The following is a 130,855-nucleotide window of genomic DNA, read 5'->3' as shown; positions in this document are numbered from 1 at the left end:
GCAGGCACATTGGCTGCTCACATATCAAATAGAGTGCCAGAGGCCTTCTGCATCAGTTTGTTTATTTATTTCATTTCTATACCACCCAACAGCCAAAGCTGCCTGGGCAGTTCACATCTGTTGCTTCCTCCAAGTGGCACAGGCCCCTTACTTTGGGGGAACACAGAAGCTGGTTGCTTGCAAAAAAGGTTTGAATGAGCAGCAGTGTTTGAATTTGGGGCAAGGTAATGTATGAGTGTATGGCTTGCCCTGCTTGCATGTGTCTGGACTCCTTGGCTCTGCAATCATCTCTCTGGGGTGCACTTGCTTCCCATTTTCAGTTTGCAATTATTTGGTAAATGTTTAAGGTGCCAAAGAGCTCTTTGCTCATCCCAGGCACTCTTTCAGGCACTCCCCATCTGGATTTGGGCCTGAAAGACCAAGGAAAAGTGTGAGAGAATGGAGGGTAAGTTTTAAGCAAGCACAAATTGGGACATTGTATAGTTCTGTCCTGAAAGCAAGTAAGAGGTTACACAGCTTGCTTTCTATAAAATTAAAATTATTGTAATTATTTCTAATTATTCACATATATTTGCATATGTAAATTAGCATATGCAAATTTGTGCTGTTTTTGCCCTATGGGCCTGAGCCCTGGATCTTTTTGGTACTTAGCACCACCCCTGCTCACCCTGCTGTGTCCAGGTGACCTGTATTCCTGCCTGTTCAGTCCACTGTTCAAGTCAGGCGTCCCCAACGTAGCACCTGTGGGGACTTCCAACAGCACCAACAAAGCTTTCTCCTCCCTACCCTCTTAAAAACAATTTTTCATTAAAATCTTGGAAAGTCTTAGGGCAGTTGTCTTTCTCTCCCTTTCTAGCCTCTATAGCCTTGCTCTTTCTCTCCCCATTACCCCTTCTCCTTGCTATTCCCCCTGTCTCCAGCCTCGCTATTCCCCCCTCCTCTTTAGCTCACTGGTTTTCCTCCTCCTCGCCTCTAGCATTGCTCTTTCTCTACCTCTTTGTCTTACTGTTTTCCCCTCCCTCCTAGGCTCTAGCTTTGCTATTTCTCCCCCATCTCTTTACCTTGATGTTTCTAGGGATGTCAGAGAATTCCACCACGGATCTTGGTGAGGCCAAAGGCCAGTGCATTCGGCCCCCCAAAATCTGTGGCGGAACGGCCTGCCCCCCCGCGGATCCCCCCCCGGGACGAGACTTACCTGGGGCGGATCTTCCGGGCGGTGGTGGCTCCGGTGGCCGGTCTTCCGACCGGCTGCCGCCGCCGCCGCCATTTCCAGGCTTGTGAAAAAAAAAAAGACGTGATAGGCTACATAAAGATTTACATAGCCTATCATGGCTAGGTTTAAAAAAAAAGAAAAAAAAAGACGTGATAGGCTACGTAAATCTTTTCGTAGCCTATCATGGTTGGGGGTAGGTTTTTTAAAAAAAACCCCACGTACGCAAATGGCGGCGGCTACGGCCGCCGCCATTTGCGTTCCTTCTTTTTACTGTCTTAATCTATGTAAATATTTACGTAGAGTATGACAGCGAAAATCAAGGGGAATGCAAATAGCGTAGCGGGCGCTATTTGCATCCCCTTTTAATTCGCCGTTTTAGCCTACGTAAAGATTTACGTAGGCTAAAACGGTGAATGAAAAAGGGATGCAAATAGCGCCCGCTACGCTATTTGCGTTCCGCTTGGTTTTCGCCGTCATAGTCTACGTAAATATTTATGTAGATTAAGACGGCCAAAAAGAAGGAATGCAAATGGCGGCAGCCATAGCCGCCGCCATTTGCGTATGCGGATGTGTGTGTTTTTGGTTTTTTTTACCCAGAGCCCTCCGCGGCCAGAAATCCGGCTGCAGAGGGCTCTGGCCTGGCCGGGCCTGGCCGGCTGCTCCGCGGAGCTGCTGCGGAGCACAGCCGGCTGTTGGAGGATTCGGGGGGAGGAACGAAGCGCCTCCCCCCCCAGCCAGGATTCTGGGGGGAGGGACGGGACGCCTCCCCCCCCATCAACATAATCCGTGAAAGGTAAGTCACTTCTGTACATCCCTGGATGTTTCTCCCCCTGCCAGCCTCTAGTCTTTGCCTTTTTCTCCACTCTACCCCTTTCTCTTTTGGTTTCTCCCTCCCTCACAGACAGCCTCACTATTTCTCTCCCCCACTCCTCTTTACCCACTTTTGGCTAGCCAGGCCCTCACGGCCACCATTATATGACTAGCCACATCCTCCATGGGAGCCATTTTGTGGTGGTGCCCACAGCAGTTCTCAAATTCCCAAATATGCCCACAGGTCCAAAAAGGTTGTGGACCCCTGGTTCAGGTGCTAACTTTTGCTGGGCAAGTGTTCTGGTTCTTTATCTTTAAACTGGAATTGAACAGGACAGCGCTTCAGAACAGAGAACAGTCCTTTGGCAGCTCTTCAAGTAGAAGACTATCTTCTGTGAAAGACGACACATGGCCACCCTAAGAGCTGCCCCACATAGCCTCCCACCCTCTTTACATGTGTTTTCCATGTGTGTGTAGGTTGTCTGAACTCCCCTTGTTGGGAGCCCCTGTCATGGAACTCCAACGTCATGTCTAGTCACACTTTAAGTAATGATATCTGAGTGTTGACACCTCCAAATTATTCTGAGCAAACCACTGCCCTGCCCTATGGCTATCCCTCACTCCCCAGCTTCCTTTAAGCAGGCTGTTCAAAATCCTCTGTCTCACTAGGAAGGAATGGCACCATAAATCCTTCTCAGAGGAGGGGACGGGGAAGCTTCCTTCCAGCAGCCTGAAATATGCATAAAGTAGCTTTAAAATAAACAGCAATAGCCACCTTATGTCATGCCCTCCATTCCTGCACCCTCCTTCACTATCTGGGGTCCTGTGGTGGCTCTTTGCTGACAAGACTGCAGGCCTCTTTAAGGGCCTGGGCCACACCTGTTGCCAAATCCTTCCCTGCAACCCACATGCCTAGTAGTGTGAGACAGAAATGCACAAAGGAAGCACTGAAACCACTCACCGTCCCTCCGCAGCAGGCACAGCTCCTCTGGGCCTGTTGGAAAGCTTCAGCCAGCTCTCTGCCTGGCAAGCAAGCAAGCAAGCAAGCAAGCGGTAGCAATGATGACAAAGAGGATGCAATAGAGGATGATAAGCAATAGCAGCTGGTGAGAATGGCGGTGAGGAGGCAGAGGTGGTGAGGGAGAAGGGGGCCTGTCAGGGGCGTCTTGCTCAAGGATCTTCAAAAACCTGAAGCTGGCACCGGCTTTTCATAGCCTTAGCACAGTTCTTAGAGAAGAGGCATCCCTTTTCTAGCCATTAAAAGCCACTAGCCCACTAGTCCAACCTGGTGCCCTCCGGATGCTTTTGATCACAATTCCCATCACCCCTAGCTGGGCAATGGTCAAGGAGGAAAGGAACTGTGGTCCAAATTTTTTTGGAGAACACCAGGTTGGGGGAAGGCTGAATTAGCCTAATGCAAGGGGCATCTTGCAGAGAGCCAGCGTGGTGTAGCGGCGAGAGTGTTGGACTGGGAGTTGGGAGGTCCGGGTTCTAGTCTCCACTCGGCCATGGAAGCTCACTGGGTGACTTTGGGCCAGTCACAGACTCTCAGCCCAACCTACCTCACAGGGTTGTTGTTGTGAGGATAAAATGGAGAGGAGGAGGATTATGTATGCCGCCTTGGGTTCCTTAAGGAGGAAAAAAGGCGGAATACAAATGAAATAAATAAAAATACTTTTTACCAGTTTTGGCCTCCCATTAATCCTGAATCTTTTATAGTCAGAGTCACCAGGATGTAAGGCAGGGGTTGGGAACCTCCAGATATGGCCCACAGGGGCCTCCACTTCTGGCCTGCCAGTCTCTCCCCAGGCCTCCTTTCCCCTCCTGATGAGCTCTAATCCTTGATCCACTGAATTGAACTTCCCCTCCTCATGACCGCTCTCTGCCCCACACTGCTCAGCAGACTGGAGATCACACTGTGCTGCATGGTAAGAAAGGGAGCCCCCTTTACACCACGTAGCATCAAAGTGAAATGAGCTACCATGGAGAAGGAGATGCCTCTCTCCCTCTGTGGGCAGTTCACTGCATTTCCGTGTTCTGTGTGTGTGAATGTGATGCGTGTGTGTATGCTTGCCTCTCCTATTTGCCCCCAAACTGCCCTCTAGATAGAAAGTTACCCCATCCCTGCTGTAAGGGATCCCTAAAAACTCATTTAGACCAACTTTACATTCATCATTACTTAGCGTCCCTGTCAGAATATCGTTATCCTGTCTGTTCCTCATCAAAAAAAAAAAATTGCCACTGAGGACCAAATTGGATATGATGGGAGCAGCCATGTTTGTTGTTGAGGTGTCTGCCCCATTCAAAGTTTGTCTTTTTTATTGCAAAATTCTTGCAGGCTGTGTGTCTAGTTTTAAAGGGGACACATGGGTGAGGGGAGCTGAGTCCCATCTCCCCCCTTGCCTCCCCATGTTTTATAAGTTGTGACACTTTTGTCCCACTTGTAGTATTGAAGCTGGGCTGGGAGAAAATCTCATACGATATATGCTATGTAATCCTGTACCTGTTTCCAGAAAGGGTGGACTATGGAGGTGCTCGTGAGGAATGGGGGATGACACACTGAAGGAAAATAAAGCAGGCATTGACATGGTTTGTACATAACGGCAACCCAGAGTCTGGGTTATTGAAATGTGACTTGTTCAATTGTAGGTTGTCGTTATGTGTGAACCCTGCACTATGTTAACTATGGTTTGTTAATCACGAACAACACAGAGTTCACAACCCAACTACAAAACATGGGTTCTCTTCCTAGATTGTTTATGGTGAACAACTCAGAGTTAAACCATAGGGCAGGGATTACACATAATGACAATTCAATGATAACCTGGGCATTTTAGGCTTTTAGCTCTCTTGTTTTAAATCTGTTATTGGATTCCAAATCTATGCATTGCTGTAGGTTTTATTCTGGCTTTTACTTCATTTTATACTGTAGTTTTATAATTTACATTTTTATCATTTATACTGTATTTTATGGTTTTAATTGTTGGGAATCACCCAGAGAGCTTTGAATATTGGGTGGTACAGAAATGACATAAACAAACAAACCCATACTTGGCCCATACTCTGGGTTGTCATTACATGCGAACCAGGCCATTCTGTTCTCATTTCAACAAAGGACATGAGGAGGAAGAGAAGCTGAGGAAATTAGTGCCTTCTCATGACACACAAGAGGTGTGTTGCTGCTGTTTTCTTTCCACAATAAGCCCTAGTTTCTATGGCTTCATCGAAAGGAGAATAGCCCATCTCCCCTTTCTTCCTCTTTCTTTCCACAGAAAAAAGTCACCCTTCACTTGTTAACCAGACTTGCTATCTTTTATTCTTAATTAAGCAAATTCATTCTGAAACAACTTTGCAATAAAAAATGCAAAATTTGAAGTGAGAGCGAATGAGTTCAAAAGTTCAGCTTTATTAAGGAACCAAATTTGTTGATACTGCCAATATTATTACAGTACTTACTGCATTTATATGCTGCCTTTCCTCCAAGCAGCTCAAGGTGGCATACATACATGGCTCCCTCCTACCATTTTAACCTGCCAATAGCCCTGTCAGGCAGGGTAGCCAAGCCTTCCCCAACCTGGTGCCCTCCAGATGTTTGGGACTAAACTCCTACCAGCCTCAGCCAGGATGGCCAATGGGCAGGAATGCTGGGAGGTGTAGTCCAAAGCATCTGGAGGGCACCAGGTTGGGAAAGACTGGGGTAGACTGAGAGAGATAGTGCTTGTCCCAGTGAGCGTCATGGCTGGGAGTGTATTTGAATCCAGGTCTCCCCAGTCCTTGATGATACCCTGACCATGGTATACAGGTTCAGAGGAGTGCAACCAGGATGGTCAGGGGTATGGAAAACAAGTTCTATGAGGAAAGGTGGAAGAGACTGAGTAAAATTAGCCTGGAGAAGAAAAGAATGTGGGAGGACACGGTAGCACTCTTCAAAAAACATGTGAATGGCTCCCACAATGAAGAGGCCAAAGACATGATCTTTATTGCTCCAAAGAGCAGGGCTAGATATGATGGGCTTAAGATACAGGAGGGTAGACTTTGGCTGAACATTAGGAGAAACTTCTTAACAGTAAGAACAGTTTGACAGCAGAACCAATTACCTAGAGGACTGGTGAGCTCTCCTTCACTGGAGGTCTTCACACAGGGGGTGGACAACCTTCTACTGGGGATGCTCTAGCTCTGGTTTTCCTGCATTGAGCAGGAGGTTGGATTAGATGGCCTACAAGACCCCATCAGCTCTATGAGAGCTTTTGTACATGAGGCATTTATTGTATGCTTGTGATTCCTTACTCATGGTTGTTTATGGGTTCTTTAGATGACATCAAGATCCTCTGTTTTCGCTTTCATTTTTTAGGAGCGCTTTCCCAGTTTTTTGGTTTTGTTTTAGGGTGGGGAAAATGGAGTATTATTTGCAAAAGCAGAAGAAAACATTTTTCCTATTTGAGTTATTGCGTTATTCTGCTATAGCACAGCATCACCTAGAGGCTATGTAGCAGAAAAGCAAGAAAGGAAAAGCTCTTTGTGTAGAGCTCAGATCTCAATTCTGCGTCAAAACCAAAAGTAGATATAGCAGAGTAACAGCCTTGTGTAGAAAGCCTGCAGGTCAGTCTTCCCCACTATGGTGAAATACATTGTATTCCTATTAAATTTATAGTAATTCTTTCAAAATTTGTGTCTATTCAGATCAATCAGCACATGCAAATTGTATGGAAAGAAATGTCATCTTTTGTTCTCTTTTTTGGTGATGTGGCCACTGTAGTACAACATCTACAGAATCTACAGATTCCCCATCTGTGGATTAAATGTACATAGAAAATAATTGCCCTTGAATATCACCAGATTAAGATCCATAGGACTGTGCAAATAAATACTTCAAACAATCGTAGTGACTGGGGCCTAGGAGAGCGGTGTTTTCAGAACACTGCTCTCCCACTGTCATTTCCCCCTCTAATTCTTCACTGACAAGAAATGAGCATCATAAGGGTTTACAGAAACCACAAATGTAAAGTTACTTTTCTGCAAACTTTTTTTTACCCGCTGTATTTGCAATGACTTTCAGAAGAATATTCTATAAAAAACATGGTACGAACAACAGGAAAGCAAAGGAAAACCACAATTAACTTTAGATTCGGTGGTGTGTTGGACATCATATTAGTGCTACATGTTATGGCATGTTATGGCAACATTGTGTCTGAAACTAAGGAAACATCAGCTGATTACTTAGTATTGCCCAACCACCAATAGATTTTACAGGACTACCAAAGAGATACAATAAAATTGATTCTATTGTTTGTTCCCCCCATCTCCCCAATTCCCCAAAGCATCTCTAATCTTATTAGTAGCCGCAACTCTTGCAAGATTTAGCTGGCCTGATTACAACAGAAATGGCAGGGTTCCTGAGGTTAATGTATAGCAATTAACCTGCTTGAAAGTAGTAGGAGAAAGAGAATTCAAGTGCTGCAAAATTGCTATAACTCAGTAGTGCAATACTGCGATACTGTGTCCATGAAATAGCACTTCTGAAAAAGGCAATAACCCAACTACAGATTTTGACGAATGGATTTGTTTAGCAGATTTGCTATAGCTCAGTGGTAGAGCATATGCTTTGCATCCGTCTGTCTGTCTGTCTGTCTGTCTGTCTATCTATCTATCTATCTATCTATCTATCTATCTATCTATCATCTATCACATTTCTATACTGCCCAATAGTCGAAGCTCTCTGGGTGGTTCGGGATTAAGAAGGTCCCAGGTTCAATCCCCGACATCTGCAAGTAGAGCTAAGAAAGAATCCTGCCTGAAACCCCAGAGAGCCGCTACCCGTCAGTGCCGACAATACTGGGCTAGGCGGACCAAGGGTCCAGCTCAGTATAAGGCAGCTTCCTTGTTCCTATTGATTACATTTGGATCACATCCTTACATAAGAAGAGCTGAGCTGGATCAGACCTTGATCCAGGAAGCTTTGAATAGCATCCATAGGCTTATCCCATGCTATCCTCTCAAAAGTCCTATGAAGCAGGTTATGTTATGTTGCCAATTGTACTGCCAAGTGGCAACAGTTCTTTTTAGAATTCAGAAACAATGAACACACGAGTGGGTGAAGCTGAAGATTTTATTAAGCAGGAATAAACTAACACGACAAGAAAGCGAAACATTACAGGGCAATAATTGTAGCAAGAAACTACAAAGCAAGATTATGAGGCTTACGTCCCTACAGTCACTGGCAACCCCTTAGAATCAGTGATGAACGAACTCCAGGAATGGTCTGGTATGCAGCACCTTCCACCTCCATCACGGTTCTGAATTGGGAAGGTCCCAGGGACACATATATTTACTATGCTCACATTAATCCCTCCTATATTTTGCCTATACTCCAATGACTTGGAGAATGTTTACATACTCTTGCAAAGTGAAAGGATTCGCTCTAGCAAGTAGAAGGCAGCCAGCATAGATATGACTATCCCAGCTACTCTCCCAACAAGTGGTTAACCTTGAGATCTCACCAGAGGCTACCTATAGGTAAATACTAGACTCTCTAGCTATAACATCTCAGACAGATAGCTGGCTGTGAGAAATAATAAGAAAGCAAGAAGCATTGCTTAACTACTTAGAGCAAACAGACCCAACCAGAAGTATAGGCCCAGAAGGAACAATTTGTTGTCCACCACTAAACTCAGTATAGCAATTGTCTTCCACATTTCCACTGCAAGTTGAGAGATAAATTATATCCCCATGGCTGTCTGGCAAGCTTTATGGTTGAACAGGGAGGGATTCAAACCCAGATCTCCCTGGTCTATTCACTGAACAGTTCATGACACCTTTAACCCATTGCACAAGTTTGGCAAATTGTCCCAAGAAACTGCTGTAGATTCTTCTTGTAATGTGGAGGATGAGTCTAACACAGCCTTCCATGAGCTGGGCCCTCCCAATGTGTTCGACAACAACTCCCAGAATCCCCCAGCCAGATGTATGGACTGAAGGATTCTGGGAGTTTTCATCCAACACATCAGGAGGGCCCCAGGTTGGGGAAGGCTGGTATAATGTATCAGGCATAGCCAAGCACACTTTTGAGTAGGTACCTGTGTTGGGCTGACTGAGGGACAAACTACATGCGCTGCTGCTGCTGCTGCTGCTGCTGCTGCTCTTCTCCTTCTCCTTCTCCTTCTCCTTCTCCTTCTCCTTCTCCTTCTTCTAAGGGTCCTTGGGGTGACGGACTGGGAGCCGGGAGATCCGGGTTCTAGTCCCCACTTGGCCATGGAAGCTCACTGGGTGACTTTGGGCCAGTCACAGACTCTCAGCCCAACCTACCTCACAGGGTTGTTGTTGTGAGGATACAACGGTGAGGAGGAGGATAATGTAAGCCGCCTTGAGTTCCTTGCGAGAGGGAGAAAGGCGGGGTATAAATGCAATAAATAAATAAATAAATAAATTGGGGTGCTAAGCCAGTTTCTTGCCAAAAATTGCCCCTGTAGGTACTGTTTACCAGGGCCGGCCTTACCATTGCATGGGGTCATATGCCTGCATCAGGCGGGAGAACAGGAAGATCGGCAAACTGCGCCACTCCCCCACCCCGCGCCCACCAGAAGGGCTTGTTGCCGCCTCCCTGCCTCCTTCAGTGGGTGCTCTGCAGAGCCCAGCCAGCTGCTCTCCTGCTATGGCATTTGGCGTAGCAAGACAGCGGCCGGCAGAGCTCTCTAGAGCAACCTGCTGGGTGTGCCACTGCTTCTTCTTACTGCGGGAGACTGCTCCCGCCTTGTGTCCCACCTGCGGGGCTCATGTGAGAGTTTGGCTGAACTAAGAGGAGAGGTTGGCCCACCCCTCTGGGAGTCCAGCCAACTTCTTGTGGGAGCCCCACGGCTGGAGCACAAAGCGGGAGTGGCCGGCAGGCACCCAGGCAGGCAGAGCAAGTGGCTGGCCAGGCAGCAGTGGCAAGATATGTTGAGCCAGGCCTGCTGTTTATTTCAAACAGCACCTCTGGGGACCAACAGCACCCAGGAGAAGGGCAACTTTCAGCAGGAAATTAGTGGTGGGTCCTGATCCAGATCAGAAGCACATTCCATTCCACATTCTGGAACAGGGCTCAATGGCTACTTTTCCTTAAAAATAAAAGTGGCCACTTTAAGCACACTTTTTAGAAAATGGGAATAATCAGGGACGGCCCTGCCGTTAGGCAAAGTGAGGTGGTCACCTCAGGCGGCAGATGTTGGGAGGTGGCAGTAAGGAGCTGGAGGAGAGAGCTGTGTGCCAAGCAACCCACCCTGTGCCTCCAAAGCTAGCCTGCTGCCTTCAGGTGCAGTGGAGGATGCTGTCCCATTGGCCAGTCTGGACAGCTTTTGTATATGAAATGGGGGAGGGGGCGGCGGCACCATCTTGTTCTTTGCTTTAGGCAGCAAAATGTCTTGGGCCAGTCCTGCAAATAATGTAATGTGTAGTTTGGTCCTGAGGCCAAGCTTCTCCAAGCAGGATGTGTATTTGGCCTACCTTCCATTCACAGAAACATGCCAGCTAGAGGTTTATAAAAAGCTGCAGTCCACAAATGTGGCACGGCTGATTTCTTTGTAAAAATCTCTTGACATGCAAATAATAACAAAAACTCCACAGCATGAGAGATACCAGAGATACCTGAGCATCACACCACAGACTGCAAAATAGAAACCAGACCTTGCAGTATGTGCCCTTTCATGCAAAAAATAAAATAACGATTACATCCGCTAAGAGCTGGAAACAAATTTGAAGTAGCAATTAGCTATTGATGTGTCACTGGGAATTTTACTTTTTTTAAATTGAGAAAAGACACATTCATACATGATGGAGATTTTTTAAGTTGCACAACACTCCTGACATTATTGCTGTGCCTTGAGACTCCGTACCCAGAACTTGACCTGCAACTGCAGGTGTATCCAGACGAGGCTTTTATCCTACAACTGCCCTGCCTCAAATCGTAGGGATGTCAGAGAATTTCTCCACAAATCTCCGGGAGGCCAAATGCCAATGCATTCGGCCCCCTGAAATTGGTGGAGAAACAGTCCACCCCCCGCCCCCCCCGGGATGGGACTTACCTTGTGCGAATGTCCCTGGTGGCGGCGGCTCCCAGCGGCAGTTCGGCGGCGGCGGCGGCTGCCGGTCTTCCAACCGGCTGCCACCGCCACCATTTCCAAGTAAAAACAACAACAACAACAACAACAAATGTGATAGGCTACATAAAGATTTACGTAGCCTATCACGGCTAGATTTTCAAAAAACACCATGATAGGCTACGTAAATGTTTACGTAGCCTATCACGGCTGACTTTGAAAAAAAAAAAAAGCGCGTATGCAAATGGCGGCACCCATGGGCGCCGCCATTTGCGTTCCTTATTTAGGCATGTGTAGTCTACATAAACTATGTAGTTTATGGCAAAGCCATTTGCGTACGCGCTTTTTTTTTCCCCCCCAAAGTCAGCCGTGATAGGCTACGTAAACATTTACGTAGCCTATCATGGCTGACTGCAGGGACGCAAACGGCGGCGGCTACGGCTGCTGCCATTTGCGTCCCGGCAGGACAGCAGGATTCGCAGCCGGAGGGACGGGGTGCCTCCCCCCCGGCCAGAATTTCGGCCGGAGGGACGGGGCGCCTCCCCCCCCGGCCAGAATTTCGGGGGAGGGACGGAGCACCTCTCCCCCACCGCGAAGCAAGCTGCGGGATCAGGTAAGGGACTTTCGTCCATCCCTACAAATGACTTGCAGTAGGGATTGTAGGGTGGGTGTGACATGCCAAATCATGCTGCATCACTAGGAATTATGCAAATGGCAGTTGGGCGCACAGCATGCATGGGGGTGGGGGGAGAAGTCATGATGGCTCCTTTTAATGACACGATCATCTGAACACCACCGCAGAATTTTAGAGGGGTCCAGACTATTATGTCTTCCATTTGTAATCCTCGCATGTTTTTCCATTGCTGCTTCTGCCTTTTTTCTTACCAGACAAAAAAAATCCATTAAAGAGGAAAAGACAGAAAAGGTACACAATGATTTCTAATTTTATCTGCTAAGAGCTATCTGTCTGGAAACAATCTACATCTCTAAGAAATATATTACATCATCAAGAATACCTATGAGAGTGCGCAATGGGACATCCTTGTTCTTATTAAATGTATCCCCAGGGTACCTCTAAGGCTGCCATCACATGGTCCCAGAAAGGGCATCCAAGTGGCCATAAGACAGAATGGATCTCCCTCTCTGCCTGAAAAGAGGGAGGTCTGTGGGTGCAGGTCTTCCCTCGCAAATCTCCCTGCTGCAGGCACAGAAACCTCTGCTGCCCTTGATGCTCCACTGTCAGTGCTCCAATGGGGGTAACAGCAAAAAGGTGGATCCAAAGCCCTCCAGTTCCCCAACAAGAGAGCAGGAGCTGGCATATTTGTTTTCCCTCACATTGGGACCAATGGAACAGAAAATCTGAAAGAAAAGAAGGCCATGAAAAGAAACACACAGAGAAAGAACCCTCCCCCATGTCTGCCCTGCAAGCCTGAACCCAATAGAGTTTGAATTTAGTGCCCCGCTACCCGCTTGGATTCTCCCCCTCCCACCTCCATAGCATTGTTCTGTCCAGACCTCAAAGTGGCTTACATATGGGTGATCTGCTCAGGAAGCTCTTCTGGCTAGACCTGCTTAGCTTTTGCAGAATAACAGCATCATTTGCTGACTTCCCCAGCCTGATGCCCTCCAGATGTAAATACCTTCCCAGCCTGTGTCCTGTGTGTATCAGGGCCTTTATACCTGGGCTGGGCAACCTTTTGGGGGTTGAAGGTCACATTCCTTTGGGGCAAGTGGTGGGGCCACCTAAGTGCATGGGGCCAAAGCTGATATGGGGACACCTATCTTTTCTTACCACAGAATGTAGTGATGGCCACCAATTTGGATGGCTTTAAAAGGGAGTTGGACAAATTCCTGGAGGAAAAGGCTAGCAATGGCTGCTAGTCCCGATGGCTCCAGTACCAGAGGCAGTGAGGCTGTGTACACCAGTTGCTGGGGAACACGGGCGGGAGGGTGCTGTTGTGCTTATGCCCTGCTTGTGGGTTCCTGGTTGACAGCTGGTTGGCCATTGTGTGAACAGAATGCTGGATTAGATGGGCCCTTGGTCTGATCCAGCAGGGCTCTTCTGACGTTCTCATGTTCTCCCCCACACTCCATCCATCCATCCATCCATCCATCCATCCATCCATCCATCCATCCATCCATCATCGTCGTCCATCCATTCATTCTGTGTCTGTCTGTCTGTCTGTCTGTCTGTCTCTCTCTCTCACACACACACACACACACACACACACACACACACACATACACACAGTGCCCCAGTTCATTCATCACCTCAGGGAACTTCATTCTCCACCTCCACCCCCCTGCTGAAACCCACCAGCAGGCCAGCCTCCACTTGCCCCCAGTCAGCCTGACTTCAGCCTATTCTGGTCCAGCCAGCCCAGCTCAGTCTTTCCAATGCTCCCCACACCTTCCTGCTGCCAGAGAGAAAGAACAGCGCTGCCACAGAAAGTGAGGAGTCAGGACGTGGAAAGACACACGTACAAGCCAGGAGACCAAACCATAGAGCAAGGTGCCCAGACCGTCTTTCTGAAAGGCAGCTATAGCTGTCGTAAGCTATGATTTGGTCATCCGTGTTTCCTATTGCCTCCTGGCTGCCTCTTGGCCATTGTCCTTCTCCGGTGGTGCTGTTCTCTCAGGCAGCAAGATACTGCGTGGGCACTGGGGGCTGCATGCAGGCCACAGGTTGCCCAGTTCTGCTTCTTATATGACCCCCTATGCCAGCTTTCACCTTCTTCTCAGGCCCTGCTCTGAATTCCAGCTGTATGCCATGAGGACTGCCATGGCAGGAGGGCCATGACACTCAATTGTCCTAAGCACGTGGAATGAAAGTCCCCATCTCTGGAGAATCACAACGCCAGGGATGGGAAATGTATGAACCGCCGGATGTGGTTGGACTGCAGCTGCCACCATCCCTAACTGTGTGTGTCTCACGGCTGTGCTGGCTGAAACTGATGGGAGTTGCAGTCCAACGTCATCTGGAGAGCCACCCATTCCCCAGCCTGCACAATGCCTCCTATCTGTCCGTCTTCCAGCTGACAATCTCCTGCTTATTTGCATAAATGAGTGACATCCCAGTTCCAGAATTTGAGGGTTGACACAGAATTTGACATTTTTAGTGCAGAGTTTCCAACAAACTGTATGAAAGGCGACCTGAGATTACTTTCTATTCCTGTCTAGAATCTAATTTCTTGTCAAGTTGCCTCATCATAACAACATTAACATTTCTCAATAACTCTGATGCAAGAAGTCTGTTACCCTGACGGTTTTTAGGCTGCAGATCACATGCTGATCAGATGATGTGGAAGTTTTGCTGCACTTGTCTGAGGGAGCCATGAATCATCTACACGGGCCATGTGCTCACTTGGATTCCTAGCTATCACTGAGGTTTCTTTCACACTGGGTCTTTCTCCAGAACTGACACCATTCGTTCAGTCACTTAGTACCAGGAAACCGGATTATGTCAGTATCACCAAACAACTGGTGACTGTTGCCCTCCCTTTCTTGTAAAAGAACTGGTTCGTGGCGTTAAAAAAAAGCAACACAAAGCACTACAGGTGCCCCACCTGGTGAGAGCAGTGGTCCATGAGGTAGTTGGTGAGATGGTTAGTGATGCCACACCATTTCCTGGTGGCATCACCATTATATGTCCTGCAATGCAGTCCCTTCCTTCATTATTTTCAAACAGCTAGTCTTTAATGATGCAGTAATTACGTACATACGTGTGTGTGTGTGTGTGTGTGTGTGTGTGATTTATTAAATAGCCCACCATTCCAATCCCAAAGAGGAAGCTCCACTATTACATGACTAATAAATTAATAAGAAAAAGGGTGGGTGAGTGTAGTGGAAATGCAGAAGACCATTGTCATTTTGACACGTTTGTGGAAAGGAACAATTGCTCTTTTCTGTGCCTAGACTTCCAGTTGGGCCTGTTGCTTTAAGTAGTTAGCGATGTTTTTCTTTTATTCTTTCCCAGAGTCAGCTGTCTTGTTGAGATGGTAGGGCCTGAGAGACTATTATTTACCTTTAGATCTCAAGGTCTGCCATCTAGTACAGGAGGTGTCTGGGATTGTCATGTAGTTGGCTGCTTGCTGTCCTGAAAGGAGGCCAAGAAATATTTTAAATAAATAAAATATTGTTTTTATATTTTTATCACTTTTAATATTTTAATTGTTTTTATGAATTGTATTGTTGCAAGCCACCTTGGGAGGGCTTCTGCCCTGAAAGGCGGCCAAATAATATTTTAAATAAATAAATAGGGCTAATCCTTTCACTTTGCAAGAATGCATAAACATTCTCGAGGTTATTGAAGCACGGCCAGGACATAGGTGGGAGTAATGGGAGCATAGTAATATATGTGTCTCTGGGACACTCCCAGCTTAGAATCTCGGTGTAGGCCGATCCAGGAAAGGTGCTGCATAACAGGACATTACTGAAGTCTGTCCATCGCTGATTCTAAGGGGGTTCCCAGTGGCAGTAGGGACGAAAGCATTATAATCTTTCTCTGTAGTTTCTTGATGCAGTCATTGCCTTGTAGTACTTTGCTTTCTTGCTTGGTTAGTTTGTTCCTGCTTAAAAAAACCTTTGGCCTTCACTCACTGGTGTGTTCATTGTTTCTGAATCCTAAAAAGAACTGTTGCCTCTTGGCAACACGTTGGGTATGTGGGAATACATGAATCAGTGAACCGACAAACAGAATAGTAACCAGAATTGCATTTGGTGTGACGAGCACAGTCAATATTGGTATCTTTCATTTCTTGCACGTCCCATCATATGTATGTATGTATGTATTTACTGCATTTATATCCCGACTTTTTTCCTCTTGCAAGGAACCCAAGGCGGCTTACGTTATCCTCCTCTTCATTTTATCCTTACAACAACAACCCTGTGAGGTAGGTTGCGCTGAGAGTCTGTGACTGGCCCAAAGTCACCCAGTGAGCTTCCATGGCAGAGCGGGGACTAGAACCTGGATCTCCCAGCTCCCAGTCCAACAATCTCACCACTACAACAACTTTATCATCCTTCTTAGCTTTGGAAAGAAGTGTGCTTAATCTGCATTATGTTGTCTAGCTTTGGGCATGTCGCTATCCTTCATCTGTAAAATGGGAACAAAAATCGTTCCTTGCAAGTTGAGAGAATGAATGAAATAAAGAAGGGGTGTTACCTGTCCTACACCATCTTCAGGATAGGACAATTATAAAACAAAATGTAGATAAGCAGGTTGCATTTGTGGAAAGAGGATCTTCAATTGCCATAAGCCACTATAGTTTCATTGCTATAAACTGAGGGATGGCTGTACAACGACAAATCCAGTGAGCCCAAGAGGAGACAAAAGAAATTGTCCTTGCTTTCACTTGAAAACCAGTGCTGCCACCTAGTGATCATTTTATCACATCGCTCCACAACTGTGGTCTTTTTCACAGATAAGTTTGAGGGCCAAATTAGGTGTGATGTGCGAATGAAAAAAATATGCACATTTATTGTTATATAAATCACAGCCACTGAGATGTCTGAATAGTCTTCTCAGGGGGCAGTTTAAACTCCCCCCCCCACAATCTGGGCAAAAATTTCCTCTTCAAAGCTGCTGTGTGCATTTCAGGGGAACCACCCTTTGGTATTGGCGAAGCTTCCACTGAAATGCAAATAGATGCTTTGGAGGGACAATTTTTGTCCAGACCATGAGAGGGAGAGAACTAGCGAATTTCTTCTTTTCACACCACTTGGTCTCAGGTTGCTCTTTACATAATCAAAAAATGTTCATGTTAAAATACCATGTCCTCTTTGGCCCTTAAGAGGGCTTATGGCAGAGTGCAAACAACCACACAAAAACTCAAGGATGGCAGAGAGCTCACACATCTTCCTGGGAATATGAAGTACTGCAAAGTCAAAGTTAAACACACACAACACACACAACACACACACACACACTCAGTAGATCTAGGATGGAAGGGGGAAATTGGAAGCAAGTACTTCAGAAACACTGACTGCAGAACAGCGTTCCCCTGTCTTCACAAGAACAGAATGAGAAGTGTGTTGGACTATTACCCGGAGCTTAATGGAATCAGCTGAAGTCTGTCAGGGACAGACGTAGCAAGAAAAGCTGAGTGCAGAGTACCCTTAAAATCCATGTTTCAGGGGTCACACAGTGCTTGAAAGGAACATACTTCCCGGTGGGGTGGGGGGAGTAGAACTGAACGTTATCAGACTGTCAGGAGCTGCTCAACCAATGAGAGATGCTCCTCCTGTCCAGGCTCCCCCCCCCCCATTACATTATTATGAATGAAGAGCAACTAATTCACAGTTCTGAAGGCTCCCTTCTGCTGCTATATTACCTCCCCCCTCCTTTCCCCCAATGTACACACTTTTGCCTTAAGAAGCCAAAATCCCCGATTCTGGAGCGCAGCATCTAAAAGACTTCCCATGAAAGCAGCCCAACCTCTCAAATTTGCCCCATTCCAGCACTCTGCTAGGAAATTATTGCTTCCAACCCCCCTTTATACCCCCCTTCTCCTTCTCCCTGCTTGCAATGAGATGAGGAGCTCCCATGACAACAGAGAAACTACAGAACATCAAAGAAGCACAGCATTAAAATAGCGATTTCACAGAGACGCAAAAGAGCGCTTTAGGGTGACTTAATAAAGTTAGCCTTTTAACACTTTAAACGCTTTAGCGATTTACCGTGGCTCTGTATGCACTGAGATCTGTTAAAGATTGACTGCAGGGGAGCGAGATTTATTTCTTACTTCTGAGTAAACACGCACAGAAGGGGAATGCTTTACAGCGTCCCATCCAGCATTGGAATATGTTGAAGATTCACTGTGGGGGAGTGAGATTTATTTCTTAGTCATGGGTAAACAGAAGGGGGAGATGGGAAAAACTACCTTGATTGGGGAAACAAGAGGGAATGGGGTGCCCCACCCCCTTGACTATGTCACTGCCAGGTCACAGAGGCACACCCAGGATTTAATGCAGGGGAGGTGGGGGGACATGGCACACTGGCAAAACCGCCAGGGAGCCTCTTTCTGTAAAAAATCAGACTAAAGGGAGTTTCAGCAAATGTGGCTTTTCCATAGGGAAAAGGCTGGTTGGCAGCAGATTGGTGACATCATCTGTCACGAACAAACTCAGACTGCTTTAGTTTCTCAGTAAATTGCTCATGAAGACAGCCCCTAGGTGTGTTGGAGTACAACTCCCAGAGTGCAACTTCTGGAAGTTGTACTCCAACACAGTTGGAAGGTACCAGGTTGGGGAAGAATATATTTATGGCTTATGTTACGTCACATGGATGTTCGGCCCTAACCAAACTGTGGAACTCCCTTCCATGGAAGGTGCACTGGATGTGAAGGCCTGGAGAAAAAACAGGAAAATTCAGAATTTTTCCCACCACCTGGACTCCCCCCCCCAATTGAAAAATTGGAAATCTGGGGGACCACTGGGGAAAAAACATTTGCCAGCCCTGCCACAGATCCTAAGGTAGCTGGTGACCATGCCCCCCAAAGCCAGCATTGACCTAGTTCGCTTGATCACCACATAGCTTATTTAAGCCATAATAAGCCACAGTTGCCTATTCAAGCCACAGCCTGTGTTGCCCAAACCCAGGTGGCAGGGACTGAGGCTTAAACAACCCTCAAATTATCCATGGTTGGTTGTGGAGTTAGGTAACCCTCAAACAACCCCTGCTGCCTGGGCTTGGACATGACTGAACTATGGCAGCCCCCTGCTGGGGGTCCAATATTCAAAATGGCCACCCTTCTGTGCCACTGCAGTGATCCGTGAACCCAGTGAGAAAGGGCCCTATCATGTCTGTACAGTTCTTACTCACAGCGGCCCGGCGTTTCCCAATCAAGGTCTCCAGTCATTGGGAAAGAGCTATATGCCCAATAGAGCTCTTCCTCATTAATGCCAAACGTGTGGCTGCTGGGATGCGTGGCCAGCAGGCCCAGTCCAATTTTACCCCAAGTGTTCTGTTGCATAGGTGGCAGCAGCGGTGAAGTAAACCTCCCAAATAGTACAGACAACAGAAGTAATTTGGGTTACTTCCAAGTAGTAGTCATGGAATAATCTATTATGGCCTTCCCTAACCATCACGCCAGCCAACATGACTGTATAGCTAGAGAAATCCCACGGTGAGTTGACTCTTGCCTGTTTGTTGCTCACATCACTAGCTGGCAGGATGGGTTAATCCAGCCTTCCCCAACCTTGGGCCCTCCAGATGTGATGGACTACAACTCCCATCATTCCCAGCCAGCACACACACCACCCTAACAGCTGATGACTAGTTCAAAGGGGAAGGCCTTAGAATGCCTCCCCCGCCCCCGCATTCAGGATTGGAGTTTGATTGAGCTCTAGGGCAGCCTTCCCCAACCTAGTGCCCTCCAACTGTTTGGGAATATAACTTCCAGCATTCTTGATCAGCAGCCATACTGGCTGGGGCTGATGGGAGTTGTAGCCCAACACATTTGTGGGTCACCTGGAGGATCCCTCTCCATCAGGTTAGAGAAGGCTGATCTATTGATATGAGTATCTTTAGAACATAAGAAGAGCCCTGCTGGATCAGACCAAGGGTCCATCTAGTCCAGCATTCTGTTCACACAGTGGCCAAACAGTTGCCCACAGGAAACCCACAAGCAGGGCATGAACGCAACAGCACCATCCCACCTATGTTCCCCAGCAACTGGTGCACACAGGCTCACTGCCTCTGCTACTGGAGGTAGCACATAGCCATCAGGAGTAGTAGCTATTAATACCTGGAGGACAAGGCTAACCCCCTTTTAAAGCCACCCAAAGTGTGCCCATCACTACATCTTGTGGAAGCGAATTCCATAGTTTAACTGTGTGCTACCTTTAAGGAAATGTGGTTGAATCACTGTCCTGAGCTCCCTGAAGAGAATGCAAACTCTAACAATGAATAAAGATGTTGGCTTATAAAGATTTTATTCATGAAACAGTAACTGAAGGGCCTTCAGTCGAGTGCCTGTAGACTTGGCTTGCACAGAATGAATTCAGATCTCTAGGTGGTGCTGGCTCCAAGTTTTCGTGAGGAGCAGAAAAAAGAAAAAAAAAGCGTTGCTTCCCTCCATTGCCTCACAGCAATGACTGAAGATTCCAGTTCCATCTATTTCTTATGCAAAAGTCATACAAAGACAATATTCCCCCCACATTGCAAGAAAAATGTTAACAGCAGAACAAAGGGAGACAGGGAACCAATCAAGGCAGTGTCAGGGCTGGAGGCTGTCATTTGGAGCTGACCAGTTAACTGCTCCAGGGCCGTTTGCTTACTGCCAGGATGCAGTTTCCTGGGAAGTAGGGTGTGGCTCCCCCCTTACGGATCATGGGGCAATGCAGAGATGAATCAGTTCACCGGACTGGGCTTGATATGGTCCAACATTTTCTTCCAAGCCTCAAAATCCAACGAGGCTTTGAATTCCTCCAGGGCTAGGTCCACCAGTATCACTCTGCTGTCAGCATCGCTATCAGTCTCCTCCTCCGACTGGACATAATCTTCATCATCAGAGGAATCCTCACCCACTCCCCACAGATATTCGAGAAACAGGACCTCTCCATTATTTCCAGCCTCTTCTTTGGCAGATGTCTCCTGCTCCTCTTCATTGCTCACGCTTTTGTCTGAACCCCCCTCCTCCTCTTCCTCCACACTGGTGTCGTCATCTTCAACCTCCCCTAGATGACTCTCCTTGATTCTTAAGACAAGAGAATTTATTTTATTTATTTAAAAAAATTCTTGGCTGCCTTTCAGGGCAGAAGCTTTCCCGAGGCAGCTCACAGCAATACAATATGTAAAAAAAAACAGTTAAAATATCAAAAGCAATAAAAACATAAACACAATAAAATAGCAATGAAAGCCGACAATAAAACCAGCAGCAACAACAGGAGCAACAGCAGCAGCAGTCATATCAAGAGAAAGACACGGTAAAATAATATGCCTTGTTCCAAAGGTGTGGGGCCACTGCAGAGAAGGCTCTCTCACGTGTGGTCACCCACCGAACTGCTCTTGCAGGTGGGTGAATGAGAAGGGCCTCTCTTTCTGATTTTAAAGTGCACGCAGGCTGATATGGGTGAAGGCAGTCCTTCAAGTAACTTGGTCCTAAACCATTTAAGGCTTTAAAGGTCAAAACCAGCACTTTAAATTGAGCTCAGAAACACACTGGTAACCAGTGCAAGAGAAGACACAACATGCAGAAGGTCACCAGGGGTGCGCATCTGTTTTACGCTCGTTTTGGCACTTTCTACTGCTAAAGATAACCTGGTCTGCATGTTACACTAACTCACGGTATGGCTTGTGGAATTCTGGTCTGTCATGATGTGCAAACCCAGCTGTGCTAACAAATGAACAGTCCAGAAGGGGATCCCATGGTTTGTTGTTGGATTCTGAACTCTGGGTTGTTTAAACCATGGGTTGTTGTTACATGTGAACCCAGAACCGTGGCTTGCCCATGGTGGGAAAGAGCAATTAAAAAAAAAAAAAAAAGCCGCAAAGGCATTTAGGATACAAGGAGGGAGTGGATGAAGGAGGAAGAAAACAACCCAGGGATTAGAGATCAAATCACAGTTCGCTCAATCATCTGTGAGATAAACCCTGGGAAGGGCAACGCAACATGGGTTAGTGTTGTCATTTGCTCTCATGCCCAAACTAGCAAACTATGTTTTGAGCGAGGCCTCCAAAAGAGGGTTGCAAACTATGCGTTACAGTCTTGGTTTGGAGGGCTCGCTCAAACCATAGTTTGCATGACGCTTTCCCTTTGGGTCTCCCAAACTATGGTTTGGAGAACTGGAAATGTTACATCCAAATGCATCCTGAGCATCAGCACGTGCAGCAGAACTGGACATAAGACGCTCGAGTCTCACCTCAGCTGCAGAGTCATGGGGCCTAATAATATACAACATCATGGTCATGATGGGAGGAAGCCAAAGGGCACAGGGGGAAAGGTGGCCATTGTCTGAACAGTGACAGAAACAACACAGAAAAGGAAGAAGCAAGATTCATAAAGAATGAAGGTGAGCTAGGGGGCTCTACAGTGTTTATGGTGAGAGCCAGTGTAGTGTAGTGGTGAGAGTGACGGACTGGGAGTCGGGAGATCCGGGTTCTAGTCCCCACTTGGCCATGGAAGCTCACTGGGTGACTTTGGGCCAGTCACAGACTCTCAGCCCAACCTACCTCACAGGGTTGTTGTTGTGAGGATACAATGGTGAGGAGGAGGAGGATAATGTAAGCCGCCTTGAGTTCCTTGCGAGAGGGAGAAGGGCGGGGTATAAATGCAATAAATAAATAAATAAATATGGTGTTGAACTAGGACCCAAGTTCAAATCCCAGTTTGCCCACAAAGCTCACTGGGTGACCTTGAAATCTCTCAGCCTGACCTATCTGACAGGGTTACTGCGAAGATAACCATGTATATTTGAGGTCCTTGGAGGAAATATGGGCTTAGAGCGCCCTAAGTAAATAAGATGAACTTATGACTGTTTCAGTTGGGGATAAAGGGGGTTATGCCAAAAGTTTCATGGAAAATAAAGGGTCTGAAGAGTTGAGTACACGGGGTGAAATATGAGAAGGACTTCCTGAAAATACTCACTTGTCCATCAGGTCCTTGAAGCCCTACATGGAAAAGAAAGACTGAAATGTATTTGCTTACATACTTCCCCCCAAACAATAGAACATATGGTTTAAGCTGTAATATAATCATCATTACCAATATTCAAGCACCTAAAAAAAGGGGGGGGGGAATACAGCATATAACAAGCAGAATTTTTTTTACCAGAATGTGTAAAGTGAGCTTTTTTTAAAGCAATCAATAATATACACCTCTATTAAAAAAAACATACCCCTATAAATAGTATCTACATAACATCAGCCAGAGTGAACAGCCACCTAAATAAAAATGTTTGACAGCATCAACAGAATGCCTGCAGTTTTCGCTTAAGGTATGTTTTTTTATTTAAGGCATTTTACACTTCAGCTGAAAAGGCTCTGAAGACTAGCTTCCAGATCCATAAAAAACCCGAGACAATCCCTGCCCTCAGGCTTACCATCTAAAAAAGACATGTAACAAAAGAATAAAGGGATGCGGAGGGAGGAGGAAATAAAAGCAAACCCAAGCACCAGCTCTTAGAAAAGTTACAGTTCGTATAATGACCAGCCTGGATGGAAATAGTTCAGGTAGTCTGATGTAAAAGCTACTGCTAACTGACAGTTGAGGAAGAGCCAATGGCTGTTGGACTCTCAGTGGGGAGAATGGAAAAGCCCTGCTTCCCTCCTCCCCCTCTCCTCTGCAGCCTGAAATAATCTATAACTGACTCTAGAAAGGTGGGAGCCATCATGGAGAAGGCCCTGCCCTGAATCCCTTTCCCAGCCAACCTCAACATTTGTTTTTAAAGAGTAATGGGATTCTGAGCTGAAATGCACCTCCAGATCTCAAGTGGTGAGTGGACTCATATGTAGAGAGGTTGTCCCTTCCCCAGGTCTAAGAGGGGTCACAGAATCCTTCACATCAAACTGCTCAGACCCATGGAATTCCACACTCTTCCTAGACTGCTCTGAAAGCCTCATTCACCTCCAGCTGAATTTCTGATGATTCTTACCTTGAGGAATCCCACATGGTCTGTAGCTTCTAATCCTGCTTTGATCTTGGCAATGATCTCTGTATCTGACAACACTTCCTCTTTCAGAGAGCTTAAGGCATCCTCCATTTCCTCCCGGTTTGTCTCTTTCATCCCCTGGATGGTCTTCTTAATATCTTGTTCCTTTTCATGCAAAATCTGGTGGAGAACCTCAAATTCTCTGGAAATGTGGCTCAAGCTGTCTTCAGTGCACCTCTACAACCAGTGGAAGAAACAAACCAGCAAGAAGCAATTTTTTTTGGTGGAGAAAGCATAAAATATACCCCCAAGTTTACACAGTCAGAAATGAGGTTATTCGTAAAAAAAAAAAAGGCATATACAACTGAAATGGCTAAATAGATCAGCCTTCTAAATTACATATGCACATTTTGCAGCTGCTTCAACTTTTCTGAAGTACAACTTTATTGCAATTCAGGGTTGGGCCGGCAACACCATTGGTGGGAATTCTGCAATCAATACAGACTGAATCTTCCGACTCTTCTTGTAGTGATGAGGATGATAGTGGGTTACAACTGCAGAGGGCTTCTCAAAGTTTCTACCCTCAGGGTCCCCTTGAAAAACCTGAAAATAACTGAAAAAGTCATAAAATGGTACTGCAGGGGCAGAGCCAATCACAAAATCACAGTAGATAGATATAGTCAGTATCAGCTGGCAATTACTGATATAAATTTATATGAACAAGAACCCCTCCTTGAAAATAACTAAATTATTTGCCACAGCCAGTTCCGTGTAGCAGGGAGTTCCAGGCTCAATCCCCAGCATCTCCAGGTAGGTATGGAAAAATCCCTGCCTGAAACCCTGGAGAGCCGCTGTCAGTCAGTGTCCACGATACCGAGCTAGATGGGACAAGAGTCTGAGTCAGTGTAAAGCAGCTTCCTAACCTGTAACCTCTTCCCCAACGCTGGCCAGTTCCTTTCATTCCTTCCTTCTGCTGGAGGTACTGGGTGGGCTGCAGCACTGAGGCCCACCAGAAAGTGGGCTGAGCCCACTGGTGATCTCACAGTTGGAGAAATGCTACAATAGCATATACAAGGGTGGTTATTTTACTCATAGGGTCAAACCGTCATCAGAACTTGGGAAGAATTAAGTAGTGTACAGAACCCCCCTCTCCTCCCCCAAGTCAGAGGTCACTGACCCAAAGAACAAGGTCAGTCAGGCTCTACACACAAGAGACATCTGCCCCACTTTGAAAAGTGCATTCAGATGGCTCACAATTGACCAAGCCAGGGGTCTATCTTTGAAGGCACAGGTTGGGCCTTTTAACAGCTGGACCCAAGCCATGCTGTCAAAGGAGTCCCACCTGAGGAGAGCTTTCAGCCTGCCCAATCCTCAGCTTCACAGACCTCCACAGCCAGACCTCCATATTAGCAACCTGCCAAGTCAAAAGCGGGCCATCAGCCACATATGTGGTCTTCTGGAGACCCACCCAACCCCCACATTCCTGTCATATGAGATTATTTCTCAGAAGCAGATATAACCCAGGATATTATGAAGCACGACAAATGTTCATCAAATACCACAAAGGTATTTAACCTTGAGTATGTCTAGGAATAGACCTTTGAACTCTCCCATGAATCTGGTGCCTCTTTGTCCCACCCCTGTTAACGTTTTACCTACCTCCAATGCTGCAATTTCTTTCTGCTGACACAATTCATCTTCAGTTACGTTATTTAGATGTTTCTCCAGGGGCTTCAGGCACCATTTCAATTTTCCCTGTGTAGTAGAGAAACCCACTGTAGCTGAGCATAACTCAACAATTCCTTCTTACAGAGGACCCTGACAACCAGGGAATGTTATTACCAAGGATCTAAAATTTTGTATTAAAATAAGTTTTTAAACCAGAAACCTTCACTTATTTCAGCATCACAATAAGGCAGCTTTCCCCAACCTGGTGCCCCATAGATGATTTAGGCTAAAACTATCAGCATTCCTGACCACTGGCCATGGTGGCTGGGGCTGATGGGAATTGAAGTTCATAACATCCAAGTACATAAGAAGACCCCAGCTGGGTCAGATCAAGGGTCCAACTAGTCCAGCAATCTGTTCACAAAACAGATTGCCAACAAGCTGCTCACAGGAAACCTACAAGCAGGACATCAGTGCAACAGCACTCTTCCATCTATGTTCCCCAGCCACTGTTGTACATAGGCATACTGTATCTGATACTGGAGGCAGCATGTGGCATTCAGGACTAGCAGACATTGATAGCCTTCTCCTCCACAAATTTGTCCAATCCCCTCTTAAAGCTATCCAAAGCTGGGTGACCAGCCAGATGGGCGATTAATAAATTTAATAAATAAATAAATAAATAGTGCTGACCATCACTACATCTTGTGATAGTGAATGCCAAAGTTCAACTATGCGCTGTGATAAGTCGTACTTCCATCTATCTATCTCTCTATCTATCCTGAATCTCCCACTAATCAGCTCCAAGGGATAACCCTGGGCTCTAGCATTATGAGAGAAGGAGAAAACTGTCTCCCTATCCACTTTCCCCACACCACGCATCACTTTTATACCTGTATCATGTCTCCCCTCCCTCGCCTCTTTTGTAAGCTAAATAGCCCCAGATGTTGTAACCTCTTCTCATAGGGGAGTTGCTCCTACCCCTTGATTGTTTTAGGGTGCAATCCTGTGCATGTTTCGACAGAAAAAAAAAAGGCCTACAACTCTCAGCATGCCCCAGCCAGCTATGTTGGCTGGGGCATGCTGACAGTTGTAGGCCTTTTTTCTGTTGCCCTTTTCTGCCTCCCCCCCCCCCAAGTCTACAATATCCTTTTTGAGGTGACCAGAACTGTGCACAGTATTTCCAGTGTGGTCACACCACAGATTTGTGTAAGGGCAGTATGATCTTGGCAGTTTTATTTTCAACTCCTTTTCTAATTGTGCCTAACATGGAATTTCCCTTTTTTACAACAGCCACCCACTGGGTCGAGGATACGAGGCTAGGGAAGGCCACAAAAGGCTATCTCCACACATAAATCTATTGTTCACTATCAGATTTGGAGGGGCAACTGTAGCAGAATTCAAAGGGTTTCATGAGACCTGAGTGGCAGAAGGAGGAAAGTATATGAAGCATTGGGTAGCATATTTGTGATATAATATAGACGGGAAGAGCAGGAGGGGACAGGCCTCAGGTGCTTTTAATAGTTATGAATTGCAACCCTTTGCACTATTACTTGGGAGAAAGCTCATTGAATCCACTGGGGGTTACTTACAAATAAACATGCTTCCTATCAACCTGCACATTATTAAAACTAGCAAATCTATTAGAATAATAGGTCTGTAATCCTATAACCACTTGCTTAGGAGTAAGCCCATTCAACCCAACAGGACTAACTTCTGACTGATTCAACATGTACAGGATAGCACCATGAATTCCGTGGACCATTTGAAAGCAATGACTTGCTTATTCTGCACAGTCTGCACAAGCTAAAAATAGTTATGTATTTCTTGGGAAATAATTTGGTTTACATACAGCCTTGTTTTTGACTTTTAAAAAGTATAAATCAAAGACTGCCCACAGATTTACATTTTCAAACAGAAGGATATGGTAGCCAGATGCTGCACTTCTAACAGTTGTGTAGATGAGGGAATTTCAGCAGGTGCATCTCCCTCTATGAAAGGGGCAGGACCCTGGCCCTCTTTGGATCTGGCCACCACAGGAAAAGCAGAGAGATCTCTCAGGATTGACAGTTTTTTTTTCAGCAAAACCAGATACTCTGCAGTAAGTCCCACTGAGGTCAGTGGGGATTACTCCCAGGTAAGCAAGCATACTAAGATGGCAATCCTATGTATACTTTCCTGGGAGTAAGTCCCATTGAACTCAGTGAGATTTACTTCTGAGTAAACACATTGGGGCTGCATTGCATGTCTGGATGTGTCCTCCAAAAACTGAGTGAGCCACGCTCGACAAATGGCCCCCCCCCCCAATTACTGCCTATTTCACTTCCTGAAGAAAAAAAATACTTGCAGTGCCCGTTTAGCAGCAATGTCTCTTCATTTTTACTCTGGAGTAGGCACAGGGGTTCCAATCATTATCTTAAAAGCCTCCCTATCCCCCCCCCCCATGCTGGGGTCCCAATCCAGGTCGAGAGTTCTGCCCGTACTCTAAGCAGTGGAGGCTGGTGGCTCCGATTTCGGTGGGGCTGTGACCCATACCGGGTTTCAGTCAGAACCAGCCAGAACTCTAAAGGAGCCATCCAAGGCACTGAACCTGTTTTAGGGATAGGGTCCAGCACTTTGGATAGTGCCTTTAGAGTTCTGATTGAAACCCAGAATGGATTCACATCGCCCACCGAAATTGGGAGCCGCCGGCCAGCCCCCACCGACTGAGAACGAAAGAAATAAAAAAGCCGCGGCTATTAGGCACGCGATGGAAGGAACGTTTGCCTGGGTCCTCGGCCCTCCAACCTGCGCGTGTTTCACAGCGTTCCTGGTGGGCAAGAATTCATGCCCCCGATGCTGGGGCAGGTCGCGGCAGATCACGCAGATGGGGACGCGATCCTGGCGGCAGAAGAGCTTGAGCGGCTCGTCGTGGTCCTCGCAGTAGAGCTCGGTCCCCGGCAGGGGCTCCCGGTCGAGCTTCAGCCGACGGACTTTCCCGGCGACGCTGGCCAGGGCCCGGTTGCGCGCGAGCTGCCGCAGCTCGAAGGGGAGGCGGCACTCCGGGCACGTCCCCCCGCTCTGGCCCTCGGGGACGCAGCGCCGCAAGCAAGAGAGGCAGAAGTTGTGGCCGCAGCTCAGCGTGTGGGGCTCCTGGAAGATGCCCAGGCAGATGGGGCACGCCAGGTCCTCCGCCAGGCTGGACGCCATGAGGACGCGCAATGGGCCGCTGCAGGAAACGCGGTCGTGTGAACGGCCCGCTCAGTAGGGCAGCCCCTAAAGCAGAAGGAACGAGTCGCGGCTCTGAACGCGTTTCCGCCCGCCCACGCCGCTCAGCGGACGCGATTTCAGTTTCACTTCTCTGGCATGAGTTGGGGGGAAACTTCCAAAGAAAAAGTATGGCGGCAACAGGGCAATGAGCCGTTCCTTCTTTGAAATGAAACCCCAGGAATGCCTTGGCGAAAGTGATCGACACGTGAATAAGGGCCGGAATGAAAAGAAGGCGGGGGCTCCTGCACCTTTAACGGTGGACGGCAGAGGATGAGATGGCTAGATAGCATCACCGATGCAATGAATATGGACTTGAGCACTCCGGGAGAGAGCGCAGGACAGGAAGGCCTGGCGTGCTATGGTCCATGGGGTCACGAAGAGTTGGACACGACTGAACAACAACAACAAAAGAAGAGGGAATGTCAGCCGGTGTAGCGTTACCGTGCAAGCTACACCCGCTGAACTTCCCCCGTCCGTGCAACTATTAAAAGGCGCAGGACGCAGCCCCTTTGGCCAGGGGTAGGCAGAATGTAGATTGGGATCTCCTGGTAGATCTTTGGGCGATTGCCAGGAGATAAGCAAGGGTCTCCCAACTGTCTTAATAATTTGTTGTTGTTGTTCAGTCGTTCAGTCGTGTCCGACTCTTCATGACCCCATGGACCATAGCACGCCAGGCCTTCCTGTCCTGCGCTCTCTCCCGGAGCGTGCTCAAGTTCATATTCATTGCATCGGTGATGCTATCTAGCCATCTCATCCTCTGCCGTTCCCTTCTCCTTTTGCCTTCAGTCTTTCCCAGCATCAGGGTCTTTTCCAGGGAGTTTTCTCTTCGCATTAGGTGGCCAAAATATTTGAGCTTCAGCTTCAGTATCTGTCCTTCCAATGAGCACTCAGGGTTGATTTCCTTTAGGATGGACTGATTTGACCTCCTTGCAGTCCAGGGGACTTGTAAGAGTCTTCTCCAGCACCACAGTTCGAAAGCATCAATTCTTCGGCACTCAGCCTTCCTTATAGTCCAGCTCTCACAGCCATACATTACTACTGGGAAAACCATAGCTTTGATTAGACGGACCTTTGTCGGCAAGGTGATGTCTCTGCTTCTTACTATGCTGTCTAGGTTGGCCATAGCTTTCCTCCCAAGGAGCAAGCGTCTTTTAATTTCATGGCTACAGTCACCGTCTGTGGTGATCTTGGAGCCCAAGAAAGTAAAATCTGTCACTGCTTCCATTTCTTCCCCTTCTATATGCCAGGAAGTGATGGGGCCAGATGCCATGATCTTAGTTTTTTTAATGTTGAGTTTCAAACCAGCTTTTGCACTCTCCTCTTTCACCCTCAACAAGAGGCTCTTGAGATCCTCTTCGCTTTCTGCCATTAGGGTGGTATCGTCTGCATATCGGAGGTTGTTGATAATTCTCCCAGCAATCTTAATTCCGACCTCTGATTCATCCAACCCGGCATTTCTCATGATGTACTCTGCATATAAGTTAAATAAGCAGGGTGACAATATGCAGCCTTGTCGTACTCCTTTCCCAATTTGGAACCAATCGGTTGTTCCATGTCTGGTTCTTACTGTTGCTTCTTGACCCTCGTACAGGTTTCTCAGGAGACAGGTAAGGTGGTCTGGTACTCCCATCACTTTCAGAATTTGCCACAGTTTGTTGTGATCCACACAATCAAAGGCTTTAGCGTAGTCAATGAAGCAGAAATAGACGTTTTTCTGGAATTCTCTTGCTTTCTCCATGATGCAGCGAATGTTGGCGATTTGATCTCTAGTTCCTCTGCCTCTTCGAAACCCAGCTTGTACTTCCGGTAGTTCTCGGTTCGCATACTGCTGAAGCCTAGCTTGTAGGATTTTGAGCATCACCTTGCTGGCATGTGAAATGAGCGCAATTGTGCGGTAGTTTGAACACTCTTTGTCAGTGCCCTTCTTTGGAATTGGAATGTAAACTGACCTTTTCCAGTCTTGTGGCCACTGTTGAGTGTTCCAGATTTGTTGGCATATTGAATGCAGCACTTTAACAGCATCATCTTTTAGGATTTTAAATAGCTCGGCTGGAATACTGTCATCTCCGCTAGCTTTGTTGTTACTAATGCTTCCTAAGGCCCACTTGACTTCACTCTCTAGGATGTCCGGCTCAAGTTCAGTGACCGCACTATCATGGCTATCAGGGACATTCAGATCTTTCCTGTATAGTTCTTCTGTGTATTTTTGCCACCTCTTCTTAATCTCATCTGCTTCTGTTAGGTCCCTGCCTTCTTTGTCCTTGATCATGCCCGTCTTTGCACAAAACGTTCCCTTGAGATCTCCAATTTTCTTGAAGAGATCTCTAGTCTTTCCCATTCTGTTGTTTTCCTCGATTTCTTTGCATTGTTCATTTAAGAAGGCCTTCTTGTCTCTCCTTGCTATTCTCTGGAACTCTGCATTCAGTTGGGTATATCTTCCCCTTTCTCCCTTGCTTTTCGCTTCCCTTCTTTTGTGAGCTACTTGTAAAGCCTCATCAGACAGCCACTTTGCTTTCTTGCATTTCTTTTTCTTTGGGATGGATTTCGTTGCTGCCTCCTGAACAATGTTACGGACCTCCGTCCATAGTTCCTCAGGCACTCTGTCTATCAGGTCTAATCCCTGAAATCTATTCCTCACCTCCACTGTATATTCATCAGGGATATGATTTAGGTCATACCTGAATGGTTTAGTGGTTTTCCCGACGTTCTTCAATTTAAGCCGAAATTTTGCAAGCAGCAGCTCATGATCTGAGCCACAGTCAGCTCCAGGTCTTGTTTTTACTGACTGTATGGAGCTTCTCCATCTTTGGCTGCAAAGGACATAATCAATCTGATTTCGATATTGACCATCTGGTGACGTCCATGTGTAGAGTCGCCTCTTGTGCTCTTGGAAAAGAGTGTTTGCTATGATCAGAATGTTCTCTTGGCAAAACTCTATTAGCTTTTGTCCTGCTTCATTTTGTACACCAAGGCCATGCCTGCCTGTTATCCCGGTGATTTCTTGACTTCCTACTTTAGCATTCCAATCCCCTATGATGAAGAGGACGTCTTTTTTTGGTGTTAGTTCTAGAAGGTGTTGTAGGTCTTCATAGAACCGATCAACCTCAGCTTCTTCGGCCTCAGTGGTTGGGGCATAGACTTAAATTACTGTGATGTTGAATGGTTTGCCTTGGATTCGTACTGAGATCATTCTATCATTTTTAAGATTGTACCCCAGTACTGCCTTTCCCACCCTTTTGTTGACTATGAGTGCTACTCCATTTCTTCTAAGGGATTCTTGCCCACAATAGTAGATATGATGGTCACCTGAATTAAATCCACCCATGCCTGTCCATTTTAGTTCGCTGATTCCCAAGATGTCGATGTTCAATCTTGCCATCTCATGTTTGACCACCTCCAGCTTACCTTGATTCATTGATCTGACATTCCAGGTTCCTAAACAATATTGTTCTTTACAGCATCGGATTTTCTTTTCACCGCCAGACACATCCACAGCTGAGTGTCCTTTTGGGTTTGGCCCAGCCGCTTCACTCTTTCTGGCGCTACTTGGAAATACCCTCTGCTCTTCCCCAGTAGCATATTGGACACCTTCCGACCTGAGGGGCTCATCTTCCGGCGTCATATCTTTTAGCCTTGTGTTACGTTCCATGGGGTTTTCTTGGCAAGAATACTGGAGTGAGTTGCCATTTCCTTCTCCAGTGGACCACATTTTGTCAGAACTCTCTGCCATGACTGTCCGTCTTGGGTGGCCCTGCACAGCATAGCTTATGGCTTCACTGAGTTACGCAAGCCCCTTCGCCACAACAAGGCAGTGATCCATGAAGGGGTGCCTTAATAATAGCAGCGTTTAGATCTGCGTTACACGGTTAGAATCTCTGATGTGCAGTAACTCAGATGCAGATTTGTATTTAGCGCAATCTATAGCTCATGGGGTTCCTGTAGGTAGTTGGTTCCACCCCCTGAGCCACCATTTTGCAGTCAGGTCCATTTGGTGACTCGGGGGTTCTAACAAAAAAGGAAGTACAAAGCCTGCAAGGCTGAAGGCCTCTTTTGCCCTGCCCTGTGCACAGTACAAATTGCTTCTGATCGCTACCTGATGGGTAGTATCTAAAGCTAGACCTGTGTAGAAGAGACCCATAGAAATGAATGAGGCTTAAGTTAGTTGTGACTAACTTGTGTCCCATTCACTTAATGGGTCTACTCTACATGGGCCTAACATTGGATACTACATGATGGCTGCTTCCCCCAAGCAGCCAGCCAATCTTTTTTTTCCAGATCGTTTTCTCAAATGTATACCAAAAGCTGTATCCTTAAATCTAAGGTAACAAGGAGTCTGTTCAAACTACCATACAATTGTGCTCGTTTCACATGCCAGCAAGGTGATGCTCAAAATCCTACAAGCTAGGCTTCAGCAGTATGTGAACAGAGAACTACCGGAAGTACAAGCTGGGTTTCGAAGAGGCAGAGGAACTAGAGATCAAATCGCCAACATTCACTGCATCATGGAGAAAGCAAGAGAATTCCAGAAAAACGTCTATTTCTGCTTCATTGACTACGCTAAAGCCTTTGATTGTGTGGATCACAACAAACTGTGGCAAATTCTGAAAGAGATGGGAGTACCAGACCACCTTACCTGTCTCCTGAGAAACCTGTACGAGGGTCAAGAAGCAACAGTAAGAACCAGACATGGAACAACCGATTGGTTCCAAATTGGGAAAGGAGTATGACAAGGCTGCATATTGTCGCCCTGCTTATTTAACTTATATGTAGAGTACATCATGAGAAACGCCGGGTTGGATGAATCACAGGTTGGAATTAAGATTGCCGGGAGAATTATCAACAACCTCCGATATGCAGGCGATACCACCCTAATGGCGGAAAGCGAAGAGGATCTAAAGAGCCTCTTGTTGAGGGAGAAAGAGGAGAGTGCAAAAGCTGGTTTGAAACTCAACATTAAAAAAACGAAGATCATGGCATCTGGCCCCATCACTTCCTGGCATATAGAAGGGGAAGAAATGGAAGCAGTGACAGATTTTATTTTCTTGGGCTCCAAGATCACCGCAGACGGTGACTGTAGCCATGAAATTAAAAGACGCTTGCTCCTTGGGAGGAAAGCTATGGCAAACCTAGACAACATAGTAAGAAGCAGAGACATCACCTTGCCGACAAAGGTCCGTATCATCAAAGCTATGGTTTTCCCAGTAGTAATGTATGGCTGTGAGAGCTGGACTATAAGGAAGGCTGAGTGCCGAAGAATTGATGTTTTCGAACTGTTGTGCTGGAGAAGAATCTTACGAGTCCCCTGGACTGCAAGGAGGTCAAATCAGTCAATCCTGAGGGAAATCAACCCTGAGTGTTCATTGGAAGGACAGATACTGAAGCTGAAGCTCAAATATTTTGGCCACCTAATGCAAAGAGAAAACTCTCTGGAAAAGACCCTGATGCTGGGAAAGACTGAAGGCAAAAGGAGAAGGGGACGGCAGAGGATGAGATGGCTAGATAGCATCACCGATGCAATGAATGTGGACTTGAGCACACTCCGGGAGAGAGCGCAGGACAGGAAGGCCTGGCGTGCTATGGTCCACGGGGTCACGAAGAGTCGGACACGACTGAACAACAACAACAACAACAAGGAGTCTGGTGGCACTTTAAAAGCAAACACACTTACTGTGATGTGCAGTGCAATCCTATGTGTGTTTCTTCAGAAGTTAAGTCTCATTGTTGCAATGGGGCTTACTCCCAGGTAAGTTTGCATAGGATTGTAGCCTTAAACTTTCATGGGTCAGAACCCACCTTTTTTTCCAGATGCATTAAAAGGTCAGGATGGATGGAATCACTGACTACAGAGTCAGTCCTAGTCAACTCAGTGGGACTTACCTCAGAATAAACATGTTTAATATTGTCTGCATGGCTGCAGTCCTATGCTCAATTACTTGGGAGTAAGCCTCTTTGAACTGAGTGGGACTTCTAAGTTGGTACGCATAGGATCAGGGTCTAGGGCTCTACTCCTATATGAACATGCAATTCCATCCTACATGAGTGAACTCAGAAGTAAATCCTAGTTGAATAGAACTGGAGAGTTAGACAGGGCCATCTTGTCCAACTCCCTGCATCTGCAAAAGATAGCTGTCCAGCCTCTGCCTGAAGACCTCAGTAAATAGTTTACTGAAACACAATGTTCAATAACAGTGCAGTAGAGAATTAATGGGGCTCAATGACTACGTAAGAAAATAAGCTGGGGAAAATCTTATGTGACTTAAGGCGTAATCCTATTCATGTTTAGACAGAAAAAAGTCCTCGGACTATGGCTAATAAAAGAAAGCAACTGATAAACTAAATAAGAATCAGCCAGACGTTTGAAATTCTGAGTTATAAGGTACATTTTAAAGCAAAAGTGGGGAACTTTTTTTAAAGTCAAGGGCCAAATTTGTTTGGGGCAAAATGATCAGGGACTGCATATGGGGGGGGGCAGGATGGGAGTCAAAAGTGAGCAAAGAAGAAAACCCCTTCCCTCTGTCACCCTCTTTCTCTCTCTGGGTGTTTCCAAATGGAGTGGTCCTAGCTCTAACAGTCAGAAGACATTGTGCAGTTCTTCAGTCTTTTTTTCTTTTTCTTAACTGATTCTCCATGGCCAGAAAAAAAGATGGAAAGTTGGAGAAAAACATGGGAAGGTTACAAGTGGATATCTAGACCACCCATAAAATTCTGTGAATGAGGCAGGGTGATGGTGTGATAAAAGTGTTGTCTATCAACCTCCCTCTTTCCCCTTCATCACCCATTAATCCTCTGTGACACACACAAACCCCACACACTTGTATTTATGCATCACTCTGCCTCCCTACCGTACCTACTGATCCTGTTTGCACCGTCACTATAGCTTATTTAAGCTATGGTGGCTTGTTTAAGCTGCAGCACGTATGGGTGCATACCGGGTGCTATTTGCCTAATTACCCACCTGGACACTGCTTGTCATGTCATCTGGACCTGGGCTGCATGGCTTGTTGGAGGAGGAACCAACCATCAAATAACCCATGGAATGTTGCCTGGCTTGTTTAAGCCATGGTGATCATGTGAACAGACTCACTCTCAGGCCTGTTTTGCACATGACGAGGAGCCATCATGGGGGAATTTCCCCGTGGGGCTTCTGGTTGTGGCAGCCGCGATTTTGAATATTCAAGCTGCAGCTTGCAGCAGGGGCGTGCTGTTGGTTGTCGTTACATGCGAACCCAACAATGGTGGGTTGTTGGGATGCTTGACAAGTCACCTGGAAACCATGGGCTGTTTTAGGGTTGTCAAGTACCCCCAAATCCTACCCTTGCAGGATTTGCACATAATGTCAGGCTATGGTGTTCATGAATATTCAAAATGGTGGCCACCATCACAATGAAGAACCCTGCACGGAAATTCCCCTAGGGTGGCTTCTGGTTAAGTGTAAACCTCCCGCCTGGTCTCTCTCTCTCTCTCTCTCTCTCTCTCTCTCTCTCACACACACACACACACACACACACAGAAGGCTTTTGAAAATATTTTGACTTAGGCCCTGTCCTTGTTCTTATGACCTGCTGCAGCTTCATCTCATGTAAATTTACTGGGAAATAAGTCCAAGGGAGTTGAAAACAGCTTATTTTAAAGTACATGTGCAAAGTCTTGCATTTGTGGCCCCTTGCTTGCCAAGAGGGCTAAGTAGGCTCTGTGATATAGAATGGGTCTCTTTCCCCACTGTAGAGGTCAGCTGAAGGTGTTTCAGGCACCTTCCCAACTCCACCATGGAGCTTTTCCCCTTTCAGGGATGCACCCAGTGTGGTAAAGCATTGGAACTGAAATCCCAGCAGAGGCAAGGCCCAGGCCTAGAAACATTGCTAATGCCATTCCCTCACAACAACGACTTGAGGTTTTCTGGCTCCATCCATTTCTATGGGGTTTGCCTTAACATTTAAAAATAACAGGCCTGTTCAGATGTCATGCTAAGGGTTAGGGAATTTCTGCTAACCACGATGGCTTAGCATGTCATGTTGGGGGAGAAAACCATGGTCCTCATGGTTAATAAGCCACCCCAGGTAACCATCCCCCTGCAACAGGGTTAAGAGGCCCTGGGGTGGCTTACAGTGTCATCTGATGGGCTCCCCAGTGGTTAAAACAGGCTCCAGAGGACTTCCAGGACACACCCATAGAGTCTGCCAGCTACAGCATCCGCCACTGCTGGTGACGCTCTAGCTGCCACAGACTTTCTCCATGGCTGCGCAGCCATTTCAGCTGCTAGGAGCTTGTTTGTGCCGTGGAGGACGGTGGGATGTGCAGTAAGCATGCTGGGATGATCGCTGGGTAACTACGGAGAAGGGTGGTTAGCGCAATCACGTGGTACCGCATGGTACTGTGATGATTTTGCTAACCCCCTCTGTGGGTACCCAAACCACCCTGTCCCCCTGTGCATCTGAACAGGCCCATTATCTCTCTGCATTCAAATAGATACCAAAGAATCCTTAGTAGTAGAATTACAGTGACAAAAACATAAAAAACACAGTGTCAAAGTGTAATTGCCATCAGTGCCAAAGTTTAATTACAGGCCAGCTGTGTAGATAATTGTACCAGGACCTCTTATTTAATACTGGGATGTAGTTTGATAGTACTTTTCAACATTTCTTTACAAGCTTCAAAATCCAACCGGTCCTTGAATTTCTTGAGGGCTAGATCCACTGGTATCACACAACTCTCCTGATCTTCTTCCTGATCTTCTCCTTCTTCCCCTGTTCTCCATCTTCATCATCTTTTTCCTCTTCCTCTTCCTCTTCCTCTTCCTCTCCCACTCCCTCCTCCTCCTCACTGTCACTGGAATAATCACCTTCCTTATAGATTCTGAGAAAACAGCAAGCACGAGGTTACTGGGAAGGGCAGTCCCGTGGTATTACATCTGCTCTGCCACTAAAAGTGTTATCTGCTGCTAAAAGGGTGTTGTCTAGCTAATGGGCAGGACAGATATCAGCCCCTAGCTTTTAGAAGTCAAAACCAGCTCCTGTAAGTGCCTAGGGAGTCCCCTGAGTATGCAGGAAGGTTCCCATTCCTGCTTTACAGATTAGAATAAGAAAAAAGAGAGGCCCCTGTCTTGAAGAGCTTACAGTCTGAGAGTACATCCAATCAGGGAGAAATGCACACAAAAGCCAGATTCCCACCAATCATCTATTTGTGAGGAGCTTAATTAGTCAGCTTATGGGGGGGGGACCTTAATTACTAGCTTGTTTCCATTTCATTCAATATTTTTCTTGCATTGCTAAATAGCTATTAAAGCAACTAAGGGTCAATTCATCACTAATGCCTCAGCTGAGTGGAACAGGAAGCAATAAAAGGGGCAGGAGATGCAAGGAGGAAGCTTTTAACTACTGTTGCAAGGAGCCTTGCTGAATGGGATTTACTTCTGAATAAAGAGTATAGTAGGATTATGGCCACATGGAAGGGCATTACTGGATATCATAGAACAGGGATGCAGACCCAAAATTGGGTGGTGGGTTGGATGGCCCCCCCAGCCCCCTGTGAACTATATGATATACGATGGGTGTGGCCATGGCCACCTGACATCATTTGCTCCCTGGCTGAAGTGCCGGTAGTTCTTCCACCTGGCGCTGGGAGCAGGTGTCACTGCATGCAGGCTTCCCCAGTTAAAGAAGCCCTGTGCACAGTGAAGCCAAGCCAGCTGAGTCTCTGTCACTTCTCCAATGGAGGAGCCTCCTTGACGTCATTTGCTTCCTGGCCGAAGTGCAAGTCAATCTTCCACACTTCGTCTGTGCTTTCCTGATCAGGGAAGCCCTGTGTACGCTAACACCGAGCCGGCTCAGTCCCCATTTCTTCTCTTTTGGAGGAGTGAAGGATCTTTCATCAGCTCAGCTTCACTGCACATGAGGCTTCCCTGACTGGGAAAGCCCGTGCATAGCGAAGCAGCAGTGCAGGGGAATCGCCGCTGTTATTTACGATCTCTGATTAGAGTTAACACTGGGATTCATCTCCCTGCTTCCTTCCCAACTCCGAGTCGGGGTGGGGTTTCTGGAGGGGACGGTGCTTGCAGTGTTGTGGAGGCAGGGGCCGCGGAGAGGGCACAAGCCTCTGTGGGCTGGAGGTTCTGCACCCCTGCTATAGAGCTACATTAGGAGTCCCCATTCATTAGGGACCAGGATACCCGAGAGAGCGCCTTCTCCCTAACCAACCTGCCTGGTCACTGAGGCAATTGGAGGGCTTGCTCCTGGTGGTTCCACATGGTCCTGTGGCCCAGTTGAAGTCCACCAGAAGAAGAGCCTTCAATTTGCTGGCCCCCTTTCTTTGGAACTCCCTGCCCCTGGAGGTCAGGCAGGCATGAACACTGTGTTGTTTCTGGCACCTCCTGAAAACACCACTGTTCCGGGAAGCATTCCTTAATCGAGCAGCCATGGTTTCTATTGGCACTGTGTTTTTAAACAAGTGTTATTTTTAATGTGGTTTTGGAGGGAGCAATCCTATGGCTGCTAGACAGCGGCTAGACGGCCACAGGATATCTGGTCTTCTGGGAACTGAGCCAGGAGCCTGCACGCTGAGGTCGGTTCCTGGAGAACCGACCTCCCTACACTTCCACGTTGCCTTGGAGGCAGCGCGGAACAGCCCCACACTCCGCGCTCACAAGAGGAGCACAGAGCAGCTGAAAACAGGCATTCCTAGAGGGCGTTCTGGGGTGGAAATGCCTGTATGACACACCTAATGTGTTGTACAGCTGCCTCCTCTCCCGCTCAGCTCTCCCGCGTCTAGACAGCTGCAATCGGCTGTGTAGCCAAAAATGCAGGGCAGGAGAAGAGCGGAGGGAATGATCCACTCCGTGCTTCTCCTGCCCAGCATCGGATAGGCGGTCGCCTCTGAGTTCAGAGGTGGCTGTCTATCTAAATAAGATTGCGCCCTTAATCTTTTTATGGTCTTACTGTTTTATCCCTTGCATTCATTGCTCTGAAATCTGTTCTAGATATGGAGCGGTATACAAATATTGTAAATAATTAAATAATTCTGCTTCCAGCTACTTGCAGAAAAGGCGTCAACACTACTTAAGGGCCCTAGTAGAAGCAACCATGGAAGAGAACATAAGAACATAAGAGTCATGCTGGATCAGACCAAGGGTCCATCTATTCCAGCATTCTGTTTACACATCTAGTCCAACCAGCTGTCAACCAGGAACCCACAAGCAGGGCATCAGAGCAACAGCACTCTCCCACCGATGTTCCCCAGCAACTGGTGTACATAGGCTCACTGCCTCTGGTACTGGAGGCAGCACAGAGCCATCAAGACTAGTAGCCATTGATAGCCTTTTCCTCCAGGAATGTATCTAATCCCCTTTTAAAGCCATCCAAACTGGTGGCCATCACTACACTAGGGATGTCAGAGGATTCCGCCACGGATCTCGGTGAGGCCGAATGCCAGTGCATTCGCCCCCCGAAATCTGTGGCGGAACAAAGCCCCCCGCCACCCCACCCCACGAAAGGCGCACAAAAGGGAGCACTTACCTGCTGCTGTCCGCACTGACTTGCGAATGGCAGCCGCATGTGCGGCCGCCATTCGCTTTCTCATTATAGCCATGATAGGCTACATAAATAATTACGTAGCCTATCACGGCTAACGCAGGGACGCCATTTGCATCCCTGCGGAGGCCGTGATAGGCTACGTAAGTCTATCATGGCAAACCCCCCCAAAAAACAGTGGACGCAAACAGTGGTGGCTACGGCAGCAACCATTTGCGTTCCTTTTTTTTTTTTTTTTGCTGTTTTAGTCTACGTAAATATTTACGCAGGCTATTACGGCAAAACAAAAAAAGGAACACAAATGGCGGCCACTACGCCATTTGTGTTTTTGTTGTTGTTGCCGTAATAGCCTGCGTAAATATTTACGTAGGCTAAAACGACAAAAAAAAAAAAGGGAACGCAAATGGTGGCTGCCGTAGCCACTGCCATTTGCGTCCGCTGGGTTTTGTGTTTTTTTTGCCGTGATGGGCTACGTAAAAATTTATGTAGCCTATCATGGCAAAATACAGGGACGCAAATGGAGCAGCCGCCATTTGTGTCCCTGCAGGCTGCCCAGCGGCCAGATGTCCGGCTGCGGGCGGCCCCGGCTGGTGGCTCCGCAGAATCTGCGGAGCAGAGCCGGCTGGAGAGAATTTCGGGGGGAGGGACGGAGCGCCTCCCCCCCACCGCGAATGTCACCCTTCGAATAGGTAAGTGACTTTCGTACATCCCTACACTACACCCTGTGGTAGCGAATTTTATAGTTTAACTATGTGTTGCATGAAGAAGTCATTCCTTTTATTTGTCCTGAATCTCCCACCAATCAGCTTCATAAGATGACCCCAGCTTCTAGTATTTTGAGAGTGGGAGAAGAATGTCTCCCTATCCACATTCCCCACACCATGTATAATTTGTAGACCTCTATCATGTCTCCCCTCACCCACCTTTTTTCCAAGCTAAACAATCCCAGATTTTGTAACCTTCTCTCATAGGGGAGATGCTCCAGCCCCTTGATCATTTTAGTTGCCTGTTTCTGCACCTTTTCCAGCTCTACAATATCTTTTTTTAGGTGTGGTGACCAGAACTGGAAACAGTATTCCAAGTGTGGTCACACCATATATTTGTATAGGGGCAGTATAATGTTGGCAATTTTATTCTCAATCCCTTTTCTAATTGTCTAACATGGAGTTTGCCTTTTTTACAGCGGCCACACACTGGGTTGACATCTTCATTGAGCTGTCCACCACAACCCCAAGATCTCTTTCCTGGTCAGTCACTGCTAGCTCACATCCCATCAGGCTATAAGTTGGGATTTTTTGCCCCAATGTGCATCACTTTACACTTGCTTACACTGAACCGCATTTGCCATTTAGATGCCCTTTCTCCCAGTTCGCAGAGATCCTTTTAGAGGTTTTCACAATCCCTTTTTGTTTTAACCACCTTAGATAATTTGGTGTCATCGGCAAACTTGGCTGCTTCACTGCTCACTTCGAATTCCAGATCATTTATGAACAGGTTCAAAAGCATTGATCCTAGTACAGATCCCTGTGGGACCCCACTATTTGCTTCCCTCCATTGGGAGAATTTACCATTTATTCCTACTCTCTGCTTTCTGTTCTTTAACCAGTTACTGATCCATAAGGGGACCTGTCCTCTTATTCTATGACTGCTAAGTTTTTTCAGGAGTCTTTGGCTAGGGACTTTGTCAAAAGCCTTTTGGAAGTCCAAGTAGGGATGGGTGGATTACTCACCTGGTTCCGGTCCAGGGCATCAGCTGCGGGGGGGAGGCGATCTGTCCCTCCCCCCCAGAATCCTCCCGGGCCGGCTGCAGCCAGACTTCCAGCCGCTGCTGCCACACTGTGGATGCAAATGGCGGCTGCTACGCTGGTCGCCATTTGCGTCCATGCCTTAGGCTGTGATAGGCTATGTAAGTATTTACGTAGCCTATCACGGCAAAGAGCAGGGGTGCAAATGGCACCCATTACGCCATTTTCGCCCCTGCTCTTTGCCGTGATGGGCTACGTAAGTATTTACGTAGCCTATCATGGCCTAATGCAGGGACGCAAATGGTGGCCGCTATGATGGCCGCCATTTGCGGCCGCAGCAGCCCGGCACCGGCCAGAAGATGACCCGCCACCGCTGCATCCGCCACCAGGTAGGTCCGTTCCGGGGGGGACTTCTCGGGGTGGATTGCTCCATTCTGCCATGGACTCCAGGGGGCGGGATTCTAAAGAATCCAGCCTCACTGGAGTCCGTGGCGGAATCCTCCAACATCCCTAAGTCCAAATAAACAATGTCTACTGGATCACCCCTGTCTACATGTTTATTGATACTCTCACTCTAAAAGTTTAGTGAGACCGGAGTTACCTTTGTGGAATCCTTGTTGATTCTTTTTCAGCAGGGCTTGTCCTCTGATATGCTTACTAATTTTATCTTTAATAATGCCTTCAACCAATTTACCCAGAACTGACGTTAAGCTAAGCAGCCTGTAATTTCCTGGATCCCTTTTTGAAAACTGGTGTTACATTGGCCATCTTCCAATGCTCTGGTATAGAGGCTGATCTTAGGGACATGTTGCATATTTTGGTTAGAAGATCAGCAATTTCATATTTGAGTTCTTTGAGAACCCTAGGATGGATACCATCTTGGCCCAGTGATTTATTTGCTTTCAATTTATCAATATGGTTGAGAACTTCATCTTTTGTCACCACTCTTTGCCTCAGTTCCTCAGACTCCCTTCCTGAAGACATCAGTTCAGGCATAGGTATCTGTCCTATATCTTCTGCAGGGAAGACGGATGAAATGAATTCATTCAGGTTCTCTGCAATCTTCTTTCCTCCTTCAGTACTCTTTTAACTTCAATATTCTTTTAACTCCAGTGGTTCAACTGCCTCCCTAGCTGGTTTTCTGCTTCTGGTATATTTAAAGAATTCTTTATTGTTGGCCTTGATGTTGTTAGTGATATGCTCTTCAAAATGCTTTTGTGCATCTCTTATTGTCTGCTTGCATCACCTTTGTGCAAGCTTGTGCTCCCTTTTGAATTCCTCACTTGGGTGAGACTTTCATTTTCTGAAGGAAGCTTTCTTTTCTCTAATAGCTTCCTTGACACTGCTCATTAACCATGCCGGTGACCTCTTGGACTTGGTGCTACCTTTCCTAACCTGTGGTATACATTTTAGCTGGGCTTCTATTATTGTGGTTTTGAGTAATCTCCAAGCATTTTGAAGGGATTTAATCCTTTTGACTCCCCCTTTTACCTTCTGTTTCACCAGTTCCCTCAGAGGCAAGGGTAATAAGGGGTGAAAGGCAGGTAATGCAGTGAAGAGCACACAGTGGGAGATGAGGACTGAGGAGTTAAGCCAAGGATTCATGGAAGAGAAAGGTTTTGAGGAGAGCTACACAGAGGTAGAAACAGGAGAATGTGTTAAAAAAACTTACTGGTCCCACAGCTCCTTGAATATCTGCATGAAAGAGAGAGATTGACGTGTATTTACTTACAACTCCCCATCCCCTCGTGTGGCGCGGAGTGGTAGGTGGCAGTATTGCAACTGAAACTCTCCCCATGACCTGAGTTCGATCCCAGCGGAAGCCGGGTCCCAGGTAGCCGGCTCAGGTTGACTCAGCCCTCCATCCTTCCGAGGTCGGTAAAATGAGTACCCAGCTTGCTGGGGGAAAGGTAGTCACGACTGGGGAAGGCAACGGCAAACCACCCTGCTACAGTCTGCCATGAAACCGCCAGCGAAAGCGGCATCCCTCTAGGAGTCAGCAATGACTCGGTGCTTGCACAGGAGGAACCTTTCCTTTCCCCATCCCCGTTAATTTGAAAAACTTAATAGAATGTATAATTCAAGCTCTGGACTCATACCAAAAGTTGTTGTTGTTATTATTTATCATCATCATCATCCATTACTACTACTACTATTTCTTCTCACAACCCCCCACCCCCAAATAACGTGTTGATACAAATTAAAAACAATCACTAATTTTCCAAGAAACACCTGGTAGCTTGCATTGAGAGAAAGGTGGTGCGGTGTAGTGGATAGAGTGGTGTCCTTCAGCCAGGGAGAGCTGGATTCAAATCTCCATTCTTGGACACAGGTCATTGGGTGATCTTGGGCCAGCCACTATCTCTCAGCCTACCATTCCTCATTGGATTTTTGTGAGGATAACAAAGGGGGATGACTCTTTGGAGTAAGGGTGGGCTAAAAATTAAACATGATCAATAAAATCCAGCTGAAAAAATACCAGAATAAAATAACTATATAACATATGCTACAGTATAAAGCCACCCAAATACGAATGTTCTACAGTATCTGCAGAGTGCCTGTAGTATTAGATTAGAATAATTATCTATACATAATTCTCTGCGTATGGAATAGTATAAACATTGGGGTCACTGAAAAGAAGGCCCTGTCTGGAATCACTGGAATTTTGGCACAATCAGGGGTTGTGAGTGTGATGTGCGAACCCGGACCACTGGGTTGTTTAACCCCTAAACAACCCTACAACAAACCATGGATTCACTGCTGGGTTGTTTAGCCCCTAAACAACCCAGCAGTCTGGGTTTATGCATCATGCTCACAAACCCCGATTGGGTTGATTGGGAGTTCTTGACAAAAAGCGGAAATGGGGATTGCGCCAGAGACAGAGCACTTGCTTACTCCCACTTGCACATGGCAAATCGTGGGTTAATTAACCCACAATTTGCCGTTATGTGTGAACCAGATTGGAGAGAGAAAAAAAGATTTCAGCCTGGGAGCAGGTCTGTGAGGACTGGTGGGCACCAGTGGGGAATCTGGGGTAAAAAGAAGATCCATTTTGGCAGTTTGGAACAAAACTGAACTCTGGACTGTTGGGGGAAAGCCCTGGAACAGGAAGGTCTACGTGTACTGTTAAGGGTGTGCAAGCCTCCTATTTAGCTGACAAACTGTTACACTGTAGATCCACTCCTACTGTGTGTGCCACCTTCTGAAAACCTTCCCCGTTTTACCCCATGAAATCACCTGTTGTTTCTACCTACGAGACAGAGTGATTGCTGGAACCCACTACAGAGCTTACTAGCGCTGAAGTGCATTCAGCACTTTCCTTCATTCCCTGATGAAACAGCCGCACTACTAATGTACAAATTCATTACAATAATTTCCCCTTTCCCTGTGTCCACTAGTGTCGAAAGAATCCAGCCCACCACACTGCTCAGAGCCAGAGGGGTTTGTGCTTTCCCCTTGCTTGTGAAAACTTGATTCAGTCTTGCATGTAAATCTCCAGCTGAATCGCTGATCTAAGGTGGCCTTACCTTGAGGGAGGCAACACGATCTTTAGTTTCTAGTACTGCTCTGGCCTTGTTAACAAGCTCAGCACGTGTTGACATTTTCTTTTTTAGAGTGGCTAAGGTATCTTCTATCTCCTTCAGGTTCACCTCCTTCATCTCTTGTAGAGTCTTCTTAATCTCTACTTCCTTTTCATTCAAGATCTGGTGGAGAGTCTCAAATTCTTTGGAAATGTGACCCAAGGTATCTTTAGTGCAGCTCTGTAAGTAGTGGAGAAACTAGAGTAGCAGGGAGCTATTTTTAATGTTTGTGAGAAATAAACTATGATGGGCGCGCTCCTAGGCATTCCTGGCCAGGAATGCTGGGAGTTGTAGGACTTTTATCTGTCTAAACATTGCACCATAAATATACTTAAAACCAAGTAAATGTTTTTTTAAAAAAGACACACACAATCGAAGTATGTTGCTCCATATAGCAACATTTTGCAATTAAAGGGGATGCTGGAAAATTGGGTCTGCATTTTTAAATGAACCACCCTAACTGGCCCTTCTGTCACTAATATGCAGATCAGCACACATCGGTGATCCTTCGGACTGCGCATGTCTCAAAACTTTGCTATGCAGTTCTTGATTCAAAAGTTGTGTACATCAATGTGTATAGTAGGGAAAGCTGCATAGGAAAATATGTGGATTTTCATGCTTCCCCCACCCCACACTTGCAGACTTATGTGGAATTTGGACAGAACAGGCGTATATTATTTTTATTTATTCTTTAAACATTTCTATACTGCCTTTCTGGAAACAACCAAGGCAGTTTACAAAAATTCAGAAAACAAACACCATAAATAAATAAATAAATAAAGACTTACTAAAACATTAAAAACAATCTTAAAATTGTTTAAAAAGTGACCCTATAGGGTGGCAGCCTGAAGGCGCAATCCTATGCATATTGTGCTTGCTGGGGCATGCTGGGAGTTATAGGCCTTTTTTCTGTCTAAATATGCATAGGATTGCTCTCTAAATTGCAAAAAAGAAACAAACACCCAAGGTTAGCCCTTTGAATCTTTTTCTCTATATTGCCCCTTATTGCTGACGTTTTGCCCCCCTCTGCACCCACTTTTTTTTACCTCCAGCTCTTCAGTGGCTTCCTGCTGATCTTTTTCAAGCTTAGCCAGCTTTATTAGACCCTTCTCCATAATCTTTAGAATGGATTTACACGTTCCCTGTACAACAGAGAAACGCACAATCATTTAAAATAAATGGAGTCACCCTCACAGAAAGCAGGGGATATCACAATACAGGATCCTGAATTCCCTTTTTAAAAACTAAGTAATGAGAAAACACATTTGGCAACATGACAGCTTATAGAAGTGTATCTACATATATACATCTGCTTTTCACTAGAAAATCTGTTGGGACAAGGGTTGTCTGGACACAGGGATGGATTGGATGTGGGCTAACAAATTGAGGCTTGATCCAGACAAGGCAAACGTTCTGTTGATCAGTGGACAGGCCAGGATTAGAGCTTCAGCCTGTTCTAGATGTGGTTGCCCTCCCTCTGAAGAATCAGCTTCGGTGTGCTTTTGGATGTAGCATTGCTTCTGGAGGGTCAGGTCGCTGCTGCGGCCAGGAATACTGCTTCCTAGCTGCACCCCTTCCTGGAGAATGTGGATCTGGCCACAGTGATCTAGGCCTTAGTCCCATTCCAGTTAGTTCACTGCAATATATTTCTTGGGAGGTTGCCCTCAACCAGGGTTCAGAAACTCAATTAGGCAACCAAAATGAACTCCCCTATAAGGAAAGGTTACAACAGCTGGGATTGCTTAGCTTGGAAGAAAGGCAAGTAAGGGGATACATACTAGAGGTGTACAAAATTATGCATGGTGGGGAGAAAATGAAGAGGGAGACATTTTTCTCCCTCTCATCATACTAGAACCTGGGTTCATCCCATGAAGCTAATTGGTGGGAGATACAGGACAGATAAGAGGAAGGGCTGCTTCACACGGCACAGAGTTAAACCATGGAATTCACTACCACAACACATAGTGATGGCCACCAGTTTGGATGGCTTTAAAATGGGGTTAGGCAAATTCCTGGAGGAGAAGGCTATTGATGGCTACTAGTCCTGATGGCTCTGTGCTACTCCAGTCTCAGAGGCAGTATACCTATGTATGCCAGTTGCTGGGGAACATGGGTGGGAGGGTGCTGTTCCACTTGTGTCCTGCTTGTGGGTTTCCTCGTTGGCCACTGTGTGAACAGAATGCTGGACTAGATGTGTGGCTGGTCTGATCCAGCACGGATCTTCTTATGTTCTTAACTGCAGCTTGTGCAAAATGTGGCAGCCGGGTTGCTTTCTAGTGTGTGCTTGGTAGACATTATAACGTTAGAACATCAGTCTTATACCAAGTACATTGACTTCCACATTGTCTCTGGGAGCAATGAAAGGTCATAGAATCATAGAATAGTAGGGTTGGAAGGGGCCTTGGTTCTTACCTATAACGACCTAAAAGGTTTAGGGTAAGGATACCTGAACAACTGCCCCCTCCTGTATGAGCGTGCCTATAATTTATGATCTTCTTCGGGGATGGTGTTATATGTCCCACCCCCAAGAGGGGTTAGGTTGATGGGGACTTTTCTTTGGCAGCACCCCAGATCTAGAACGCCCTCCATAAGGAGGTCAGATTGGCCCCACCTTTGCCTTGCTTCAGGCAGGCAATATTATTATTTTGTTCAGGCTGGTTTTCAATGGGTTTTTCAAAATAGTTTTATTCTGCCTGGATGTTTCTAAATGGTTTGTGATGCTCTTAACTGCGATTGTTTTTAAAGTTCTATGTTGCCTTTCAGAAATATTTTAATCAATAAAAATACAAGAGTTACGGAATCTGCAGGCTCTAAAGGCTTCCTGAGGAGTAAATCCCCCACTAAACTCAGCTAGATTTATGCCTGAGTAAATATCTGATGGGGCGGGAAATGCCCAGATTTCAACCCTAATTTCAACCCATTTCGCTTCCGTGGAAAACCAGACGTCTCGGCCCTCCAACCTGCGCGTGTTTCACAGTGTTCTTGGTAGGCAAGCATTCATGCCCCCGATGCTGGGGAAGGTCCCGGCAGATCACGCAGATGGGGACGCGATCCTGGTGGCAGAAGAGCTTGAACGGCTCGTCGTGATCCTCGCAGTAGTGCTCAGTCGCCGGCAGGGGCTCCCGGTAAGGATGGACGAAAGTCCCTTAGCTGGTCCCGCAGCTTGCTTCGCGGTGGGGGGGAGGCGCTTCAGTTTCCCCCCCGAAGTTCTTGGCGGGGGGGGGAGGTGCCCCGCCCCTCCCAGCCGAAATTCAGGCCGGGGGGGAGGCGCCCCATCCCTCGCCGCCGAAATTCAGGCCGGGGGGGGAGCGCCCCGTCTCCCCGGCCACGAAATAAAAAAAGTAAAAAAAAACAACACACACACGTGATAGGCTATGTAACGATTTATGTAGCCTATCACGGCTAGATTTTCAAAGTCAGCCGTGATAGGCTACGTAAATCTTTATGTAGCCTATCACGGGTGACTTTGAAAAAAAAAAAATGCGTACGCAAATAGCGTTGCCCTTATTTTCACCGTAGCCTACGTAAATCTTTACGTAGATTACCCCTGCCCAAACAAGGAACGCAAATGGCGGTGCCCATGGGCGCCGCCATTTGCGTACGCGCTTTTTTTTTTCAAAGTCACCTGTGATAGGCTACGTAAAGATTTACGTAGCCTATCACGTGTGTGTGTGTGTTTTTTACTTTACTTTGTAATGGCGGCGGCGGCAGCCGGTTGGAAGACCGGCCGCTGCCCCTGCCCCTGCCGAAACGCTGCTGGGACCCGCCGCCGAGAGGGACATTCGAAGGAGGTAAGTCCCATCCTTGGGGGGGGGCGGGGGGGAGAATTTCACCACCAATTTCGGGGGACCGAATGCGTTGGCATTCAGCCTCCCGGAGATTCGTGGAGAAATTCTCCGCCATCCCTATCTCCCGGTCGAGCTTCAGCCGACGGACTTTCCCGGCGACACTGGCCAGGGCCCGGTTGCGCACGAGTTGCCGCAGCTCGAAGGGGAGGCGGCACTCCGGACATGTCCCCCTGCTCTGGCCCGCAGGGACACAGCGCCACAAGCAAGAGAGGCAGAAGTTGTGGCCGCAGCTCAGCGTGTGGGGCTCCTGGAAGATGCCCAGGTAGATGGGGCACGCCAGGTCCTCCGCCAGGCTGGACGCCATGAGGATGGATACGCTTGGGCTTGCTGGAGGAAACCAGGCCCTGTGAACGGCCCTCTGTTGCATGGCGCATTGCACAGACTGCGAGGGCGCCTCTGCCCCGCCGAAGTGGTGGAGCGAATCTGTTTTTGGTTTCATTTCAGCGTCTGTGGAAGGGGGCGGGGAGCTTCCATATTTTTTTGGACACGTTTCAGCAGTTTTGGTGTTTCCCAATAGGGCCTCTGCTCGTCACAAGGACCGTGCTTTCGCTTGCTCCCGTTCACATTTCAGATCATATTCTCAAATATTGGTAAGGTTAAAACCACTGCCCTTATTAAAGCGAAACGAACAGAAAGTAGGTGGTGGTGGTACATTTAGACAGGTTTGGGCATAAGGCGCATCTCCAGATAGTTTGGAATTCAGCTCCCGGAAGCCCCTGCCGGCATGACCAATGGCCAGAAAAGCTGGGAATTGAAGTCTAAAACATCTGGAGAGCTACTTTCGGCCTATCCTGCAGTGCAGTATGTCTTTTTCTGAAATAGTTCAGGGGCTTAAGCCTGCCTGGGGATTATGGCACTAATTTCACATGAAGGAGGATGTGAGCACAGGTGCCAGGTGTTTATTCTTTGGTGCCTGAAATGCACTCTGCACATGCTCAGCGGTACATATTCCTTCACACAGGCATTCTTGCAGCAAAGTGACTTGCAATGAATGGTTAAAACAGGTACCAGGCTGTGGGAGACTAGGCACTTGTTTTTCTTTTCCTGGCCTTCCCCACCCATGGCCCAGTCTATTCCTGAGGCAAATTCCCCACTGCAAACAGAGGGGCAATCCTAAGACAGTATAAAACATGTTTCTCAGACTTTCTGCTCAGTGTTTCCCAGGCAACAAGGCCAAAGGCACCGAGAGGGCACCAACTTGGGGAAGTCTGCCTTATACAGTCAGGGCCAGAAATATTGGAACAAGGATAACTGTTTTGGCAGTTGGCCTCTGTACACCACCACATTGAAGTTACAAGGAAACACACCCAGATGGGAGCGAAGACAGGACTTTCAGCTGTAATTCAAGGGGTTTCACAAAAGTGGGGCACTAACCATTCAGGAAGGACAGCCAGTGGCATACACCCCCCCCCCCATCGTTGGTGGCTCATAAGTAATGAAATGAATGGCTGACAAGCAGCTGCGTGGCCAGGTGTGGCCTGTTTCCTGGGCACCCCATGACCAATCAAGCAGATAAAAGGCCTGGAGGTGGTTCTGAGTGTTACATTTGCATTTGGTAGCTGTTCACTGGAATTCCCAACATGAGGTCCAAAGAGGTGTCCATGTGAGTGAAGGAGGCCATCATTAGGCTGAGGAAACAAAATAAACCCATCAGAGAGATAGCAAAAACAGTGGGAGTGGCCAGTACAACAGTTTGGAACATCCTGAAAAAGAAGGAATTAACTGGCAAGCTCAGCAACAGCAAAAGGCCTGGAAGACCACGGAAGACAACTAAAGTGGATGACCGCAGAATGCTGCTCATGGAGAAGAGGAACCCTTTCACAACATCTAGCCAGGTCAAGAACACTCCTGAGGAGGTAGGCATGTCATTGTCAACATCTACAGTCAAGAGACGGCTTTATGAATGTAAATACAGAGGCTTCACAACAAGGTGCAAACCACTGGTAACGCTCAAGAACAGACAGGCCAGATTAGCCTTTGCCAGCAAACACCTAAAAAAGCCTGCCCAGTTCTGGAATAAGATTCTTTGGACTTGATGAAACCAAGATTAACTTGTATCAGAATGATGGGAAGAGAAAAGAATGGAGAAGGAAAGGAACAGCTCATGATCCAAAGCATACCACATCATCTGTCAAACATGGTGGAGGCAGCGTTATGGCATGGGCATGTATGGCTGCCAATGGAACCAGGTCACTGGTGTTTATTGATGACCTGACTGCTGATGAAAGCAGCAGGATGAATTCTGAAGTGTATAAGGCTATACTTTCTGCTCAGATTCAGCCGAATGCTGCCAAACTATTGCAGATGGATAATGACCCAAAACATACAGCAAAAGCTACCCAAGAGTTTCTCTCAAGGCAAAGAAGTGGGATGTTCTTCAATGGCCAAGTCAGTCACCTGATCTCAACCCAATAGAGCATGCTTTTCACTTCCTGAAGACAAACAAGCACTTCACTTGTTCACTTCCCACAAACAAGCAGCTGCTGAAGGCAGCTGCAGTGAAGGCCTGGCAAAGCATCTCGATGGGGGAAACTCAGCATTTGGTCATGTCCATGGGTTCCAGACTTCAGGCAGTCATTGACTACAAAGGATTTTCAACCAGGTATTAAAGGCAATCCTTAAGTTTGAAATGATGTTGGTTTGTTCCATTCCTCATGGGCCACCAACGATGGGGGCGTGTGTATGCCACTGGCTGTACTTCTTGAATGTTTAGTGCCCCACTTTTTTTCAAACCCCTTGAATTACAGCTGAAAATCCTGACTTCGCTCCCATCTGGGTGTGTTTCCTTTCAACTTCAATGTAGTGGTGGTGTACAGAGGCCAACTGCCAAAACAGTTATCCTTGTTCCAATATTTCTGGCCCTGACTGTATGTGAAGCTTAAGGCATGATAAGGCAGGGGTCTCCAACCTTTTTGGGCCTGTGGCCACATTTGAGCTTTTGAAAAAGAGCCCTGGGCACCACCACAAATGAGCTGCTTTAGGGGGGCAAAGGGCCAATCACAAAAACGTTGGGACTTCACTGTGTTGGTGTACAGAGGCCAAATGCCAAAACAGTTATCCTTGTTCCAATATTTCTGGCCCTGACTGCAGTTTTCCTCCCTCATCACTTCTGGGGCTTGGTATATAGGAAATGGTCTGATACCAATGTAGAAAATTTGTCCATCTAGCCTGTGGAGGCTGGTGGCTCCAGTGTCAGTGGGGTGGTGAATCTGCTCCAGGTTTTGCACCTTGGATAGCTCCTTTAGAGTTCTGACTGAAACCCGGAACGGATTCGCCAGCCCACGCACATCAGAACCACCAGCTTCCACTGCTTCTACACCAGGATTGCACACAGGCCAGGTCTCAGAATTGTAATATAGGCAGTAAATTTCAGTTGGAGTTTGAATGTGGGGTGTACCATAATGCCAGTAGAACCTCTGGAGGGAAGTTGTCCATGTTCCCTGCAGCAGAAGTGTCTGCTTTAGGTTCTAATTTCTCCAAAAAGGGAAGGTGATTCTGTACACCGGCTGTAACAGGGAACTGACACCTCGTCTTTCTCCAGAGAAAATCGAGTGCTGCTTAATCTCTTGAATGTCTACAAATTAGTCACATGTTCTCATGTATGGTATCTTGCACCCTGAAAGGAAAAAAAGTGTCAAATGTAAACTAAGGGCTAAACTACATGTTGCTAGGGGACATGGGGCGGGGTGTGTGTGTGTGTGTGCTGTTGCACTCCTGTCCTGCTTGTGGGTTTCCTTTGGGCAGCTGGTTGGCCACTGCGTGAACAGAATGCTGGCCTAGATGGACCCTTGGCCTGATCCAGCAGGGCTCCTCTTTTATTACACACAAACATGAGTAACAGAACCTGAAGGGGTGTGTGTGTGTGTGTGTGTGTGTGTGTGTGAGAGGCAGAGAGACAGAGGCAGAGAGACAGAGAGAGAGTCTGTTGGGTAATTTGCAGCGGGGAAAAATGGCATATGTAGAATGGGTAAACCATATACCATATTCCCCCCTTAAACGAGGATGAGATGGCTAGATAGCATCACGGATGCAATGAATATGAACTTGAGCACGCTCCGGGAGAGAGCGCAGGACAGGAAGGCCTGGCGTGCTATGGTCCATGGGGTCACGAAGAGTCGGACACGACTGAACGACTGAACAACAACAACAACACACATGTACAATTCTCTGCTCAAAACCATTCCATCTTGAAGCCACTTTTCATTATGAAATGGTCATTAGATTTATGGTATGAATGATCCTTTTCATGAAATGTGCAAGTTAGGCTTTAACAAACAAAATTAGTACAAGGAGCTGGTTTCCTGTATTAATGTCTCAAGAAGTCATTCCTGCAAAGTCATTCAATGCAAAGAGCCAGTGGGTAAAGGCCTACATAATCAGATAGATGAAACATACGAGGAAGGTAGGGAGCCCCCTCCCCCCATACACACCTTCAAACCACACCTGTGCACTGGAATGTACAGCAAGATTTTAATCAAAGGGAAAGAGAAGAAAAAAGAAATTGACAAGTCAATGTTGAAACCGACAAGGTTTCCTCCTCAGCAAGTGCAAAGAAGTGTCTTCACTGTAGAAGTGAAACTGATTAGGGTTTTCTCCTAGAACCTGGTAGCAGAGGGAGAGTTGGATAGCAGTGTAATGGCAGAGGGGTAGTCAGGCAGGTAATGAAGAGAGTGAGGTGGGACTGGCACCGCTCCAGCAAACCAAGTGAGATAAGAGGTTAGTTCACACCTCAAAGTTCTGTGCTGCTATTGGGATGGAGGCCCTAAAGATAACCCTAAACCAACTCCTTCAAAATGTATGAAGTCAATGAGGAAAACACAGGAATTTATTGATTAGAAAATTCATACCCTGCACTTCCCATCCAATTGCTCAGTGGCAGAACACTTTCTTTGCATGCAGAATGTCCCAGTCTCAATCCTGGTATCTGCAGATTTTTTTTTGTTTTTGTTTTAAAGGACCAAGTAGGAGGTGGTGGGTATTATCCTTTTCTGTCTAAGATCTTGGAGAGGTGCTGCTAGACCAGCCTTCCCCAACCTGGTGCCCTCCAGATGTTTGGGGCTAGAACTCCCAGCATTCCTGACCTGTGGCCGTGCTAAGGGTAGGCCTTTAGCATAGTAAGGTATCCATGTTTTCCCTGAACCCTCACTTCTCAGACGCTTCTGAGCAATCAAGATATGCCTAATGCATCTTAGAGTGCAATTGTATTGAGATAGTCAGAAGCCTCCGACTTTGAGGCTGCGGAGTATCCAATGTAGGGCGGCCGTAGCACGGAGGTGGTCCTCGCCTCCATGCTCTAGCTGTTATTCATTTTTGGCCAGATGGTCAATTTTGGCTGTCTAGCCACAGCTTCAGGGAGTGGGAGGGAAGGAGGTGGGGTGGTGCATAGGAAGCTGCATTAAGCAGCTTCCGTGGTCTCCTCCCCTCCCCTCCCCGTCCCTGCCCTCTTTTCACTCTCTCCGTTGTCTGTTTTTGAGTATGGAGATTTAGCCAGCGCGGAGAGAACCATGCTGGCTACGAGGGGGCGGGGAGCGCAGTTTCTGGGAACTACATTTGGAGCCCTGGCTCTGACCTCAGTTTGCACAAACCGAAGAATCCTATGGCCCCTTAGACAGGGTCTAGGGGACATAGGATTGCTCTCTCCAAAAACTTCTGAGTAGAACTCTCATGTTAAGGGGAATTTTAATTTTAACCCTTTTCTTTCTGAAGCTAGGTCTTAGAATATTTTCTGAGCTTGGGACTTCTATCTTTTTTCTGAAGATGGAGCTTGGAATTATTTAAAAAATCTTTGGTTTGTTTTCTTTCACTCTAGCTTCCTAAGCTTAATTCTTCACATGTCTAGAGGAATTTAGTAATGCTTTAGCTTAGCTTTTTTATATTCAAGTAATGTGCAGGAGGAAGTAAAAAGGAGAGTTGGTGATTTGAGCATGTTTTAGTTCGCTTTACAATGCAAGTAGTAAACAGGAAGGTGATGAGGAGGGGTCATAACAATAATGTTAGAAGCTGAATTTGTTATCTTGGGCAGAATCCAGTGCTGCCCATCTGCTAGTGGAGCTGGCCACCGATTCTGGTCCATGTGTGGCCGGCTCCACTACTTCTGGTTCGCAAATGGCCCCTCCCGCTTGCAGAAAAACAATTTAGCGCTTCTGGAGGCAAGCCCCTAGATGAGCAGAAAAGCTCATTTCTGGAAGGGGGCAAGTTGGTGGGGCTCCCTTATGCGAGATCTGCCAACCTGCCCCCTTCCAGGAACTAGCGTTTCTGCTCATTTCGGCTTGCCTCCGGAAGTGCTAAATCGCTTTTCTGCAAGCGGTAGGGGCCACTTGCAGACTGGAGGTGGCGGGGCTGGCCACGCACACAAGGGCGTTGTTGGGTACATCTGTAGTGTAGTGCCACCTTTGTCAACAGCAATTCTTTTAGTTAATCTTTTATCTATGTTACATTCCCTTTCACTGCTGATAATGTAATTACAGAAAAAACTTCTAACAGTCATAAAACCACCATGCTATCTTTTCTTAATTTTTGTAATTTTCTTAAATAATTTAAGAGATTTCAGTTTATGTTTTATCCTGTGGTGATGTTTGCCTGTTTGGACTTAGCTTGGTTATCCACTGAGGTGTCTAGATCCCAATTGGTGCGGGTTCTGACGTTAAACAGGACCGAATTAACAGGCTGTAGCTCAGTGGCAGAGCATATACGTTGCCTGCAAAAGGTCCCAGGTTTGATTGACAGCATTTCCAAGTAGGGCTAGGAAAGACTCCAGCCTGAAAACCTGGAGCATTGCCAGCAGTCAGTTTAAGTCAGCTTCCCACAGCCTGATGCCTTCCAGATGTTTTAGACTACAACTCCCAGCACTCTTGACACTTGGCCCTGCTGGCTGGAGCTGGTGCGGATTGAAGTCCAAACCATCAGGAGGTCGCCAAGTTCAGGAAGGCTGTGCTAGACAATAGCAGGCTAGATGGACAGATAATCTCACCTAGTATAAGACAGCTTCACCTTCACAATGGCTAACAATCAGTATCCTCATAAAACAATAAAACCATTAAACTGTCAAACAATTAGCACAACAGTAGTAGCATAATGGTGATAGAAGAAATCATCATCATTCTCATAATCATCAGCCCGTGTTAATGTACAGGCAAATTAGTTCTGTGGGCATTTTCTGAAGCACGCCTAAACAAGGTTGCTCAAGGTGAACCCTAAATGTGCATAGGCCCCAGTCCTACATCCACTTAGTAAACTCCACTGAACTCAATGAGTAGGCATGTATGGGATTGTAGGAAAGAGAATTCCAACAGTCTAGGCAGCACCACCACCAAGAAGGCACTGTTTCTTGTCCCCATCTTCCAACACTTCAGCTGGTGGAGATACACAGAACAGAGCTTCCCCAGTGACCAGTACATGCATGTAGGCAGGCTGGTGTGAGGGGCGGGGGCTGTCTTTAATGTATCCAGGCCCCAAACCAGGAATACGGGGACCTCATATAGACTCCCAGTAATAACTGAATGAAGAGTGTCAGTTCAGGGGGGAGGGGGAAGCTAGTGTAAGGGGACAGCGAGGCAGTCTGAGATGTGTTTTGAACCCCACACAGAAAAAGGGGTAAATTTTCTCATCAGAGAAGTCAGCTTGTAGTACATAAATCTGAACCCCAAGATCAGCATTAAAAAATAATACCTGCCCTTCTGCATAGTTAATGGAGACCCTTATCCTCTGGGTATTTTGAATCATACGTGAGAACATGTAAGCAAAGCGTAAGCGGTGGAATGAGCTGGAATAATTTCCTATAGCCCAATAGGCCCACTCTGGGTGATAGGTGAACTTCCCTTTCCTATCAATGGATTCTCTGGCAACCCCCAGAGCCCAGATATCCCCTGCTACCACCTGCACCTCCCACCAGTGGCTTCCTGAGGTGAAGCCCTCATTACCCAGCACACAAGGATTGTAATAAAATCTTTTAGAGTTGTTGGTCATGGCTGTCAAGGGGCTTTTCCATTGCACATCCTTCAGATCCTTAGAGATGGTGAGCATGGGATGAGCTGTGTCTGGATCGAGAATCACAGTGGCTGCAGGAAAGAGAGAGAGGGAGAGAGAGAGAGAGAGAGAGAAAGGAAGGAAGGAAGGAAGGAGGGGTAGAGGAAGAGAGAGATATTATCAACACATACAATGAACATCAATATGCTGCTGGGAGGTTATTTTGTGAGGGACTCCTGAAACATCATGAGCACAACCATTCCTTCTACTAGAGTGCCTATGATCAGTTTGGAAGTGAAAAAGGCCACCCAAAAATAAGCCAATAGTTCTACACTTAGTGATTCCCTAGGTATACAAGTTTCTGAATTAAAAATAAATAAAGGGTTATGGCCCTTTCAGCTTCCAGGACCTGTGAACTTTCCGGACCTGCAGAATGTTGAGGACATAGAGCTAAGAAGATTAATTCGTCTTATGGGGATGTTCTTGGAGAGGACTTGTGGGTTCACATTGAACACCAATTTTTGTTTTGACTCCCCTGAGGCAAAAGTGAGAGCTGCCTATGTGGGATCCAGAATTTTAATGTTGCTGTGACAGGGTACAACAACAACAACAACAACGAGTTTATTGTATCTTAGCGAATTGCCATTATACACAGTTACGGGGGGGAAAGATTATACAGTTTAAAACTCTACTAACAGATCCTCAAAAATCGAATAATATTCCTTGCAGCCTTTAAACTTTGTAACACACAGCTGTAAAACATTGCCATGACAGGGTAAAATGTGTCTCTCCCCACCACAAAAGGTAGCATCTCTTTCGAACTTGGGTCTTGTTTTGTGTGAAAACATAAACATTTTGTGTGCTCACACCCATTAGCCATTTGGTGCCATCCACAGCTGAATTTTTCTGAAAGTCTGAAGAACCTCCCCCCCCCCCCCGCTGCCACCGCCAGCATAGGAAATGTTTGGTACATTTTTGAGGCAAACACGGTGAGGGAACTCCCAAATCAGCCCCACTGCTCTACAAATGTTAGTTTACATCTGTGTTCACAGGCTCTCTGCATCTCGTTATCACCAAGGAACTCTGAGAGGGAGGTTTTCTAGCGATGAAAAAAATGTTCATTTTCTACAACAGAAAAAAGTCTTCTTTTTTAACATTTGGACTACCACATGGAATGTTTCCATCTGTAATTCTACCAGCCCCAATCCAGTGTTGGCGTACAGCAAGGGAGTCGAATCTCTTTCAGCCCAAGGGACAAATTCCATTTTGGAGAAGCTCTCGGGGGCCACATACCAGTGGTAGGTAGGGCCAAGGGCCAAAAGGGCAGAGCCAAAAAATACCAGCATATTTTAGCTTAAAGCTCTTACTACCAGCAACAAAGCTTTAGGGGAGGAATTTCAACCTTTCAGAATGGGGGGAAAACTGCACAAAAGGCAGGAAACTACCAAATGATCAGCGGTCAAGGAAAAGGGGTGGTGCCAGGCAGACCCTGGAGGGCTGGATTCGGCCCCTGGCCTCAGGTTCTGCACACCTGGTATACAAAGTGGAAACTTTTAAATTATTTTTCTCTGTCAGTACTACAGCTATAGTCCAGTGTCAACAGACACAATCCAGGCACAGTTAAGAGCACTGACGCCCCATTAAATTCAATGGGAGAGATTCAAGCATGTGCAGAACTTCCCTGTTGAAACCAATGGGGCTTAAAAGTGTTTAATTTTAGCTGGACTGTGCTCAGGATTTTCAGAGCTAGTGTGGACCTATCAAGCAGAAAACTTACCAAATAAACTGTCCTTAGCTGGTGCACATGATTTATTGACATTGTTTCCTGGGAATTCTGGGTTGCTTGTGTTGAGTTGCTTGTCTTTTGAAGTACCCTGAGAAGCTTTAAAACAGTGAGGGTAAGAAGTCTGTCACTGGCTTAGAATTCACATGAACCAAGGGAAATGGTGATAGGTGTTTCTGTAGAAGTTAACCAGGTGTCCTTGATTCTGTACCATTCTCACACTAATTTTGTACAGGACTACGTCAGGAAGACCGAATCTGATGAGTTCTGACATTTTAAACCTGGCTGGAATGGCAGCATCCAGTTTTGTGCAACCTTTAGAGCAGGGGTGGGCAACTTGTGGCCTTCCAGTAGGGATGGTGCAGGCGCCCAATTCCATCCAGGAATCCAGCAGAACCTCCCTGCCCGCATCCCCGAGCCCCGCTTGCCAAGCCCCTGCCCCCGCTCGCCCCCTGCCTATGCTCAGCGAGCGGCCTGCACTCACCCTGGCGGCCTTGTTGAGTTCCATGTTCGCCATTTTTTGAAAAATAAAATGGTGATCGCAAAAATGTGCATGTTTGCGTATGCGTGTGAATGCGCATATTTGTGTATGCGCAAAAATGCACATTTTGCACATACGCAAATATGTGCATTCACAAAAATGCGCATTTCCGCGCATACACAAATATGTGCATTTTTGTGATCGCCATTTTATTTGCCAAAAAATGGCAAACACGGAGCTCGATGAGGCCGCCGGGGTGAGTGTGGGCTGCTCCCCGAGCTCAGGAAGGGATCGAGCGCAGACCGGGGAGCAAGGGCTGGGCAGGCACCCAAAGAACCCAGATGGGGGTGACATATCCCTACCTTCCAGATGTTTTGGCCTACAACTCCCACCACCCCTAACCAGCATAGCCAATGTTGAGGGACGATGGGAGTTGTAGACCAAAATATCTAGAGGGCCACACATTGCCTTCCTTGCCTTAGAGTCACTTTTCATCCACCACTCCCTTTAGAAACATGAGGTGGTCTGACAAAAAAGAATTATCCACCTCCTTGCCAATTCTCACTTCTGCTCATTGGTAGGGTGGGCACTTGTGAATTGCCAAAAAACAAGAGGCTGTTCGTCATCAAAAGAGGACGCTGATTTGCTTTAAATCTGCATATGCTAATTCAAAGGTAGAGAATTACATATTTATTTATAATCTGCCCCAAAACTAATGTTGTCTGGGCAGATTAGATGCAAACGTAGAGATAGTTAGCAAAATTTAAGTAGAAACACATGGTGTGGAAGACGGTGACCTGTGAGCCTTGCTCAGTCTGCCGTCCAGGTGCTGTTGATGGGCAACTTCAAGGCCCAGCTCTGCCTTCTGAAGGCTCTTTATCTTTAAACCAGACTTGGACTGGGCAGCCTTCAAAAGGGGATGCCTTCAAAACAGAGGACAATCCTGTGGCAGCCCTTCAAACGGAGGGCTGCCCTCTGTAAAAGAGGATACCTGGCTGCCCTAGGTCGGTCAACTGCTTTGCAACTGCAATTACCCTGATTAAACAGGATAAAACATGGCAAAATGCCCATTTTGAGTTGTCCCCCTTCATCCTGCACAAGAGGCTCCACTGAGAGCCTAAGGATTCCTGACATAAGTCCATTTAGCTCTGCTGGAGTACTGAGTATAGGTACAGGGAGACCAGTACTGTGGTGCAGGTTTTCTTATATTATTGTGCACACCCACTTGTTCCTCTCAGTCAGCAGCCCTACATGGGAACGTCACGCCACCAGCTCCTGAAGAGAGAGCGAGCGAGAGTCCGCCTGGGGCAGCCCCTCCCCCACCCTGTCAGAGGCAGCCTAATCACCCATGCGTCCTGAGGGGCAGGCACAAGAGGAGAAGCACAGGCCCGGGTACTTATGTCATCCACATCACCAACAGCCTGAAGTAACCTTTCCGTCATTTGTATTATTGCTTTGTCTTTTGTAGTAGTGCGTCTTAAGTGGTGAACCCAGGGCTCTGGCCCTCCCATTAGGCAAAGGGAGGTGGTTGCCTCAGGCGGCAAATGCTGAGAGGCGGCAGCAAAGCGTTGGAGGAGAGGAATGTGTGCCACATGGCCTTCCCTACGCCCTCTAAGCTAGCCTGCTGCTTTCAGGTGTGCTGTCCCATCGTTGATGTTGAAGAAAGATGTTCAGTCTTGAAGAAACATTGTCTTGTAGGCCCCTTCCAACGCTACTATTCTACATTCTATGAAACCTTTTCTATATGGAATGGGATGGGGCACCATCTTGTTCTTTGCCTCAGGGAGCAAAATGTCTTGGGCCTGCCCTGTGTGAACCACCTATGCCATGGCAGAAGGTGGTATATAAATAGAGTAGACAGATAAATAGTTAAGATGATAGATGTATGCATGCGTTCTGTGTGTTAGGTGGAGGGAAGGTGAGATAGGCTGAATTTAGAATAAACTAAGTAGAATAAATCTTTCTGTGGCTTCCCTTGTAATACAACCTTTAAAAAGTTTTTGGGTGGCATTCTGAGATCATTTCTAAATTCAATTGGATAAGAGAACTTTACCTGAGAAGATGACAACAGTCACAGCCAGCTTCAGAGCAATGCTTCCTGCCAGCAAAATTCCCAAGATGATTTTCCACCAACTGAGCGTCAAAGTGACTGTGGAATTAAAGTATGTGGTGAAAGGTTTGGTAGAAAGAGTAGCAAAGACCACTGAGGACTAAAGGGGGAGGAAAGAATAGTAGTGAGTTCAATGGCCTAAGAAAGGTGTGTAGGCCTTCGGGAAACTTCCCCCAAGTGAGCCCCGTAACTATCTCGCAGAGGCTTGGGTGTTGCTGGGGCCAGTGGTGGTCATGGTGGTGAGAGCTTTGCACCATCACAAAGGATTCTGGAACATACCTCACACAGAACTTTGCATGGTCAGAGATAGTACCCCCTGCCTCCGTCTAGGGTCTTGACCAGCGATAGGCAACCTGGTACTCTCCAGAGGTTTTGGACTACATATTCCATAATCTATACCACACTGGAGAGCCAGTGTAGGGGCTAGAGTGTTGGAATGGGAGTCAGGAGATCCGGGTTCTAGTCCCCACTCGGCCATGGAAGCTCACTGGGTGACTTTGGGCCAGTGACAGACTCTCAGCCCAACCTGCCACACAGGGTTGTTATTGTGAAGATAAAATGGAGAGGAGGAGGATTATGTACTCGGCCGAGGGTTTCGTAAGGAGGAAAAAAGGTGGGATATAAATGTAATAAATAAATAATCCCTCGCTATTGGCCCTTCTAGCTGGGGCTTATGGCAGCTGTAGAACAAAACGTTTGGAGAGCACCAGATTGCCCACGCCTGGCCTAGGCTCTAGGATTTGCTTATTTGCTTCAAGTGAAACCAAGATGGTAGCACTGGCTCTCAGAGGGTGGATACCTTCCTTGATTGGGGTCCCAGCATACCAACCTCTGGTACCCGCTATAAATGTATATGTATGTGTGGTTTGTACAATTCAACTGACCTGAACACTTCAATTTCCAGGAGAGACTGTTGTGTTGTGTTTAGGATGCTGAGATACAAAGCAGACCTTTAATACTACCTGTGTTGTTGTTTATTCGGTCAGTCGCTTCTGACTCTTAGTGACTTCATGGACTAGCCCACACCAGAGCTTCCTGTTGGCCATCATCAACCCCAGCTCCCTCAAGGTCGAGTCCGTCACCTCCAGAATATCATCCATCCACCTTGCCCTTGGTCGGCCCCTCTTCCTTTTGCCTTCCACTTTCCCTAGCATCAGCATCTTCTCCAGGGTATCCTGTCTTCTCATTATGTGGCCAAAGTACTTCAGTTTTGCCTTTAATATCATTCCCGCAAGTGAGCAGTCTGGCTTTATTTCCTGGAGTATGGACTGGTTTGATCTTCTTGCAGACCAAGGAACTCTCAGAATTTTCCTCCAGCACCACAGTTCAAAAGCATCTATCTTCCTTTGCTCAGCTTTCCTTATGGTCCAGCTCTCGCAGCCATAGGTTACTACGGGGAATACCATTGCTTGAACTATGCAGACCTTTGTTGTCAGTGTGATGTCTGCTCTTCACTATTTTATCAAGATTTGTCATTGCTGTCCTCTCAAGAAGTAAACGTCTTCTGATTTCGTGGCTGCAGTCAGCGTCTGCAGTAATCTATGCGCCTAGAAAGACAAAGTCTGTCACTGCCTCCACGTTTTCTCCCTCTATTTGCCAGTTATCAATCACGCTGGTTGCCATAATCTTGGTTTTTTTGAGGTTTAACTGCCACCCAGCTTTTGCACTTTCTTCTTTCACCTTTGTCATGAGGTTCCTCAGCTCCTCCTCGCTTTCAGCCATCAAAGTGGTATCATCTGTATATCTGAGATTGTTATTTTTTTTCCCAGCGATTTTCACTCCAGCCTTGGCTTCATCAAGCCCAGCACGTCGCAAGATGTGTTCTGCGTACAGGTTGAATAGGTAGGGTGGGAGTATACAACCCTGCCGTACTCCTTTCCCAATCTTAAACCAGTCTGTTGTTCCGTGGTCTGTTCTTACCGTTGCTACTTGGTCATTATACAGATTCCTCAGGAGGCAGACAAGATGACTTGGTATCCCCATCCCACCAAGAACTTGCCACAATTTGTGATGATCCACACAGTCAAAGACTTTAGAATAGTCAATAAAACAGAAATAGATGTTTTTCTGAAACTCCCTGGCTTTCTCATTATCCAGCGGATATTGGCAATTTGGTCTCTAGTTCCTCTGCCTTTTCTAAACCCAGCTTGTACATCTGGCAATTCTCGTTCCATGAATTGCTGGAGTCGACCTTGGAAGATTTTGAGCATTACTTTACTGGCATGTGAAATAAGTGCCACTGTTTGATAGTCTGAACATTCTTTGGTGCTTCCCTTTTTTGGTATGGGGATATAGGTTGATTTAAATAATTTTGGAGAAGCATTTTTTGGCAAGCGTAGCTTGTCCTTCTGGGATGACAAAAGGTTCCCATGATGGAATTCCCTCTTCTGCGCAACTATTAAAGGTGCACTCAACAACTGAGTTCACGTTTAGGGGGAGTAATAAAAGTAGCTCGACAAGATACAAAGGAAGCTGGGGTCTCTGTGCGTGTCATGATGACACACATTGTCATTGAGAAGTTGTCACTGGAGAAGAATACAAGAACACAAGAAAAGCCCTGCTGGGTCAGACTAATGGTCTGTGGTCCAGCATCCGGTTTCCCACAGCAGCCTGCTGGGTGTTGCCCTTACGCAATGCTTGTGCGCCTCCCAGCAACAGACATCTCCCATCCACTCACCCCTCCCAGCCACTGGCATTCAGTGTCACTCATACTGCCTCTGTACATTGTGTCTCTGAGTTTAATTCCTTTTCAAAGCCACCTGAGAGCTAAACCACATGCTATGTTAAATTCGTAGCTTGCTGTCTTTTTTTACTTGCAAGAATGTGTGCAAGGCCCTAATCTGGATGAGGACTGCCAAGCACATGGGTGGGGGAGTTTTAAACCTTCCCATCCAGCTGCTGCCCCTCTTAAATCTCACCCCCTCCACCCATGCACAGGGGTTAAAACAAGAAAAAGAAAACCCCATTGTTGCCAGTGGAGGGTGGGGTGAATTTAGGGGCAGGGGAAGCAGCTGGGTGGGAAGGTTTAAACCTCCCATACTCACTCACGCTAGTCCCAAGTAAGCTGCTGACTATCACTGAAGTTGTGTCAGTGAATTGTAGAAGTTAGTTTTGTTTTAAGGAAGAAGCCACTTAAGTCTGTCTTGAATCTACTGTTGATCACATTCATTGGATGACTCCAAGTTCTAGCATTGTAACAGAGGATAAATAAATAAATACATCTCTGTCTTCTTCGACCATACCAGGCCTGAATTTACAAACCTCTACCATATCCCATCCTCCATGTCATCTTTGTCTTTTCCTTCTTTTTCTGAACTAATAATAGGTAGTAATACATCCTGATCTTGATTCTGCATAACTAGAATCAGAAAGAATTGCAAATGTGGACTGGTACCTTGGGTTCTGCCAGATGAAGTCTGCCAGATGAAGACCTCTTCTCCTGAGGTCAAGTTCCTGGGGTCTCCTTCTATCACCTTCCATCTTTTCCTACTCAAACCAATAACAAGAGAATGGACTTTGCATCGAAAATGAACCTCAGAGGAGTTTAAAGAGCACAATCATGCAAAAAGAGAACTGAACATTGTGTAAGGCTGGGATATATGCAGAGCATTGCCTCATGCACAGTAGATTCTATGTAGCACTGAGTTCCTTTTTTTCCTTTGGAATCTATATTTATTTTATTTTTATAAGTGAAATAAACAATACCAACAACATAGTCAAAATCTTCAGTTTCCAACATTACAGTATTCTGGGGAAGAAAAAAAAAGGAGGAAAGCAAAAGAAGGGGAAAAAAGAAAGAAAGAAGATTATATCTAAGCTTCAATAAAAGCAAACCAAATATCCAAATATAAATCCAATTGCAAATTATACCTGTACAGCACTCTTCCAAACATTGCAGGTAATATTAAATCTTCAATCCACTGCTCCATAAACAGTGAGCCTTATCTTTCAATGTCATAACCTCAGTCTTATAGCAAATAAACAATCCATTTCCATTAACCACATATTACCATTCCATTGATGTATATTAGTAATCATTAAAAGTTTACCCAACAAGAAATAATAATAATCCCATAATGATGATAGTAATAATAATAATGATAATTAAAAGAAGAAGAAGTTTAAGAAAAGGATAAAAAATAAGAAGTAAAAAGTAAAAACCATTTATTTATTTTAAGAAATATCTAAAAAATATATTTACCACATAAACCACATAAATATATTTACCACATAACACACCAACAGGAATTTATACAATACAACACACAAAGGAGAAAGAAAACAGAAATATGCAAACATTTAGTCTGGCAAACTTCCCAGACATCCTATCAGCTAAACCCCAAACAGGGTTTCAGAGGAACAGTAAAGACAGCTAAGTTCCAACTCAGGAGGCTGAGAAAGTTGGCTCCCTTGTTTTAATGTTAATACCAATGAGAAACGATTCCACCGCCTCAGGATTTAAAAACTTTTTCACCAGGCCTTCAAAAAGAATGCAAAATGTAGCAGGATATTTAATATGATATTGCAGGTTATTTTGCTTTGCCAAACTTCTTGCTTTGGTGGATTGCCTTCTTCTGTTCTGTCAGCAATTTCTTTAGTATAATCGCGGCACTGATCCTAAGAAGCACTGATGCCTAATGATGATGTAAGGCTGGGCTTGCTGAACTAGAATCAATTGGGCCCGCTCCACAGCTGGTAAATCAGCCTTGCTGTAAGGAAGGGCAGCATGTGGCTTTGAGACACACGGATGTGCCTTGTGGGTTCTTGTTAGGCTCCTACATTTCTTTTCTTTTCAAGGTTTCTAGCTGTCAAGGATTCTAAGCCTACCCGCTGAGTAGTGGGGCAACAGAGACTCAGCTATGTACTCCACAAACTCTTTTATTCAGTTAATAGCACCTCTTAACACCTGCAGGGACTACAAAGGCTGGAAGCTGTCCTCTGGACCCAATTAGCTAAATAGGGCTTTTGTGAAGGGAGCTACTGAAAGCGGGGCAGTTGCCTTTCAACTAATGGACGGGGTTCCCACCATGCTCGACAGGCTTTTTCTGGGCTCCTCCTTTCAGGGAGGATCCTTCAGACCCAACTGCTGACAGGCAGCCAATCTGGCGGAGTGCCCCCTACCTCCTGTCAGCTCTACCCAGTTAATTCAGTGGTGGGCTCTGCCATCTGTCAATTCCTGTGCCTCTTCACCCTCCATTACATGGCAGGTTCCCACAGGGAGTGGGGAAGATGGTCTCTGAGCCTGGCCTTCCTGCCCAATAAGTCCCTGGGAAGATTCTTCACTGACTCCTGGAGAGACTTGGGGAATTTTCTCCCTGCTCCCTGTCTCAGCTGGGCTTCTTCTAGCTCGGCTTCCAGATCTGAATCAGAGCCAGAAACCAACCTGGGGGTTGCACCGTATGTGAAAAATACATATCTCTGCACAGAAATACAGGAGGAGGAGCTTGGTAGCCCCATCGAGAGCATCTGGGTCGAAATAAATGGAGCAAAGAATAAAAGGAACCTGGTGGTCGGAGTTTATTACCAGCCACCCAATCAAGGAGAAGACGACGATGAAACTTTTGAAAAGCAAATAGCCAATGTTTTAAGGAAGCATGACGTAGCAGTAATGGGGGACTTCAATTTCCCCGATATTTGTTGGGAGACAAATTCTGTAAAACATGGCCCACCAGGAAATTCCTGACTTGTGTGGCAGATAACTTCCTCCTACAGGAAGTAGAGGAAGGAACTAGAGGATCGGCTATCCTTGACTTGATACTAACCAACAGAGATGACTTAGTGGATAAAGTAGCAGTTACAGGAACTCTGGGGGAAAGCGACCATGTTGTACTTGAGTTCCTGGTTCTAAGGGAAGCAAAAGCCGAGTGTAGTCAAATGTGTACCCTGGATTTTAGGAAAGCTGATTTTAATAAACTCAGAACAATGATCAGTAAGGTCCCATGGCAAGCGACTCTAACGAGAAAAGGAGTCCAAGATGGGTGGGAGCTTTTAAAAAAGGAAATTCTCAAGGCACAATCACAAACAATTCCAACAAGAAGAAAAGGTGGAAGACAACAGAAGAAGCCAATGTGGCTTCACAAAAAGCTTAGAGATGACCTGAAAACAAAAAAGGACACATATAGGAAGTGGAAAGAAGGCCAAGTAACAAAGGAAGAGTACAGGCAGGTAGCACAGAATTGCAGGGATGGCGTCAGGAAGGCTAAAGCGGAGAACGAGGTGAGGTTAGCGAGGGATGCTAAAAACAACAAAAAGGCTTTCTTCAGCTACGTGCATAGTAAAAGGCAGAGGAAAGAAATGGTTGTTCAGCTATTAAATGAGGATGGCAAAATGATAACAGATGACAAAGAAAAGGCAGAGGTGCTCAGTTCCTACTTTGGCTCAGTCTTCTCCCGAAAGAGGGTCTATGCCCCCCCCCCCCGGCAAAGGCGAAGTGCAGGCTGAAGGGGCAGGATTGCAGCTTGAGATCGATAGGCATATGGTCAAGGAACACCTAATTATGTTGAATGAGTTCAAATCTCCAGGACCAGGTGAACTGCATTCTAGGGTAATAAAGAAACTGGTAGAAAAACTCTCAGAACCGCTGTGTATTCTCTTTGAGCAATCATGGAGGACGAGTGAAGTGCCAGATGACTGGAGGAGGGCTAATGTTGTCCCTATCTTCAAAAAGGGTAAAAAGGAGGAACCTGGGAACTACAGACCAGTCAGTCTGACATCAATCCCTGGGAAAATTCTGGAGCAGATGATAAAGCAATCCATCTGGAAGCACCTTGAAAACAATGCAGTGATTACTCGAAGCCAACCTGGATTTGTCAAGAACAAATCTTGCCAGTCTAATCTGATCTCATTTTTTGATCAGGTAACTTCCTTTGTGGACTGTGGGAATGCTGTGGACATAATATACCTCGACTTCAGCAAAGCGCCCCATGATCTCCTGATGAGCAAACTTGCTAAAGGTGGGCAAGATAAAACAACTATCAGGTGGATCCACAGTTGGCTACAGGATCGGACTCAAATAGTTCTTATCAATGGGATCTTCTCAAACTGGGGAGCGGTAACAAGTGGGGTACCGCAGGGCTCAGTCCTGGGCCCAGTGCTCTTCAACATTTTTATTAATGACTTGGAGGAGGAGGTGCAGGGAATGCTGATCAAATTTGCAGATGACACAAAATTGAGTGGGACAGCTAATACCCCGGAAGACAGAAACAGAATTCAAAGTGATCTGGATAGGCTGGAGTGCTGGGCAGAAAACAACAGAATGACATCTAATCAGGATAAAATGCCAAGTTCTGCACTGAGGAAAAAGAAACCAAATGCACAGTTACAAGACAGGGGATGCTTGGCTCAACAATCCTACCAGCGAGAAGGATCTTGGAATTGTTGTAGATCACAAGCTGAATATGAGCCAACACTGTGATGTGGCTGCAAAAAAAGGCAAATGCTATTTTGGGCTGCATTAAGAGAAGTATAGCTTCCAAATCCCGGGAAGTACTAGTTCCCCTCTACTCAGCACTGGTTAGGCCTCATCTTGAATACTGTGTCCAGTTCTGGGCACCACACTTTAAGAAGGATGCAGATAAACTGGAGAGGGTTCAGAGCAGGGCAACAAAGCTGATCAGGGGACTGGAAACAAAGCCCTATGAAGAGAGACTGAAGGAACTGGGCATGTTAAGCCTTGAGAAGACTGAGAGGAGATAGGATAGCGCTCTTCAAGTACTTGAAAGGTTGTCACAGAGAGGAAGGCCAGCATCACTTCTTGATCATCCCAGAGTGCAGGACATGGAATAATGGGCTCAAGTTACAGGAAGCCAGATTCTGGCTGAACATCAGGAAAATCTTCCTGATGGTTAGAGCAATACGACAATGGAACCAATGACCTAGGGAGGTAGTGGGGTCTCCCACACTGGAGGCATTCAAGATGAAGCTGAACAGCCATCTGTCAGGGATGCTTTGACTGAGATTCCTGCACTGAGCAGGGGGTTGGACTCGATGGTCTTATAGGCCCCTTCCAACCCTACTATTCTATGATTGTATGACCCCCTACAGGAGGGAAGTAGCGCCGTGAGTTCAAATCTCACCAGGAAATGGTCTGACCATGACAATGGGGTTACTTGGGCCCCACCCCCCACCCCATCTTCAGACTATCCATCTCACAACGTGGAGCAAAAACCAGATCAAGGGTGTGCCCTGCTTCGTGCGTTGGGTCAATGACATACTGAGACAGCCCCATGGTTGTCCCAAGTTGGAACTCCACAGACAGCCTCAGCATGGAAGTTGAAATCACCCAGAATCACCATCCTGGGTTCCCCCAACACCACACTTGCAACTGCCTCTGCCTGCTCAGTCAGGGAGGATGCTGAGCAGCAGGGGGGCCAGTACACCAGCAACATCTCCAATCTGTCTCAGTACACCAGGTGCAACCCCTCAAGACCTGCTCCGAGGTGGAGTGGTCTCCTGGTGATAGAGATGAAGGATCTATGAGCCACGGTGACTCCCCTACCCCCCAGCCCTCCAACCTATCTTGGTGCTGCACTGAGTACCCGGGTGGGCAGAGCTGAGTCAGATCAACCCCGCCCAGCTCACCCACCCAAGTCTCAGTAATGCACACTAGGTCAGCCTTCTCATCCATGATTAAATCAAGAATGAGTGCAGTCTTATTGAGGACCAACCTGGCATTAAATAGCAGCAAAGTTAATGTTTTAGCCATTATCATACCACCCTCTTCTTCCAAAGTACAAAAGAAGAGCGGGAGGAGACAGAAACTTGCGCAAGTCAGACATGATTTCTCTGGCTAGCTAACATCACAGAATTACGGCCTACTTACACTGGTTAGCACAGCTTTCCCCAGCCTCCTGCCCTTTGGTGCTGCCCAGTTCACCCACCCAAGTCTCAGCAATACATGCCAGGTCAGCTTTCTAACCCACAATTAAATCATGAACTTCCCCTATTCTAAAAAAACCCCCAAACAAAACAGGAAAGTGCTCTGAAAACCCAGAAGTGAAACTGGAGGAACACGACATCGTCCTGTGAGTAAGGAACCATAAGTGCACAATAAATGCCTCGTGTAGAAAAGCTCAGTATTAGGTGATTATGACTGAGCACATTCTGTTTTCAATTTGTGACATCCAATTACATGATTGAATCATGTGTTTTACAGGATGGCACACAATGACTAACCCACTCTTGGTCTGATCAATAACACATATACAACTGACAGTTCTGCATGTTTTGGAGGCAGTCCATGAACACTCAAGGCATGGTAACTACTGAACTACTGTCCTGTTGTGGTTGTGTCTTACACACTCAGACTCCCAAAGATTCTCCGGATGAGGCTATTTGACACACTGTTTCTACTTCCAGTTTCATTGCAGAATTAAGTTCGGAGCGCTACATGAAGTGAGTTTCCTTTTCTGCCTTTCTGTAATTTCCACTACATAACCTCTAGGTGGCACTGTGGTATAGCAGAATAATGCAACTACTCTGGTGGGGACTTGTGCTTTGTTTTGCTTTGGCAAAAAATACTGGATTTTCCCAGCTCCAAACCACCCCAACCTCCCACAAAATTACTTTTAAAAAACATAAGTGAAACTGGATGGTGGACAAAGTCATCTAAAGTACTCATAAACAACTGTGAGTGAGCAATGATGAGTGCTCAGTAAAAGCCTCAGCTAGGAAAGCTCCCATATTTTGTCTAATTGGAAGGTTATACCACCCTTGATAAAGTTCTATCTGTTTTATTTCATGTTCCCATCTGATTTTATATTTTTAATATTTTTACAGCCCCCAGCTTTAGGTAATAATCAAACAAATATGGATCAACTGTTATTATTATCCTGTCAAATTTTGATACATAGGCTCAGAACTCATGAGTTTACAGAATCATATTTTATCAGATATATTAAATCATATTTGTTATTGTTGTTGTTATTATTATTATTATTATTATTCTCTGTAGCCCTTTCCAGCACAAAAGAGACATTTACAATCAATTCTGGCTCCATTATCCTCACAATAAATACCACAAGTCCAACTAGATCAGAACAAATGTCCATTGAGTCAAACATTTTCTTTCCGAAAGTGCATAGTGAGATGTTTCTGAGAAGCATATCTGTTATGCAGCTTCCTTAAAAAATACCTAGTGTTTATCATGGCTGAGTAAGGATTTGAAGCTAGGTCTCTCAGGTCCAGACAGATCATGCACCATGCCAGACTTAATTGTATTTCTTGTTTATCTTTACCATTTTTACCTGCCACAGCATACCTTTGAAATCATGAGGAGGTAGTGTCAGGATTGGGCCCAGGATCATAGAATCATAGAATAGTAGGGTTGGAAGGGGCCTATAAGGCCATATTGTCCATCCCTGCTCAATGCAGGAATCTCAGTCAGAGCATCTTTGCCTTTTTTGAAGATAGGGACAACATTGGCCCTCCTCCAGTAATCTGGCACTTCGGATGATCCGCCCCAGGAGGCTGATGGAATCCAATGGATTTCTGAATGCTCTTGGGGATTTTCCAGCGGAGAGAGCTGGTGATCCAACTGAGGCCCTAGCCTCACTGTGGAACAGTGAGACGCAGAGGGCCATCGATTTGATTGCACCTGAGTGCCCTCTCCAGTGCTGTAGAGCCCGCTCTACTCCTGGGAGTGGAGCTACTGGGGAGCTGAGGTCAATGAAACAGGCTGGACGTCTGCTAGAGCACAAATAGCGTAAGACTCAAAGTGAAGATGACCAAGCATGCTCTAGAGCGCATAATAGGGCCTATTGTGTGGCAGTGCAGGCAGCAAAGAAGGCCCATTTTGCTCCCTCCATTGCATCCTCGAGTAGCTGTCCAGCGGAACTCTTCCGGGTGGTCCGGTGACTCTTAACACCCTCCCCAGCAAATGGGGCCCTGGCCCCGTCATGGATGCTCTGTGACTTTTTCCATTGGACTTTGAAGACAAAATCAATTGTCTCCGCCATGAACTTGATGCTGTTGTTAGCACAGTTCCACTCGAGGTTTCTGATGCCACCATCTGCCTGATTTTGTGGGAACAGTTCCAGTTGCTATGGCCTGATGATGTGGACAAGGTGCTTGCAGCAATGCGGCTGACCACGTGCCCTCTCGATCCCTGCCCCTCTTGGTTAATAAAAGCTTTTATTTGTTTGTTTGTTTTCTTAATCACCTCAGCTAGCTGAGGGGGTATGACTGGGTGAGTCCAGGGAGTGATAAGTGCTTCCCTTTGGGAAGGGGTGGTCCCTGCTGTCCTTAAGGAAGCAGTGGTGTGACCACTCCTGAAAAAGCCCACTCCGGACCCAGTGATACTAGATAACTACCGCCCAGCTGGAAATACCCCTTTTTTAGGGAAGGTATTTGAGAGGGTCGTGGTGGAGCAACTGCAGGCGCTCTTGAAGGATACTGATTATCTAGGCCCATTCCAGTCTGGCTTTCAATCTGGTTACGGGATTGAGTCAGCCTTGGTTGCCCTGATGGATGACCTTTATTGAGAGAGGGACAGGGGAGTGCAACCCTGTTAATTCTGCTTGACCTCTCATCAGCTGTTGATACCATCAACTATGGTATCCTCCTGGATCGACTCTGTGGGATGGGTATCGGAAGCACTGTGTTACAGTGGTTCTGGTCCTACCTACGGGGCCAATTTCAGACAGTAACACTGGCTGACTATTCCTCAGCCCCCTGGCAATTGAACTGGGTGGTTGCACAGGGTCCCATCTTGTCCCCAGTGTTGTTTAACATCTATATGAAGCGTCTGGGAACAGTCATTATGGGATTTGGAGACAAATGCCATCAGATGACACACAGCTCCCTCTCCCTGTAACATCTGAATCAGGAGAGGCTGTGCAAGTCCTGGATCAGTGCCTAGACTCAGCAATGGGCTGGATGAGGGCCAATAAACTGAAGCTGAATCCTGGCAAGATGGAAGCCCTGTGGGTGAGTGGTTCCCGGGTCTGGGAGATAGGCTTATTGCCTGTTCTGGATGGGGTTGCACTCCCTCTTTAAGAGCAGGCCCACAGTCTGGGGGTACCCCTAGATCCATCACTGTCACTGGAGGCCCAAGTGGCTGCAGCAGCTTGGGGTGCCTTTTACCAGCTTCGGCTGGTTCACCAGCTGTGGCCTCTCCTGGACAGGGATAGCTTGGCCACAGTGATATAGGCATTAGGGCATTAGTAACCTCAAGACTGGGTCACTGCAGTGTGCTCTGTGTGGGGCTGCCCTTAAGGCTGGTCTGGAAGCTGGGGTTAGTGCAGCATGCAGCAGCTCAGCTGCTGTCAGGAGCTGCCCCCTTTCAGCATGCAAATCCTTTGCTGAGGGAACTGCACTGGCTGCCTATTCACCACCAAGCCAGGTTTTAGTACTAGTGTACAAAGCCCTAAACAACCTGGGACCAGGATACCTGAGAGAGCGGTATCCAACCTTACCAACCTGCCCAGTCACTGAGGTTATCAGAGGGCATGCTCCTGGTGGACCCATGGCCTGGTTGGAGTCTACCAGGAAAAGAGCCTTCAGTGTGGTGGGCCCATTCTTATTCTTATTCCCAGCCTTTGGAGGCCAGGCAGGTGCCAACATTGTGTTGCTTTTGGCACCTCCATAAAACACTGCTAATACAGGAAGCCTTCCTTGAGTAACTGGGCATGTTTAGCCTTGAGAAGAGAAGACTGAGGGGAGATATGATAGCGCTCTTCAAGTTCTTGAAAGGTTGTCCCAGAGAGGAAGGCCAGCATCTCTTCTCGATCATCCCAGAATGCAGGACACGGAATAATGGGCTCAAGTTACAGGAAGCCAGATTCCAGCTGAACATCAGGAGAAACTTCCTGACTGTTAGAGCAATACGACAATGGAACCACTTACCTAGGGAGGTGGTGGGCTCTCCCACACTGGAGGCATTCAAGACGAGGCTGGACAGCCATCTGTCAGGGATGCTCTGACTTGGATTCCTGCATTGAGTGGGGAGTTGGCCTCTGTGGCCTTGTAGGCCCCTTCCAAACCTACTATTCTATGATCTATGATTCTATAACTGGCCGCAGTTTTATTAGAAGTTGGTTTATCAGAACTCTGTTGTTTTTTTTAAATTATTTTAACATGGTGTTCTTATTCTTATCCTGTCTGCTGTTCACCGCTCTGAGGTTTTGGATGTGGAGCAGTATACAAATACTGCAAATAAATAAAACAAATAAAAGATGGTATTATTTCTGAAAGCGCTGTTTCTGCCTGTGTATTTGTGCTATTCTGCTGTAGCATAACCTATTTTATTTATTTATTACATTTATATTCCGCCTTTTTTCCTCCAAGGAACTCAAGGCGGTGTACATACCCCTCCTCCTCTCCATTTTATCCTCACAACAACATCCCTGTGAGGTGGGTTGGGCTGAGATTCTGTGACTGGCCCAAAGTCACCCAGTGAGCTTCCATGGCCGAGTGGGGACTAGAACCCGGATCTCCCAACTGCCAGTCCAGCACTCTAGCCACTACACCACACTGGCTCGCATAACCTAGAGGTTATGTAGTGGGAAAGCAGGAAAGGAAAGTTGTGTAGAGCTTCGACCTTAGTTCTGTGACGAAACTGAAAGTACGTAGATAACAGTGATTAACAGCCTTGTGTAGAATAGCTCACTGCAGCAGGACTTCTTGATTCAGGTCATGGAAAGGGCCAAAGAACAGAAATGGCAGTTTGCCAGGTCTTGTGACAGTGGCCAACGCTATGGGGCTCCACCAAGCTCCCAACTTACACTGGGATGGGCCCTTAAATTGGTGATGCCCAGCTTTTAATGACATGAACAAAGGAAGGGGAAACAGACAAAGGGGGCTTCCCATTTCATATCTGAGGGTGGCAAGGGCTACATAAATGGTAAGAAACCTTTTTGGCTTAAGAGGGCTTGGAGTTATTGCACTCCCAGCAGAGACCACTAGAGGGCAGGCAAGGAAAACAAAATGGGGAATAAAATAAAAGAACTTGGTGTTCCTTCACTCTTGGCAGTTCATCTAAGCAGCGGTTTGAAGCTCAGCACAAATTCACTATTATCACTGTTGTGGTGTGTGCCATTTTATCACCCTGTTTTTTAAAATACCTTTTATTAGTGCTAAAAATGTTTCTCATATATATATATATATATATATATATGAGATATCACTTAAACTAGCAAGCGTTATGGTGCTATAACACTATAGCGGCTAGTGTGCTAAGCGCAGGTGAAATCTGAGTTTTTCCAGGAAAACTCCCAAAACTAAGAGCTGTAGCTTCTCCCTTTTTCCATGCAAGCATGTGATACCTTGGCCCCTCCCAGCCCCCCTTGAGGGCATTGCACCCCCCAAAGCCCAGGCAGTTTGGCCCACTGGCTTGTGTGCTAGGTGCTGGTGAAATTTGACATTTTCCACCAAACCTCCCCAAGCAAAGAGCTATAACTTCTCCCTGTTTCTGCAGATGTGCGTGAAACCTTGGCTCCTCCCAGCCCCCCTCAAGGGCATCCCACTTGCCAAATTCCAGGCTGTTTGGCCCACTGGCTTGTGCGCTAGGTGCAGGTTGAATGTGATATTCCCAGAAACTCAGACCAAACTCAGAAGCGAGAGTGTGTTGAAGCAGAGGTCACTATCCCTAATCTCTGCTGCAGGTTTCTTTGAAGTGCAAAACAACCCCTATTCAGCAGAATCACTGCTCAGCCTCTCTATGGCTGAACACACACATTACCTGGCAGGCAGGCAGGAGTAAGTTATTTTTTATCTGCTTTTGTTTATTTCTAGCACACACTAAATGAGTATTTTGAATGTATCTTGAATGAACATGGTCAGTGCCTAGCCCAAAAGGGCCACTGATTTTTGAACATGGTCAGTGCTTAACCCAGAAGGGCCAGTGATTTTTGAACGCTGGAAACCTCCACATGGCGGACCCATACTTCCCCCACCCCATCTCCTCCATGGTGGCCTGCCTAAGCCTCTTGGGGGTGAGAGATGGAGAGCTTGCAGAAGTTCCAGCAGCACTGCCAGCCTTCTGCTTGCCCTGGTTGCCTGCCTGCTGGGATGTGGGGGCCTCTTCCCCGAGCAAGTCCAACTGGTGCTGCCTCCTCAAGTGCAGGAGCAGGCTGCTCTGGCTGTTTCCCCCTGCTCCCCCTGTTTGTTTATTGCATCAGACGCCTTGCAGTGGCGGCACATGGCAGTGCTGGGATCCACTGCCATAAGCAAAGAATAGAAAAACAACAACACTTTCTTTATGTTTTTAGAGAGTGAAGCCAAGTGGGCCTTAGGAAGCATTACTAACAACAAAGCTAGTGGAGATGACAGTATTCCAGCCGAGCTATTTAAAATCCTAAAATATGATGCTGTTAAAGTGCTGCACTCAATATGCCAACAAATTTGGAACACTCAACAGCGGCCACAAGACTGGAAGAGGTCAGTTTACATTCCAATTCCAAAGAAGGGCAACACCAAAGAGTGTTCAAACTACTGTACAATTGCGCTCATTTCACATGCCAGCAAGGTTATGCTCAAAATCCTACAAGCTAGGCTTCAGCAGTATGTGAAACAAGAACTACCGGAAGTACAAGCTGGGTTTCGAAAAGGCAGAATTAGAGATTCTCTAATTTGAATTAGAGATCCAATCACCAACATTCGCTGGATCATGGAGAAAGCAAGAGAATTCCAGAAAAACGTCTATTTCTGCTTCATTGACTATGCTAAAGCCTTTGATTGTGTGGATCACAACAAACTGTGGCAAATTCTGAAAGAGATGGGGGTACCAGACCACCTGACCTGTCTCCTGAGAAACCTGTATGAGGTCAAGAAGCAATAGTAAGAACCAGACATGGAACAACTGATTGGTTCAAAATTGGGAATGGAGTACAACAAGGCTGCATAGTGTTGCCCTGCTTATTTAACTTATATGCAGAGTACATCATGAGAAACGCTGGGTTGGATGAATCACAGGTCGGAATTAGGATTACCCGGAGAATTATCAACAACCTCAGATACACAGATGATACCACCCTAATGGCAGAAAGTGAAGAAGATCTAAAGAAACTCTTGTTGAGGGTGAAAGAGGAGAGTGCATAAGCTGGTTTGAAACTCAACATTAAAAAAGCTAAGATCATGGCATCTGGCCCCATCACTTCCTGGCATATAGAAGGGGAAGAAATGGAAGCAGTGACAGATTTTATTTTCTTGGGCTCCAAGATCACCACAGATGGTGACTGTAGCCATGAAATTAAAAGACACTTGCTCCTTGGGAGAAAAGCTATGGCACACCTAGACAGCGTAGTAAGAAGCAGAGACATCACCTTGCAGACAAAGATCCGTATAATCAAAGCTATGGTTTACCAGTAGCAACGTATGGCTGTGAGTGCTGGACTGTAAGGAAGGCTGAGCCACCTTGAGTTCCTTGGAGGAAAAAAGGCAGGATATAAATGTAATAAATAAATAAAATAAATAAATTGATGCCTTTGAACTGTGGTGCTGGAGAAGACTCTTACAAGTCCCCTGGGCTGCAAGGAGGTCAGATCAGTCAATCCTCAAGGAAATCAACCCTGAGTGCTCATTGGAAGGACAGATACTGAAGCTGAAGCTCAAATATTTTGGCCACCTGCGAAGAGAAAATTCCCTGGAATTGACCCTGGTGCTGGGAAAGACTGAAGGCAAAAGGAGAAGGGGACGGCAGAGGATGAGATGGCTAGACAGCGTCACCGATGCAATGAATATGGACTTGAGCACTCCGGGAGAGAGCGCAGGACAGGAAGGCCTGGCGTGCTGTGGTCCACGGGGTCACGAAGAGTCGGACACGACTGAACGACTGAACAACAATCTGCAAGAACCAAACATATGGGGACGCTGGAAGCTCATGGGGCCAGCCGTGCACTGGAAAGGAAAAGGAGGACTACAATTCCCAGCAGCGATCCGGCTTTTTGTCTGCCTGTCAGAGGCTTGAATGCTCCCATGTTTGATCGGCTGAGATGGGATGCCGAGGAGCGGCGTGATTGGCTGAGCTGGAAAAATGGGTGGGGAGAACGCATGACCACGCGGGGGGGGGGGGAGGTGTTGAGTTTCTTGCAAAAGCAAGAAACTTTCGGAGGTGTCTTTGAATCCCTCCGTTCAAATGCAGGTAAGGAGGGGAGGAAGTGCAGATCCGGGAGGAGGTGGGGAGCGGGGATTTTTAATACGTTTCCCAAAACTTGGACTAGCGCGGGGTGTGTGTTTCTTTCCTTTGTTTGCTTGAGCCCCCCCCCCCCTTTAAAATAGATCAGGGGGAGAAATGACTGCAATTTAGACGGATTTGGGAAGGGGTAGGGAGAGAGAGGAAAAAGAACAGAAAAGCTGGAAGAAAGACCCAGTTGTGTCTTCTTAAAATGGCGGAGGCAGAAAAATAATAAAATAAAAATAAAAGCCCGATCTATGTATTAATGGAAAGAGCCTCCTTGGACAGGGTTGGGCAGAAAGTAGATCTCCAGATGTTTTGGACCTCAACTCCGGGAAGCCTTTGCCAGCATGGCCGGTGATCAGGAATGCTGGGAGTTGAAGTCCCAAATATTTGCCCACCCCTGCTCTAGAAGACCCTTCCCCCAACCTGGTGTCTGCAGATGTTTTGGACTACAATTCCTAGCATTGCTGACCAGTGGATATGCTGGCTGTGGCTGATGGAGTTGGAGCCCAAAACATCTGGAGGGCACCTGGTTGGGGAAGGCTGCTCTAGCAACGTACAGAGAGCCCTGCTGGATCAGACCAAGGGCTCATCTAGTCCAGTGTCCTGTTCCCACAGTGGAATAGCCACCCTCCTGCTTGTGATCCAACTGGTATACAGAGGCAAGGGTGCTTTGGATTCCTGCACTGAGGAGGGGGTTGGACTCAATGGTCTTATAGGCCCCTTTCAGCCCTACTATTCTGTGATTCTATGATTCTGTGCCTCTAGTACTGGAGGTAACTTATAGCCATCATGATTAGTAGCTATTGTTGTTGTTGTTATTGTCACAAAGCTAATGAAGGCTCTAGGAACATACAAAGAGCCCTGCTAGATCAGACCAAAGTCCCATCTAGTCCAGCATGCTGTTTCCACAGTGGCCAACCGATGGCCCAATGGGACACTCACAAGCAGGGCATGAGAGCAAGAGCGCCCTCCTCCGGCTACTTTTGTGCCATATGTGAACTGAAGAATGAATGGCCCCTCACATTGGATGGATAAAACACCAGCGCATCCTGGTAGAAGCAACGCTGCACATTCAGAAAACCTCAGAAGAACCTCTCCCTCCCCCCATAGTTTTCCTCCTCTCCTCCTCCTCCTCTTCTAAAGTGAACGCAGCAGGGTCGAGATGGTTGTGCACCTGCCAAAGTGCCCCCAGCTGTGTGTCCCCCATCAGGACTCCCCTGGGCCTGCTGCTTGCCCACCTGCTTTACCCCTCTGGCCCAACGCAGGCAACAAAGGAAGGGTGGTGGAAAGGGCAAAAAGAAGCGGCAGCTGTCACCCCCTGCTTGCTTGCTGGCTCTTGTTGTCTGGCAAGATATCGGAGCGGGGGGGTAGCAAACAGGAGGGGGAGCGGGAGCTGGTGTCCATGAAGGTGGGGAGGACGGGTCCCAGTGAAGGTGGGGGCCCCTCTGAAGACATCTTGCCCAGGGACCCCCAAATCTAGGGCTCCTTGCATCCATTTTGCAGCACTGGAAAAGTGTATATTCATTGAAGTTTCTTGACCTTTCCTTCGGTTTCTAAAAGTAACGGAATAGTAAAATACAGTTCTGTGGTATTTTTCAAACCATGTTACTGTTGATATGCTTAACCATATAATTTAATTGTTTATAATTCTCTGCATATTTAGATACTATGCTGTACCAACAAATTCTGTTTCTGGTAATCTCAGTTTGGATCTTGGTCTTTGTGCCACAGTAGTACTACGAGGCACTGGATCACTTCTTACCATACAGTCTGTCAGCACGGCTGGATGTTGGTAGTGTTTTTGCAGTACAACATGGGAAGCAGCCTTACACTGAGTCAGAGCATTGGTCCAGCCAGCCCAGTACTGTCTGCACCAGGGCCACCAGATGCTTTGGCCCACAGTTCCCATGATCCCTCATTATTGGGTATGTTGGCTAGGTCTGATGAGGGTTGTAGGCCATAAGATCTGGTGAGCCATAAGTTGCCTACCCCTTGGCTCATTCACACTGAGCTTTTATCCTGCGATTGAGATTGCTCCTTCACGGAAGCTTGTGGACTCTTTACATGACGCCGTGATCATCCTGCACTAAATGCCCTTTGTTCCGTTTTTAAATAGATCGCAGATAATGAGCTGTCAAATTACCCTGTTGTGTTCCGCTTCAGTTTCCTCTGTGAAAAGAGCAGAAGCGGTAAAAAGAGAAGCGAGATCAATGAAAGAGAATGGAAGGCTCAGATACAGGGAGAAGGAGGGGGAAGGGGGTGGGAGGAAAGGAAGCACGTGAAAAAGGGAGTCATGATCCCACATTTAATACGGAAACAGAAAGCCCTGTTTTAAATGCAGGATTTTAGGCTGGTGTAGAGATGCCCCTTGTCTACACTGATTGGCTAAGGCTCTTCAGGGTGCCAGACAGGAGTCTCTCAGCCAGGGATTGAACATGGGACCTTCTGCTCTACCAAATCATGAATCACCCTGTAGATCCAATTTTTATCTCCCTTCCCTCCACTTTCTAGGACTCCCTTGAATTGAAACAGGAGTTTGTGTCTGGGTGTTAAAGTCTCTGAACAGGAAGCAGCCCTTGGGGTCCTTACACTCTTTAATCATTGAAATCTGTTTTTAGCAACTTAGGGTGCATGTTTAGACAGAGCAAAGGCCTACAACTCCCAGCATGCCCCAGCCAGCCATGCTGGCTGGGGCATGCTGGGAGTTGTAGGCCTTTGCTCTGCCTAAACATGCATAGGATTGTGCCCTTAGTCTTGTATATCTTGATATGGTTTTGGTAAAACTGGGGTCTTCAGTTATGCTCTTCCAGATGGCATATCGACCTGAATGGGGAGCTCAGAGGTAGAGCAGGTGTTTTGCAGGCAGAAGGTCCCAGCTTCAATCCCAAGCATCTCCAGCTGAGAGCAGCTGTGGGAGTCCAGCTGGAAAGGGCCTCGGTGGTCCGACTCAGCAGAAGACAACAGGAATACTTGAGGCACTTGTGGATCTTGCCCCTTCTTTCCCTCTGATCATGAAGGGTGCTCAGGAAGATGAGAAACAGCCTGTCTGTTTGGGGGACAGAATGTGATATTGAAGATCGGTGTTCCTGAAACATTCGTTCCCCCTTTGCTTTGCCTTCTTTGCCCGTAGAGCAGGGGTGTTGAACCTCTTTCAGCCCAAGGGCCATGTTCAGTTTTTGGAGAAGCTCTCAGGGGCTACTTTCTAGTGAGGGGCCAAAGGCCAATGCAGTGGAGGCAAAAATACAACACATGCCAGCATACTGTCGCATAGAGCGCTTACTCTTATTTCCAGTAACCCTTCAGGCAGGAGGGTGCTGTTGCGCGCGTGCCCTGCTTGGGGGTTCCTGGTCGACAGCGGGTGGGCCGCTGTGTGAACAGAATGCTGGACGAGATGGGCCCTTGGCCTGATCCAGCAGGGTTCTTTTTAGATTCTTATGTTATTAACTAAGCCTTACGAATGCCTTAAGAGAGAATGCCTTCAGAGAGGCTTTTCAACCTTTTGGGATGGGGAAAAACTGCACAAAAGCTGGAAAACCACCAAACAGTGGTTGGGGGAAAGGGGGTGGGGTCAGGGGAAGAGGAAGGGGGCGTGGCCATCTGGGGAATGCTGGAGGGCTGGATTGGGCCCCCAGGCCTGACATTCCCTACCACTACCCTAGAGAGTACATCCAGGTAGGAGGTGCCAAGCCAGGGAAGAGATCTTCTGGAAGCTGATGGTGAAGGACAGAGATGGAGATGGGGAGAAAGAAGAACTTTCAGAAAGAAGAACAAGAAGAGTGAAGCCAGGGATCACAACGCTTGCTTGCTTGCTTGCTTGCTCGCTCTTTCTTTCTTTCTTTCTTTCTTTCTTTCTTTCTTTCTTTCTTTCTTTCTCTTTCCTCCTACTGAACGTAAAAAGACCTCTCCTGGATCAGAACAAAAGGTCCATCTAGTCTCTGTTGACCTGGGTTCCTTCCAGGGTGTCTGCTTTGTATTCCATGTCTGTGACTTCAAAAGGATGTTGAGATTTGAGGAGACTGAGGTGGGGTCTCTCTGTTCTTGCAGATGTTGGTGACCTTTGAAGATGTGGCTGTGTACTTCACGGGGAGCCAGGGGGCTCTGCTGGATCCAGATCAGAGGGCCTTGTACAGGGAGGTCATGTTGGAGAATTATGGGATCGTGGCCTCGTTGGGTAAGGGCTTTGAATCCTCATTCAGTAAGAGCTGTAAGTCCTGGTGTTCCCCTGTCTGTAGTTGGATAAGTACATAAGAAGAGCCCTGCTGGATCAGACCAAAGGTCCATCTAATCCAGGATTCTGTTCACATGGTGGCTGGCCAGCTGCCCACAGGAAACCCATAAGCAGGACATGAGGGCAACAGCACCCTCCTGCCCATATGGTTTTGAAATGATGACTTTGTTGGTTAATGTCTTGATTGCTTCTTCTCATCCTAACCCAACAGATCGGGGCCAGTTGCATGAGATGCTGACTTCCTTTCTCCTCACAGTAACATTCTCTGGCATGCCAGGCTGAGGGAAGATTTGGACGTTACAGAGCCATTATGTTTCACATTCACTTATAAAGTGGATAGTTGAGGGGAGTAAAGGAGAAAGAATTCCCCACCCCCCACCCCCTCGTCACCTTAGCTCTCTGCATCCAGTTGCTCCCAGTATTTTTCTTCCTTCCTGGCTCTGATGTTTGGAGTGAGCCAGAATGGAAGGAAATCCAAAGGGCCAAGTATTAGTGGCCGGGAGGAGCTGCAGCAAAAGTCAGCAGGGCCAAAGCAAAAAGTGGGCAAAGCCATCACCCCCTGTCATGCATGCATACACAAACACACACATGCATACACAAACACAAACATTGGGAGGTTTCAGGTTTTTTAGAGGTCACAGGATGAGTGATTCTGTCCTCTTTTCTCCTGAGCAGGCTTTCCAGTCACCAAGCCTGAGCTCATCTCTCAGCTGGAACGAGGGGAGGAGCTGTGGGCGTTGGATTCTCCAGACTTGGATGGAACGGAGAACTCCAACACGGACTCGGGTGAGGGGTCCAGCAGAGGCAGTTGACCAAAGCCTCTTGGCGTAATTCCCTGGAACTCTGATCCCTCCCCTTTCAAATGCTGGCATTCCTTCTCATGCTTCAGTCGCTTCCTTCAGAAGGCGGGACAAAGAGTTGCCCTGCAAGTTTCACAGTTCATAGCCACTGCCGGGTCTGTCTGTCCCCCCACCCTGCTGCCGCCAAATTCTCCTGCAAATCGTGCACCCCAAGCCCGCCACTCAGGTGATTGGCACACTGTGTGGATCACACTTTTCTTGGGGAAGATGGTGCGCAAGAATGACTCTTCATGCGCAGCCTCCTCCCCATGTATATCGCATTCCCTCCAGCCCAGTAAACTGCTGAGTGGCCTGCTGGAGTGATGTAAGGGATGAGCCCCATGAGATATCTGACAACTCCGATTCTGAATCAGAGTTGGAACAGCTCAATGAGAGCCCAGGGGAGGAACTTTCCCAAGAGCCCCAAGGCACTGGGCGAGATGCTTCCCAAAGCTTTGACAAACAGATGGCCCAGGCTGAGTTGCTATCTCCCCCCTCCACCATGAGAACTCAAGTTTTGGAGAAGGAGGAAGAGGGGTGTGACTTGAGAGACGGTAGAGAACGTAGCAAGTTGAAGCAGGAGAAGTTAGGGATGGGGCTGAGACGCTCCGCCATGATAGCCGATGTTAGAAGCCAACGTAGAAGGGAGCTGCCCTAAGGGAGGGGTGTCACTGCAAAGAAGTTTGACCATGAGTGTTCACGAGCAAACTGTTGGCAACTTCACTATCCTCTGGATTGTCTCCCTTAATAGAGATCTCAGATTAGTCATCCAGAGTCTGGGGCAGCCTGAGAGCTTCCTTGAATCTGCATTGTAGAAAGGCTAGTCTTTAGCAAAATAAAGCCATAGTAGTTTGAAGCTTTGAGTCTCCCTGGTGTTTCAGGCTCCCTGCAGCCACCAGTCAGCTGGGGAGGACGGCACAGTAGAGGGGAGGCTAAATTCACCCTTCCCCGTGCGCCAGTCCTCCCTGCACCGGAGGCTGGTGGCTCGTAAGTCAGCGGGGCAGAGCATCCACTCTGGTTTCAGTCAGAGCCAATCAGATTGCTAAAGGACCTATCCAAGCTACTGAGCCCATTTTGGGGGTAGGGTTCAGCACCATGGATAGCTCCTTCAGTGTTCTGGCTGGTTCTGACAGACACCAGAGTGGATGCACTGCCCCACTGACATACGAGCCACCAGCCTCCACTGGATGTGTGTGACTGTGTGTGAGTGAGCGGGCTCGGGGCGGGGGGGAGCAAGAGGGACACCAGCCCTGGCCCCCTCTCATATTCAGCCACACCCACCAACATGTGTCTCCCAGCCTGCTACTGGTAGTGGCAAGTGATGCTTGGGTTCAAAAAAATAGCTCAGCCCTGAGCTAATGGGATAAAAGGAGAGAGGGGGAAGAGATGAAGGCCTGCTTCTTGTTTCAGTATCTCCACAGTCTGAGTGGCTCGATTTCCCCCTTCAACCTGCTTTCTGGGTTTCCTTCTTTCCCATCCTCCAACTTCAATCTTGGTTTTTTTTGTCCTTTATGCCCACAGGCAAGTGTAGGAAACAGCACTCAAGCACCACCTGTGTGGGAAATTTTACTCAGAAATCAAGTCTTGCCAAACCTGTAGGAGTCCACACCAGGGAGAAACCATATAAATGCTTAAAGCGTGGGACATATTTTGCTGATCCATCAACCTTTCCAAAACAGCAGAGAGTTCACATAGAAAAGAAACCCCACAAATGCTTGAGGTGTCAGAAATGTTTTGATCGGCGTTCCAACCTTTTGAGGCATCAGAGAATCCACACAGGGGAGAAACCCTATCCATGCTTGGAATGTGGGAAGTGTTTTGCTCGGAAATGGATACTCATGAGCCACTGGAGGACACACACAGGGGAGAAACCATATAAATGCTTGAAATGTGGGAAGCGTTTTACTCGGAGTTGGGTCCTCATGAGCCACCAGAGAACCCACACCGAAGAGAAACCATATACATGCTTGGTGTGTGGGAAGTATTTTTCTCTGGAATCCTCTCTCGTGTTTCACCAGAGAGTCCACACAGGGGAGAAACCGTATAGATGCTTTGAGTGTGAGAAGTGCTTTACTCTGAAATCAAGTCTCAGGAGGCACCAGAGAATGCACACAGCAGAGAAACCCTATAAATGCTTGGAATGTGAGAAGTGTTATGCTGATCCGTCTGCCTTTGCAAAACACCAGAGAGTTCACACAGGAGATAAATGCTTAGAGTGTGGGAAGCATTTTGCTAATCCCTCCACCTTTGCAAAACACCAGAGAGTCCACACAGAAAAGAAACCTTATAAATGTTTGGAGTGTGGGAAGTGTTTTTCTCTCAAATCAAGTCTCAAAAGGCACCAGAAAGTCCACACAGGAGAAAAACCCTACAAATGCTTGGAGTGTGGGAAGTGTTTTTCTCTGAAATCCCATCTCATGAGCCACCAGAAAGTCCACACAGGAGACAAACCCTTTAAATGCACAGAGTGCTGGAAATGTTTTACCCGGAAATCACAACTCACGGTCCACCAGAGAGTCCACACAGGAGAGAAACCCTATAAGTGCTTGGAGTGTGGGAAGTGTTTTGCTAGTCCCTCAGCATTTACAAAACACCGGAGAGTCCACACAGGGGAGAAACCGTATAAATGCTTGGAGTGTGGGAAGTGTTTTGCTGATCCATCAGCTTTTACAGGACACCAGAGAATCCACACAGGAGAGAAACCGTATAAATGCTTGGAGTGTGGGAAGTGTCTTGCACAAAAATCTCAACTTGTGAGGCACCAGAGAGTCCACACAGGAGAGAAACCGTATAAATGCTTGGAGTGTGGGAAGTGTTTTGGTGCTCCATCAACCTTTGCAAAACACCAGAGATTGCACACGGGAGAGAAGTCCCACAGATGTTTGAAATGCGATAAATGTTTTGTTCAACGTACCTGCCTTCTGAGGCATCAGAGAACCCACACAGGGGAGAAACCATATAAATGCTTGGAGTGTATGAAGTGCTTTTCTCTGAAATCAAATCTCATGACCCACCAGAGAATCCACACAGGGGAGAAGCCATATAAATGCTTGGAGTGTGAGAAGTGTTTTTCTCAGAAATCAGTACTTGTGAGCCACCAGAGAGTCCACACAGGAGAAAAGCCATATAAATGCTTGGAATGTGCAAGGTCCTTTTCTCTAAAATTGGCTCTTCTCAGGCACCAGGAAGCCCATGTGGATGAGAAGTCATACGAATATCCGGGGCCTTTCCCCATACACTAGGAGACAAAGCATAGTGGGACATCAGAGAACGTGCAGGTGAGATATTCTTTTTATCTCTCAATTCGAAACACTTTGGTTGCCAGAAAAATGTATTTACTCATTGGTGAGTCCACCTAGACCCCAAGCCACAACAGAGGTGGGTGATGGGAATGGACCAGTTATAGGCATGCATCAAGATGGGGTGCTATGAAATGTTCCTTCTCTCTGTTATTACATCCTAGGACTGGTCTCTCTGATTAGTTTATTCCTGGGTGCTCCCTAAACAACCATAGCAGGTGGTTGACCTTGAGGATGGTAAGAGAAGATCCCTTGTAGACCAGTTTAAAGGGACAGGAACCCAAAGGTGGTTCAGGCAATGAAGGAGGAATTGCTGTACACCATCTAACCTCCTCGATATACAATGGTCTTCTGCTATGGTCTCACTGTAGCAGAATATGCATTATACTGTGTGGAACTGATAAGACTGTATTGTATTTTCTAGATGTGAATAGTTCCATGTGTGTTGTGAGATAACTATGCATAACAGAATACATTCTTGGAATTGAAGGAAGGCTGCTACAAGTGGGTCGGTCAGGTACTGGAAACAGCCAGCTGCTTAGTGTAGCAGGGATACCTTCGTCTCAATGTTACGGGTGTCAGTGGCAGGCCTGGTTACATTGAGAGCAATGGGAATGATGGTAAGACCAGGTCTGAAACTGAGGTTGAAGTCATCAACTTAGAATAATAGAATACTAGGGTCAGAAGGGGCCTACAAGACCATCGAGTCCAACCCCCTGCTCAATGCAGGAACCCAAGTCAGAGCATCCCTGACAGATGGCTGTCCAGCCTCATCTTGAATGCCTCCAGTGTGGGAGAGCCCACCACCTCCCTAGGTAAGTGGTTGCATTGTCGTATTGCTCTAACAGTCAGGAAGTTTCTCATGATGTTCAGCCGGAATCTGGCTTCCTGTCACTTGAGCCCATTATTCCGTGTCCTGCATTCTGGGATGATGGAGAAGGGATCCTGGCCTTCCTCTCTGTGACAACTTTTCAAGTACTTGAAGAGCGCTATCATATCTCCCCTCAGTCTTCTCTACTCAAGGCTACACATGCCCAGTTCTTTGGGCATGGGGTGATAAAGGACCAGGGCTTGATTTGTTTGGGGGAGAGATCCTGGGAGAACGAGAAACCCGCCTTACCTGCTTAGGGTGGCTTTGCCCACCATGTCTTCCATTTAGGTAAATATGAAACGTTGATATTGACTGTTAGATTGAGAGAAACCTAGGTTTTACCATGTTGAAAATATGCTTGCTATTATTTCCATTATACTTTTAGTAATTATAACTTGTGTGTATTTAGGGATGTTTGTAATCTGCCTCATGTTAGCTAAAGCTTGTCATTCTCTTAGAATGCAATCCCATGCAGGTTTAGACAGAAAAAAGTCCTACAACTCTCAGCATGCCCCAGCCAGCATGGCTGGCTGGGGAATGCCGGGAGCTATAGGACTTTTTTCTGTCTAAACCTGCATGGGATTGCGCCCTTAGACTGTTTTTGGCAATAAATATATATTCTTTAATGCTATATTTGTGTTGTCTGGCTTGAGAGAGGTTTCAGGAACCACTACCCATACATTAATTCTTGAAGCCCAAAACACTCGGTAGAGGTTTGCAAGTCTGTCACTGAGTGGGGTCTGTCCTTAAAGCCGTTGTATTCTCTCTTGATCTGGTGAATCTCAGATAGACCTGTTCAAGTTTGGGAAATGGGCTAGTGGGATGGAGCAAGAAGAAGTTACTTGTCTCACTACCACAGAAGCCTTCAAATATTTCTACATGATTCCACCCCCACCCCTTACGGTCTGATGAAGGGCAGTCTAGAATTTGAATCCTCATTCTGTGTAATGTGGAGATCAGCTCTTAATTGCTCATTCCCTTTCTCTTTTTCATCTCCACTTGTTATGCCACAGATGCGTGCTCCTGCACACCGTAGGGAAGAACTGAGCTTGACAAGACCACAAAAAAGACATTCAGGAAAAGATGATCGCATGACTGGTGTCCACATGAAGAAACGGAGGCTTTGTCTCGAAGGGCACCCTCGACCATAAAGAAAGAATTTCTGCAAAGGGAGGTCCTTGTGAATGCTTGAGGCATGGCTGAGAAAGGCGAGTGGGACTCCGTTCGTGCAAGAGAGCTTGACTCGTTCCTCCTCCCTACCTCAGCCCCGCAAAGCATCTCCCTCAGGATTGAGGGATCCTCTGAAATGGGATGGGATGAGGCACTGAGGATTATGCTGCAGCAGGACTGGAGAATTGCCAGAATGTGGGAGACTGCTTCGAAAGAATTGAATTCTGTTTCCATTGGAGCAAGAGACCTTTGGATCTAGGTCAATGTTAGCAGAAGCCTTTGCGTGGGCCCTGTTATATGTCCCATCACCAAATGAGGCTCGGTTGGTAAGAACATGAGACGGGGCCTTTTCTGTGGCTGCACCCTGGCTGTGGAATTCTCTCTCAAAGGAGGTGAGACTAACCCCATGCCAGATGACATTTAGGCAGTGAAAACATTCTTATTCTGCTTTTCATGATTTAAAAATATTTGATGAAAGGTTTTAATTCTGCTCCATTTGATTTAAAGGCTCTAGTTTCATTTTTTCTTATGATATTTTGTTTGGTTTTTGTTGTTTTATGTCAACTGGTCTGGGGAGTCTTGCTAGTGGTATAAAAATGCACATATGTATTTATATCTGTCTCTGTATATCATTACGATGCTCTGTGGTTCATCTTCCAATAAACAGCAGTACGGTGACACCTGCCGGGAGAAGAAACCCACATCTCTTACCACATCAGTGGGTTTTACATGACCCTCTCCAAGTGTCGAAAGAATTTTGTGGCGGGGGCCAGCTCTTCCTGCAGACGCTTTTACTCACCTGGGACATCCACATGTTCAATGGATGTAGCAACCAACTCTGCACACGTGTAGAACTGCTGCCGACATCAGTCAAACGGGCAGACCTTGGGAGCGTGGGGTTGGCGCACGGCTGCTGTGAGGGTGAGGTGGCTCTCCACAGTTTGTCTCAAGGTGTGGAGGAGGTTGTGTGAACCCCCCCATCAATTCCTGCAATAAAAATGTGTGTCCTTCAAGTTGCTGCACCGGGGAGCAGAGAATGGAACGAAGCACAGTCTTCTGAAATTCTGCAGCATGAATAGTTTACGCAGTTGCTGTGGGAAAGCACATGAGAGGGCCCCTGTGCTAGGCAACTGCAAAGAGGAGCGGATCCTCCACACTGTCTCACTCTCTCGGCTTTAGTTCTCAGTGGTCCAAGACGTACATAGAATAAAGGGAGGGAAACAAACTTCTGTGGTCCTCCATTCTACGTAAGATAATCCCTTGGCCTGAGAAGGAATCGTAATAACGGTGCTGCTCTAAGTGAGTAAGGCACTGTGCCAGTGAAATAGATTTCTGAATGTGGTGATAATCTTCCTTTTGGAAAGGGGAAGCCAAATGGGCATAACAAGCCCATAACAAATGGGTAGGATAACAAGCGAAGCTCTTCCTAAATGGCTGTCAGGGCTGGTAGTGTTCCTTTTTTCTTTACAAAGTGCTTAGGGTGGTGTATATACCGCCCCCCCTTTTCACAATAAGCTGATTTGGACTTGTGGGCCCATTTGGGAATTTGAGAAACTGCAGCAAGCACCACCACAAAATGCCTAATCCGTGGATTGCTGCTTTATCAGCTATAGATCTTAGGCTGCGTCTTATTCAGCAAAAAATGTTGCTTCACATTTATTGGACACTGCAGTGTCTCTTTAATAAGGGATTGTCTAATTTGGCTAATTGCTATCGATACAATACAGCAAATGGTATTTTAAACCTATGTTTTGGCGATGTCCAGTAGTTGCTTCTTTTGGGGGTGAGCTTTTTACATGGATAAATTTTGTACTGGAAAAGTCTTTAATATTCACTGACATACACACTCTTTTATGTACCTGCTTCATGGAAATTAACAAATGGTCAGCGTAAATGGACTCTCTGGGGACTTTTGATAGCTGAAAGACTGATACTACAACACCGGAAGCATAAACACTCACGTCCTATAATGTAACAAATTGTGGGCCTCACAACAGGGGTCCCCAACCCCCGGGCCACAGACCAGTCCCGGTCCGTGGCCTGTTAGGAACTGGGCTGCAGTAGGGGTGTGCGAAACCCCCTTACCTTGGGTCCATGGAGGGAGGGGGAGGCGATCTGTCCCCCCCCCCCGGAATCCTCGCCGTCTGAATAATGAATCTTTACGTAGCCTATTACTGTGAAGAACAGAGATGCAAATGGCGTCCGCATAGCGGACGCCATTTGCATCCCAGCAGCTGGAAGTCCGCCAGCAGAACCATCCCCCCCCCGCCCCCGGTTCATGGAAAAATTGTCTTCCAAGAGACCGGTCACTGGTGCAAAAAAGGTTGGGGACCGCTGCCTTACAATACTTTAAATATTTGAACAGGTGGAATATAGACACCACCTTCAAACGGATACTTATTTGGATATTTTGTCCGCTTTGGTTGAAGCCTCGGTATAACTGGTAGAACACAGTATGCGTTTCATACAAATCCACGTACGTATATTTTTTTAAATGGGGGAAAATTGGGGTGGTCACAGTCGCCACGTGGGGAGCGCCCTCGCAGGCACCAGTGGTGTTGGTCTAGGCTCTTTTTCTCGAACACCAAGATGCAGCAACTGGAGCAGCGTACAGAAGAATGACCGGGGGTGGTGGTGGGGGAGCCAGGTGTAAAATGGTTCTCGAAGGGGTGGTGCCGCTTGGCCGTGTTCACACATTACACTGAACACGCATTCATGCTGTATGTACAGATGGTTGTGAAAGTCTAGTTCTAGTCGTGTTCTGAAGAATAACTGGATACGTGTACAGATCAGCAGTCTATGTACACTGTATGTAGTTTGTATACATGTTGAATGTTACATGGGTATATCATGCAGAGTGTACGAGTGTAGAGTTCAACTATCTGTGTATTCATGCACAGATTGTACATGCATTGAATGTAACATGGAAACGCCCCATGCGATACCCTGCAGATGTGTGCAAATCTGTCCCTGACTTACTATGGATCAGGGATTTTGATACAAAACTCCAAAACCGGCCAGCAGAGCTCCACAAAAGCTTGGTTAAAGGCAACCAATTAATATTCACATATGAAATACGCCACGGTAGGTTGTTAGATTGTGCAATCCAGCCCAATGAGTAGACCTGGTTTCTTGGCACCGTCTTTCCACCTGCAGCTGAAGCCTTCAGTTCTTTCCCTAGCTCCTTTCATCCCTGTAACGGCCCTTTGGCCAGCAGCCATTACGGGGGTGAAGGGAATGGTTAATACTGCGGGTGGGTAAGGGACCTGCTCAGCTCGCAGTCCATTTCTAGGCTCTGCTCTGCAGGCAATGCGCAATGGATTGAGGTACCTTCACAACAGGGTTCTTTATTATGACAGTTCATGGGACAATGCTAACTTCTGAGGAGCTGCATGGCACACGGTCTCATCGCCAAGACCAGTAGTAAGAGAGATGGGGAGAAGCTCCACTTGGGCCTCCTGCAAGAGCTAAAAATGGCAGGTTCTCTTAAAGCTGTGTACACACAAACAAACCCCTTTAGCCCTTAATTGCACTGCTGCTACAATCAAGTTTGGAGCCCCATCTGCATTTCCCTAAACACCAACAAGCACACAGGAGACTGGACAGCAAAACTGGGCTACACGGCAGAGTTGCCTCACACTACCACCACCCCCAAATGGGAATCACAATAGTGGGCTGCGTCTGGAGGGCACGAGTTGGGGAAGCCTGCCGTAGAGAGCATTTACCCCTTTCCAAGATGAAGGAAACCATTCCAGTGATTTTAAAGGAGCCCTGAGAGCACCAGAAAACAGGCCCACCATTGCTGGTAATCTGGGGACTGGGCAGTGACAAGGCCTGGGCACCAGGCCTACCAGGACAGGCAGGCGTGGCCCCCGAGAACTGTGTGCGCCAGCTCTCCCCCACTGTTGTTTCCCAATGGGTAGCTTCGCTCGATCACGGAGAGAGAATGAGCCACAGTGGCTTATTTTCCCTCCTCGCACAAGCCGCCTAATTAGCACAATTGCCCTCGCCGGGCGTGGTTGTCATGATGTCTGAACCCGGCAAGGGATGGTGGCTAGGGTGGTTTACAAACCACCCTGAAAATCTAGAACAAGCCATGGGATCAGGGTGGTTTATAAACCACTCCAGCCACTCACCCTCAGCAGGTTTGGATGTCTTGATAACCTGCAACTGTGGAGGGTAATTGTGCTAATTAGGTGGCTCACGACTGGCATCTGCAGGGAGGGAAAATAAGCCGCCATGGCTTATTTTCTCTCCGTGACTGTGCCAACCCCATCAATGAGTAACCCACACTTTCTCAGCCACAGCCCTGCCTCTTGCAATATGGGTATAAGAGGGTCTATGACCCCCCTGGCAAAGGCGAAGTACAGGCTGAAGGGGCAGGATTGCAGCTTGAGATCGACAGGCATATGGTCAAGGAACACCTCATTACTTTGAATGAGTTCAAATCTCCAGGGCCAGATGAACTGCATCCTAGAGTCATAAAGGAACTGGCAGAAGAGCTCTCAGAACCGCTGTCTATTCTCTTTGAGAAATCATGGAGGACCGGGGAAGTGCCAGATGACTGGAGGAGGGCTAACGTTGTCCCTATCTTCAAAAAGGGTAAAAAGGAGGAACCTGGGAACTACAGACCAGTCAGTCTGACATCAATCCCTGGGAAAATTCTGGAGCAGATCATAAAGCAATCCATCTGGAAGCACCTTGACAACAATGCAGTGATTACTCGAAGCCAACATGGATTTGTCAAAAACAAGTCCTGCCAGACAAATCTGATCTCATTTTTTGATCAAGTCACCTCCCTTGTAGACCGTGGGAATGCTGTAGACATCATATACCTCGACTTCAGCAAAGCTTTCGACAAAGTGCCCCATGATATCCTGATGAGCAAACTAGCTCGAAGTGGGCTAGATGAAACAACGATCATGTGGATCCACAGTTGGCTACAGAATCGGACCCAAAGAGTGCTTATCAATGGGACCTTCTCAAGCTGGGGAGAGGTAACGAGTGGGGTACCGCAGGGCTCAGTCCTGGGCCCAGTGCTCTTCAATATTTTTATTAATGACTTGGAGGAGGAGGTGCAGGGAATGCTGATCAAATTTGCAGATGACACAAAATTGGGAGGGATAGCTAATACTTTGGAAGACAGAAACAAAATTCAAAGTGATCTGGATAGACTGGAGTGCTGGGCAGAAAACAACAGAATGGCATTTAATAGGGACAAATGCCAAGTTCTGCACCTAGGAAAAAGAAACCAAATGCACAGTTACAAGATGGGGGATACGTGGCTCAACCACACTACGAGCGAGAAGGATCTTGGAATTGTCGTCGATCACAAGCTGAATATGAGCCAACAATGTGATGTGGCTGCAAAAAAGGCAAATGCTATTTTGGGCTGCATTCATAGAAGCATCGCTTCCAAATCCCGGGAAGTACTAGTTCCCCTCTACTCAGCACTGGTTAGGCCTCATCTGGAGTACTGTGTCCAGTTCTGGGCACCACACTTTAAGAAGGATGCAGACAAGCTGGAGAGGGTTCAAAGGAGGGCAACAAAGATGATCAGGGGACTGGAAACAAAGCCCTATGAAGAGAGACTGAAAGAACTGGGCATGTTTAGCCTTGAGAAGAGAAGACTGAGGGGAGATATGATAGCGCTCTTCAAGTACTTGAAAGGTTGTCACAGAGAAGAAGGCCAGGATCTCTTCTTGATCATCCCAGAGTGCAGGACACGGAATAATGGGCTCAAGTTACAGGAAGCCAGATTCCGACTGAACATCAGGAAAAACTTCCTGAGTGTCAGAGCAATACGGCAATGGAACCAATTACCTGGGGAGGTGGTGGGCTCTCCCACATTGGAGGCCTTCAAGACGAGGCTGGACAGCCATTTGTCAGGGATGCTCTGACTTGGATTCCTGCATTGAGTAGGGGGTTGGACTCGATGGCCTTGTAGGCCCCTTCCAACCCTACTATTCTATGATTCTATGATTCTAAGAATGAACTTTATCTGCACATAGCGTCAGAAAAAAAATTATTAACCAGACCTGCACTCATCCAGCAGTTAGCCAGCTTATTTATTACATTTCTATACTGCCAAATAGCTGAAACTCCCTGGGGGGTTCTTTTTAACAAGCTTCTGTGTTGTCCAATGTGCACAAAACATCAATTTTTGTTGAATCAATCTGAATTTTAAATGTACAGAAATAGTACATATGAAAGTTAAATTAAGTCTCCATTGAATAGACTGTATGGAGCATTCAAATTCCTTATTCCATTCGTCCTTTGACCCTCTGAACATCCATTTCAAAAGACTTTTATAGACAGTTATTGTAGGTTTAGTGTTCTGTGAGGAACATATTACCTCCTCCAACAGTGCACAAGATGCCAAAGCACTCATGGGCCATGTATACAGTCCAACAAATGCTGAAATAGAATGGACTGTCACTAGAACTAGATGGTAAATAATATCTAATCCGCAATACTGAAAATGGTAAAAAGTCTTCAGCCAAACCTATTAACTGATCTAAAGCATGAATTCCTTTGCCAGCCCAACCCCTCCACATAAAAGGTTGTTTCTCTATTTTCAAAACTGGATTTTCACGTAAGTAGGGGCATTTCTAGGTTCTTAATAGAGCCGGGGCACAGGCCCATAACACATAGAATCACACCCTAAGTATGTGTTGGAGGTGTAGCTCTGAAAATGCAAACATTATTCACATATAGGGCAGTTGTAGTAAAATTAAGGCACAATCCTATTGGGATTCCCATCAGCCTCCAAATCCTATGCGGAGTGGAAGCAGTGCGGAGACAATCGTCGCCTCTGCATTCCTGTCACCCTGCATTTTTACTAGAAGGGTAATTTTACCTGTCTAGCTGTGGCTCTGTGGACCAGGAGACAGGACTGGCAGGATTCTTCGTAAGCTGGCTGACCTGGTCTCCTACCCTTCCCATCCACAGAACCTTTCCCTCCCCTCCAAGCTCATAGAGGAAGCCAGCACGGTTCTCTCCACACCAGCTGTGAGGGGGAGGGGAGCTTGGACTCCTGGGTCTGAGGTCAGAGCACTGTCTCCAGCCTTGGATCCAGGAATCCAAAAAATCCTATGACCTGAGGTCAGGCACTGTCTAGAGCCCATAGGATTGCTCTCTTAGAACGTTTCTAAGAAGAAACAATAATAATGAAATAGATAATGGCTTCTCAATTCCCACTTCGCTTACTGAATATGCATTTGGGCACAGTGAAGAAAGTAATGGAATTAAAAGAACAAGAACTGTTGTTGCAAATCAGTGTTTTAATTCTTGTTTTTTAAAAAAGCATATATATTTCATATACATAGAATTACTGAAATCAGAGAGAAGAAACACATATTCCTAAATTCCCCTTAGGTCTTGATACATGCCTACAACACTTCCATTCCCATCATGTACCTCTGCCGAGGTTTAGGAACTAGATCAAGGGTGGAGAACGTAATTCAGCCCAAGGCCCAAATGCAATTTTGGAGAAGCTCTCAGGGGCCACAGTCCACTGATGGGCGGGGCTAAAAACAAAAGGGGTGGAGCCAAAGGCAGAAGAGGTGGAACCAAAAATACCTGCGTCTTGTAGCTTAAAACTCTCACTGCCAGGAACTAAGCCTTAGAAGAATTTCAACTTACTAGCATGGGGGTGAAACTGTAGAAGGGCCAGGAAACCACAAAATCATCAGTGGTTGGAACAAAGGGGGTGTGGCCAAGGGAAGGGGAGGGGCCGTCTGGGGAGGGAAGGATTTGGCCTCCGGTTTATTGTCTGTGTGGACTCTCTGGTGATTCATAAGATATGATTTTCGAGCAAAACATTTCCCACACTCCAAGCATTTATAGGGTCTCTCTCCTGTGTGGATTCTCTGGTGTCTTGCAAGAGATGATGAATCAGCCAAAAACTTCCCACAGTCCACGCATTTATATGGCTTCTCTCCTGTGTGGACGACCTGGTGGTTCATCAGATGAGACTTCCGAGCAAAACATTTCCCACACTCCAAGCATTTATAGGGTTTCTCTCCTGTGTGGACTCTCCGGTGTTTTGAAAAGGCTGATGGATTTGCAAAACACTGCTCACACACCAAGCATTTATAGGGTTTCTCCCCTGTGTGGACTCTCTGGTGGACCATGAGTTTTGGTTTCCAAGCAAAGCATTTCTCACACTCCAAGCATTTATACGGTTTCTCACCCGTGTGAACTCTCTGGTGGATGATGAGTTGTGATTTCAGAGCAAAACACTTCCCACAGTCCAAACATGTATAGGGTTTCTCTCCTGTGTGGACTCTCCGGTGTTTTGAAAAGGCTGAAGGATCAGCAAAACTCTTCCCACACTCCAAGCATTCATACGGTTTCTCTCCTGTGTGGACTCTCTCATGGGTCACGAGAACTGATTTCTGAGTAAAACATTTCCCACACTCCAAGCATTTATGGGATCTCTTTTGCATGTGGACTTGCTGATGTTTGGGAAGACTGGATTTCTGAATAAATTGTGCCACAAGTGACTGCTTTCTTCTACTCTCACCTGCTGGGATAAAGGGGAAACCGAAACAAGATTTACTTTGGAGGATTGGAAAGAAATAAACCCAAGAAGCAGGTTGAAGGGGGAAATGGAATCATTCAGACTGTGACAATATCAAAACACCAAGTCAAGAAGCCATCCCTCATGTCCCTCTCACTCCTTTCATCTCATTAGCCCAGGAGTGGGCTACCTTTTGCTGCCAAGGGCTGCATGGAACTGTTGATGGTGGGTTGGTGGGCAGATGTCAGTGGACACAGCTGGAGGTGCCATGAGACAGGGTCAGGCCTGGTGTCTACCTCCGACACCTCCCCCACAGCCAAACACAAGGTCAGTAACATACAGTCATAGGGAGGCCTGGAGCATGGGCAAGGGAGGGGACAGTTAAACATCCTGTCCATCATGTCTTCCTCTCCATATAAACTGCACAACCTGACAGCTGACATGTGGGGTCTTCTGCAAGAAAACTGCGATCCTCCTGGAGTACCCATTGCCTGAGGGGTGGGTTTACAGGGACACGATTTGTAGGAGAATTTTGCAGTGGCTGAGGCGGAGCCAGGACAAACAACCTGGCAGCTTGGGCAGCCGTGCAGACACCTCTGACCTATACGTGCCCCATATCTGCATTAGTCCCAAAGACTCAGCAGCTCGTCATGAAAATAGGAAGCATCTTAAGGGCCACATGCTGTACAATAATTATATTAAGAGGGCACAACCCTGCCCTCAGGTTGACATTCAAGAAGAGGCAATACAATGGAGAAAGGACACAAAGGGAAGGTCGATGGAGAGGCAGAGGTTAAAGGCCACAGGAGTGGGAGAAGGGTGACATTTTCCAATGCTAACTGAACATGTGCCAAAAGGGAAAGGGGTGGGTGTCAGGAGAGAGTGGGTGAGGGAGAAACAAAGCAGGGGAGTAACTAAGACATGAAGTAGAAGTTACCAAAACTTCAGCTGAGAGCAAAGGGCAAAGCACAAAGAAAATGAGTAGGAAAATCAAGAAGAATTACAGCTGATAGACAAGAATGGGCTACAGAGACAGAAAGAGATTTTAAAATAAGTAAACTGGATACATTTATTGATTGATTTGTACCCCCCACCCCATCTACCAAGAAAAATGGCACTCAAGGCAGCATACAAACATAAACAAAACTTGATTAAAACTATAATAAAACAAATGCATTAAAATGATTAAAAACACAACAACAGAATAAAAACAGCATCCAACCCAACAGACCCACTTACATGTCAAAGGCCTCCTTGAATTAAAAGCTCTCTGAATACAGAAGTAGAACAGAACGGGAGCGAACCTCGCCTCTCTTGGCAGCAACTTCCACAGCCTAGAGTTCCACTGAAAAGGTCCCTCTTCTGTGCTGCCACAAAACATGCCTCCGAAGGCGGCAGCATCAAAAGAAAGACCTCTCCTGAAAATCTGAAGAACCAGGCAGGCTCATATGGGAGAACACGGTCCTTCAGGTAGCCCGGTCCCAAGCCATGTAAGGATTTATAGATCATAATCAGCACTCTGAATTCTGTCTGGAAACAGGGTGGTAACAAGTGAAGCTGTTGTAAAAAGGGAGTCATATGCTCCCTTTTAACTGACCCCAGTCAGGAGTCTGGCAACAGTATTTCGGACCAGCTGAAGTTCTGAACAGTTTTCAAAGGCAGCCCCATGTAGAGCATCTTACAGTAGTCCAAACAGGATGTAAATAAGGCTTGTGTGACTGTGGCCACATCAGACATCTCTAGGAACGGGGGCAGTTGGTACACTAGCCTTAGCTGTGTGAACGCACTCCTGGCCACTGCCAGAACCTGGGCATCCAGATTCGAGCACAAGTCCAGGAGTACACCAATGCTGCGAGCCTGAGTTTTCGGGGCGAGTTCAACCCCATCCATCACAGGTTGAATAGTCATTCCCTGATCTGCCTTTTGACTAGCCAGGAGCAACTCTGTCTTGCCTGGATTAAGCTTCAACTTGTTTGCCCTCATCCAGTCCATTACTGACTTCGGACACTGGTTTATGATACAGAAATGAGAGCTAACCAACATAGCCTAAACTGGAGAAATATGGGCGAAAGCAAACCCAAAGCCAAGAAGAGCTCAGAATGGACCAGAGCAGGTGAAACTGGCTCTCCCAGACCCCTCACCTGAGTCACTCTTGGAGTTCTCCGTTCCATCCAAGCCCAGAGAATCCAGCACCCACACCTCTTTCCCTTGTTCCAGCCGGGAAATGAGCTCAGGCTTGGTGACTGGAAAGCCTGCTTGGGAAAGAAGAGCACAGGGAATACAATCATACACTGGGTGGCCTCTAAAACCCCCAGGAGAGGGACCCAACAAGAACCTTTCAAAGTATGACTTATCTTCAGAACTGTGCTTCGGAGGACAATCCCAACATCCAACTCAGACACATCTGCTTGGTTTCACAATGAGAGTGAAGGGAGGGAGTCCAGGCAAATACAGAAAATCAAACTAATTATTCTTAATTAATTGCTCAGTTCTTGGTATGTAAAAACTGTTGGGTTGATGCACACACTAAAAATATGATCCATCTGGGGCAATTAATACAGCTCCACTCAAGAGACAAAGTCAGGCAGAGTAGAATAGGAAAGGTTTGCCCTTTACATTGTTGGTCCTTGCATTAGCCCTGCTGTAGGAGGATAGAGCAGGGATGAGCAACAGGGGCTTGAGAGATCTTGGCTTAGTCCATAAACACCTGAAAACCTCATTGGCCAGTGCTGGGCCTGAAGTGATGGTGGCGAAGGTGCATTTCTTTCCCGTTGTTCAAATATATACTGGGGGATTGAAGGGTCTTCCTTCAACAGTAAGGGGAGCATGCAGGAGATAGGCAGTGATCATTTTCCACCTCTCATGTTTTATCTTCCTCAGCATCCGAACCAGGAAGGGAGAAAAGTACCTAGGCACTCAGGTGTAGGAAGCTAAGAGGTGTGTGTGTGTGTGTGAAGGGAGGGCCGAAGCTTCTCTCTCTTTTACTCCTCACATCTTGCCACTTTACATGTGAAAGGGGCAGAAATATGAATGATGGGTCTGTAACATCTAAGTCTTCCCCTGAGCTGAGCCTGTCAGACAATGTTGTTGCGAAGAAGAACAGGGGCAAGTATATCATGGAACTTTCCCTGATCGCTTGGGTTAGGATGAGAAGAAGTGAAGACATTAACAAAAAGTCATAATTTCAAAAGTGCAACTACAGATAGGGGAACTACAAGAGTTCCAACTCTTACCGAACGAAGAACCAAGCTCCTTATCCAATGAGGCCACGTTCCCATAATTCTCCATCATGACCTCCCTGTACAAGGCCCTTTGATCTGGATCCAGCAGAGCCCCCTGGTCCTCTGTGAAATACACGGCCACATCTTCAAAGGTCACTGGCCCCTGCAAGAACAGGGAGGTCCCAGCTCAACTTCTGCAACTCGAGAAACCCTTCCAGCGGTTCAGTCATAAGACAAGGAATAGAAAACAGCCACTCTGGAGGGAACCTCACCTAGGTCAATTTAGACACACCTCATCTTGCCACATCTGCTATTCTGTTCCTCTTCAGGCCCTTGGCATGGAGGGTAACTTTTTCAGGCAATAAATTTGCTTCTCAAATGTACCACTTCAGACCTCAGGTGAGCAGTCAGATACTAGAATGCTCTACTCTACATAAAACATCAATCCTCTCTAAATGTAGAACTCTAGCATATTTGGCAGAACGGTTCTAAGCAGACCTCCTCCGACAGGGAATTTTTTTTTCCTTTGGGGATCGCAGTCAAAGATTTGACTGCCCGAATACAGTAACAATTTTATCATGACCTTTTGCTTCAGCTGCCCCTCTCCAGCGAAGAACCTCCACATGCAGAAGCAGGATTTTCATTGTGATGTGTGATCCCCATACAGACTGCATATTGTTGGCAGCAATGTGTGGTGGGAAATATTCCAATATAGAACTTTTTACCCCAGAAAAAAATCCTTTTTATACATTCATTTGTAACAATGAATGTGTGCCAATGGCAAATACAATGTTAGGTAGCTTGGCAGTTTCAAGGTTGTAATTAATGTTTTTCAGGTGATTATCCCTAGCAAGTATGTGAGAGAATATCTCTCTCATGTACTTGCTACAGATAATCCCCTGGAAAACACACACATACACACACCTCAGTGTGAAATGGAACTAAGAGTGGCAGTGAAACTGAACGTGCCTCAACAACCTTAGTGGAAGAGAGTTGAAATATGTTGAAATGGGTAAGTGGCTGTGTATGCCCCGGCCATGGGCTGCCAAGGTTTGGAGGTGTCGACATAATGATAAGCCAGACCCAAGTTTGCTTACAAGGAGCCTTTATTGAGTATTTACAGCACACAGGCGTACCCAATGGTTGTATGAGACAGCTTCTCTGAACCCAAAGCCATGGGGTAAAATGAGTTTTATACCATACATGTCAGCAGTGAGGCAGCATGACAGCAGCAAGCGTTAATTAGCGTTCATCTGCAACTTTCCCAGCATAGACTAACAGTGCTTGTTCAGAGGGAAAACAATCAGAACTTTCCCAGCGCAGCCACCTGTAACTCGGCATAAACATAGCCTCACTTCTCAGGCACATGATAGGCCCTGATAAGATACCAGCCTTCGTTAGCATGGAATGTGCAGAGGCCGCGCTGTCGACCTTTGACTCATCTCACATGCTCAGAGGCCCACTAGCAAAGAAATTGCACTTATAATGAACCTAAGCCAAGCACTATGGATCTCTAGGCCGCTCTAAAACTACAGGTGACTTGGTTACACTCCTGGGGCCATTACAGGCTGTCAGCATATTATGCAGTTCTTTGGGTTGCTAAAATTTATTAGTGTAGCCTTCCCCAAACTGGTGGTCTCCAGATGTGTTGGTTTCCAGCTCCCAGCATCCCCACCCAGCTATGCTAACTGGGGGATGCTGGGAGTTGCAATTAGTGTATCAACAGTTCTCAGTACATTTGTTGTTGTTTTTCTTACATTTAAACAACGCAAGGAAAGTACATGCCATTATCTTTACAATTTTACAAATATCTCAATAAAAAATTCTATATAACATTTAAATCACATTAAGGGTCCTTTAATTTTTCCTCTCAAATAGTTTAGGTCAAATAGTTGTTGTGTATAGGGACAAAAATTAACATAGAGTACTTTTTTAAAGCTTTATTGTTTACTAGATAGAAGCAAAATAAACATGATAAATTAGATCATTCTCTAAAGAATCAGAAAATTTTTAGATGCAAATGACCCAATGCAAATTAGCCTAATTTGCATAGGAACATTTTCTAGAAGTTTCCAATTCAAAATTTCCTAGAAAATCCACATCCACTGGAGACCCACATTCCCACAGATCTTGCAACGTGAAGGAGAAGTTTGCATCTCCACGCAGTTCCTTGGGCACACCAGTCCAGGGATTTGGAAGCCGAGTTCCCCTCCAGTGCCTTGCTGCCCCAACTTGTGGTCATGGTCATTAACTAAGATATCTCTTAATTAGGCAATTTAATGCATGCAAGCATAACAATACTAATTAGCCATGAAACCTGATCCAGGAGAGCTCCTCTACATTCAGTAGGGGAAGGAAGGAAGGAAGGAAGGAAGGAAGGAAGGAAGGAAGGGATCCCTCTGCTTCACTCTCCTACTTGCTTGCCCCATTTCCATCTCGCTCCCACCCTCCCCATCCATTTCTGGAGATCTCCTACCTGGCTTGGCTCTACAGAAAACTCTCGCTCGATGCCAGAGGGAGGGGGCAATTTCGGTCCAGACTCAGACATCATTCTTCACTCTCTGGGGGCAAAAAGGGCAAAGCAAAGGGGGACACTTCAGGAATATTTATTGATTTTAACATTTATATTCTGCCTTTCTTGCTCTTCCAAGAACCCAAGGCAGCTTACATGGTCCTGCTCCTCCTCACCATTTTATCCTCACAATAATCCTGTGAGGTAGGTAGGCTGAGAATCTGGGAGTGGTCCAAAGTTATTGATTGAGCTTCATGGCGGGGTGGGGAATAGAACCCGGGTCTCCTGAATCCCAGGCCAACACTCGAACCACTACACCACATTGGCGCTCAAATATCTTCAACATCACATGGTGTCCCCAAAACAGAAAGGATATTTCATATCTTCCTCAGGACATGATTAGAGGAAAGGAAGGGAGTCTGCAAGTGTCTCAATAATTATGCATCTATGAAGCTGCTTTGCAGTGAATCACACAACTGGGCCATTCTGCCCAGACCTGTTTACTGACGCTGCTGATGGCTCTACAAGATCTCATCTAGAAATGGGTCCTCCCCAGCCCTACTGCCAAAGCTCCTTACATCTGGAGATGTCTGGATCTGAACCTGGGAATTTCTGCCTTCAAAGCACCTGCTCTACCCCCAGACCACCCTTCCAGACAGAGATACCAATTGGGAGACAAGAACTGAAGATGCCACCTTACCATAAATGGAACCATAAAAAACTAAGCTGCTAAGAAACCGACTTCAAAGGCCAAACAGGTGTAGGGACATCAAGGGCTTCTTCCTCCTGTTTTCAAGGGAAAAGAGGCTATGGAAGGACAAGACTCTCCTGTAGTGGTGACCTGCAAAGCGTGTGCCATGTTTGTTTTCTTGCCTGAGAACAACATGGCCTACACCTGCAACAAGTGCAAGTTGATCACACTGCTGGAAGAAAAAGTAAGTGGACTGGAGCGGTGACTGTTGACCCTCCGGGGAATAAGAGAACATGAAGAGTTCTTGGACAGAATGGGGGAACTACAGCAGCAAAGTGAAGACCAGAAGCTTGAACAGCAACAGCAAGATGAGGCAGTGGGAAATGCTGAGGTGAGGAAAAATGGAGTAGAGGATACTCCTTGGAAAAGGGTGACAGTTAGGAGAAGAAGAACTAGACACCACTCTACACCAGTGGAAGCAGTGGAGCTGTGGAACCAATTCCAGGTACTTGAGGATGAGACTGGAGGACAGCCTGCAGAGGAAGAATCACAGGGGAAGCTGCATGAGAGTGAGCAAGAGGCTGAAGGTCAGTCAAGCAGAGGCAATGAAACCCAGGCTTACAAGAAGGGAAGAGTAGTAGTAGCGGGAGACTCCTTGCTGCATGGGATCGAAACCCAATTATGTCGCAAAGACCTGTGGACTCGGCAGGTATGTTGTCTCCCGGGAGGACGGATTAGAGACGTGACTGAAAGGTTGCCTGCACTCATAAAGCCCACTGACAGGTATCCCTTTCTTCTCATCCATGTGGGAACAAATGATACCGCCAAGCGGAGCTACGAAGAGATCACGTCAGACTTTGAAGCTTTGGGAAGGAAACTCAAGAACTTTGGGGCCCAGATAGTTTTCTCATCCATCCTTCCAGTAGTTAGAAGAGGGATAGAAAGGGAACGAAAAATACTCTGGGTGAATAACTGGCTACGAAGGTGGTGCCGATGCGAGAGATTTGGATTCTGGGACCATGGGCTATACTTCCTGGAAGATGGGCTGTTGGCAAGGGACGAGTTGCACCTCACAAAGGATGGGAAGAATGTGTTTGGCCACAGCATGAAGAACTTCATCAGGAGGGCTTTAAACTGAATCCTACGGGGAAGGGACAAGTAAAGTTGGGGGTAACAAGGGACGAAGGCTCATGCACTGCAACAGAGAGAACAGCTCTAATAGCACCCAACAATAGTCTTCAGACACATGTAGAAAGAAAGCCAGACTATGAAGCACATGGTCTTCAATGTCTATATACTAATGCCCAGTGTATGGGAAACAAACAGAACCAACTTGAACTCTTAATACAAGAGGGAAATTATGACTTGATAGGTATAACTGAGACTTGGTGGGATGACTCTCATGACTGGAATACAGCAATTGAAGGATATAACTTGTTCAAAAAGAACAGGAAGAACAGAAAGGGACGTGGGGTTGCACTGTATACGAAAAATACATATCTCTGCACAGATATATAGGAGGATGAGCTTGGTGGCCCCATCGAGAACATCTGGATCAAAATAAATGGAGCAAAGAATAAAAGGAACCTGGTGGTCGGAGTTTATTACCAGCCACCCAATCAAGGAGAAGACGACGATGAAACTTTTGAAAAGCAAATAGCCAATGTTTTAAGGAAGCATGATGTAGCAGTAATGGGGGACTTCAATTTCCCCAATATTTGTTGGGAGACAAATTCTGCAAAACAGGGCCCCTCCAGGAAATTCCTGACTTATGTGGCGGATAACTTCCTCCTACAGAATGCAGAGGAAGGAACTAGAGGATCGGCTATCCTTGACTTGATCCTAACCAACAGAGATGACTTAGTGGATCAAGTAACAGTTACAGGAACTCTGGGGGAAAGTGACCATGTTGTACTTGAGTTCTTGATTCTAAGGGAAGCAAAAGCCGAGTGTAGTCAAATGTGTACCCTGGATTTTAGGAAAGCTGATTTTAATAAACTCAGAACAATGATCAGTAAGGTCCCATGGGAAGCAACTCTAACAAGAAAAGGAACCCAAGATGGGTGGGAGCTTTTAAAAAAGGAAATTCTCAAGGCACAATCACAAGCAATTCCAACAAGAAGAAAAGGTGGAAGACAACAGAAGAAGCCAATGTGGCTTCACAAAAAGCTTAGGGATGACCCAAAAACAAAAAAAGCACACATATAGGAAGTGGAAAGAAGGCCAAACAACAAAAGAAGGGTAAAGGCAGGTAGCACAGAATTGCAGGGATGGTGTCAGGAAGGCTAAAGCTGAGAACGAGCCGAGGTTAGCGAGGGGTGCGAAAAGCAACAAAAAGGCTTTCTTCACCTATGTCCACAGTAAAAGTCAGAGGAAATAAATGGTTGTTTAGCTATTAAATAAGCATGGCAAAATGATAACAGATGAGAAAGAAAAGGCAGAGGTGCTCAATTCTTACTTTAGCTCAGTCTTCTCCTAAAAGAAGGTCTATGACCCCCCTGGCAAAGGCGAAGTACAAGCTGAAGGGGCAGGATTGCAGCTTGAGTTTGATAGGCATATGGTCAAGGAACACCTCATTACTTTGAATGAGTTCAAATCTCCAGGGCCAGATGAACTGCATCCTAGAGTCATAAAGGAACTGGCAGAAGAACTCTCAGAACCACTGTCTATTCTCTTTGAGAAATCATGGAGGACAGGTGAAGTGCCAGATGACTGGCGGAGGGCTAATGTTGTCCCTATCTTCAAAAAGGGTAAAAAGGAGGAGCCTGGGAACTACACCAGGCAGTCTGACATCAATCCCTGGGGAAATTCTGGAGCAGATCATAAAGCAATCCATCTGTAAGCACCTTGACAACAATGCAGTGATTACTCGAAGCCAGCATGGATTTGTCAAGAACAAATCCTGCCAGATGAATCTGATCTCATTTTTTGATCAAGTAACCACCCTTGTGGACCTTGGGAATGCTGTAGACATAATATACCTGGACTTCAGCAAAGCTTTCGACAAAGTGCCCCATGATATCCTGATAAGCAAACTAGCTCAAAGTAGGCTAGATGAAACAACGGTCCGGTGGATCCACAGTTGGCTACAGAATCGGACTCAAAGAGTGCTTATCAATGGGACCTTCTCAAATTGGGGAGAGGTAACGAGCGGGATACCGCAGGGCTCAGTCCTGGGCCCAGTGCTCTTCAACATTTTTATTAATGACTTGGAGGAGGAAGTGCAGGGAATGCTGATCAAATTTGCAATGACACAAAATTGGGTGGGATAGCTAATATTTTGGAAGACAGAAACAAAATTCAAAGTGATCTTGATAGACTGGAGTGCTGGGCAGAAAACAACAGAATGACATTTAATAGGGATAAATGCCAAGTTCTGCACCTAGGAAAAAGAAACCAAATGCACAGTTACAAGATGGGGGATACGTGGCTCAACAACACTACAAGAAAGAAGGATCTTGGAGTTGTTGTTGATCACAAGCGGAATATGACTCAACAATGTGATGTGGCTGCAAAGAAGGCCAATGCTATTTTGGGCTGCATTAATAGAAGCAGAGCTTCCAAATCCAGGGAAGTACTAGTTCCCCTCTACTCAGCACTAGTTAGGCCTCATCTGGAGTACTGTGTCCAGTTCTGGGCACCACACTTTAAGAAGGATGCAGACAAACTGGAGAGGGTTCAGAGGAGGGCAACAAAGATGATCAGGGGACTGGAAACAAAGCCCTATGAGGAGAGACTGAAAGAACTGGGCATGTTTAGCCTTGAGAAGAGAAGACTGAGGGGAGATATGATAGCGCTCTTCAAGTACTTGAAAGGTTGTCACAGAGAGGAAGGCCAGGATCTCTTCTCGATCATCCTAGAGTGCAGGACACAGAATAATGGGCTCAAGTGACAGGAAGCCAGATTCTGGCTGAACATCAGGAAAAACTTCCTGTTAGAGCAATACGACAACGGAACCAATTACCTACGGAGGTGGTGGGCTGTCCCACACTGGAGGTGTTCAAGATGAGGCTGGACAGCCGTCTGTCAGGGATGCTCTGACTTGGATTCCTGCATTAAGCAGGGGGTTGGACTCGATGGCCTTGTAGGCCCCTTCCAACCCTACTATTCTATGATTCTTTGAGTTTGAGTTTTAGGGGGGGGGGGGAGGTTAAGATGGTATCTACATCAATATTCATGATTTATGCAGGAGGATGTCTCAAAATCACCAGAATCACCACTGATATGCATCCGTGTCGATAAGACTGCATTTAGCAACAGACCATCCCGGCCCTCCTACTCTTACTTGAAGGAGAAAAAACTACAGGGAGAAAAGGTTACTCTGAGGTTTTCTGAATGTGCAGCACTGTTTATACCAGAATGTGCTGGTTTTTTATCCATCCAATGCAAGGAGCCATTCATCCTTCATTTTACATGTGAGATTATGCAAATTGGAGCTGCAGCTCCCAACCTCGTGTCCTCCAGATGTTTTGGACTACAGCTCCCAGAATTCCAGACCATTAGCCACACTGGCTGGGACTGATGGGAGTTGAAGTCCAAAACATCTCGAGGGCACCAGGTTGGGGAAGGCGGAGATAAAGCTTTCATCTGTTTTGTGACACCCATTTTGTGACAAGCAATTTTGATACACCACTAGAATGGTGTAGATGCTGTTCCCCTAAATTCCCATGTTACACAAAAGCAAAAAAAGCCAGAAGACGTGTCATAGGTCTATGGCCAACCACATACTTTGCACACAAACAGCCACAGGATCAATTCCTCTCATATGCAACCAAAAGCAATCTCAGCAGCAGGGCTGGAGAGACAACACCATCCAAAGCAGGCAATGAATGCTGAGTGATGGGCTGGATGGTGGGGCATACAAAGAAAGAAGAGATAAATGGACGAAGGTGGGGTTTATTTGCTTGTCTAATGGCAACCTCCACATCTAGGCAGTAAATGTGAAATTCATGGAGAGAACTTCACAGTCAGCGTTTACTCTGGAGCCTCAAACACAGTGTCCTCAAGTCTGGAAAAGCTTCTCTTTACACCTATGATCTTGGGTTAATTCCCCTTTCCTCCGGATCTTTGGGGAATGTTACTTCTTGGGGAAAGATGTTGGGAGGTGGGAGGTGGGAGGTGTCCCCTCCCCTCCCCCCAACTTTCCTATTGTGTGTGAATTTTGCAGGGGTGAGGAGAGGAGGACTTGGCCGTCCTCTGTAGGATGAGTGGCTAAGATTTAAAAAGAAACAAAGAAGGTTCTGTGCTGGTTCCACAGATTAAGAGGCATGGAATAGCTAAAGATGATGGTGGCAGCCTAGGAAAAGTGCAGTTATGAGAAATAACTTCCCTAATAAGCTTTGCTTTAATACCATTTAAATGTATACATTTTATTTCTGAATTCTACTGATCAATATTTAATGTAATTTTAATATATTTAATACAACAAAGGGTATTCTAGCACCTTAAAGATTCACAAGTTTATTCTGGCATAGGCTTTTGTGGACTATAGCCTACTTCTATAGCATCTGATGAAGTGGCTATAGCCCACAAAAGCTTATGCAAGAATAACTGTGTTAGATTTTAAGGCACTACAAGACTCTTTGTTGTTTTTGCTGCAATAGAAAAACACAGCTACTCTCTGAAAAAATAAATTTAGGGTGCAATCCTATGCTTCCTTAAACTCCCGGCATGCCCCAGCCAGCCATGCTTGCTGGGAATGGTGGGACTTGTAGGGCTTTTTTCTGCCTAAACATGCATAGGATTGTGCCCTTAATGAGATTTTCCTAGCAACATTTTGGTCCGAATAGGGAAGGGGAGGATACCTAAAGAATCTTAATGAGTCTAGCAAGGTATCTTCAGCGGGTCACCTGGAAATCTAAACTCGGCTCGCCCCTATTGTGATCCCTGGCTGGAGCGGGGGAGGGGGGGGAGTGATGGGGCGGGGGATCTTGCCCGGGGCAGGATGCCGGCCCTGCCAACTCTCGCCCTTGCAGAGCTCCTTGCAAAACGCCCGGAAGTCCTGTGGAGGGGAGAGGCGGAATTGCTCCCTGCGTTACGTCCCTCCTCCTCCGCGCGCGCACAGCCCCCCCCCCCCGCGTATCAACCGGGAGACCCCGGCCCAGTACCCAAGGCGGACTCCCGCGTCCCGCGGAAGGCGACGGCGCCGCTTCTCCCCCTCGCCACCGGCTTGTCTTCGCCCCGCCCCGCCCGAGGAAGCAGCTCTCCGGCGCCCGCGCCGATCCCGCCGCACGGCGAGCCGCGAGGACAGCGCCCGCGCTGCCTCCCCCGCATCGCGCCTCTCCAAAGCGGGGCGGAGGCGCGGCTCCCTCCCGCGCAAACCCACCTCGGCTAGGGACGCGCCCGCGGGCCCGCCGCTTCCCCGCCGCGCCCCTCCGGCCTCGGCGCGCGGGACGGGCGGCCGCTCATCGCCCCCGCATGGCGCCTTCCCGCGCAGTGGCCGGCGCAGCGCGCCCGCTCGGCCAATCGCGGGGCCGCCGCGCCCTTCGCCAGCCGGGACGCGCCCGCGCCGGCTCCCCGTGGAGGCCTCACGACACGCCCCGGCGCGGCAGCGAGCGCTCCCGCAGCACCCCGCGGGCGTCCGGCCCTCCCGCCCAGCGCCGACGGACGCCGGCCCCGCCCCTGGCGCGGCGGCGGCGGGGCTCCGCGCGTGCGAACTGGGGCCCGTCCAGGTCCGCGTCTCGGCGGGCCTCGCCTTTGGTAGCGGCCGCGTTGGCGCTCCGGCGTTGCTCCTTCCCGCCGGCCCTGGGCGTCCCGGGCGTGTTCCCCCTCCGCTCGGGTGTCGCGCGCTGCTCGGTGCCGCTGTTTCTCCGTGGGTCGCTTCCCGGGGCACTGGGCTGACGTTTCTTTAATGCAGACCGGAGGCACTTTGTGTCTGCTTCGCTTAGCGTGCCTTGTGAACCGCTTGGAATAGACCGGTATGAAAATAAAGTATGATTTTTATTTTTATCAACATTTAAGAAATAGCCCCGTGAATTCAAATGCAGTCCATTGTCACCATAGCAAAGGTTAGAGGCAGCCACCATAGCAAAGGTTAGAGGCAGCTGTGGCTGGGAAAAGGTGGCTTACGACAGGCCTGCAATACAGTCCAGCTGGAAAATCGCAGGTTGGCATCACGCTAAGGGTGGGAGAGTGTAGGGGTGCCCGGTGCTGTTGCTCTCACAATGCAGCTTGGGCTAAAACTAGTATTACATTTATATCCCACCTTAGTTTACATGGGCCTCCTCTCCATTTTATCCACACAACCACCCTGTGAGGTAGGTTAGGCTGAGAGTCTGTGACTGCCCCAAAGTCGCCAAGTGAGCTTCCTGCCCTTGTGGGGACTAGAACCCAGCGTTCCCCAGTCCAGCGCTCTAACTACTGCACCACATTGGAACTTAAAATGTTGGGGCCCAGGTCCATAGGACACAGATTTGCATAAAGCAGGCAAATGCTAATTTATATATATGCAAATTTGAAAATAAGTACTAAAATTTATTGAAATTTTAGAGATAAAGCCAGCCAATTATTTCCTCATCTAAATAAACTCAAATAAAATACATTTTGTCATCCCAGACCAATGGGAAAATATTTTTTCCTATTCCTAATTGCCATGTAGGGGAATATTTTGGGACCGCGAGAGTTGACCCTTCCCTCCCCAGCAGCAATACCTCTTGAAAATTGCCTTCTGCAGGGCAATTCAGCTGAGGGAAAAAAGAACTTCCATTGGCACCAATGGACACCCAGCTCTGCATGGAATAGAGTGGGGGCCCTGGCCGGGGGCCCAGACACAGCAACACCCCTGCTTCCGAGACATAAGCAGGACAGATGCTTTTAAAGAAATAACGTAGAAACGCAAAAACGTTAAATGCCACATATGACATAAGGTCCGGGTTGGAGAGGGCGGGGCCTGTTGCCTTTGCTCGTACCTTTGGTTTTGTTTGTTTTTTAGTGGGTGACGTTTTCTGTGTAATCACAGCTGCCCTGAATTTTAAGACTTTCCCACCAATTTCTGTTGGCAGCTCTCATTTCCACCCTGGAAGTGACGGAATATTGTTAATCCCAGAATGTCCAGAACCCATCCGGAACTGAATGCAGTGGCAACTTTCAAGGGAGCCAAGCCAAACAAATTCACCAGTCACGCATAGATACACAGGATTAATATAATAAGCTTCAAAACATCCACAGAAACACGTTTCAGTAGCGACGCTGGGCAATACTTATTCTGCAAAATGGTATGGAAAAGCAACTTCCAAGTGAACGAAATCAACCAAAGTCATCAGTCACACATGACTAGATGGGATTTATATAATGAGCTACAAAACGCCCACAGTAACCACATTTCAGTAGCTGTTCTGGACCATAGTCCGTATTCTGGAAAAAAGGCCCAGGACAGCAACTTCCAAGCAAGCCAATTCACCAGTCACACATAACTGGTAGGGAGTGATGCAATGGGCCACAACAATTCCTGGTAATGGAATTGCAAACTGTTTTGATACCACTTTCTTTATGGTTTGGTTCTTAAGTAATTGTTCTGACTTCTCTTTAATAAAGATAGGAGGCAATTTTTATTTATTTTGTTTATCATGCTTTGTGAAGCGCTTTGAATATACTGTACATAGAAAAGCAATATGAAAATAAAGTATGGCTCTTTGTTTCAACATTTTAAAAATAGCCCCATGAATACAAATACACCCATTATCACCATAGCAAAGGTTAGAGGCAACTCTGGCTGAGAAAAAGTGGCTTACAACAGGCCTGCAATGCAGTCCAGCTTAGAAATTGCAGGCTGGGTTCAAGCTAAGAGTAAGAGTGTAAGGTTGCCCAGTGCTGTTATTCTCACACTGCAGGTTGGGCTAAAAGTAGCTTACGACAACCCTCCAGTGCTTTCTTGTTATCATAACCCTATTGCAGATTGGAAGGTGGGGGAGACAATCAACCTCATAGATGATTCACAGAATCAGAATAGTAGGGTTGGGAGGGGCCTATAAGACCATCAAGTCCAACCCCCTGCTCAGTGCAAGAATCCAAGTCAGAGCATCCCTGACAGATGGCTGTCCAGCCTTGTCTTGAATGCATCCGGTGTGGGAGAGCCCATCACCTCCCTACGTCATTGGTTCCATTGTCGTATTGCTCTAGTAGTCAGGAAGTTTTTTCTGATGTTCAGCCGGAATCTGGCCTCCTGTAACTTGAATCCATTATTCCGTATCCTGCTCACCAGGATGATCGAGAAAAGATCCTGGCCTTCCTCTCTGTGACAACCTTTCAAGTACTTGAAGAGTGCTATCATATCTCCCCTCAGTCTTCTCAAGGCTAAACATGCCCAGTTCTTTCAGCCTCTCCTCATAGGCCTTTGTTTTCAGTCCCCTGATCATCTTTGTTGCCCTCCTCTGAACCCTCTCCAGCTTGTCTGCATCCTTAAAGTGTGGCGCCCAGAACAGGACACAGTACTCAAGATGAGGCCTAATCAGTGCTGAGTAGAGGGGAACTAGTACGTCACATGATTTGGAAGCTATACTTCTATTAATGCAGCCCTAAATAGCATTTGCCTTTTTTGCAGCCACTTGATTGATTGATTGATTGAGTGATTGATTGCATTTATATCCCGCCTTTTTTCCTCTTGCAAGGAACCCAAGGTGGCTTACATTATCCTCCTCCTCTCCATTTTATTCTCACAACAGTAACAACCCTGTGAGGTAGGTTGGGCTGAGAGTCTGTGACTGGCCCAAAGTCACCCAGTGAGCTTCCATGGCCAAGTGGGGACTAGAACCCGGATCTCCCAGCTCCCAGTCCATCAGTCTCACCACTACACTACACTGGCCACATCACATTGTTGAGTCATATTCAGCTTGTGATCGACAACAATTCCAAGATCCTTCTCGCTTGTAGTATTGAGCCAAGTACCCCCCATCTTGTAACTGTGCACTTGGTTTCTTTTTCTTAAGTGCAGAGCTTGGCATTTATCCCTATTAAATTTCATTCTGTTGTTTTCTGCCCAGCTCTCCAGCCTATCAAGATCACTTTGAATTCTGTTTCTCTCTTGCAGGGTATTAGCTATCCTGCCCAATTTTGTGTCATCTGCAAATTTGATCAGCGTTCCCTGCACCTCCTCCTCCAAGTCATTAATAAAAATGTTGAAGAGCACTGGGCTCAGGACTGAGCCCTGCGATACCCCAGTCATTACCTTTCCCCAGTTTAAGAATATCCCATTCCCAAGTACATTATCCAGTGGGGGTTGAGAGGGTCTGCCAATCACAAGTCTCCCATAAAACTTGAAGACTGACATGCATGCACGCTGTGTTTATACAGCAGTAAAGATCATAGAATCATAGTAGGGTTGGAAGGGGCCTACGAGACCATCGAATCCAACCCCCTACTCAATGCAGGAATCCAAGTCAGAGCATCCCCGACAGATGGCTGTCCAGCCTCATCTTGAATGCCTCCAGTGTGGGAGAGCCCACTACCTCCCTCAACAGTAGGTTATTCAAGTATCAGTGGTTAACTTAGATTTTTCATTGTTCATCAGTTGATAACGCTGCAGAAAAATATGACATTTTCAAAAATAACACTCAGGAGATTGGATTACGACATTGGACTACACCGCAGAGTTGTCTTACACTGCCCTACCTCCCACCTCGCCGCCCGCCCTGCAAAATGGGAATCATAATTTGGGCTGTATCTAGACAGCACCAGCTTGGGAAGCCTGCTCTAGAGAGTATTCACCCCTTTCCAAGATGAGGAAAACCATTCCAGTGACTTTAAAGAAGCCCTGAGGGCATCAGAAAACAGGCCCACCATTGCTGGTAATCTGAGGATTGAGCAGTGACAAGGCCTGGGCACCAGGTCTACCAAGACAGGCAGGCGTGGCCCCTGAGAAATGTGTGTACCAGGCCTACCCCACTGTTGTTTCCCAATGGGTGGCTTCGCCCGATCATGGGTAGCTTATTTTCCCTCCCTGCGTGTGCCTATCACAAGCTGCCTAATTAGCACAATTACCCTCAATAGGCCAGGTGGTGATGTCTGAAGCTGGTGAGGGTGAGTGGCTCAGGTGGTTTACAAATTGCTATGAAAATCAAAAACAAGCTATGGGCTTCAGGGTGGTTTGTAAACCTGAAGGTAAATCAGGTTTACATGCAGGATGGTAAACCAGCATGTAAACCCACCCTCACTAGGTTTGGATGTCCTGATAACCTGTGACCAGCAAGGGCGATTGAGCTAATTAGGTGGCTCATGATTGGCATACACAGCGAGGAAAAGTAAGCCAATGTGGCTTATTTTCCCTTCATAATTTTGCCAAACCCAGATAATGATTAATCTACACTTTCTCAGCCACAGCACTGCTCCTGTAACATGGGCATAATACTGATGAACCTTATCTGCACACTTTATCAGAAAAAAATATTAATAAGACCCGGGTTTATCTAGCAGAGCTAGCCAGCCTCTTCTCAGCAAGCCTCTGTGGTGTCCAATATGCACGAAGCATCAGTCTTTTTGTAGAATCAATCTCAATTTGAAATCTTCAGAAATAGTAGATATGGAAGCGAAGGCAACTTTCCATGGATTAGACTGTACAGAGCAAGCCAGCTCCTTATTCCATTTGTCTCTGACCTTCTGAACATCCATTCCAAAAGACTTTTATAGACAGTGACTGTAGGCTTAGCGTTCTGTAAGGAACCAATTAATTCGTCCAACAGCGAAAGAGGCGCTGAAGCACTCAGGGACCATGTATACAGTCCAACAAATGCTGTAGCTGGATGAACTGCCAGCCAGAACTAGATGGGAAATAGTATCTCGTGGGCAATACTGAAAATGGTAAAAAGTCTTCCGCCAAATCTATTAACTGTTCTAAAGCACGAATTCCTTTGTCAGCCCAGCTTGTACACACAAAAGGTCATCTCTCTGTTTTCAAAACCGGATTCTCACATAAGCAGAGGTGTTTCTAGGCTCTTCATGGATGGGCTCACAGGCCCATAACGCAAACATACAAACACACCCTATGCATGTGTATAGCTCTGAAAATACAAACATTATTCACATATAGTGGAGCTGTAGTAAAATTAAAATGTTTCTATAAAGAAACAGTAATACTGAAAAAGATAGTTTTATCAATTCTAAATTACAGAACATATATTTGGAAATTGGTGAATTTAAAAGAACAAGAGGAGTTGTTGCAAATCAATGTTTTATTTTTTTAAAAAAACTATGTATATATCTTTCCTATACATAAAATTACTGAAACCAGAGTGAAGAAACACATACTCCTAAATTCCCCCTCCAGCTTGATACATGCCTACAACATTTCCATTCCCATCATGAACCTCTACTGAGGCTTAAGATCTAGGTAGGTCAGAGCTGGGGAATCCTTTTCAGCCCATGAGCAAAAGTCAATTTTGGAGAAGCTCTCGGGGGCCACATTGTAGTGATGGGCGGGGCCAAAGGCAAAGGGCGGAGCCAAATGCACAATCGGCAGAACCGAAAGTATCACTGTCTTGTAACTTAAAACTCTTATTGCCAGGAACTAATCCTGAGAAGAGGAATTTCAACCCTTTAGAATGGGGGTAAAACTGTAGAAAAGCCAGGAAACCATAAAATCATCAGTGGTTGGAGCAAAGGAGGTGGGGCCAAGGGAAGGGGAAGGGTCATCTGGGGGACCCTGGAGGGCTGGATTTCGGCACCAGGAGAACAGGATTTGGTCCCCAGTGTATCGTCTCTGTGGGCTCTCTGGTGCGTCATAAGATATGATTTTCGAGCGAAACATTTCCCACACTCCAAGCATTTGTAGGGTTTCTCTCCTGTGTGGACTCTCCAGTGTTTTGTGAAGGCTGATGAATCAGCAAAACTCTTCCCACACTCCAAGCATTTGTAGGGTTTCTCTCCTGTGTGGACTCTCTGGTGCATCATGAGTTTTGCTTTCCAGGCAAAGCATTTCCCACACTCCAAACATTTATAGCGTTTCTCTCCTGTGTGGACTCTCCAGTGTTTTGTGAAGGCTGATGAATCAGCAAAACTCTTCCCACACTCCAAGCATTTGTAGGGTTTCTCTCCTGTGTGGACTCTCTGGTGCATCATGAGTTTTGCTTTCCAGGCAAAGCATTTCCCACACTCCAAACATTTATAGCGTTTCTCTCCTGTGTGGACTCTCCAGTGTTTTGTGAAGGCTGATGAATCGGCAAAACTCTTCCCACACTCCAAGCATTTATAGGGTTTCTCTCCTGTGTGGACCCTCTGGTGGGTGATAAGCCTTGATTTCAGTGCAAAACATTTCTCACACTCCAAACATTTATAGGGTTTCTCTCCTGTGTGGACTCTCTGGTGTTTTGTGAAGGATGATGAATCAGCAAAACTCTTCCCACACTCCAAGCATTCATAGGGTTTCTCTCCTGTGTGGACTCTCTGGTGCATCATGAGTTTTGCTTTCCAGGCAAAGCATTTCCCACACTCCAAGCATTCATACGGCTTCTCACCTGTATGAACTCTCTGGTGGATGACGAGTTGTGATTTCAGAGCAAAACATTTCCCACACTCCAAACATTTATAGCGTTTCTCTCCTGTGTGGACTCTCCAGTGTTTTGTGAAGGCTGATGAATCAACAAAACTCTTCCCACACTCCAAGCATTTGTAGGGTTTCTCTCCTGTGTGGATTCTCTGGTGTCTTGCAAGAGATGATGAGTCACCCAAACATTTCCCACAGTCCAAGCATTTATACGGCTTCACTCCTGTGTGGACTCTCTGGTGCTTCATGAGTTTTGCTTTCCAGGCAAAGCATTTCCCACACTCCAAGCATTCATACAGCTTCTCACCTGTATGAACTCTCTGGTGGATGACGAGTTGTGATTTCTGAGCAAAACATTTCCCACACTCCAAGCATTTATAGCGTTTCTCTCCTCTGTGGACTCTCCGGTGTTTTGTAAAGGATGATGAATCGGCAAAACTCTTCCCACACTCCAAGCATTTATATGGTTTCTCTCCTGTGTGAATTCTCCGGTGTTTTGTGAAGGATGATGAATCAGCAAAACTCTTCCCACACTCCAAGCATTCATAGGGTTTCTCTCCTGTGTGGACTCTCTGGTGCATCATGAGTTTTGCTTTCCAGGCAAAGCATTTCCCACACTCCAAGCATTCATACGGCTTCTCACCTGTATGAACTCTCTGGTGGATGACGAGTTGTGATTTCAGAGCAAAACATTTCCCACACTCCAAGCATTTATAGCGTTTCTCTCCTCTGTGGACTCTCCGGTGTTTTGTAAAGGATGATGAATCGGCAAAACTCTTCCCACACTCCAAGCATTTATATGGTTTCTCTCCTGTGTGAATTCTCCGGTGTTTTGTGAAGGATGATGAATCAGCAAAACTCTTCCCACACTCCAAGCATTCATAGGGTTTCTCTCCTGTGTGGACTCTCTGGTGCATCATGAGTTTTGCTTTCCAGGCAAAGCATTTCCCACACTCCAAGCATTCATACGGCTTCTCACCTGTATGAACTCTCTGGTGGATGACGAGTTGTGATTTCAGAGCAAAACATTTCCCACACTCCAAACATTTATAGCGTTTCTCTCCTGTGTGGACTCTCCAGTGTTTTGTGAAGGCTGATGAATCAACAAAACTCTTCCCACACTCCAAGCATTTGTAGGGTTTCTCTCCTGTGTGGATTCTCTGGTGTCTTGCAAGAGATGATGAGTCACCCAAACATTTCCCACAGTCCAAGCATTTATACGGCTTCACTCCTGTGTGGACTCTCTGGTGCTTCATGAGTTTTGCTTTCCAGGCAAAGCATTTCCCACACTCCAAGCATTCATACAGCTTCTCACCTGTATGAACTCTCTGGTGGATGACGAGTTGTGATTTCTGAGCAAAACATTTCCCACACTCCAAGCATTTATAGCGTTTCTCTCCTCTGTGGACTCTCCGGTGTTTTGTAAAGGATGATGAATCGGCAAAACTCTTCCCACACTCCAAGCATTTATATGGTTTCTCACCTGTGTGGACCCTCTGGTGGGCCATGAGCCTTGATTTCAGAACAAAACATTCCTCACATTCCAAGCATTTATAGCGTTTCGCTCCTGTGTGGACTCTCCGGTGTTTTCTGAAGGCTGATGAATCAGCAAAACTCTTCCCACACTCCAAGCATTTATACGGTTTCTCACCTGTGTGGACCCTCTGGTGGGCCATGAGCCTTGAATTCAGAGTGAAACATTTCCCACACTCCGAGCATACATACGGTTTCTCACCTGTATGAACTCTCTGGTGGATGACGAATTGTGATTTAATGGCAAAACATTTCCCACACTCCAAGCATTCATACAGTTTCTCTCCTCTGTGGACTCTCTCATGGGTAACGAGAACTGATTTTTGAGTAAAACATTTCCCACACTCCAAGCATTCATATGGTTTTTCTCCTGTGTGGTGTCTCTGGTGGCTCATGAGATGTGATTTCCGAGCAAAACACTTCTCACATTCAATACATTTATATGGTTTCTCTCCTGTGTAGACTCTCTCATGGGTCTTGAGAACTGATTTCTCAGTAAAACATTTCTTATACTCCAAGCATTTATGGGGTCTCTTTCCTGTGTGGACTTGGTGATGTTTGGAAAGACTGGATTTCTGAATAAATTGTGCCCCACATGACTGCTTTCTTCTACCCTCACCTGCTGGCATAATGGACAAAGACAAACAAGAGTTACTTTGGAGGATCCGAAAATAAGAAACAAACCCATGCAGGAAGCTGGAGGGGAAAATGAAGTCATTCGGATTGTGGCAATATCAAAACACCATGTCAAGAAGCCATCCCTCATCATGTCCCTCTCTCTCCTTTCATCCCTTTAGCTCAAGAGGGGCTACCTTTTTGCCCTCAAGGGCTGCATGGAACTGTTTCGGGTGGGTTGGTGGCAGACATCAGTGTGCACAGCTGGAGGCACCAGGAGACAGGACCAGGGCTGGTGTCTTTCTCCACCCCCAACACAGCCAAACACAAGGTCAGTTACATACAGTCATAGGGAGGCCTGGAGCATGGGCAAGGGAGGAGACAGTTAAAACTCCGTTCACAGTGTCTTCCTTGCCATATAATTGCACTTCCACCAACCCACCAGACCCCTGACAAGTGGGAAGGGTCTTCTGCAAGAAAACTGTGATCCTCCTGGTGCACCGATTGCCTGGGGGGGGGGGGGGTTACAGGGGTACGGTTTGTAGGATAATGCTGCAGCAGCCAAGGGGGGGAGCAGCGGCAACAAGTTGGTTGTCTGGGCACCCAAGCCCTACATCTGCATGGGCCCCAAAGACTCACTCACCTCATCATGAAAATGTAAAGCATTTGAAGGGCTACGTGCTGTACAATAATTATATTAAGAGCACACAACACTGCCCTCAGGCTGACGTATGAGAAGGCACAATACAATGGAGAAAGGACACAAAAGGAAGGCAGGAGGAGGGGCAGAGATGAAATGTCACAGCAATGGGAGAAGGGCAACATTTTCCAATGCTAACTGAACACATGAAAGAAGGGAGAGGGGTGGATGTCAGAGTGGGTGACGGAAGAATGAAGCACAAAGAGTCTAACTGAGGCACAAAGTAGAAGTAACCGAAACATTAGCTGAGAGCAAAGGGCAAAGCATAAAGAAAATGAGAGGGGACATTAAGAAGAATTAGAGCTGATAGACAAGAATCGGTACAGTGAGAGATTTTAAAATGAGTAGGTTAAACTGGAGACATTTATTGATTGATTTGATTTGTACACACACACACACACACACACACACACACCTGTCTACCAAGAAAAATGGCACTCAAGGCAGCTTACAATCATAAATAAAACTTCATTTAAACAATAATAAAAGAAATGCATTAAAACACAATTAAAAGTACAACCATTACAGAATATAAACAGCATCCATCCCAAAAGACCCGCTCACATGGCAAAGCCGTGCTTGAATAAACAGGTCTCTGCCTGCCGGCGGGACAGCAAAAAAGAAGCAAACTAGCCTCCCTTGGCAGTGACTTCTACTGCCCGGAGTCCCACCGAGAAGGCCCTCTTTCATGTTGTCACCAAACGCGCCTCCGAAGGCGGTGGTCTTTCAGGTAGGCTGCTCCCAAGCCATACAGGGCTTTATAGGCCATAATCAGCACTTTGAACTCTGCCCAGAAATAGGACGGTAGCCAGTGAAGCTGTTGTAAAAAGGGAGTCACATGCCCCATTTCACCGCCCCAGTCAACAATCTGGGCACAGTATTCTGGGCCAGCTGAAGTTCTGAACCATTTTCAAAGGCAGCCTGTGGCGTTCCCGTCTATTTATCAGTGAGAATGCCTCTTCCATAAGGCCTTTCCCACAGCAGGCAACATCTTCCCCCACACACATAGTAACACTTCCACAAGGACCCTTACCTCAGGTCCAACACATTTTACTTCACGAGATGTCAGGACACACTGGCTTTTATTTAACCTGTATTACTGTAGCAGAAATCAGAGACAGAGAGACCACGGAGTGAAGGAAAATTAGTACTTCTTTATTTAATAATGACAATGCTCGTGAGGTGGCATTTATACTTTTGGCCAAGCTGCACGCTAACCGGTTGATTTTCAGACCATCAGCCAAGGCTAAACCTGGAACACCAACTAGTGACATCGCTAAGGCCAATTTTTCCGAGTCAGAGTATAGCTGCACATGACTATTACAATCTTCAGTCAGTTGCAGTGCTCGAGGCTGCCGTTGACGGATTTTTTTAGGCCACGGGGGAAGGAATGGCACTAGGCGACTGAGGCAACATGGTTGGTTATCAGACAAGTTGGCAGGAATAAATGACCAAGTGCGGGAACCACATGTCTAAAACTATCCATGAGGCAAAAGTATGTGGGCCTCATTAAAAGATATATTTTGAATTTCATTACAGTGGAAGGGGGGGACCAGGGATGGCTTTACATTTTCTGGAAGATTTTTGACAATTGGGCATTCGCGCACACGTAGCATTTGTTCCAGCAACAATGGGGGTGCGTAAATTCTGTAGGGGGTAGGATCTTTGCAACTACGCCCCAATCAGCATTTTGGGAGTAAGTTAAACTTACACTATAAACTCTTAACATGCTATCTTTTTGAATTCTTTCAGGATGGTTACAGACAGGTATTAGACATGCTAATAAGCCTGTTTGCAGGTATATCTTTTGGTAAACAAAAATACTTTATCCCAGTGATGTTAGCTAAGTGAAGCCAGTAATTATCAGCAAATTGCTGGGACAAACTACCTTCTCCAGGGGCAGGCCCCCCTTTTTTACATCTTATTAGGGAAACACAATGCAACACTACTAACACTACAACACGCATGTTTGATCTTCTTTGGGATCTGACCGTACGCCAGGCAGCTATTCACCTGGCTAGCTGCAGCAGGGTCTAGTCCCCTTCTTCAATTCTCCAGGTGCAGGTCTGACCGTACGCTGGGTGGACAGTCTCCAGGTGTGCCCACAGTAAGGTCTAGCCTGAGTCTTCTTACTGCCTTTTCAGAATGATTTTTAAAGGATTTTTAGGATGACTGTTTACAGTCCATTCCCCTCCTTTCGCTCTCTTGACTCGTGTTTAATGTACACGAGTTCATAGCTGTGGGGGTGGAAAGTATAACAGTTTTTGGTCCTCTCCATCTGGGAGTCAAAGGGTCATTTTTCCCTCTTTAACTCATACTTTATCTCCTGGTTGGAAAGGATGAATCTCTGTAATGGGAATTGGGGCTTATTTTCTAAGGCAAAGCGACGCTGGGCTTGAAGAACTTTGCCCAGTGTTTAGACTTCTTGTTTAAGGCTAATGTTTGCTTGCTCTTGATGCTGCTCCAGTGTCAATTATGAAGTCAATGTCATGGCCCCTCACAGTGGCAGTGACTAGGAGCTTCCCAGGGCTGAGATTAAGGGGGCCCGGTCTGTCTTATTTAAGACTTTTGGCTTTAGCCACTTTAATGAAGGGGGCTTCTTTATACATTTTTATAGACCCCTGCTTTCCAGTTTGGTTGCTAACTAAGCTGTCTCCTCCCTCGCCCGTTCTGGCCCCTTTGGTTTTCTCTTTCATGTATTTGATTTATTTCATTTGGGCATTCACGCCACCAATGTCCATCTTGTCCGCACTGGGCACACTGGTTTTTTCTTAAGAACCTTCTGCCAGGTCTTTTTCATTTCTTCGTCTACGTTTTCTTGGGCCTCTGGGTCGAGGGGGCATACTGGCAATAGGCATTTAAAAGACGCTCCAAGTACGCTCTGGGGGCTTCGGTGGCACCTTGTAGCACTTTAGACACTTTGGTTATATTAACTGACTTTTTCATACTTGCTGTCATGGCTTCTAACAGCAGGGTTTGATACTGGGTGAGGCGCTTTAGCCCCGCTTGTGTGTTGGGAGAGAGAAACCTCTCTCCCTCTCTTGCTTTTTCTCTCTTTTGCTGATCTGCCTGTATTGCAGATCATGATTCAAACTTTTTATATAAAACTTTCCGCTCTATGCACCAGCCTTGTCTTTCTGCAAGTTAAACTCACTTACTTAAACTTTTCTTCCCTACACTAGTCCCAATGACGCACATTTGGGATAGGCTCTTCTCCTTCTAGTTACATTTTCTCATCTTAAAGAACTATTACATTATTGTGGCTACTTCATACACTGGTAATAAGCTCTAGGCATAATCAGCTGCTTCCAATTTACCCTGGGGCAACTATGGCCACACTTTTTCTTTATAAATGTTTTCTCTCTTTGCTTCTTCCCTCCTTTTTCTTCTTTTTTCTTCTCTGTCTGCCACTTTTTCGATTTCTCTGTCTTTTTCTACTTGTCAACCATTGGGAACCACACTCAGTATCATTTGGAGTTGCAACTAACAGTAAAAACATCTGCAAATATCACATATATTTTATGATATCTAAGAAATCATAAAATATACACAATAAACTTTTTTTTGCAATTTAACACAATGAATGGAAAACACTTTTTGCATGGTAAGGCATGATGGAGCAGATCCAGCAATTATACTGCTCTTCTGGCTGAAAGCTCAGGGCCCATTAAAATCAAGGGACGGGCATACTCACACACGCAAAGAGTTTTAGGTCACCATTTTTGCATTGGCAACTCTATGCTGCATGAGTTCTGGCAGAAGGAAATCTAAAAGTTATAGATCAAACTTAGCCTGCTGTACACTGAGCTGACTACAAACACAGACACATGGTCTACAGCAATGAGAGTTCAAGTTTATGAAAAGCTACATCACTGTCCATGGAAAGTCTTTGACAATTCAAAATTTTAGTCCATGTGCAGTGTCTCTAAAAAGCCCAGATGATGGAGCCAAACAGAGAAGGCTCTGGGCAATGAAGATGAGATGTTTCCAGCAAAGGCTCCCCACTTTTGCATCAGTTTAAAAAGGGGAAGTGTGGCCCTACACCCCTTCTGACAGACAAGGGCCTTTAACTTTTTAGCAAGGCCTCTGTCTAAACAGAGCGGCACAGCTCAGCTCTCTAGCCATGACGCTTTAACCTGGGCAACTCCTCTGTAAATTCTATTTTACTTCCGTCAGGTTCTCACAGACATCTTTTTTAGCTTCTCTGCCTGCCAAGGCCAGACCAGGTAGGGAGTTGGGTGAGTCCCCCTGGCTCTGAGAACGCTGATGGAGATAAGCTCATACAGACTTTGACATTTTAAAAACTTACTCTTTTTTCTCTTTCCTTTAATCTGGTACACGAAAGCAAAGTGCCGAAACTCAGGACACTGGGGGGGTGATGGGCATCGCCTTATACTTGCATTTTTTTCAGGCAGCCATTAATCTTCTTCGGGGAGGCAGTGGGGTGATTTGCAGGACTTCAAAGGCAAGCTTCTCAGTTTGTTTGTATTTGTAAATCCCAAGCTCAAAACAGGATACGATGAGGTACAGGGCAGCCAAATCTTTGCTTTGGCACGGGCAACAAATAACTCAGGTTAGCTTTCTTCGCTGGGGTCTCAAACAGGAAAACAGTCTTAATTTAAAGTTGTAACATCACTGACAGCGTCAGCCAGCCAGCTACACAGATTTCACTGTTTTTCAAGACAGTTACTCCAATATCTTCTTTTCTTCTCCATCAGTTTGGGTCTCCCAGCTTACATAGTTTATTGCAGCTTCCAGGAGCATGGTAGTAGCGTAATTTTGGCTTGGCCAGGAACATGCTGTCTGGTTTCTCGGTCTCTTCAGCACACACACTCAGGCAGTTTAACACTGGACACTCAAATCAGTGAGATTTCTTCATTGCAGGGAATCCCACGGCAAAAGCTTAATGGTTACGCTCTTCAGAAATCATATAGCTGATGGTCAGTAGCTACAGGCTCTATGCAATTCTAACACAGTTCAAAGCTAAACACGGCTACCTTGACAGAGATCTTCATCATGGTCTCTCCACTTCATTCTGCCTTGGGACCGTCCTATGGGCATGGCACACTTTCCACTCGAAGAGGGGTCTAGCCTGTGCCCTGGGGGCTGATTCTTCACCTTTATTTCATTTTGCGCCTTCATCTTCTGGGTCTTCATTTTCAGTTTCCATTTCTTAGGGATTTCATCTCAATTAGGCGAGGTGATGATGTTGCACAACTCAGAACATTGTGGGCAATTCTCCTGCTGCCCTCCCGGCGCACTAGGCTAGGTTACTTCTTCGGCCTCACACTCCCACGCTTCGTCAAAAGCCAGGCTGTCTTGCAACATTTCTCTGATTAACAGCCTCAGATCTTGTTCTTTTTTTCCCTCTCAGCTCGACCTTGAGCTTTTTTGCTATTCCCTCTCTCTATTCTGAATCCTTTTTAAAAAATCTTTTTCCTTTTTTTTTTTTAACATACATCTCAAGGGGGTGCAAGTCTTGCTTCCCCCACCTCCCATAGCCTCTCTCCTAAGATAAAGACAGACACAAGGAGGGAAAGGGGATTGGTCAGTGAGTAAGGGGTCTCACTGGCCGACACAAAAGGAATTTCACACCACGTATTTTGCTACTGGCCTGGGCACCCGGACGGTCAACGGTATGCATCAGAAACCGCAGTAGCCACTCACACCATCATCAATCTCTCCACTGCATTCATATGTCCCTGCCACCCACTTTTCCCACTTTTCACTAGAGCTGAAAGCGGCTTCCCCAGCTTCCTCAGCTTCCTGCTGAGTACTGGCGTGCTGGGTACTGGCGCCTGCTCGGGGGTGTGATCAGGCCCCCCTTCTACTCGCAAGGAGTAGGTTCTTTTCGTATACGTATACTAACACTGACCTTCTTCATAAGGCGGGGCCCTCTTTTTTTCTGCCCAGTGGCCTTTCTCCCTAAAGGCGGGGCCCACTTTTATTCCATACTTGCCTTACTCCTGAAGGCTTCCAATGTGGGTTTCAACTCAATTGCAGCTGCGATACAGGCAGGGCTCAAGTTCCTTCCTCCGCTTCCCAAGGTTCTCTTGCTGCTCGCTGCCGTTTGGGCGATCCTGGCGCAGGCTCCCTCCCGTTTACCCGACAAAAAGGTCGGTGGTGCCAAGAAAGGGAGGCGTGCGCCAAGCTCTCCCTCCTGGTGCGGCGATAAAGAGCAGGCAACTGCCACCTCTCTGTCTCAGAGCCTGCCACATCTGAGTCACGGCACCATTTATGTAGCAGAAATCAGAGTCAGAGAGACCACGGAGTAAAGAAAAATGAGTATTCTTTATTTAACGTGCGGGCTTAAGGCTGGAATCTTTTCCAAAGAGCCAAAAGCCCAGAGGCATAGCCACACATTACTTTTATAGAGATGATGACACACAAGCGACCCTTTCTCCCACCCCCTCTCCTGTGGTTTTACAGTTGGTACAGTTGTTTATAGTACAGGAAATGGGCCGTAGGACATTCTATCCTGAGAACAAGGATACAGTCTTGCAGTAAGCAAAAAGGCAAAATCATGACTGTGTTGTGCAATTCGGCTTGCTGACAGGGGAAGTCTCTACATTGCTGTTCCTGCCAAACTATGCTAGCTCAGCAAGAACATGAGACCACTTAGTCTGACCCCCGACATGGCTGCTACAGTACAGCTTCTATTAATTTACTCTTTTTGTAGCCATGAACAGTGGGCGTAGGATTTTATAAAATAAAAGCATATTTATTAATGACAGCATTAAGATGTTAACCACTAAATAAGTAACTTCTAAAGCTCCTATGTATCTTCTCACACCTATGCACACTTAATTTCCACTTTAGCCCTATACACACAAATCTCACTCTCTGTCTCTTCAGAATCAGTCTCTTCACAGACCCTATCCAGACCGTCTGTTCCCCCTCTCTCTTCCCAAGTGCCATCTGCATCCCTATGTGAACTACACAAGTACAGCACCCTGTTTATAGATCACACTTCTACAAATATATAAACACTCCTGGCTTCCGACAAAACCTGGGCATTCAGATTCAAGTACAAGTCCAGGAGTACACCCAAGCTGTGAACCTGAGTCTTCAGGGTGAGTTTAACCCCATCCATCACAGGTTGAATAGTTATTCCCTGATTTGCCTTTTGACTAGCCAGGAGCAACTCTCTCTTGTCTGGATTAAGCTTCAACTTGTTTGCCCTCATCCAGTCCATTACTGACATCGGACACCGGTTTATGATACGGAAATGAGAGCTAACCAACATAGCCTAAACTGGAGAAATATGGGCAAAAGCAAACCCAAAGCCAAGAAGAGCTCAGAATGGACCAGAGCAGGTGAACCTGCTCAACTGGCTCTTCCAGACCCCTCACCTGAGTCACTCTTGGAGTTCTCCGTTCCATCCAAGCACGGAGAATCCAGCACCCACACCTCCTCCCCTTGTTCCAGCCGGGAAATGAGCTCAGGCTTGGTGACTGGAAAGCCTGCTTGGGAAAGAAGAGCACAGGGAATACAATCATACACTGGGTGGCCTCTAAAACCGCCAGGAGAGGGACCCAACAAGAACCTTTCAAAGCTTGACTTATCTTCAGAACTGTGCTTCGGAGGACAGTCCCAACATCCAACTCAGACACATCTGCTTGGTTTCACAATGAGAGTGAAGGGAGGAAGTCCAGGCAGGGATGAGGAACAGGGCCTGGCTGTAGCACACAAACAGCTGAAAACCTCACTAAGCCCATGCTGGGCCTCTACCACTTAGGGCTTGAACTGATGGTGGAGAAGGTGTCTTTCTTTCCACATCTCTGATACGCTGATCAAATACATAGCCGGGGTGAAAGGTGTTCCTTTAGCAGGAAGAGAGAGGCAGGAGAGAGGCAGTGAACGTTTCCCACCTCTCATGTCTTACCTTCTTCAGCATCAGAACCAGGAAGGAAGAAACGTACCTGGAGAACTCAGGTGTAGGGAGCTAAGAGGTGTGTGTGTGTTTGTGTGTATGAGAGAGAGACACTTCTCTCTCTCTTTTACTCCTGGAATATTCCTCTTTACAACTTGCCACTTTAATGTGAAAGGAGCAGAAATATCAATGATGGGTCTGTAACGTTTAGGTCCTCCTGAGCCCGCCAGGCAATGTTGTTGTGAAGAGGAATTGAAGTAAGTATATTATGGAATCTGCCCTGATCTCTTGGGTTAGGATGAGAAGAAGTGAAGACATGTAACAAAAAGTCATAATTTCAAAAGTGCAACTACAGATAGAGGAACTACAAGAGTTCCAACTCTTACCGAATGAGGAACCAAGCTCCTTACCCAACGAAGCCACGTTTCCATAATTCTCCATCATGACCTCCCTGTACAAGGCCCTTTGATCTGGATCCAGCAGAGCCCCCTGGCTCTCGGTGAAATACACGGCCACATCTTCAAAGGCCACCAGCCCCTGAAAGAACAGGGAGGTCCCAGATCAACTTCTGGAATTCAAGAAACCTTTTCAGAGGCTCAGTCATGAGACAAGGAATGGAAAACAGCCACTCTGGAGGGAACCTCACCCAGGTCAATTTAGACACACCTCATCTTGCCACATCTGCCAGTCTGTTTCTCCATAGACCCTTCGCATACAGGCTAAAGTTTTCAGGCAGTAAAGTTGCTTCCTGTACTGGGGCAGTCAAAGCTATGAATGCCTTTGACTGCCTGAACATCAGGAAAAACTTCCTGACTGTTAGAGCAATACGACAATGGAATCAATTACCTAGGGAGGTGGTGGGCTCTCCCACACTGGAGGCATTCAAGACGAGGCTGGACAGCCATCTGTCAGGGATGCTGTGACTTGGATTCCTGCACTGAGTAGGGGGCTGGACTCGATGGCCTTGTAGGCCCCTTCCAACCCTACTATTCTATGATTCTATGATGCCATCCCCACCAGAAAACAAAATTCCCTGCACACAGATAATCATATTTTTGCAGAGAAGGACAGGTTAGAACAGTCCTGCCCAATATGCTAGAGTTCTGTGTTTAGATGGGGCTGTTGTTTTATGTAGAGTGGAACACTCTAGTGTTCGGTTATTCACCTGAAGTGGTACATTGGAGAACATAAGAACAGCCCTGCTGGATCAGACCAAGGGTCCATCCAGTCCAGCATTCTTTTCACACAGTGGACAGCCGGTTGGCCACTGTGCAAACAGAATGCTGGACTAGATGGACTCTTGGTCTGATCCAGCCTGGCTCTTCTTATGTTCTCAAATGTACCACTTCAAACTTCAGGTGAATAATCAGATACCGGAGTGCTCCGCTCTACATAAAAATGACTGGAGGAGGGCTAACGTTGTCCCTATCTTCAAAAAGGGTAAAAAGGAGGAACCTGGGAACTACGGACCAGTCTGTCTGACATCAATCCCTGGGAAAATTCTGGAGCAGATCATAAAGCAATCCATCTGGAAGCACCTTGACAACAATGCAGTGATTACTCGAAGCCAACATGGATTTGTCAAGAACAAATCCTGCCAGATGAATCTGATCTCATTTTTTGATCAAGTAACCTCCCTTGTGGACTGCGGGAATGCTGTGGACATAATATACCTGGACTTCAGCAAAGCTTTCGACAAAGATCGAAACCATGATCCTGATTAGCAAACTAACTAAAAGTGGGCTAGAGGATCAAGCCAGAAAAGACAACAGACAGTTCACTTCTGAACTGGGGGGTGTGCATGTCAAAAAATAAGGCAAGACACAGGCAGGCTGCTACATTTCCTTATAGAATTTAGAAAGAAAGGAAAAACTAAATGGTTGAATACTAATTAAAGGGGGGGATGGAGGAACAAGCACAGAGGTAAATGTTTGTTTTGTAAGTTTTGCCCTGACTGCGTCTTGTTCTATTCTTCCTTCCTCCTCCACTCTTTCTTTCCTAGATTTTCAAAAACACAGTCCTAGCTAGACTTTTAAAAACACAGCCCTCTCCGGAGTCCCCAGCCGATGCCAATGGAATGGCGGGGCATGAGTGGGTGGCGCAAAGGACCGAGAAAAAAAGAAGCGAGCTAATAATAATTACTAACTGTTTGTTTTTAACAATGAAGGAAAGACAGAGATAGATACAGAATGAACGAGCTGGAATTGAACAGGACAGCTGCAGCAACTGCCAGACTTAGAACACAAACGTACGCAGCCCGAGTCCGAACCGACCAACGCAGGCAATGGAACAGCAGAGCGGGGCGGGGGGAGTGAAGAACAAGCGAGCTAACTACTACTAACTGTTTGTTTCTAACAATGAAGAAAAGACATAACTCTATGGAGAAGAAAGAAGAAGAAGCTGCAAAGAGTGCACACGCACACCCCCCCCCGATCTAACCAGACAAACACAGTCCTCTCCCAACCAACTACCTCATGCAATAAACAAATGCAGCCTTTTGTTAAAGTATATATATGTCAAGGCTCCCCTGTTGCCTGCTGAATACTCCAATAGCCAAA

At 46.7% G+C, this 130,855-nt stretch overlaps 5 protein-coding genes across 8 annotated transcripts; 1 reads left to right on the top strand and 4 right to left on the bottom strand.

The window, feature by feature from the left end:
• Positions 1-20,000: 20,000 nt before the first annotated feature.
• On the bottom strand, positions 20,001-28,634 carry LOC146355338 (nuclear factor 7, brain-like). Of its 2 annotated transcripts, none has more exons than XM_084830533.1 (5): positions 28,117-28,634; positions 25,342-25,437; positions 23,686-23,919; positions 22,680-22,702; positions 20,001-20,789 (listed from the first exon to the last, which is right to left on the bottom strand). In XM_084830533.1, exons 1-5 carry the CDS (start codon positions 28,537-28,539, stop codon positions 20,444-20,446), a joined length of 1,122 nt encoding a protein of 373 aa, XP_084686659.1. In that variant the 5' UTR covers positions 28,540-28,634; the 3' UTR covers positions 20,001-20,443. The 2 variants fall into 2 exon arrangements, with proteins under 2 accessions (XP_084686659.1, XP_084686660.1); XM_084830534.1 differs by having other exon boundaries at positions 28,138-28,634.
• Positions 28,635-37,143: 8,509 nt separating this feature from the next.
• Positions 37,144-49,662, bottom strand: LOC146355337 (zinc finger protein RFP-like). Its single transcript, XM_084829876.1, has 6 exons — positions 49,348-49,662; positions 48,408-48,548; positions 46,494-46,589; positions 45,487-45,627; positions 37,338-37,388; positions 37,144-37,302 (listed from the first exon to the last, which is right to left on the bottom strand). Exons 1-6 carry the CDS (start codon positions 49,660-49,662, stop codon positions 37,195-37,197), a joined length of 852 nt encoding a protein of 283 aa, XP_084686002.1. The 3' UTR covers positions 37,144-37,194.
• Positions 49,663-53,460: 3,798 nt separating this feature from the next.
• LOC146355336 (E3 ubiquitin-protein ligase TRIM39-like) lies at positions 53,461-69,861 on the bottom strand. The gene is made up of 5 exons (XM_084829875.1): positions 69,786-69,861; positions 65,029-65,148; positions 61,578-61,673; positions 59,038-59,142; positions 53,461-57,352 (listed from the first exon to the last, which is right to left on the bottom strand). Exons 1-5 carry the CDS (start codon positions 69,859-69,861, stop codon positions 56,805-56,807), a joined length of 945 nt encoding a protein of 314 aa, XP_084686001.1. The 3' UTR covers positions 53,461-56,804.
• Positions 69,862-78,301: 8,440 nt separating this feature from the next.
• LOC146355335 (uncharacterized) lies at positions 78,302-93,251 on the top strand. Of its 3 annotated transcripts, XM_084830489.1 has the most exons (5): positions 78,302-78,711; positions 82,795-82,921; positions 83,654-83,764; positions 85,339-87,095; positions 89,001-93,250. In XM_084830489.1, the coding sequence occupies exons 1-4, from the start codon at positions 78,706-78,708 to the stop codon at positions 87,057-87,059; spliced, it is 1,965 nt and encodes a 654-aa protein (XP_084686615.1). In that variant the 5' UTR covers positions 78,302-78,705; the 3' UTR covers positions 87,060-87,095; positions 89,001-93,250. The 3 variants fall into 3 exon arrangements, with proteins under 3 accessions (XP_084686615.1, XP_084686617.1, XP_084686616.1); XM_084830491.1 differs by lacking the exon at positions 83,654-83,764 and having other exon boundaries at positions 78,631-78,711; positions 89,001-93,251; XM_084830490.1 differs by lacking the exon at positions 89,001-93,250 and having other exon boundaries at positions 78,658-78,711; positions 85,339-87,122.
• Positions 93,252-95,434: 2,183 nt separating this feature from the next.
• Positions 95,435-128,790, bottom strand: LOC146355334 (uncharacterized). Its single transcript, XM_084829873.1, has 9 exons — positions 128,708-128,790; positions 127,777-127,887; positions 120,832-120,839; positions 116,736-119,723; positions 111,174-111,196; positions 110,431-110,950; positions 100,915-101,065; positions 99,823-99,936; positions 95,435-97,687 (listed from the first exon to the last, which is right to left on the bottom strand). Exons 1-9 carry the CDS (start codon positions 128,739-128,741, stop codon positions 96,801-96,803), a joined length of 4,836 nt encoding a protein of 1,611 aa, XP_084685999.1. The 5' UTR covers positions 128,742-128,790; the 3' UTR covers positions 95,435-96,800.
• Positions 128,791-130,855: the final 2,065 nt, after the last annotated feature.

Source organism: Heloderma suspectum, chromosome 2 (assembly GCF_057233095.1).
Source record: "Heloderma suspectum isolate Gila_16-S chromosome 2, 16-S_ref, whole genome shotgun sequence".
NCBI lineage: Eukaryota > Metazoa > Chordata > Lepidosauria > Squamata > Helodermatidae > Heloderma > Heloderma suspectum.
Note: the sequence above shows the minus strand (reverse complement) of the source record. Positions and strands in the feature narration are given on the sequence as shown.

Bases quoted from the DNA above. Each gene is read 5' to 3' on its own strand.
- LOC146355338 (XM_084830533.1), bottom strand. From the start codon at position 28,539: ATGGCGTCCAGCCTGGCGGAGGACCTGGCGTGCCCCATCTGCCTGGGC. The intron at 23,920-25,341 runs GTAGGTAAAACG...CACTGGTTGTAG, and splicing joins AAGAAATTGCAGCATTGGAG to AGGTGCACTGAAGACAGCTT. The intron at 20,790-22,679 runs GTGAGTATTTTC...TCTTGTCTTAAG, and splicing joins TTCAAGGACCTGATGGACAA to AATCAAGGAGAGTCATCTAG.
- LOC146355337 (XM_084829876.1), bottom strand. From the start codon at position 49,662: ATGCAACAGAGGGCCGTTCACAGGGCCTGGTTTCCTCCAGCAAGCCCA. The intron at 48,549-49,347 runs GCGGAGAATTTC...CCGGCGACTGAG, and splicing joins TCGACCGGGAGATAGGGATG to CACTACTGCGAGGATCACGA. The intron at 37,303-37,337 runs AAGGAGAAGATC...CAGGAGAGTTGT, and splicing joins AAGATGGAGAACAGGGGAAG to GTGATACCAGTGGATCTAGC.
- LOC146355336 (XM_084829875.1), bottom strand. From the start codon at position 69,861: ATGGGGCTGTCTCAGTATGTCATTGACCCAACGCACGAAGCAGGGCAC. The intron at 61,674-65,028 runs GTACCAGTCCAC...TTAATTCCACAG, and splicing joins TTCATCTGGCAGAACCCAAG to TCACTTTGACGCTCAGTTGG. The intron at 57,353-59,037 runs GTAAGTTTTCTG...TCTTTCCTGCAG, and splicing joins AGCTAAGGACAGTTTATTTG to CCACTGTGATTCTCGATCCA.
- LOC146355335 (XM_084830489.1), top strand. The intron at 82,922-83,653 runs GTAAGGGCTTTG...TCTCCTGAGCAG, and splicing joins TGGGATCGTGGCCTCGTTGG to GCTTTCCAGTCACCAAGCCT. The intron at 83,765-85,338 runs GTGAGGGGTCCA...TTATGCCCACAG, and splicing joins GAACTCCAACACGGACTCGG to GCAAGTGTAGGAAACAGCAC.
- LOC146355334 (XM_084829873.1), bottom strand. From the start codon at position 128,741: ATGATGGAGAATTATGGAAACGTGGCTTCGTTGG. The intron at 101,066-110,430 runs GTGGGTTTGCGC...CTGTTCTTGCAG, and splicing joins CGGGCGCGTCCCTAGCCGAG to GGGCCAGTGACCTTTGAAGA. The intron at 99,937-100,914 runs GTAAGAGTTGGA...TTCTTTCCCAAG, and splicing joins GGAGCTTGGTTCTTCGTTCG to CAGGCTTTCCAGTCACCAAG.